This window comes from Botryllus schlosseri, chromosome 11, assembly GCF_051294905.1.
Source record: "Botryllus schlosseri isolate E-star chromosome 11, Bs_hap1, whole genome shotgun sequence".
Lineage (NCBI taxonomy): Eukaryota > Metazoa > Chordata > Ascidiacea > Stolidobranchia > Styelidae > Botryllus > Botryllus schlosseri.
The window spans coordinates 14,833,874-14,944,117 of record NC_137246.1 but is presented as its reverse complement, the minus strand read 5'-3'; the positions used below and the strand labels follow the sequence as shown (position 1 = coordinate 14,944,117).

The window sequence follows — 110,244 nt, the reverse complement described above, 5'->3', positions numbered from 1 at the left end:
TATTGACTAACAAGACTACCAAATTTCAACCCGGTCATATTTAGAGATTATACGCATATTGATTTGAAACAAGTAATGAAACCTTACAACTCTATTCACGATCTGGCTTTCCGTTTGTCAAAGAGACATTTTAACATCTTACCATACTCAAAAGAATTATTCATAATATCAACCGGTGTTAAAAATATAGTTTTCACTTACTTGATTATACCACTACAACTCGCAAACTTGAATTAATTCATCCTGGTTGTATTCATATGACCGATAATTTTTATTCAACTGTAAAGGCCGTTACTACCCTGCAAGACAAAGTATTTACTAATCGGTACATATACGACTTGACATAACCTATTACATTTTGAGTATACGAGATTTGAATGTCTGAACAATAACTGAGAATCAAATGATCACGAGTGAATCCGTATATTACAGCGTAAAAGATGTTGGAATGTCAGCAACTCTGTACGGTCATAGTTACTACCACTAATTTACCCGGCCAACTCGTCATGATCATTCCTGAAATCTACACAAACATGACCACTGACTAGAGTTAACCACAAAATAGCATCGAGTTTTAAATCCAGTTGTAGCTTACGTATTATTTGAATGCGGGTTATGTTTTGTTATAATTTGGTGTACGGATAAAGTATTAGGTCTCGACATTTTAACATTTTGCCATACTCAGTCAATCAGGAAAACATTGGCAAGTAAATCCGTTTGTAACTTACCCGACCAACTCAAGCAGTCAGCCAAGCATACACGAGTCAACAATCACTAAAACCTAAATTCCATAACAAGCTCGGTTGTATTCATATCCCAACGCATCTTTTTTTATTCAACTTGAAGAGTCGTTACTATTCTGTAAGATAGAGGAATTACTACGCGGTATATTCTGCAAGACAAACTAATTATTACTCGGTATATTTTGTAAGACAAAAGTAATTACTCTTCGGTACAGGGGACTTGAGCTTAACATAATATGTTTGAGTATACGAGATTTGAAAGGTCGAGCAATGTAGTTAAGAATTCATTTCTTATACGATCAAACGCCGGTGCTACATTGAAAGTTATCATGTTGTAAACATCCTTATTGACACATTGATTTGACATATGTAATAGTTGATCATGACTTGATTATTAAATTATTCGCGTTAATTAGACCCGGTGTTGTGGTAAAGGTTATGACAACAACAAACTTTTCACTGCCGTGGTTATCAACATATTGATTTGTAAAACTATACTTGTCTGAAATGTTCTTGATTTGAAAGATATTCCGTGTTGGTACAAATCACTCTGCGTATTACGGATATCAGAAAATATTTTTACAAATGTAGTTGTTTCCAGTAACCAAGACTAAAGATGAAACAACAATTTCGTTATTCAAACATTGAACACCCGATGCAAAATGCTTTATTGGTCAAATTCGTGACGGCTAATTGAAACGACTACGTATAGAGTCAGTATATCACAATTTCATCTCGTTACTATTGAATCCAGCAATTGATACAATTTGTTGTCGGAGTTGTGACAGGACTTGAAACATACACAACTTACAGAGTGTGAAAATATCACTTTGGGTATCGAGTACCGTTTGAAGCGTGTGATCAATACATAATTCCGTTCGCACTCTCTAAGACGTTGTGAAGTCTACAGATTTACACTTCAAGACTTTGATCAACACAGAAGCAATTTAGAATATCCTTACTGGACGCATCCTATTCTACTAGACTTGAGTAATACACAAAACTCATAGCATTAACAAAATCGCAATAGGCGCTACACTGAAATCTACAAAATGTGTTTGTATCGCTCAAAGTAGTGATCATAAATTATCATTTGAATAAGTAATTGTAATCATAAAACCAAACTTGCGAAAGTCATTACCATAACAAAAGAATATTGTAGGTTGCTTGCTAAATGTATGCCGGAAATATTTGTAGAACGCTCACGACCAAAGAAATCGGAAATCTTCCTATTGTCATTCGTCAAAGTATATGTTGGCACAATACTCATCCCGTAAAAGATCTTACTTGTATGTGATTGAATCGCCGGTAATTAACTCGCTAAATCAAACCATAAGGAAATTTCACTCACTCGATGGATATGAAACAGCGTCGCTTAATCGGTCTATATCGTTTTTCTAAAGGTAAATCATATTTTTGTCTAGTGATTGCGGAACATACCAAACGATACACATTCACCCCACGAAATACTGCGTTGATCTCAATTCCCTTTGTCGTGATAATCGAAGTACATTTGTTTCGAATTCGTAACAGCCGACTTTTCTATGACACGATAAATTTTGACAAGTTATGCTTAGAATATTGCTGCATACCGCGAAAAATAATATACTACTCATGTTGATACTGTTAATCGGTATTTTCACGCGAGTCGATTTTCAAACGAGTAAAATTTATTACTTGAGTTGTTCTGCTTAATGTAAATGTAAACTCACACATCTTTCAACAACAAACAATGATAAAAAGTACGCAATCAAACACAACACTTTGTACGATACTAATTATTATTCCACACATGTCATTTCATACTAAGTGTATACGAAAGATATTCATGACACATGAAAATATTCGCTCATGCTACAAACATACGCAATGATTGGTGACGCTTTCAAACTGTCTCGATATCACAAGAACTTTATTGTCTGAATGGGTGTTCATGTATCTTAATAATCAAATAGTTCAACACAGAACTAGTACTAACAGAAACATCAGAGTTGTTTACACAAAAGTTTGTATGTGTACAGTATGCGAATACCATGTGTAAGTCCAGCACAATTGCGGCATCCATCCGAGTTTAGTTAACACAATTTACGACACCGAGGTCGCGTCATCTTTCGTAAAACAACAAACCAACCAAGCCTTCAGGATATGTCCATGTCATAGCAATAAATCAGCTACTCCAACGACAGAATACACATGTTTTCTAGTTACGGTGCTTACATCTTACACACAAATCAATCTACTTTGCTAACGAAAAGTGCTGAGTCATCACATGATTGCCCTCACAACAAAACAGCTAGAAGATATTATCATACAAAAATACTCCTAACCCTTTGCGCACCAGTGACAAATCATACAACAAACATTTTTTGTGAGTCGAATTGTTGTTCGGTGTCAAGTCTACCTGTTGGAAAGTACATTAAAACAACTCAGCCACAATTCAATTAAAACCACAAATCTATTTTCATTTCGTCACAAACTGTCACATACAGAAAAATAAATTTTCTTTCCCCAACACATACTTGTAACCAATCGCTTTCATTAAACACACAACACCATAAAAGTATTTACTTTCTACAACATAGACATTCCGATGTAGTCAAGAAATATTTTTATTAATCAAAATCATCGACTTCTGTTTACGGTGTTGGTGTGTGCATGTCATACATGTGGGCCCCGTATTAAAATGGACACGACACGACTGAATGTAAGGAGATAGAAGTCTATCGCATCGATTTACACGTGGTCTTCGCTACGGTTTCAAAAAACGAATCATCTATTTTGCATTGGTCGAGACCGACCGAATCAGTTACATGTATTCACGGTAATGATTTTGCTTGTCATATGCGAATGATAGGGTTGCTACTCCGACAAATCAAATCAACATACAACAATGTTCTGACGATCATAATAGCAATTTCATTTTCCGCCCCTTCGTAACTGTATACGCACGAAAAGTATATTGTACAACTCGGCAACTACGTTTAACAAGACCAATCACACTACCAGCGTTGAACACAAGATACCTACCCAAGTCAAGATATCATACTGGTTTGGACAACTGACGTTTACCTATGTAAAATTATCATTTTCACTTGGAGGTCCACCGTTACCTAACTAAAATACCATTGTCCTTTGGAGATTTATCGTTCACCTAGTGTAACAAACACCTTTTCACTTGGAAATATATTTTTTCTCTGGGTAACAAACCTTTTTCACTTGGAAATATATTTTTTCTCTTGGTAACAAACCTTTTTCACTTGGAAATATATTTTTTCTCTGGGTAACAAACCTTTTTCACTTGGAAATATATTTTTTCCCTGAGCAACAAACCGTTTTCACTGAGCAACAAACCATTTTCACTTGGTGGGTCGTCGTTTACCTGAGTAAAAATATCATTTTCCTTTGGAGATCTGGCGTTTACCCAGTGTAACAATACATTTTCACTTGGAAAAATACTTTTACCTAGAGTAACTAATCATTTCTCCTGGGTAACAAACCTTTTTCGTTTGGAAAACTATCATTTACCTGAGTACCAATACCGTTTTCACTTGGAAATCTATCTGTTCCCTGGGTAACAATACCATTTTCGTTTTGAAAACTGACCACCACACCGGCCAATTTGATATTTTTGTATATTGTTACAACAGACAGTGACAAAATATACACCAACAACGACTCCGATACATTTGTGTAATCGCATACTCACTTGTTCTGGTGCATCCCATCAAAATCGACGGTTAGCCACACACACACACACAATAACAATGCGCTATTTCGATATGACTGCGATGTCCGGGTTCGTGCTTTAGATTTTCCAGAATCAATCCGTCTAAAGTTGTAATCCCCCGACTTTGTTAACTGGTTGATACACGGATAACAATCTTCAGAAAATGTAGGAATGCATGCTACCCATCGTGCTAACGATTCCAGGTTACTTGTAAATAATTTTCTTGCTCACCCTATACAGATTATACGTACAGGGATATGTAGCGGTAATCGGTTTGGTCAATACATATCGCCCCATTCAGTATGGAATTACAAACCCAATACAGGTCAGTTCATAACCGGATCCGGATATTCAATGCAAAGCGATAAAGCAGAACCAATGACCAAATGTAATTAAACATGTAGATTCACGACCCTTGATTTTTTTTTCGTGAAAAATGACAATACATATCGAATATATTTTACGATTGTTCAACCCTACCAAGTATTCACGTAAATGTGGTTTATGACATTACATACAATGTGTCGGTGTACAAATGTTGGGTGTTTATGCACACATCAGTATGACCCATAGACAACATCATCATACCCTCCAGGACTTCGTTATTGCATCGCGAGGTCAATAAAATCAATCTTCTATATTCAATCGGTGGCATAGACGACGGAAGGCTTGGAGATCCAATGTAAAATTCAGACAAACAAACGGGTATATTTGTCCATCTTGGTTATTCACTCAACTGCCATTGATGCTCTCGATACAGCGAACGGTACAGTATGCAACGCATATCATTAGAGTGATATAACCACAGGTAAATATGGGGCCTGGCCACAATAATTGTACGACGCCGACAAATCGATGCACGCAAGGTGTGGTTGATAATAATTGTTTCATGTGTCAAAGAGACATCACTCTCTCGTAAAGGTCAGCAGAGCCCGCAGAAACACACCTTGGATTACATTACCAAATCGATTTCAAACTTAAACCGAATCACTGGTGTTGAGAGTAGTGATATCCGATTTTTCGAATATTCATATCGACTTAGTGAACAATCGGCAACGACACTTATCATAAACATTATGAATATTAGTAATTCGAGTCGTGTCTATCTTGTGATGTTACAAGTTGCTAAAACGATCGAGTGAATCAGTGAACGGATAGTAATCTCGGTTAAATCTCGATACAATTATTGTGGCCAGGCCCCATATTTACCTGTGGTTATATCACTCTAATGATATGCGTTGCATACTGTACCGTTCGCTGTATCGAGAGCATCAATGGCAGTTGAGTGAATAACCAAGATGGACAAATATACCCGTTTGTTTGTCTGAATTTTACATTGGATCTCCAAGCCTTCCGTCGTCTATGCCACCGATTGAATATAGAAGATTGATTTTATTGACCTCGCGATGCAATAACGAAGTCCTGGAGGGTATGATGATGTTGTCTATGGGTCATACTGATTTGTGCATAAACACCCAACATTTGTACACCGACACATTGTATGTAATGTCATAAACCACATTTACGTGAATACTTGGTAGGGTTGAACAATCGTAAAATATATTCGATATGTATTGTCATTTTTCACGAAAAAAAAAATCAAGGGTCGTGAATCTACATGTTTAATTACATTTGGTCATTGGTTCTGCTTTATCGCTTTGCATTGAATATCCGGATCCGGTTATGAACTGACCTGTATTGGGTTTGTAATTCCATACTGAATGGGGCGATATGTATTGACCAAACCGATTACCGCTACATATCCCTGTACGTATAATCTGTATAGGGTGAGCAAGAAAATTATTTACAAGTAACCTGGAATCGTTAGCACGATGGGTAGCATGCATTCCTACATTTTCTGAAGATTGTTATCCGTGTATCAACCAGTTAACAAAGTCGGGGGATTACAACTTTAGACGGATTGATTCTGGAAAATCTAAAGCACGAACCCGGACATCGCAGTCATATCGAAATAGCGCATTGTTATTGTGTGTGTGTGTGTGGCTAACCGTCGATTTTGATGGGATGCACCAGAACAAGTGAGTATGCGATTACACAAATGTATCGGAGTCGTTGTTGGTGTATATTTTGTCACTGTCTGTTGTAACAATATACAAAAATATCAAATTGGCCGGTGTGGTGGTCAGTTTTCAAAACGAAAATGGTATTGTTACCCAGGGAACAGATAGATTTCCAAGTGAAAACGGTATTGGTACTCAGGTAAATGATAGTTTTCCAAACGAAAAAGGTTTGTTACCCAGGAGAAATGATTAGTTACTCTAGGTAAAAGTATTTTTCCAAGTGAAAATGTATTGTTACACTGGGTAAACGCCAGATCTCCAAAGGAAAATGATATTTTTACTCAGGTAAACGACGACCCACCAAGTGAAAATGGTTTGTTGCTCAGTGAAAACGGTTTGTTGCTCAGGGAAAAAATATATTTCCAAGTGAAAAAGGTTTGTTACCCAGAGAAAAAATATATTTCCAAGTGAAAAAGGTTTGTTACCAAGAGAAAAAATATATTTCCAAGTGAAAAAGGTTTGTTACCCAGAGAAAAAATATATTTCCAAGTGAAAAGGTGTTTGTTACACTAGGTGAACGATAAATCTCCAAAGGACAATGGTATTTTAGTTAGGTAACGGTGGACCTCCAAGTGAAAATGATAATTTTACATAGGTAAACGTCAGTTGTCCAAACCAGTATGATATCTTGACTTGGGTAGGTATCTTGTGTTCAACGCTGGTAGTGTGATTGGTCTTGTTAAACGTAGTTGCCGAGTTGTACAATATACTTTTCGTGCGTATACAGTTACGAAGGGGCGGAAAATGAAATTGCTATTATGATCGTCAGAACATTGTTGTATGTTGATTTGATTTGTCGGAGTAGCAACCCTATCATTCGCATATGACAAGCAAAATCATTACCGTGAATACATGTAACTGATTCGGTCGGTCTCGACCAATGCAAAATAGATGATTCGTTTTTTGAAACCGTAGCGAAGACCACGTGTAAATCGATGCGATAGACTTCTATCTCCTTACATTCAGTCGTGTCGTGTCCATTTTAATACGGGGCCCACATGTATGACATGCACACACCAACACCGTAAACAGAAGTCGATGATTTTGATTAATAAAAATATTTCTTGACTACATCGGAATGTCTATGTTGTAGAAAGTAAATACTTTTATGGTGTTGTGTGTTTAATGAAAGCGATTGGTTACAAGTATGTGTTGGGGAAAGAAAATTTATTTTTCTGTATGTGACAGTTTGTGACGAAATGAAAATAGATTTGTGGTTTTAATTGAATTGTGGCTGAGTTGTTTTAATGTACTTTCCAACAGGTAGACTTGACACCGAACAACAATTCGACTCACAAAAAATGTTTGTTGTATGATTTGTCACTGGTGCGCAAAGGGTTAGGAGTATTTTTGTATGATAATATCTTCTAGCTGTTTTGTTGTGAGGGCAATCATGTGATGACTCAGCACTTTTCGTTAGCAAAGTAGATTGATTTGTGTGTAAGATGTAAGCACCGTAACTAGAAAACATGTGTATTCTGTCGTTGGAGTAGCTGATTTATTGCTATGACATGGACATATCCTGAAGGCTTGGTTGGTTTGTTGTTTTACGAAAGATGACGCGACCTCGGTGTCGTAAATTGTGTTAACTAAACTCGGATGGATGCCGCAATTGTGCTGGACTTACACATGGTATTCGCATACTGTACACATACAAACTTTTGTGTAAACAACTCTGATGTTTCTGTTAGTACTAGTTCTGTGTTGAACTATTTGATTATTAAGATACATGAACACCCATTCAGACAATAAAGTTCTTGTGATATCGAGACAGTTTGAAAGCGTCACCAATCATTGCGTATGTTTGTAGCATGAGCGAATATTTTCATGTGTCATGAATATCTTTCGTATACACTTAGTATGAAATGACATGTGTGGAATAATAATTAGTATCGTACAAAGTGTTGTGTTTGATTGCGTACTTTTTATCATTGTTTGTTGTTGAAAGATGTGTGAGTTTACATTTACATTAAGCAGAACAACTCAAGTAATAAATTTTACTCGTTTGAAAATCGACTCGCGTGAAAATACCGATTAACAGTATCAACATGAGTAGTATATTATTTTTCGCGGTATGCAGCAATATTCTAAGCATAACTTGTCAAAATTTATCGTGTCATAGAAAAGTCGGCTGTTACGAATTCGAAACAAATGTACTTCGATTATCACGACAAAGGGAATTGAGATCAACGCAGTATTTCGTGGGGTGAATGTGTATCGTTTGGTATGTTCCGCAATCACTAGACAAAAATATGATTTACCTTTAGAAAAACGATATAGACCGATTAAGCGACGCTGTTTCATATCCATCGAGTGAGTGAAATTTCCTTATGGTTTGATTTAGCGAGTTAATTACCGGCGATTCAATCACATACAAGTAAGATCTTTTACGGGATGAGTATTGTGCCAACATATACTTTGACGAATGACAATAGGAAGATTTCCGATTTCTTTGGTCGTGAGCGTTCTACAAATATTTCCGGCATACATTTAGCAAGCAACCTACAATATTCTTTTGTTATGGTAATGACTTTCGCAAGTTTGGTTTTATGATTACAATTACTTATTCAAATGATAATTTATGATCACTACTTTGAGCGATACAAACACATTTTGTAGATTTCAGTGTAGCGCCTATTGCGATTTTGTTAATGCTATGAGTTTTGTGTATTACTCAAGTCTAGTAGAATAGGATGCGTCCAGTAAGGATATTCTAAATTGCTTCTGTGTTGATCAAAGTCTTGAAGTGTAAATCTGTAGACTTCACAACGTCTTAGAGAGTGCGAACGGAATTATGTATTGATCACACGCTTCAAACGGTACTCGATACCCAAAGTGATATTTTCACACTCTGTAAGTTGTGTATGTTTCAAGTCCTGTCACAACTCCGACAACAAATTGTATCAATTGCTGGATTCAATAGTAACGAGATGAAATTGTGATATACTGACTCTATACGTAGTCGTTTCAATTAGCCGTCACGAATTTGACCAATAAAGCATTTTGCATCGGGTGTTCAATGTTTGAATAACGAAATTGTTGTTTCATCTTTAGTCTTGGTTACTGGAAACAACTACATTTGTAAAAATATTTTCTGATATCCGTAATACGCAGAGTGATTTGTACCAACACGGAATATCTTTCAAATCAAGAACATTTCAGACAAGTATAGTTTTACAAATCAATATGTTGATAACCACGGCAGTGAAAAGTTTGTTGTTGTCATAACCTTTACCACAACACCGGGTCTAATTAACGCGAATAATTTAATAATCAAGTCATGATCAACTATTACATATGTCAAATCAATGTGTCAATAAGGATGTTTACAACATGATAACTTTCAATGTAGCACCGGCGTTTGATCGTATAAGAAATGAATTCTTAACTACATTGCTCGACCTTTCAAATCTCGTATACTCAAACATATTATGTTAAGGTCAAGTCCCCTGTACCGAAGAGTAATTACTTTTGTCTTACAAAATATACCGAGTAATAATTAGTTTGTCTTGCAGAATATACCGCGTAGTAATTCCTCTATCTTACAGAATAGTAACGACTCTTCAAGTTGAATAAAAAAAGATGCGTTGGGATATGAATACAACCGAGCTTGTTATGGAATTTAGGTTTTAGTGATTGTATGGACTCGTGTATGCTTGGCTGACTGCTTGAGTTGGTCGGGTAAGTTACAAACGGATTTACTTGCCAATGTTTTCCTGATTGACTGAGTATGGCAAAATGTTAAAATGTCGAGACCTAATACTTTATCCGTACACCAAATTATAACAAAACATAACCCGCATTCAAATAATACGTAAGCTACAACTGGATTTAAAACTCGATGCTATTTTGTGGTTAACTCTAGTCAGTGGTCATGTTTGTGTAGATTTCAGGAATGATCATGACGAGTTGGCCGGGTAAATTAGTGGTAGTAACTATGACCGTACAGAGTTGCTGACATTCCAACATCTTTTACGCTGTAATATACGGATTCACTCGTGATCATTTGATTCTCAGTTATTGTTCAGACATTCAAATCTCGTATACTCAAAATGTAATAGGTTATGTCAAGTCGTATATGTACCGATTAGTAAATACTTTGTCTTGCAGGGTAGTAACGGCCTTTACAGTTGAATAAAAATTATCGGTCATATGAATACAACCAGGATGAATTAATTCAAGTTTGCGAGTTGTAGTGGTATAATCAAGTAAGTGAAAACTATATTTTTAACACCGGTTGATATTATGAATAATTCTTTTGAGTATGGTAAGATGTTAAAATGTCTCTTTGACAAACGGAAAGCCAGATCGTGAATAGAGTTGTAAGGTTTCATTACTTGTTTCAAATCAATATGCGTATAATCTCTAAATATGACCGGGTTGAAATTTGGTAGTCTTGTTAGTCAATCCTATTTCAATTCACACTACGCCAAAGTCAAAATATTCGGTTTCGGATTATCTCAATTTACCTGTAGAACCCGAATGGATTCCGACCCGTGCTATAACTAGATCGCTATGTCTGATGCATTATCCTGTCAGCGACGTAGGGTTTTACAATTATTTCACACCTTTTCGAATAAGCGTCAACTTCGCAAAGGATTAGGGTGGGATCAGAAATAAGTGAGAATTTGGCGGTATTAGAATCATCGTCTGCGACGGTTCTGTTATTCGTTACTTATTAAATTTTACCATTGAAATCCAGTTCCTGTGACGTCCCGATTATCAAAATATTACATTGTGGCGACTGGAATGTATGTAAAAACAAGTTGCGACGGATGGCTATATGTCTTAGGTGTTATCTCGTGAGTGATCGTGGGATTTGCAATCTATTTCACACCTTTTTGAAGTGTTAGTTTGTGAACGCGGCTATTGTTGGTATCGCCGTCTACGCGGGCTCTGTGGTAAACTAATTACCAAAATAATACATTGTCGACGATCGGCATGTATGTAACAGCGAGTCGCGAGCGATGGTTATGTCTTAGGTATTATCTTGTGAGCGATCGCGGGATTTTACCAATATTTCACACCTTTTTGGAGTGTTAGTTTGTGAACGCGGTTATTGTTGGTATTCGAATCGCCGTCTACGCCGGTTTTGTGGTAAACTAAATACCAAAACATTACCATGCCATTGATTCCTAGATTTAGCAAACTATTTCACACCCTTTTTTGGTGAAAGTACGACATGCCGCCCGCAGTCTATAAACGAAAGTACGAATCATCGCCGCATCCATAAGAATAACGATATATTAAAGTCGCATTCACCGTAAACGTTGGGCTCAACTCGAATCGGTCATATAAAATAATTTGGAATATACACATTAACTAAGGACCAATCACGTGATCAATATACCCGATACATATTCAACACCGCGCGAGAGATGCCTGAAAGGGCGATTCACGACCGCACCCATAAGAACACATGGCGAGTCACCACAGATCCCGTAAGAATACATGACAGGCGAATCACCGCCACCGCCTATAGCAAAAAAGGCGAGTCACGACCCCGAGTTTTCACGGCGAATCACCGCCACGAGCTATACCTGAAAGGGCGAATCACCGCCGCACCCATAAGAACACATGGCGACTCACCGCCTAGACGGGGGTCTAAAAAGGCGAGTCACCACCCCCGGTTTTCAGGCGAGTCACCACCCCGCCCATAAGAACCCCAGGCACCCCCAGACCGATCTATATAACTACTAACATCAAAGAAATTGCCAATATTTTTCACTTCTAATGGCCGACACCGATATTTTTTAAAAGTGTGATATTGACTCGATATTATCGGCGAGCCAATAATCGGTCGGGCTCATACACTCGTAGAGAAAAGAATGAGTATTCACACCCAAATGGTCGAAATAAATGGCGGTACACGAAAACAGAACCGAACTCACAATTATATTGCGGTCATAAATCCTACGTGCCCGCGTGCCTATACCTTCCTGCCTTCCTACGTGTATGTATAATTTGGGTTTTAATGTTGGACTCGATTTATACCCCGGTATAGGTCTGGGGTCTATTTTGGTTTCGTATGTGCCATGGGTGCATATTCACACCCGTATATCAGGGGTGAACACCGGTGGAAAATACACTCTTTTCGCTAAGACGGTAGTGACAGAGGTCTCAAACACGAGAGCACGCGAGAGCATTTTGTGCGGCCCGCGACGGCGTTTGGGAATTTCAAGTATTGAACAATATATTCAAGTGCCATATATCTTTTTTAGAATAAGAACTTAAAGTTCACGCTAAAACTACTATAAGAATCACTGAAATCTCCACAAACTTCACTATCACATCACTTTTAAAAGCTAACATGCGGTAGAAGATCAGCTATTACGTCACATTTCTAGTTGATGATGATAAAACATGACCCGTTGATGCTTCGTGACTGAAAATTGTGATTTGGTTTGGTGCGACCTTCTCATGAAATTACTCGATTTCGGATTCACTGGGTGATTAAATAAAAATGATTCGATTTGAGTCGGGTCAAACTTGCGACTCAGAACGTTGACTTGGTAATCCTACGGACGCAACAATCTACGAAACTGTCAAGGGGAATAGTTATATATCAAAAGGCCGTAGCTTGCGTTGCGTAGGGTATATAGCAGAGATGAGCGGATTTGGAATTTCCATGTCCTAATCCAATCCAAATCCGAATCTTCAAATCCAAATCCAAATCGTAATCCATAACTTTTTCATATTCAAGTCCATGTCCAATCCTAAACCGATTCCAACTGGAAATTCAGAAAAAATGTCAATTTATGCAAGGGAGGGATTGGAAAATTTTCTTTCACAACCAACGACTGCCTTGATTCAAGATAATCTAGTAACCATAAGTACGTTTATAACTGATCTGAATAAAGTTTGTCGCCATTCGCCACACGACATATCAATCTCCCAGAAAAATGATAAATCCAATCCAAATACTAATCCGTTCAGAAAAAAATCTCCAATCCTAATCCAATCAAAATCCGACAAAATCTCACAAATCCTGTTTTTTCAAATCCTAATCCTAATCCATGCTCATCTCTGGTATATAGCTATCTAATCAGGTCAGTATGGCAACCATTGGTAATCTGTGACCCCCTGACGTACAGTTGGTGGCGATAAGGTATAGTAGTACGCTCTACAGCTGTAACACCAATGAACTCTTCACCTATTGGACATTTCTATTCCAGGGGTTCTTAATCAGGGTCCGTAGACCCCATCGGGGTACGAAGCACAACACCGCGGGGTGAACGAGATGCATTGTGGAATTAGTCCTTTATGCTGTGGAACATTTCCTTCATCAATTTATTCATCTGGAAAATAATTTTCGCACTACGCGCGATTTATGTGAATGGGTTTTCTGATGTTAATATAGGTAGGCCTACCATCAGAAATTATATTGAAAACGGACAGGCGCTACGAAAAAACTTATTGGAAGCACGATCGCTAAAAAGTTTAAAAAGCAATGCCATTACTATGGCTCAATAAGGATTATATTTAAGTCGTTATTGATATGTTCCAATAATAATCGAAGGCAAAATCTAACGCTGATTTAATTTGACTTTGGAAATGACAGTACCAATATCCTATACTTGGCACGACTATATCAAAACCAGGCTTAGGCTACACCGCTAAAATGCTCAGATATCAGATCAATCTTCAGTATATTTTAAAATCTTCTACCTAAAATTGTTGCATGTCAAAGGTCCACTAGCTGCAATATTATAACCCGACAGTTTTACGATGTCAGGAATCATGACACATCCTCTGGCATGATGTCTATAACTTCTTAATTTAAAAAGTCGTGCCCGGCGCTAAAACAATTTTATTCAAATATTTGAAACTGTGATTTTTTCCGTGTCATGCGTGAATATTACAATAGTTAACTACATTTCCACGGTGTTTGTGGAATTATACATTGAATATCCGTATTATTGATGCTGCGGCCCGCGGCGTCATCAAAAACTAGGAAATTGGCCCGCGAGCACGTTTGAGTTTGAGACCTCTGCGTAGTCTGTATAGTAATGTTGTCTGCCAATATGCGCTGCCATCAACTGATCGGTATGTTCTCTAGGTGCTTCGTGCAAGGTGTTCGACTTACGGCGTAGAGTTCTCGAAATTCCGTAGTTCTAATTATCCATGACTGACATTCGGACAGGGAGACGCAATATCTCAACTGCCCTCAAGGCCGGAGTTTCTTTCATTAGTTTCAAGGGTCCGTGAAAGACCAATGAAAATCCGAGGTAAAGTTTGTCGTGGTGTCCAGTACAGCTTGGAAACCATACCGGTGATTTCTTGTTTTGCTTTTCGAGCTATTATTGCGTTCTGTCGTTAGGTACATGTATGTATAATGTATATCCTACGTCACTTTCCACATTGTAATTTTGCCGCTATTTCAAGGTTGTGAAATCACATAAGTTGCACCACGGTTATGGTTAAGTTTAGATCAGTTGATTTCATTTTGCTCTTTGTGACCAAGGATATCTATAGAACTCGTTATCCCCGCACTTGACAAAAAATAACAGAATATGATTGTAAAATATTTTCCAGTGTACCATGATCATCAATTAAAAATAATAATTAGTGTGACTCTGTAAAAATGATTGATATATAGCCTAATAATTAACTTGTAATCCCATATCAAGAAATTTTTCAAAGAAGAAAGTGCGGTGAAGAATATATATTCTTTGATTTGACTTTTATCACTCACGGCGATGGGATACAAAAGTTATGACTCTTCCCAGTCATTCCGTCAACGGACAAGGTTACAAGGTCCGTGCAAACTCAAAAAAAATAAATTAGGAGTCCGCGCTAAAACAAGTTTCAAGAACTCCAGCCCAATATTCGTGCTTGTCATTTGTAATAATCAACTTTTCCCTCAGCTGCATGGGTATAAGAGGAGAAATAAACGCAGAAATAGCGAATACAAAACCAAATAAATAATATACAGCTAATCTTCGGGTGTCAACGGAGGGAAATCGCTTGCACAATAGGTGCAAAAACAATTCGACGTGAGTACGGATTGTCGAAGTCATTGTTGTAACAGTGTTGGGATCAAGTCACTACCTTCGAGTCAGGAGTCATTTCGAGTCAATGCACATTTTGACTCGAGTCAAGTCAAGTCAATCGATTTTCGAAGGTGACTCGAGTCAAGTCAAGTCACTCGATTTTTGGAGGTGACTCGAGTCAAGTCAAGTCAAGTCACGAGTAGGGCTGGGCAAAATCGAGTACCTGAGTGATTCGATTCTGAATCACGTAAAATGCTTCGAGTCGAGTCGAGTATTCGAGTATCACTCATTATGACGTCACAACATAATGTACTATGTCAAAGTTCAAATATGTACCTTTTATGCCACCACGAAGAACATAATGCCTGTTATCCGTCACATTAATGATACTTCGGTATGTTTTCGACCATACCGACTTCATTGCACTTCTTGACAATGTTGTGGAACGATCATGACTTCGTAAATCTGTTATTTCCAGTAATGTTAGTAGCTTTGTACTATGTCTATCATGCTACGACACGGCCAATCAAGGTTTCAAGGCTTCATCAGTGGAAAATATTATCAAAACTATAATTCTTGTTAGTTCATTAACTTTCAGTTGTGAGGAGCGTACAATTTCAGTACTCGAAAAAATCGTCTTTTACTACTCGACTCGAATCATTAACAATAATACTCGATTCAGATTCGAGTACTCGAATCATTGTGCCCAGCCCTAGTCACGAGTCAAGTCACAATTCAAGTCAAGTTGTCTTTTGAAAGTATGAGGCAATGCTTAGGTCATGGCATTTTGCTAGCTGTCATAGATTCTGAACTGATGAACGAAAATAAAGTGAAATATACGCAAGAAAGCGTTGTATCGCTCACATATACGTAGAAATGCTAATCTACGTAAGTAATTATACATAGCATCAGTTTATAGTTACCAGCTAATATAGAGAATAGAGAAACGAATTGATAAGATGCAATACATTACCCATTTACAAATTGATATGATACAATTCGAGCCTGCGCTAATGGTTGATGACTATATAAACTATATTCGAATTCAATTTCCCAAAGACAAGAGGTTTGGTTGAGGTATAAACAGAGAACAGAAATAGAATTTTTGCTGTACAATTACATTACTATACTAGTTTACGACAGCGTAGGCTGTAAGCTTCGATCACTTCGTTTGCAGTCAATTTATTTGTGAGAAAACAATGGAGGCTCAATAAAACGCACGGTTTACACCAGCGTTTCGCGAACAATCCGACCATAAGCAAGATACAGCGATTTTTATCGACAGCGATTGCATTGATGACTTGAAATTGACTCGAAAAATTTTGCTCCGAGTCACGAGTCAATCCGCATTTCTGAAGCGTCGAGTCAAGTCAAGTCAAGCCATTTTTGCAAAGTGACTCGAGTCAAGTCAAGTCATATGAAAAAGGTGACTCGAGTCTGACTCGAGTCAAGTCATGACTCGAGTCATCCCAACACTGTGTTGTAACTCTACATCTGAAGCACTAAAGCAGCTAGTCCAGGCGCGATCCGCCACACATGTAAGTCGACCTATAATGTGGCCTATACATGCAGCCGGCCAAAATGTGGGGCCAAGTAATCGGATGAATGCGAAAAACCTTGGTCCAAACTGACCGTCTCTGATTGGCGAAAACCTTCTATATTGATACGTTATATCTTCGAAATGGTCGGCGCCGAATAGTCTCGTCCTTGCAATCTAATCCCGCCGTACAAATATGACCTGTATTGGCAGGACTGTAACAGAACTTCGTCAGCCCCCCCCAAAAAAACGTTGGTCTCGGGCCCCCTATAGGATGATAGACCGAACTTCTGGGGGGGGCTATGCCCCCAGATCCCCTTCTGCCTATACGCTTTTTGCCGCTACCTATCATCTACATTGGCTGTCTGTTTAGTGAGTGAACTTGAGTCGCCTAAACGCTCGAAGCGTGAAAAAGTTATATAATTAAGATTGAATCGGTCAATATGATCGGGAATCGCATATATATTGCTATCAATTTTTATCCTCTCTCTGCTCGCGCAGTCAGATTTACCGGTAGAGCTGAGTGAGGTGTGTTGGAAAAGGTACGATCCATAAATAATAATAAACATCTTCGGGCGTACCGGTTGGTATAATGATTTCGTTACATGATGCTATTTCGTGACCTCCTTTGTGCTATGTCGAAAGATATTGAAATCGCCCAAAGGCACTAAACTAAAAGACGTGTCCTACACGACTTCAAATTGGTATTTCTTTACTGGCAAATAATGTTCCCTGCGGGATGGCATTTGTCCAAATGTCCTCTTTTTCGAGATTTCGTCCTCTTTTTTGAGAATTTTGGATGAATAGAGGGCAAAATTCGACTGAGATACAGTAAATCAGCACTGAAGTAACGCTTCGGCGGCTATTTCGGGAGCTGAGCCGGAAAGCTGACCTTTTACTTTTTAGTCAACCGACCACGAAGTGGGAAAATTAACCACTTTTTCAGGATTATCCTTCGGTATTGCAAGTCTGAAAATTTTGAAAAAGTGTCCCTTTTCTGATTTCCAAAATATGGTAAACCTAATATATATCGAAGTTTTCAGTCAGCACAAGGGCAGTCCTTTTCAGTCAAGGTCTTCTCGCTGCTGATCGTTCTGGCACACGTCTTTGGGTCGCATACGACCTCTACCTTCACGTGTCTTGATTGGTGCGTCGTGGCGCGGTAATGGCTGAAGCCGAAGTGAACATTTCTATAGATCATACGTACTTTTTGTTGGGGGAAGGGAACCCAATAATCAAGATATTTGATAACATTAAATCGCACCAGCGCGAAAAAAATTTGAAAAGGTTTCATCAATTTCGGAAAAAATACTCTATGATTTATGTTAAGTCACGAAATAATCTTGGGCCCCTTCGTGCTCGGGCCCCTTCAATTGGAGGGTTTGGGGTGCGACAGTTTCGGTCTTGCGTATTGGAAATAATGCACCCATATTTGAAATTACCTGCGTCACACATGTTTCATAGAACTGCATTCCGTAAAACTGGTTGCCCGCGCCTTCTCTATTTCACAGATGTCAGTAAATACGTAGCATACTGACACAAAAAATAACTGATGTGGATCTGCGAGCCTTGAATCGCGAGATGAAATAAAACTCTGAGTTAGGTTGCAGTCTAACAAGTTTAAGAAACCCTGCTCTTCATAGAAACCTTGAAATGACCCAACTTGACCCAAGTCAAACATTTGCAGTAAGAGTAACTCGGAGATTGTGAATTGGTCCCAATGCTGAAATCGAGTCAAACTAAGTCAAGTAGTTGGAGAAATCTTATTGTGTCTGCTCACTCCTCGAGTCATTCTAACACTAGGTAGAGGCAGTTAGGGATGTCTGATATGTCAAATTCGCGCCAATGCCTCTAACTCTAACACAAACCCCGTATTTCATATTCGGGACAGAACTTTGAATATTTGACAGCAAATGCGCCAGCTCGCAACGCTCTGAGAGGCCTTCATAGACAGTCCGTTTTTCTCCCTAGTTTCTTGTCCCATCGCTAATGTGCCTGACCTACTGTATGCTGTCCGTTGTCAATATTCATGCGTCGAAATAATAAGACATGGACAGCGAACCAACTTAATCTGGCTGACTGACGGGTATAGTCATCTTTGATCACACAGAACTCGAATCAATGCATTCATGAACACTTTTATTTGTCTCGAAATACACTGGACAAATTGATCAGCTAAATGATAAAATCAACGCAATTCGGCTATTTCTATCTGACACGCAAGAGCGCGGTTACATCTAAGGTTCACTACAGTTCGATGCGTGACATTCGCATGATGCAGCTGATTGATAGGTCTTGGTGAAAGTAGAGCCATCAGGACAGTTGAAGGAGACTTCTATATCTTTGGTATCCACAGCAGTACAGCAACTGCAGGACTTGACAAACTTGCCGTCTTCGACAGAGAAAGTCGACATACTGACACAGCTACCGCTGCAAGTTGCGAGAGTGACGTTTTGAGCTGTTGTGCAACCGTCATATTCCAAGTACAGATGAGTTTCCTCCATTGGCGAACAACTGGATGGCTCTGTGAAGGCGAAACGTTATCGTTATTACAGATATGATAAATGAGAGATAGTGAAAATAGTTGTAGCCTGCAATACGGTGATTTAAGCGAAAATAGTAAGGAATCCATCTTGACTGAGCAATTTCATATTTAATGGTTGTTATTCTCCCTACCTATCATTATGTTCAACGTTGTTAATGCAATAATATAGCTAATTAAGTAGTTGTAACATCCCAGCTATATACACAAATCTGAATGTTATATTTTCCCACGTGCAAGTGTAAGAATTGCTCTTCATCATTTATAATAATAGGTTGTAATCATGAGCAAATTAACCACTGCAAACGATTTCAATTATGACTCCCTCTTCGTAAATGTCCATGGGACCAGGAATTGTAGATAAGATGAAAGACTTGCCTGGTGTTGCTGGTTTAGGTTTGCAGTATGTGCAGCATCCGTCCTCAGTTGTGACAATATCTTCTTCAGCACAGGATGGATCGATTGGTGGGCAAGTCGTGTTGACACAAGTGCTGTAGACTTCTCCAGTTACCGGGTTCATTTCACAAGTGCAAGTAGAACAAACTCCACCATCTTGGCTCCATGATTGACCCACCTTGAATATTAGAAATAATGGACATCTCATTCTGACATAAATTCCACAATAAACGTGGGCTCCTATGACGTAAGTCACAATCATTCAAGTCTTGACCTCACACAAGTCATCAAGGCTAAAATTTATCGCGACCTAACTTCACTCATTCTTAAATTCAATTCGACATGCAATCAAATCTTTCAGGATCATGGGAGTGGGTCAGTCCTAATTGATACAAGATGGAAACATATGATTTGTGTCGTCTTAATTCTATTCTAAAGTTTGTCAGACTCTTGTTCATAAAACCTACCATAGCACTGCAATAGCGGATAAGCTCGTGCTTTCGTAATTTTTTATTCAAGTTCGAGAAACGACAGACAGGGAAACTACTTAAACCACAACCACAAGCTTTAGGGAATCTAGAAATGAATGAGGTCACCCATCTTACTGGGGTTGCATGTAAAACAAACCAAAAATATCCTAGAGTAGGACCACGTCAATGGTTCTTAACCTTTTTTCATCCATCGCCCCGTTTCAGAAATTTTCTTGGTCTGGCGCCCCTTATTTACAGACGATGGGTTAGAAGTCGAAGACCGATACGTCTTTTTTTGGTTTGGACTTGACTATTGGAAATATGTCGCTCTTGAATTGCACCCGATTATTAATTAGATGTCCTCTTTTCGTGGTCAAATCAAGGATAGCCTACACGTCGGGTACGGATTCATATAGGCCTGCCTATCGGGTATGAGCCCAATGTAGAAACCCTGATTCCACTTCTGCGATTGGGGATGCGGTGAAGTTGCATTCAGATTTGTTTTATGGCTTTGTGCGACTAGTAAATCAACCGAAAATGTGGTATAGTCTTATGCTCGGGGCTCATATTGAATTTAATTCCGTGAAATAGCGGGAATACTGCCCCCGTCTCTGAAGTTTAACATGCACGTACTCAAAACGAAGCAACCCAAAGTAGAATCATTCTTTATGGTAAGAGAAAAAATATACTGACAATTCCATATTTTAGCTCTCAAATACGAGGATATTTATTCGTAATTTTGGCTATAAAGTTTCAAAGCATGTCTGAGCTAATCTACTGTACAACTGTGATTTATTGTCATTGTCCCATTTTATTGAGAAAACCCCTCTTTATAGTGTGGTGATGGAACTGTGTTAAGGGAGACTTTGCAATAGTGCGCATAATAATCATAAAACCAACATTTTACATGATTGAATTTGTAGAAACATATATCTTTGTTATATGTTATATTTGGCGTGAAGTGCAAAGAAAAAATGATTTGATGAAGTTTGTCAAAAGTAGATTGCTACGGCAATTCAGGGATATATAGAAACTTAGTTCTACTATAGAACTATGCGAACTTCTACATCATTTATACTGCTACATCATATTTCTTCGTCGCTCCCAGAGCATCCCAGCGCCGCCCATATCAACCCCGGAGTGTTTCCCGCCCATTAGAATCTGAATTCCTCCCTGGGGGAGGGCGCTGGCGACAAGGATAGGAAACACTGGACTACATCGTAATGCAGCATTTTTATAGTCTGCGGTGATCACCATCAGAACATCCATTTCGTACCAATGACCCATTTCTATGTGCTATAACTGTTGAATTGACGACGATTTCGAGGGTTCCACCCATGCCATATCGCATACGATGTCTATATCGGGTACAAATAATCCGTAGACTCATACTGCATGTTTTTCGGAAGTATTTACACACACAATGATGGCGTGATTATACAACTTTTGAAAAATACACAATTTTTTTAAATGGCATTGTTTTTAAAATACTGGTTAAACATGTATTCCAACAATGTGTTTTAAAACAACATTTATTTTATATCCAACCCTACGTCTGACGCTTTTGATTACCGATAGTATGTCGCATTGTGACCAATGTCACCAATGCTAGTTGTATACGAATGCCTCAATTAAGTGTATCATGATATACAATATATAGGCCCATTATTACATTTGAGGGATATAGTCTACCCTAAGCAGTGCTCATGCAGACTTTTGGTTGAAGCATTGATAGGACTTGGAGTAATTATGAAGAACCAGTAACATTCAACATTGCATGAGCCTGAGCCGAGTACGACCAACAACAACAACAACAACAACAACAACATGACTCGAGATATTTTGTACTCAGAATTTTGCATGTTGGTTTGATCTTGACTTACTTTGTAAAGAAATCAAAATTACATAGGCCTAGTCGGAAGTGTAGAGTGCATTGACTGGTGACTTCAGACTATGTTTCAAACCTTAATGGTCGTGATAAAATTAGGGGAAATAGCAACTGGACTTACAGCGTATTCTTGTCCATCATAATGGCACGTAACTGGTACGCAATCTCCACAGCAAGCACCAGCAACTGGTACGTAAGTGAATCCAGAGCTGCATGTGCCGCATTGGATGTTTCTACACTCAACACAATATTCTCCAGTAGCGTCTGGATCCGATGAACAAGAGCACTCAACACAGAGATCCTCGCTCCATGTTGTTCCCGGCTCGTGATTATCACCATTGTACACACAATAGTCTGGAGCATCGCAGTGTCCTTAAAAAGAAAACGATGAACCATCTGACCTAGCCTAACTGCTAGGACGTGCACTTACGTTTGAGACAGCCACAGTCATCTGTGTATTCCGTGACAATGAATCCGTCTTTGCATTCTTCTGGTGCAACGCATTCATTGCATACACATGTAACTTCTTCGCAACATCCATCGACCAATGTTATGGTTGCGTGCTTATGAGACGGGCACCATGTATCAGTGGCTTTACATTTGGAAGAATCGCACACGCATTGTGGTTGGACGCAGCATGATGAGGCCGATTTATATTCAACTGATTCGTAAATTCCGCAGATTGGATCCTCGTAAGCAGGACAAAGAGAGCTAACAAGAGGAGTGTAAATTAGATATCTTGTTCGAGTTGACTCAACGATAAGTTACTATTAACTAGTGTAAATACCTGTCACAGACACAGAGTTGTTCATATTGCATTGGGCAGCAGCTTGGTAGAGTGTACGCAAATCTTGGTGAGGTTGTAGTGATTCGCTTATAGCCGGCGTTGCTATCGCAGTAGAGATCAGACTCAACAGGACAGACCGACTCATCACATTGACATTCATATACTTCTGGACAGCAAGCGTTTTCTACAGTTCTCTTCTGTAACATGAATTGGCAATGAATTTCCTCCTAGCATTGAAAAACGATGTTGAAGTGAACAAACCGTTAACACATATCCCTCTGGACAATCTTCTTTAGCTGTTGGGCATTTCGATTGATCACAAGAACATTCGTATGACACACAGCAGTCGGATGTTCGGACTAATGAGCGCACCTCTCCCAATTCACAGACCGGCATCTTCGCTGCCGGGCAGTGCGATCGGTCGCATCTGTAATTATGTGAGAAAATATAAAACAAAGATACAGGATGTGGAATATTATCGCTGTTACAGCATCTAACTATGCGACTCATGTCAACCGATTCGAAGCCTTTATTAAGTTCTCATCCAATGTCTCTGTAGTTAGCCTATTTATGAATCCGCAATGTTCATGCATATTCAATTCATACATATTTGATTGCATAGCTTTATTGACTACTCATTATTTGTTCGATATTCATATTATTAGGTTGATCCGCAACAGTAGCATACAGAATTACAGATATTCTCAAGTCTTCTGCCTTCTCAGGTTCATGTACAATTAACACAGGGCTATTTCCTAACCCTTATATACCGGTAATCAGTTTGAATAGGAATACATACACGCATTCATAAACTGGGCAGCAACGGCCTGACTCAACAACTTCCAAGTGATATCCGTCACCAGAACACAAAGGTACATGACATTCGTCTGGATTGCATTCACAGACATGTGTGGTACAACACGTCGATGTCTTCTCTATAAGAGTTTCACCATCCTGTGAAATAAAATTAAATCTTGCAACTGTGTGAGCCTTTTTAAGAAAACTGGAGTCATACTTCACAATGTGGCACAGGCAAGGCTGGACACTTCTCCGTGTTACAGACACATTGCATTTCAACACAACATTCATCATGGACAATAGTCTGCACTTCTTCTCCCACGTCACAAGTAAGGTCATCATATGCAGGACATACAACACCCTGAAAGAACAATGATACGTAGTTAAGTTCAAAATTATTACAAATGCTTAAAATTACAAACCTTGCAAGTTTCAAGTGGCAAGCATTCGTAGGCCGGACAGCAATTGCTTTCGCCGACAACAACTCTTACTTCACTGTCAGCACATTCAAGAGGCTCAGCACATTCAATCGGCGAGTTGACCTGTTATAATATATATGCAGTTCATAACTATGCCAAATAACTCTTCTTACTGTAACATCCTACCAAAGATCCATCAGACAAAACAGTTGTAGTTGAGCAAGAATCTTCAGCAGAAATAAATATATCTCCAACACAGTGCGTCTTTCCATCTGTATCGGTGTATACTGGGCATTCAACAGGCGCAGAACATTTTCCATCAATCAATACCTGAAAACAAAGCAACACATTTTCTTGTATTAGTAGTGATAAAAATCATATCATACTCCTGTAGACATACCATATCTCCGGAACAGAAGCAGCCTTCAGACGTCATCTTTTCGTCAATGGAGATATCTTTGTAGTTATCACAGGTACGGACAACACTTGATCCACATGCTCTGTATTCCATGTTAGTTGGACATTCATATGGACAGAAGGAGTCAGATCTCCATTCAATGCAAAGGCCAACGTCTCTGCAAGCGGATGCAAGACCAGCAAGGACATTACAAGCACTTCCACCTTAAAATTTAATAAGATATATCAATTTCATCCCCGAAACAACAAGAGAATGCATACCAGAGCAGATATCCTGTCTACAAGAATCGATGTATTTGGTTTTATCAACTGGACAAGACGAGAACAATTCAATCATTTCCTCGCATACATTTCCTTCGGTGCATTCAGGAATGGAGATAGAAGTCGATACAACATCAATAGCATAGTGTTGGAGGAACTCATCAGTGGTTGAGAGAACCTGTTGACACGAATGAAATGCAGAAACAGCGAAAGGTGCAAGATTGACAGGTGTCCAAACCTTGTGACCATCCCATAAATCGTTCTCGGCCAAGCCGTCACACAATCCACAGAGACCTGATGTTCGTCCTCTGTAAGTAGTTGGTACCACGACAGACCATTCTCGACCTCCTTGTGAAAGCGAAAGTGTCACTCCACTCGCAAGGACCTCGACGGAGACTTTGTTAGCTGAATCGACACCTAATCGGAATCCGGATTTTCTGATGCTGTTTCCAGGAGAAATTTCGATTTCTTCTTCGTTGATGAAGATCTGCATTGACGGCATTTAGCAATATGATGAAATGATTGGAATTAGCGAATCGCAAGAAATGTAATGAAAGTACTATGTTACCTTTTAAAATTCTATTTTACGTCCAAATCAGTGTTTCTCGAACTTTCCGATCGCCTACGACGAATGTGATTTTACAACAATGCGTACCACGTGACTCCCGAAGGACTTATTTTACTCAGATGTACCGGCACTCATTAGTTATTGGCGTTATTTCTATACCATGACATTCGTAGGCGCCGACTTTATATTTTGCACGAGGTGCCGGCTGCATCAGGGGTATATCCAGCCGATGTAACGGGGGGTGAGGGGTCGCTTTGATTAGGCTATTCTGATGACGCAACAACGTTACTACAATTTTCCAAGATTTGCTCATCACAGCACATTGCCACATCGTCGATGTAATTACCGCCAAGGTTGCAGAAGAGGCCAACCACGATCGCCGCTAAGGAACACAGAGACGTGCATGAACATGTGCTTTTAAACGGTTTCCCAATACGTATGGCTACACGTGCAGCACACGCGAGGCTAGCCAGACCGCGATTGTTTTACTGCCCGGCGGACCCGAGTTTAAGAACACCGGCTCTAAACCATGGAGGCATAAGAGTCAAAAGATGTGAGGCCAGATGCTGATAGTTCAGAATTAATATAACCATTGCGAAAGGAGATATAGTGGATATAATTTATCTATCTTTCTTACATACATGATGGAGTAACGTAGTTAGCAAATCTCACCAGTTGCTTGTTTTCAGTTGCGAATCTGATGTGACGTAAAAATACCAACGTGAATATGTGACACAGTGGGAGTAATTCTTACATCGTGTATTTATAATGGTTTTAGCGACTGCATAGGACACCAAATTTTGAGCCAAATATAATTAAAAATCAACATGCTCTTCGTGTACTTCGGTAATTGAAAAAGTTTTCTCATGCGACAGTTTGAGAACCACTGATTTGTTATCGTTGTACAGGGTCTACATCACCAGTTGTCACGGCAATAACACTCGTGAGATTGATACTAATCTGTGCAAATACCACTTCCCAATTGAAATATGATGCTGTATATCTGCTAACCTTTGGTAGTGATGCAACCTTGAGAGTGTTACAACCGATGTTGTCAATAATCTCGAAAGATTCAACGGCGGTGAGAGCACCAGATTCCATTCTGGTCATGAAAATCTCAAATTCTCCAGTTGCAGAATCTTCAACCAATCTAGAGACTCCGATCTCTGTTGAGGCAATGGCCTTATTGTCAAATGTGTTCCAGTTCATATCCATACCAGCGCACTGGCCTATCAAACAAATATATAGCAGTGAGCACGAAAAACTTTTTCCAACTCATAATCTAAATAACTCACAGTCGCATACATATGTTCTGCAGCATCCATCTTCAGACAATTCTTCAGTAGGGGCGGAGCCGCTAGCACAGAAGCTCGCTTCTTCAGTTGGGCATGTGTTAGCCGAGCAAGTTAAGCCACCGTTTGTATTGCAAGAACACGTGGTGCACGGATTAAATGGGCAAGTGAAAATTTCACCAATGTGTCTCCAACCACCTGTGGTATCCAGACAGCCTGCTCTTTCACACCTGTGGTAGAATATTACTTGATTCGTCGTGAAAGAAGAAAGAAAGTGAGACGGCAGATGTATTCCACATAACTATTCTGTGTTACAAATCTAATAATGTAAAACATAACTGTGGAATATTGTGAATATATAAATTCCGATGTACCAAAGAACACTTGTGCTTCCAAGGTATTAGAAAGGGTGTTGTGTTTATTTGAATGGGGAGGAAAACTATGAAATATTATTATAAAGGAATTAATGCACAATCTACATGTACAATGTACATCCCTATCTCCTAAAGAATAGAAATGGGAAACTTGATTTTGATCATATGTGACTCCAGTGAGACGATTGTGCGAATCGCACCGAGAGAGTTTCAGAAGTCAAATTGCTCGAAATCGGATATAATATTTATTAAAAAAATTTAGGAATCATTACCTGTATGTTGTGCAGCAACCATCACTTCCAACCAACAATTTCTTTTCATCAGCTGCGCAATAAATTGCAGGACAGGAGTCAGCGTCACAGACGCACTGATATTCTGGGCAACATCCATCAGTCAAGGATGCAACAACTTTGTGGTTCGCCGGGCAAGTCGGCTCAGAAGTGTCACAAAGATCAGTATTACAGACACATTCATATTTCGGACAGCATTCACCAACTTTCTGCACTAATTCGTGACTCGCAGGGCATTCAGGCGGAGTTGTAGCTGGACAGTCAACATGTTCACATTTGACTACTCCATACTCAGTGCATGTGCAAACGTCACAATCATCATGCCAGACTTCTCCGATCTGTAAATCAGCATTGTTATTCTGGTTCTATTAATATATTGTAAAGATGGAAGGTCTAACCTCATGAGTTTCATCGCTACAGGTCACATTTGTTTTCAAGCAACGAGGACAGCATTCACCATCAACTTCAATTAGTGCGTATCCTGGTTCACAACTTGTTACGTCACAGGTTTGGGCGACACAATTAGAATGACCGCCAATGCAGATGCAATTGACACAACCGTCATCTTCCTTCCACACAGATCCGGACTAATAACGGAACGATGACATTTTACTTACTAACGTTTAGGAGCATTGACTAAGCTTGCAATAAAAATAAACGCAAAAGTAAAACAGTAAAATTGAAAACAAATATATGAAACTCTCATACCTTATGTCGAACGTCCTTGTAGGTGCAAGGACAGTCTTCAATATTGACGCATCTATATCCATCATACACTAGTCCAGTGGGACATGACACATCACACGGAATGTCTGACACTCCAGGACAAGTCAAGCTGGTGTATGGTATGACAGGTTCATCGAAGCAAATAGAGGAGGAATCATGAATATCAACAGAAATTGCTGCATCTTCAACATGATCGTCAGGGACAGGAATATCAGAGTTGGATTCAGATGATTGGTCATCACAAGCAACAGCATTGAAATGCACGTCGACGGAAGTAGCTTTGGAATCTTCATCACTTTCTCCGCAAGAATGGTAGTTATTGACGATGGTCGATCCTCTTGCGCCGTGGCAAGGTACGCCTCGGTAGTATTGTCCCGCGCATGGCGTGGAAACAACGACCGATGGGTGAGAGATGTCCCTGAATACTTGACCGCCATAGCATGGAGTGCCGTCGTAGTCACAGATAACGGTGGAAGGTTCGCAAACGCTGGTTGTTCCGTCCTCAGACTCGGTACGTACGTTGACGCTTCCGCAGACAGACAAGGTGTCGTGATCTCCGATGACTGGTCCGTCGAAACATGGAACGCTTGGAATGACGTAGCTGCATGGTGTGCCATCTACCTTGACATCAGAAGAGTGATCAAACGATACCGGTGTAGACACGTAATCACCGCCGTAGCAAGGTGCGTAGTCGTTGTTGAAAAGTCCGCATGGGAAGCCGAAGAAGTTGTTGGCGCCTCCGCAAGGCCTGTATCGTCGGAAGTCTGGTTGCATGCACACTTGAGCTCCAGAGGAAGCGCATACGGATGGTGTGCCGGCACATACAGCTTGTCCGATGAGTCCGTGACAGTATGGAGTGCTTGGCGCATCGTAGTCGCAAACTTCAGCACTGAACGGTACCTCGACAGAGGTCACGTCGGAATCGTCGTCGCTATCTCCGCAAGTATGGTAGTTATTGACGATGGTCGATCCTCTTGCGCCGTGGCAAGGTACGCCTTGGTAGTATTGTCCCGCGCATGGCGTGGAAACAACGACCGATGGGTGACAGATGTCCCTGAATACTTGACCGCCATAGCATGGAGTGCCGTCGTAGTCACAGATAACGGTGGAAGGTTCGCAAACGCTGGTTGTTCCGTCCTCAGACTCGGTACGTACGTTGACGCTTCCGCAGACAGACAAGGTGTCGTGATCTCCGATGACTGGTCCGTCGAAACATGGAACGCTTGGAATGACGTAGCTGCATGGTGTGCCATCTACCTTGACATCAGAAGAGTGATCAAACGATACCGGTGTAGACACGTAATCACCGCCGTAGCAAGGTGCGTAGTCGTTGTTGAAAAGTCCGCATGGGAAGCCGAAGAAGTTGTTGGCGCCTCCGCAAGGCCTGTATCGTCGGAAGTCTGGTTGCATGCACACTTGAGCTCCAGAGGAAGCGCATACGGATGGTGTGCCGGCACATACAGCTTGTCCGATGAGTCCGTGACAGTATGGAGTGCTTGGCGCATCGTAGTCGCAAACTTCAGCACTGAACGGTACCTCGACAGAGGTCACGTCGGAATCGTCGTCGCTATCTCCGCAAGTATGGTAGTTATTGACGATGGTCGATCCTCTTGCGCCGTGGCAAGGTACGCCTCGGTAGTATTGTCCCGCGCATGGCGTGGAAACAACGACCGATGGGTGACAGATGTCCCTGAATACTTGACCGCCATAGCATGGAGTGCCGTCGTAGTCACAGATAACGGTGGAAGGTTCGCAAACGCTGGTTGTTAAGTCCTCAGACTCGGTACGTACGTTGACGCTTCCGCAGACAGACAAGGTGTCGTGATCTCCGATGACTGGTCCGTCGAAACATGGAACGCTTGGAATGACGTAGCTGCATGGTGTGCCATCTACCTTGACATCAGAAGAGTGATCAAACGATACCGGTGTAGACACGTAATCACCGCCGTAGCAAGGTGCGTAGTCGTTGTTGAAAAGTCCGCATGGGAAGCCGAAGAAGTTGTTGGCGCCTCCGCAAGGCCTGTATCGTCGGAAGTCTGGTTGCATGCACACTTGAGCTCCAGAGGAAGCGCATACAGATGGTGTGCCGGCACATACAGCTTGTCCGATGAGTCCGTGACAGTATGGAGTGCTTGGCGCATCGTAGTCGCAAACTTCAGCACTGAACGGTACCTCGACAGAGGTCACGTCGGAATCGTCGTCGCTATCTCCGCAAGTATGGTAGTTATTGACGATGGTCGATCCTCTTGCGCCGTGGCAAGGTACGCCTCGGTAGTATTGTCCCGCGCATGGCGTGGAAACAACGACCGATGGGTGACAGATGTCCCTGAATACTTGACCGCCATAGCATGGAGTGCCGTCGTAGTCACAGATAACGGTGGAAGGTTCGCAAACGCTGGTTGTTCCGTCCTCAGACTCGGTACGTACGTTGACGCTTCCGCAGACAGACAAGGTGTCGTGATCTCCGATGACTGGTCCGTCGAAACATGGAACGCTTGGAATGACGTAGCTGCATGGTGTGCCATCTACCTTGACATCAGAAGAGTGATCAAACGATACCGGTGTAGACACATAATCACCGCCGTAGCAAGGTGCGTAGTCGTTGTTGAAAAGTCCGCATGGGAAGCCGAAGAAGTTGTTGGCGCCTCCGCAAGGCCTGTATCGTCGGAAGTCTGGTTGCATGCACACTTGAGCTCCAGAGGAAGCGCATACGGATGGTGTGCCGGCACATACAGCTTGTCCGATGAGTCCGTGACAGTATGGAGTGCTTGGCGCATCGTAGTCGCAAACTTCAGCACTGAACGGTACCTCGACAGAGGTCACGTCGGAATCGTCGTCGCTATCTCCGCAAGTATGGTAGTTATTGACGATGGTCGATCCTCTTGCGCCGTGGCAAGGTACGCCTTGGTAGTATTGTCCCGCGCATGGCGTGGAAACAACGACCGATGGGTGACAGATGTCCCTGAATACTTGACCGCCATAGCATGGAGTGCCGTCGTAGTCACAGATAACGGTGGAAGGTTCGCAAACGCTGGTTGTTCCGTCCTCAGACTCGGTACGTACGTTGACGCTTCCGCAGACAGACAAGGTGTCGTGATCTCCGATGACTGGTCCGTCGAAACATGGAACGCTTGGAATGACGTAGCTGCATGGTGTGCCATCTACCTTGACATCAGAAGAGTGATCAAACGATACCGGTGTAGACACGTAATCACCGCCGTAGCAAGGTGCGTAGTCGTTGTTGAAAAGTCCGCATGGGAAGCCGAAGAAGTTGTTGGCGCCTCCGCAAGGCCTGTATCGTCGGAAGTCTGGTTGCATGCACACTTGAGCTCCAGAGGAAGCGCATACGGATGGTGTGCCGGCACATACAGCTTGTCCGATGAGTCCGTGACAGTATGGAGTGCTTGGCGCATCGTAGTCGCAAACTTCAGCACTGAACGGTACCTCGACAGAGGTCACGTCGGAATCGTCGTCGCTATCTCCGCAAGTATGGTAGTTATTGACGATGGTCGATCCTCTTGCGCCGTGGCAAGGTACGCCTCGGTAGTATTGTCCCGCGCATGGCGTGGAAACAACGACCGATGGGTGACAGATGTCCCTGAATACTTGACCGCCATAGCATGGAGTGCCGTCGTAGTCACAGATAACGGTGGAAGGTTCGCAAACGCTGGTTGTTCCGTCCTCAGACTCGGTACGTACGTTGACGCTTCCGCAGACAGACAAGGTGTCGTGATCTCCGATGACTGGTCCGTCGAAACATGGAACGCTTGGAATGACGTAGCTGCATGGTGTGCCATCTACCTTGACATCAGAAGAGTGATCAAACGATACCGGTGTAGACACGTAATCACCGCCGTAGCAAGGTGCGTAGTCGTTGTTGAAAAGTCCGCATGGGAAGCCAAAGAAGTTGTTGGCGCCTCCGCAAGGCCTGTATCGTCGGAAGTCTGGTTGCATGCACACTTGAGCTCCAGAGGAAGCGCATACAGATGGTGTGCCGGCACATACAGCTTGTCCGATGAGTCCGTGACAGTATGGAGTGCTTGGCGCATCGTAGTCGCAAACTTCAGCACTGAACGGTACCTCGACAGAGGTCACGTCGGAATCGTCGTCGCTATCTCCGCAAGTATGGTAGTTATTGACGATGGTCGATCCTCTTGCGCCGTGGCAAGGTACGCCTTGGTAGTATTGTCCCGCGCATGGCGTGGAAACAACGACCGATGGGTGACAGATGTCCCTGAATACTTGACCGCCATAGCATGGAGTTCCGTCGTAGTCACAGATAACGGTGGAAGGTTCGCAAACGCTGGTTGTTCCGTCCTCAGACTCGGTACGTACGTTGACGCTTCCGCAGACAGACAAGGTGTCGTGATCTCCGATGACTGGTCCGTCGAAACATGGAACGCTTGGAATGACGTAGCTGCATGGTGTGCCATCTACCTTGACATCAGAAGAGTGATCAAACGATACCGGTGTAGACACGTAATCACCGCCGTAGCAAGGTGCGTAGTCGTTGTTGAAAAGTCCGCATGGGAAGCCGAAGAAGTTGTTGGCGCCTCCGCAAGGCCTGTATCGTCGGAAGTCTGGTCGCATGCACACTTGAGCTCCAGAGGAAGCGCATACAGATGGTGTGCCGGCACATACAGCTTGTCCGATGAGTCCGTGACAGTATGGAGTGCTTGGCGCATCGTAGTCGCAAACTTCAGCACTGAACGGTACCTCGACAGAGGTCACGTCGGAATCGTCGTCGCTATCTCCGCAAGTATGGTAGTTATTGACGATGGTCGATCCTCTTGCGCCGTGGCAAGGTACGCCTTGGTAGTATTGTCCCGCGCATGGCGTGGAAACAACGACCGATGGGTGACAGATGTCCCTGAATACTTGACCGCCATAGCATGGAGTGCCGTCGTAGTCACAGATAACGGTGGAAGGTTCGCAAACGCTGGTTGTTCCGTCCTCAGACTCGGTACGTACGTTGACGCTTCCGCAGACAGACAAGGTGTCGTGATCTCCGATGACTGGTCCGTCGAAACATGGAACGCTTGGAATGACGTAGCTGCATGGTGTGCCATCTACCTTGACATCAGAAGAGTGATCAAACGATACCGGTGTAGACACGTAATCACCGCCGTAGCAAGGTGCGTAGTCGTTGTTGAAAAGTCCGCATGGGAAGCCGAAGAAGTTGTTGGCGCCTCCGCAAGGCCTGTATCGTCGGAAGTCTGGTTGCATGCACACTTGAGCTCCAGAGGAAGCGCATACGGATGGTGTGCCGGCACATACAGCTTGTCCGATGAGTCCGTGACAGTATGGAGTGCTTGGCGCATCGTAGTCGCAAACTTCAGCACTGAACGGTACCTCGACAGAGGTCACGTCGGAATCGTCGTCGCTATCTCCGCAAGTATGGTAGTTATTGACGATGGTCGATCCTCTTGCGCCGTGGCAAGGTACGCCTTGGTAGTATTGTCCCGCGCATGGCGTGGAAACAACGACCGATGGGTGACAGATGTCCCTGAATACTTGACCGCCATAGCATGGAGTGCCGTCGTAGTCACAGATAACGGTGGAAGGTTCGCAAACGCTGGTTGTTCCGTCCTCAGACTCGGTACGTACGTTGACGCTTCCGCAGACAGACAAGGTGTCGTGATCTCCGATGACTGGTCCGTCGAAACATGGAACGCTTGGAATGACGTAGCTGCATGGTGTGCCATCTACCTTGACATCAGAAGAGTGATCAAACGATACCGGTGTAGACACGTAATCACCGCCGTAGCAAGGTGCGTAGTCGTTGTTGAAAAGTCCGCATGGGAAGCCGAAGAAGTTGTTGGCGCCTCCGCAAGGCCTGTATCGTCGGAAGTCTGGTTGCATGCACACTTGAGCTCCAGAGGAAGCGCATACAGATGGTGTGCCGGCACATACAGCTTGTCCGATGAGTCCGTGACAGTATGGAGTGCTTGGCGCATCGTAGTCGCAAACTTCAGCACTGAACGGTACCTCGACAGAGGTCACGTCGGAATCGTCGTCGCTATCTCCGCAAGTATGGTAGTTATTGACGATGGTCGATCCTCTTGCGCCGTGGCAAGGTACGCCTCGGTAGTATTGTCCCGCGCATGGCGTGGAAACAACGACCGATGGGTGACAGATGTCCCTGAATACTTGACCGCCATAGCATGGAGTGCCGTCGTAGTCACAGATAACGGTGGAAGGTTCGCAAACGCTGGTTGTTCCGTCCTCAGACTCGGTACGTACGTTGACGCTTCCGCAGACAGACAAGGTGTCGTGATCTCCGATGACTGGTCCGTCGAAACATGGAACGCTTGGAATGACGTAGCTGCATGGTGTGCCATCTACCTTGACATCAGAAGAGTGATCAAACGATACCGGTGTAGACACATAATCACCGCCGTAGCAAGGTGCGTAGTCGTTGTTGAAAAGTCCGCATGGGAAGCCGAAGAAGTTGTTGGCGCCTCCGCAAGGCCTGTATCGTCGGAAGTCTGGTTGCATGCACACTTGAGCTCCAGAGGAAGCGCATACGGATGGTGTGCCGGCACATACAGCTTGTCCGATGAGTCCGTGACAGTATGGAGTGCTTGGCGCATCGTAGTCGCAAACTTCAGCACTGAACGGTACCTCGACAGAGGTCACGTCGGAATCGTCGTCGCTATCTCCGCAAGTATGGTAGTTATTGACGATGGTCGATCCTCTTGCGCCGTGGCAAGGTACGCCTTGGTAGTATTGTCCCGCGCATGGCGTGGAAACAACGACCGATGGGTGACAGATGTCCCTGAATACTTGACCGCCATAGCATGGAGTGCCGTCGTAGTCACAGATAACGGTGGAAGGTTCGCAAACGCTGGTTGTTCCGTCCTCAGACTCGGTACGTACGTTGACGCTTCCGCAGACAGACAAGGTGTCGTGATCTCCGATGACTGGTCCGTCGAAACATGGAACGCTTGGAATGACGTAGCTGCATGGTGTGCCATCTACCTTGACATCAGAAGGGTGATCAAACGATACCGGTGTAGACACGTAATCACCGCCGTAGCAAGGTGCGTAGTCGTTGTTGAAAAGTCCGCATGGGAAGCCGAAGAAGTTGTTGGCGCCTCCGCAAGGCCTGTATCGTCGGAAGTCTGGTTGCATGCACACTTGAGCTCCAGAGGAAGCGCATACGGATGGTGTGCCGGCACATACAGCTTGTCCGATGAGTCCGTGACAGTATGGAGTGCTTGGCGCATCGTAGTCGCAAACTTCAGCACTGAACGGTACCTCGACAGAGGTCACGTCGGAATCGTCGTCGCTATCTCCGCAAGTATGGTAGTTATTGACGATGGTCGATCCTCTTGCGCCGTGGCAAGGTACGCCTCGGTAGTATTGTCCCGCGCATGGCGTGGAAACAACGACCGATGGGTGACAGATGTCCCTGAATACTTGACCGCCATAGCATGGAGTGCCGTCGTAGTCACAGATAACGGTGGAAGGTTCGCAAACGCTGGTTGTTCCGTCCTCAGACTCGGTACGTACGTTGACGCTTCCGCAGACAGACAAGGTGTCGTGATCTCCGATGACTGGTCCGTCGAAACATGGAACGCTTGGAATGACGTAGCTGCATGGTGTGCCATCTACCTTGACATCAGAAGAGTGATCAAACGATACCGGTGTAGACACGTAATCACCGCCGTAGCAAGGTGCGTAGTCGTTGTTGAAAAGTCCGCATGGGAAGCCGAAGAAGTTGTTGGCGCCTCCGCAAGGCCTGTATCGTCGGAAGTCTGGTTGCATGCACACTTGAGCTCCAGAGGAAGCGCATACAGATGGTGTGCCGGCACATACAGCTTGTCCGATGAGTCCGTGACAGTATGGAGTGCTTGGCGCATCGTAGTCGCAAACTTCAGCACTGAACGGTACCTCGACAGAGGTCACGTCGGAATCGTCGTCGCTATCTCCGCAAGTATGGTAGTTATTGACGATGGTCGATCCTCTTGCGCCGTGGCAAGGTACGCCTTGGTAGTATTGTCCCGCGCATGGCGTGGAAACAACGACCGATGGGTGACAGATGTCCCTGAATACTTGACCGCCATAGCATGGAGTTCCGTCGTAGTCACAGATAACGGTGGAAGGTTCGCAAACGCTGGTTGTTCCGTCCTCAGACTCGGTACGTACGTTGACGCTTCCGCAGACAGACAAGGTGTCGTGATCTCCGATGACTGGTCCGTCGAAACATGGAACGCTTGGAATGACGTAGCTGCATGGTGTGCCATCTACCTTGACATCAGAAGAGTGATCAAACGATACCGGTGTAGACACGTAATCACCGCCGTAGCAAGGTGCGTAGTCGTTGTTGAAAAGTCCGCATGGGAAGCCGAAGAAGTTGTTGGCGCCTCCGCAAGGCCTGTATCGTCGGAAGTCTGGTCGCATGCACACTTGAGCTCCAGAGGAAGCGCATACAGATGGTGTGCCGGCACATACAGCTTGTCCGATGAGTCCGTGACAGTATGGAGTGCTTGGCGCATCGTAGTCGCAAACTTCAGCACTGAACGGTACCTCGACAGAGGTCACGTCGGAATCGTCGTCGCTATCTCCGCAAGTATGGTAGTTATTGACGATGGTCGATCCTCTTGCGCCGTGGCAAGGTACGCCTTGGTAGTATTGTCCCGCGCATGGCGTGGAAACAACGACCGATGGGTGACAGATGTCCCTGAATACTTGACCGCCATAGCATGGAGTGCCGTCGTAGTCACAGATAACGGTGGAAGGTTCGCAAACGCTGGTTGTTCCGTCCTCAGACTCGGTACGTACGTTGACGCTTCCGCAGACAGACAAGGTGTCGTGATCTCCGATGACTGGTCCGTCGAAACATGGAACGCTTGGAATGACGTAGCTGCATGGTGTGCCATCTACCTTGACATCAGAAGAGTGATCAAACGATACCGGTGTAGACACGTAATCACCGCCGTAGCAAGGTGCGTAGTCGTTGTTGAAAAGTCCGCATGGGAAGCCGAAGAAGTTGTTGGCGCCTCCGCAAGGCCTGTATCGTCGGAAGTCTGGTTGCATGCACACTTGAGCTCCAGAGGAAGCGCATACGGATGGTGTGCCGGCACATACAGCTTGTCCGATGAGTCCGTGACAGTATGGAGTGCTTGGCGCATCGTAGTCGCAAACTTCAGCACTGAACGGTACCTCGACAGAGGTCACGTCGGAATCGTCGTCGCTATCTCCGCAAGTATGGTAGTTATTGACGATGGTCGATCCTCTTGCGCCGTGGCAAGGTACGCCTTGGTAGTATTGTCCCGCGCATGGCGTGGAAACAACGACCGATGGGTGACAGATGTCCCTGAATACTTGACCGCCATAGCATGGAGTGCCGTCGTAGTCACAGATAACGGTGGAAGGTTCGCAAACGCTGGTTGTTCCGTCCTCAGACTCGGTACGTACGTTGACGCTTCCGCAGACAGACAAGGTGTCGTGATCTCCGATGACTGGTCCGTCGAAACATGGAACGCTTGGAATGACGTAGCTGCATGGTGTGCCATCTACCTTGACATCAGAAGAGTGATCAAACGATACCGGTGTAGACACGTAATCACCGCCGTAGCAAGGTGCGTAGTCGTTGTTGAAAAGTCCGCATGGGAAGCCGAAGAAGTTGTTGGCGCCTCCGCAAGGCCTGTATCGTCGGAAGTCTGGTCGCATGCACACTTGAGCTCCAGAGGAAGCGCATACAGATGGTGTGCCGGCACATACAGCTTGTCCGATGAGTCCGTGACAGTATGGAGTGCTTGGCGCATCGTAGTCGCAAACTTCAGCACTGAACGGTACCTCGACAGAGGTCACGTCGGAATCGTCGTCGCTATCTCCGCAAGTATGGTAGTTATTGACGATGGTCGATCCTCTTGCGCCGTGGCAAGGTACGCCTCGGTAGTATTGTCCCGCGCATGGCGTGGAAACAACGACCGATGGGTGACAGATGTCCCTGAATACTTGACCGCCATAGCATGGAGTGCCGTCGTAGTCACAGATAACGGTGGAAGGTTCGCAAACGCTGGTTGTTCCGTCCTCAGACTCGGTACGTACGTTGACGCTTCCGCAGACAGACAAGGTGTCGTGATCTCCGATGACTGGTCCGTCGAAACATGGAACGCTTGGAATGACGTAGCTGCATGGTGTGCCATCTACCTTGACATCAGAAGAGTGATCAAACGATACCGGTGTAGACACGTAATCACCGCCGTAGCAAGGTGCGTAGTCGTTGTTGAAAAGTCCGCATGGGAAGCCGAAGAAGTTGTTGGCGCCTCCGCAAGGCCTGTATCGTCGGAAGTCTGGTTGCATGCACACTTGAGCTCCAGAGGAAGCGCATACGGATGGTGTGCCGGCACATACAGCTTGTCCGATGAGTCCGTGACAGTATGGAGTGCTTGGCGCATCGTAGTCGCAAACTTCAGCACTGAACGGTACCTCGACAGAGGTCACGTCGGAATCGTCGTCGCTATCTCCGCAAGTATGGTAGTTATTGACGATGGTCGATCCTCTTGCGCCGTGGCAAGGTACGCCTTGGTAGTATTGTCCCGCGCATGGCGTGGAAACAACGACCGATGGGTGACAGATGTCCCTGAATACTTGACCGCCATAGCATGGAGTGCCGTCGTAGTCACAGATAACGGTGGAAGGTTCGCAAACGCTGGTTGTTCCGTCCTCAGACTCGGTACGTACGTTGACGCTTCCGCAGACAGACAAGGTGTCGTGATCTCCGATGACTGGTCCGTCGAAACATGGAACGCTTGGAATGACGTAGCTGCATGGTGTGCCATCTACCTTGACATCAGAAGAGTGATCAAACGATACCGGTGTAGACACGTAATCACCGCCGTAGCAAGGTGCGTAGTCGTTGTTGAAAAGTCCGCATGGGAAGCCGAAGAAGTTGTTGGCGCCTCCGCAAGGCCTGTATCGTCGGAAGTCTGGTTGCATGCACACTTGAGCTCCAGAGGAAGCGCATACAGATGGTGTGCCGGCACATACAGCTTGTCCGATGAGTCCGTGACAGTATGGAGTGCTTGGCGCATCGTAGTCGCAAACTTCAGCACTGAACGGTACCTCGACAGAGGTCACGTCGGAATCGTCGTCGCTATCTCCGCAAGTATGGTAGTTATTGACGATGGTCGATCCTCTTGCGCCGTGGCAAGGTACGCCTTGGTAGTATTGTCCCGCGCATGGCGTGGAAACAACGACCGATGGGTGACAGATGTCCCTGAATACTTGACCGCCATAGCATGGAGTGCCGTCGTAGTCACAGATAACGGTGGAAGGTTCGCAAACGCTGGTTGTTCCGTCCTCAGACTCGGTACGTACGTTGACGCTTCCGCAGACAGACAAGGTGTCGTGATCTCCGATGACTGGTCCGTCGAAACATGGAACGCTTGGAATGACGTAGCTGCATGGTGTGCCATCTACCTTGACATCAGAAGAGTGATCAAACGATACCGGTGTAGACACGTAATCACCGCCGTAGCAAGGTGCGTAGTCGTTGTTGAAAAGTCCGCATGGGAAGCCGAAGAAGTTGTTGGCGCCTCCGCAAGGCCTGTATCGTCGGAAGTCTGGTTGCATGCACACTTGAGCTCCAGAGGAAGCGCATACGGATGGTGTGCCGGCACATACAGCTTGTCCGATGAGTCCGTGACAGTATGGAGTGCTTGGCGCATCGTAGTCGCAAACTTCAGCACTGAACGGTACCTCGACAGAGGTCACGTCGGAATCGTCGTCGCTATCTCCGCAAGTATGGTAGTTATTGACGATGGTCGATCCTCTTGCGCCGTGGCAAGGTACGCCTTGGTAGTATTGTCCCGCGCATGGCGTGGAAACAACGACCGATGGGTGACAGATGTCCCTGAATACTTGACCGCCATAGCATGGAGTGCCGTCGTAGTCACAGATAACGGTGGAAGGTTCGCAAACGCTGGTTGTTCCGTCCTCAGACTCGGTACGTACGTTGACGCTTCCGCAGACAGACAAGGTGTCGTGATCTCCGATGACTGGTCCGTCGAAACATGGAACGCTTGGAATGACGTAGCTGCATGGTGTGCCATCTACCTTGACATCAGAAGAGTGATCAAACGATACCGGTGTAGACACGTAATCACCGCCGTAGCAAGGTGCGTAGTCGTTGTTGAAAAGTCCGCATGGGAAGCCGAAGAAGTTGTTGGCGCCTCCGCAAGGCCTGTATCGTCGGAAGTCTGGTTGCATGCACACTTGAGCTCCAGAGGAAGCGCATACGGATGGTGTGCCGGCACATACAGCTTGTCCGATGAGTCCGTGACAGTATGGAGTGCTTGGCGCATCGTAGTCGCAAACTTCAGCACTGAACGGTACCTCGACAGAGGTCACGTCGGAATCGTCGTCGCTATCTCCGCAAGTATGGTAGTTATTGACGATGGTCGATCCTCTTGCGCCGTGGCAAGGTACGCCTTGGTAGTATTGTCCCGCGCATGGCGTGGAAACAACGACCGATGGGTGACAGATGTCCCTGAATACTTGACCGCCATAGCATGGAGTGCCGTCGTAGTCACAGATAACGGTGGAAGGTTCGCAAACGCTGGTTGTTCCGTCCTCAGACTCGGTACGTACGTTGACGCTTCCGCAGACAGACAAGGTGTCGTGATCTCCGATGACTGGTCCGTCGAAACATGGAACGCTTGGAATGACGTAGCTGCATGGTGTGCCATCTACCTTGACATCAGAAGAGTGATCAAACGATACCGGTGTAGACACGTAATCACCGCCGTAGCAAGGTGCGTAGTCGTTGTTGAAAAGTCCGCATGGGAAGCCGAAGAAGTTGTTGGCGCCTCCGCAAGGCCTGTATCGTCGGAAGTCTGGTTGCATGCACACTTGAGCTCCAGAGGAAGCGCATACGGATGGTGTGCCGGCACATACAGCTTGTCCGATGAGTCCGTGACAGTATGGAGTGCTTGGCGCATCGTAGTCGCAAACTTCAGCACTGAACGGTACCTCGACAGAGGTCACGTCGGAATCGTCGTCGCTATCTCCGCAAGTATGGTAGTTATTGACGATGGTCGATCCTCTTGCGCCGTGGCAAGGTACGCCTTGGTAGTATTGTCCCGCGCATGGCGTGGAAACAACGACCGATGGGTGACAGATGTCCCTGAATACTTGACCGCCATAGCATGGAGTGCCGTCGTAGTCACAGATAACGGTGGAAGGTTCGCAAACGCTGGTTGTTCCGTCCTCAGACTCGGTACGTACGTTGACGCTTCCGCAGACAGACAAGGTGTCGTGATCTCCGATGACTGGTCCGTCGAAACATGGAACGCTTGGAATGACGTAGCTGCATGGTGTGCCATCTACCTTGACATCAGAAGAGTGATCAAACGATACCGGTGTAGACACGTAATCACCGCCGTAGCAAGGTGCGTAGTCGTTGTTGAAAAGTCCGCATGGGAAGCCGAAGAAGTTGTTGGCGCCTCCGCAAGGCCTGTATCGTCGGAAGTCTGGTTGCATGCACACTTGAGCTCCAGAGGAAGCGCATACGGATGGTGTGCCGGCACATACAGCTTGTCCGATGAGTCCGTGACAGTATGGAGTGCTTGGCGCATCGTAGTCGCAAACTTCAGCACTGAACGGTACCTCGACAGAGGTCACGTCGGAATCGTCGTCGCTATCTCCGCAAGTATGGTAGTTATTGACGATGGTCGATCCTCTTGCGCCGTGGCAAGGTACGCCTCGGTAGTATTGTCCCGCGCATGGCGTGGAAACAACGACCGATGGGTGACAGATGTCCCTGAATACTTGACCGCCATAGCATGGAGTGCCGTCGTAGTCACAGATAACGGTGGAAGGTTCGCAAACGCTGGTTGTTCCGTCCTCAGACTCGGTACGTACGTTGACGCTTCCGCAGACAGACAAGGTGTCGTGATCTCCGATGACTGGTCCGTCGAAACATGGAACGCTTGGAATGACGTAGCTGCATGGTGTGCCATCTACCTTGACATCAGAAGAGTGATCAAACGATACCGGTGTAGACACGTAATCACCGCCGTAGCAAGGTGCGTAGTCGTTGTTGAAAAGTCCGCATGGGAAGCCGAAGAAGTTGTTGGCGCCTCCGCAAGGCCTGTATCGTCGGAAGTCTGGTTGCATGCACACTTGAGCTCCAGAGGAAGCGCATACGGATGGTGTGCCGGCACATACAGCTTGTCCGATGAGTCCGTGACAGTATGGAGTGCTTGGCGCATCGTAGTCGCAAACTTCAGCACTGAACGGTACCTCGACAGAGGTCACGTCGGAATCGTCGTCGCTATCTCCGCAAGTATGGTAGTTATTGACGATGGTCGATCCTCTTGCGCCGTGGCAAGGTACGCCTTGGTAGTATTGTCCCGCGCATGGCGTGGAAACAACGACCGATGGGTGACAGATGTCCCTGAATACTTGACCGCCATAGCATGGAGTGCCGTCGTAGTCACAGATAACGGTGGAAGGTTCGCAAACGCTGGTTGTTCCGTCCTCAGACTCGGTACGTACGTTGACGCTTCCGCAGACAGACAAGGTGTCGTGATCTCCGATGACTGGTCCGTCGAAACATGGAACGCTTGGAATGACGTAGCTGCATGGTGTGCCATCTACCTTGACATCAGAAGAGTGATCAAACGATACCGGTGTAGACACGTAATCACCGCCGTAGCAAGGTGCGTAGTCGTTGTTGAAAAGTCCGCATGGGAAGCCGAAGAAGTTGTTGGCGCCTCCGCAAGGCCTGTATCGTCGGAAGTCTGGTTGCATGCACACTTGAGCTCCAGAGGAAGCGCATACAGATGGTGTGCCGGCACATACAGCTTGTCCGATGAGTCCGTGACAGTATGGAGTGCTTGGCGCATCGTAGTCGCAAACTTCAGCACTGAACGGTACCTCGACAGAGGTCACGTCGGAATCGTCGTCGCTATCTCCGCAAGTATGGTAGTTATTGACGATGGTCGATCCTCTTGCGCCGTGGCAAGGTACGCCTTGGTAGTATTGTCCCGCGCATGGCGTGGAAACAACGACCGATGGGTGACAGATGTCCCTGAATACTTGACCGCCATAGCATGGAGTGCCGTCGTAGTCACAGATAACGGTGGAAGGTTCGCAAACGCTGGTTGTTCCGTCCTCAGACTCGGTACGTACGTTGACGCTTCCGCAGACAGACAAGGTGTCGTGATCTCCGATGACTGGTCCGTCGAAACATGGAACGCTTGGAATGACGTAGCTGCATGGTGTGCCATCTACCTTGACATCAGAAGAGTGATCAAACGATACCGGTGTAGACACGTAATCACCGCCGTAGCAAGGTGCGTAGTCGTTGTTGAAAAGTCCGCATGGGAAGCCGAAGAAGTTGTTGGCGCCTCCGCAAGGCCTGTATCGTCGGAAGTCTGGTTGCATGCACACTTGAGCTCCAGAGGAAGCGCATACGGATGGTGTGCCGGCACATACAGCTTGTCCGATGAGTCCGTGACAGTATGGAGTGCTTGGCGCATCGTAGTCGCAAACTTCAGCACTGAACGGTACCTCGACAGAGGTCACGTCGGAATCGTCGTCGCTATCTCCGCAAGTATGGTAGTTATTGACGATGGTCGATCCTCTTGCGCCGTGGCAAGGTACGCCTTGGTAGTATTGTCCCGCGCATGGCGTGGAAACAACGACCGATGGGTGACAGATGTCCCTGAATACTTGACCGCCATAGCATGGAGTGCCGTCGTAGTCACAGATAACGGTGGAAGGTTCGCAAACGCTGGTTGTTCCGTCCTCAGACTCGGTACGTACGTTGACGCTTCCGCAGACAGACAAGGTGTCGTGATCTCCGATGACTGGTCCGTCGAAACATGGAACGCTTGGAATGACGTAGCTGCATGGTGTGCCATCTACCTTGACATCAGAAGAGTGATCAAACGATACCGGTGTAGACACGTAATCACCGCCGTAGCAAGGTGCGTAGTCGTTGTTGAAAAGTCCGCATGGGAAGCCGAAGAAGTTGTTGGCGCCTCCGCAAGGCCTGTATCGTCGGAAGTCTGGTTGCATGCACACTTGAGCTCCAGAGGAAGCGCATACGGATGGTGTGCCGGCACATACAGCTTGTCCGATGAGTCCGTGACAGTATGGAGTGCTTGGCGCATCGTAGTCGCAAACTTCAGCACTGAACGGTACCTCGACAGAGGTCACGTCGGAATCGTCGTCGCTATCTCCGCAAGTATGGTAGTTATTGACGATGGTCGATCCTCTTGCGCCGTGGCAAGGTACGCCTTGGTAGTATTGTCCCGCGCATGGCGTGGAAACAACGACCGATGGGTGACAGATGTCCCTGAATACTTGACCGCCATAGCATGGAGTGCCGTCGTAGTCACAGATAACGGTGGAAGGTTCGCAAACGCTGGTTGTTCCGTCCTCAGACTCGGTACGTACGTTGACGCTTCCGCAGACAGACAAGGTGTCGTGATCTCCGATGACTGGTCCGTCGAAACATGGAACGCTTGGAATGACGTAGCTGCATGGTGTGCCATCTACCTTGACATCAGAAGAGTGATCAAACGATACCGGTGTAGACACGTAATCACCGCCGTAGCAAGGTGCGTAGTCGTTGTTGAAAAGTCCGCATGGGAAGCCGAAGAAGTTGTTGGCGCCTCCGCAAGGCCTGTATCGTCGGAAGTCTGGTTGCATGCACACTTGAGCTCCAGAGGAAGCGCATACGGATGGTGTGCCGGCACATACAGCTTGTCCGATGAGTCCGTGACAGTATGGAGTGCTTGGCGCATCGTAGTCGCAAACTTCAGCACTGAACGGTACCTCGACAGAGGTCACGTCGGAATCGTCGTCGCTATCTCCGCAAGTATGGTAGTTATTGACGATGGTCGATCCTCTTGCGCCGTGGCAAGGTACGCCTTGGTAGTATTGTCCCGCGCATGGCGTGGAAACAACGACCGATGGGTGACAGATGTCCCTGAATACTTGACCGCCATAGCATGGAGTGCCGTCGTAGTCACAGATAACGGTGGAAGGTTCGCAAACGCTGGTTGTTCCGTCCTCAGACTCGGTACGTACGTTGACGCTTCCGCAGACAGACAAGGTGTCGTGATCTCCGATGACTGGTCCGTCGAAACATGGAACGCTTGGAATGACGTAGCTGCATGGTGTGCCATCTACCTTGACATCAGAAGAGTGATCAAACGATACCGGTGTAGACACGTAATCACCGCCGTAGCAAGGTGCGTAGTCGTTGTTGAAAAGTCCGCATGGGAAGCCGAAGAAGTTGTTGGCGCCTCCGCAAGGCCTGTATCGTCGGAAGTCTGGTTGCATGCACACTTGAGCTCCAGAGGAAGCGCATACGGATGGTGTGCCGGCACATACAGCTTGTCCGATGAGTCCGTGACAGTATGGAGTGCTTGGCGCATCGTAGTCGCAAACTTCAGCACTGAACGGTACCTCGACAGAGGTCACGTCGGAATCGTCGTCGCTATCTCCGCAAGTATGGTAGTTATTGACGATGGTCGATCCTCTTGCGCCGTGGCAAGGTACGCCTCGGTAGTATTGTCCCGCGCATGGCGTGGAAACAACGACCGATGGGTGACAGATGTCCCTGAATACTTGACCGCCATAGCATGGAGTGCCGTCGTAGTCACAGATAACGGTGGAAGGTTCGCAAACGCTGGTTGTTCCGTCCTCAGACTCGGTACGTACGTTGACGCTTCCGCAGACAGACAAGGTGTCGTGATCTCCGATGACTGGTCCGTCGAAACATGGAACGCTTGGAATGACGTAGCTGCATGGTGTGCCATCTACCTTGACATCAGAAGAGTGATCAAACGATACCGGTGTAGACACGTAATCACCGCCGTAGCAAGGTGCGTAGTCGTTGTTGAAAAGTCCGCATGGGAAGCCGAAGAAGTTGTTGGCGCCTCCGCAAGGCCTGTATCGTCGGAAGTCTGGTTGCATGCACACTTGAGCTCCAGAGGAAGCGCATACGGATGGTGTGCCGGCACATACAGCTTGTCCGATGAGTCCGTGACAGTATGGAGTGCTTGGCGCATCGTAGTCGCAAACTTCAGCACTGAACGGTACCTCGACAGAGGTCACGTCGGAATCGTCGTCGCTATCTCCGCAAGTATGGTAGTTATTGACGATGGTCGATCCTCTTGCGCCGTGGCAAGGTACGCCTTGGTAGTATTGTCCCGCGCATGGCGTGGAAACAACGACCGATGGGTGACAGATGTCCCTGAATACTTGACCGCCATAGCATGGAGTGCCGTCGTAGTCACAGATAACGGTGGAAGGTTCGCAAACGCTGGTTGTTCCGTCCTCAGACTCGGTACGTACGTTGACGCTTCCGCAGACAGACAAGGTGTCGTGATCTCCGATGACTGGTCCGTCGAAACATGGAACGCTTGGAATGACGTAGCTGCATGGTGTGCCATCTACCTTGACATCAGAAGAGTGATCAAACGATACCGGTGTAGACACGTAATCACCGCCGTAGCAAGGTGCGTAGTCGTTGTTGAAAAGTCCGCATGGGAAGCCGAAGAAGTTGTTGGCGCCTCCGCAAGGCCTGTATCGTCGGAAGTCTGGTTGCATGCACACTTGAGCTCCAGAGGAAGCGCATACGGATGGTGTGCCGGCACATACAGCTTGTCCGATGAGTCCGTGACAGTATGGAGTGCTTGGCGCATCGTAGTCGCAAACTTCAGCACTGAACGGTACCTCGACAGAGGTCACGTCGGAATCGTCGTCGCTATCTCCGCAAGTATGGTAGTTATTGACGATGGTCGATCCTCTTGCGCCGTGGCAAGGTACGCCTTGGTAGTATTGTCCCGCGCATGGCGTGGAAACAACGACCGATGGGTGACAGATGTCCCTGAATACTTGACCGCCATAGCATGGAGTGCCGTCGTAGTCACAGATAACGGTGGAAGGTTCGCAAACGCTGGTTGTTCCGTCCTCAGACTCGGTACGTACGTTGACGCTTCCGCAGACAGACAAGGTGTCGTGATCTCCGATGACTGGTCCGTCGAAACATGGAACGCTTGGAATGACGTAGCTGCATGGTGTGCCATCTACCTTGACATCAGAAGAGTGATCAAACGATACCGGTGTAGACACGTAATCACCGCCGTAGCAAGGTGCGTAGTCGTTGTTGAAAAGTCCGCATGGGAAGCCGAAGAAGTTGTTGGCGCCTCCGCAATGCCTGTATCGTCGGAAGTCTGGTTGCATGCACACTTGAGCTCCAGAGGAAGCGCATATGGATGGTGTGCCGGCACATACAGCTTGTCCGATGAGTCCGTGACAGTATGGAGTGCTTGGCGCATCGTAGTCGCAAACTTCAGCACTGAACGGTACCTCGACAGAGGTCACGTCGGAATCGTCGTCGCTATCTCCGCAAGTATGGTAGTTATTGACGATGGTCGATCCTCTTGCGCCGTGGCAAGGTACGCCTCGGTAGTATTGTCCCGCGCATGGCGTGGAAACAACGACCGATGGGTGACAGATGTCCCTGAATACTTGACCGCCATAGCATGGAGTGCCGTCGTAGTCACAGATAACGGTGGAAGGTTCGCAAACGCTGGTTGTTCCGTCCTCAGACTCGGTACGTACGTTGACGCTTCCGCAGACAGACAAGGTGTCGTGATCTCCGATGACTGGTCCGTCGAAACATGGAACGCTTGGAATGACGTAGCTGCATGGTGTGCCATCTACCTTGACATCAGAAGAGTGATCAAACGATACCGGTGTAGACACGTAATCACCGCCGTAGCAAGGTGCGTAGTCGTTGTTGAAAAGTCCGCATGGGAAGCCGAAGAAGTTGTTGGCGCCTCCGCAAGGCCTGTATCGTCGGAAGTCTGGTTGCATGCACACTTGAGCTCCAGAGGAAGCGCATACGGATGGTGTGCCGGCACATACAGCTTGTCCGATGAGTCCGTGACAGTATGGAGTGCTTGGCGCATCGTAGTCGCAAACTTCAGCACTGAACGGTACCTCGACAGAGGTCACGTCGGAATCGTCGTCGCTATCTCCGCAAGTATGGTAGTTATTGACGATGGTCGATCCTCTTGCGCCGTGGCAAGGTACGCCTTGGTAGTATTGTCCCGCGCATGGCGTGGAAACAACGACCGATGGGTGACAGATGTCCCTGAATACTTGACCGCCATAGCATGGAGTGCCGTCGTAGTCACAGATAACGGTGGAAGGTTCGCAAACGCTGGTTGTTCCGTCCTCAGACTCGGTACGTACGTTGACGCTTCCGCAGACAGACAAGGTGTCGTGATCTCCGATGACTGGTCCGTCGAAACATGGAACGCTTGGAATGACGTAGCTGCATGGTGTGCCATCTACCTTGACATCAGAAGAGTGATCAAACGATACCGGTGTAGACACGTAATCACCGCCGTAGCAAGGTGCGTAGTCGTTGTTGAAAAGTCCGCATGGGAAGCCGAAGAAGTTGTTGGCGCCTCCGCAAGGCCTGTATCGTCGGAAGTCTGGTTGCATGCACACTTGAGCTCCAGAGGAAGCGCATACGGATGGTGTGCCGGCACATACAGCTTGTCCGATGAGTCCGTGACAGTATGGAGTGCTTGGCGCATCGTAGTCGCAAACTTCAGCACTGAACGGTACCTCGACAGAGGTCACGTCGGAATCGTCGTCGCTATCTCCGCAAGTATGGTAGTTATTGACGATGGTCGATCCTCTTGCGCCGTGGCAAGGTACGCCTTGGTAGTATTGTCCCGCGCATGGCGTGGAAACAACGACCGATGGGTGACAGATGTCCCTGAATACTTGACCGCCATAGCATGGAGTGCCGTCGTAGTCACAGATAACGGTGGAAGGTTCGCAAACGCTGGTTGTTCCGTCCTCAGACTCGGTACGTACGTTGACGCTTCCGCAGACAGACAAGGTGTCGTGATCTCCGATGACTGGTCCGTCGAAACATGGAACGCTTGGAATGACGTAGCTGCATGGTGTGCCATCTACCTTGACATCAGAAGAGTGATCAAACGATACCGGTGTAGACACGTAATCACCGCCGTAGCAAGGTGCGTAGTCGTTGTTGAAAAGTCCGCATGGGAAGCCGAAGAAGTTGTTGGCGCCTCCGCAAGGCCTGTATCGTCGGAAGTCTGGTTGCATGCACACTTGAGCTCCAGAGGAAGCGCATACGGATGGTGTGCCGGCACATACAGCTTGTCCGATGAGTCCGTGACAGTATGGAGTGCTTGGCGCATCGTAGTCGCAAACTTCAGCACTGAACGGTACCTCGACAGAGGTCACGTCGGAATCGTCGTCGCTATCTCCGCAAGTATGGTAGTTATTGACGATGGTCGATCCTCTTGCGCCGTGGCAAGGTACGCCTTGGTAGTATTGTCCCGCGCATGGCGTGGAAACAACGACCGATGGGTGACAGATGTCCCTGAATACTTGACCGCCATAGCATGGAGTGCCGTCGTAGTCACAGATAACGGTGGAAGGTTCGCAAACGCTGGTTGTTCCGTCCTCAGACTCGGTACGTACGTTGACGCTTCCGCAGACAGACAAGGTGTCGTGATCTCCGATGACTGGTCCGTCGAAACATGGAACGCTTGGAATGACGTAGCTGCATGGTGTGCCATCTACCTTGACATCAGAAGAGTGATCAAACGATACCGGTGTAGACACGTAATCACCGCCGTAGCAAGGTGCGTAGTCGTTGTTGAAAAGTCCGCATGGGAAGCCGAAGAAGTTGTTGGCGCCTCCGCAAGGCCTGTATCGTCGGAAGTCTGGTTGCATGCACACTTGAGCTCCAGAGGAAGCGCATACGGATGGTGTGCCGGCACATACAGCTTGTCCGATGAGTCCGTGACAGTATGGAGTGCTTGGCGCATCGTAGTCGCAAACTTCAGCACTGAACGGTACCTCGACAGAGGTCACGTCGGAATCGTCGTCGCTATCTCCGCAAGTATGGTAGTTATTGACGATGGTCGATCCTCTTGCGCCGTGGCAAGGTACGCCTTGGTAGTATTGTCCCGCGCATGGCGTGGAAACAACGACCGATGGGTGACAGATGTCCCTGAATACTTGACCGCCATAGCATGGAGTGCCGTCGTAGTCACAGATAACGGTGGAAGGTTCGCAAACGCTGGTTGTTCCGTCCTCAGACTCGGTACGTACGTTGACGCTTCCGCAGACAGACAAGGTGTCGTGATCTCCGATGACTGGTCCGTCGAAACATGGAACGCTTGGAATGACGTAGCTGCATGGTGTGCCATCTACCTTGACATCAGAAGAGTGATCAAACGATACCGGTGTAGACACGTAATCACCGCCGTAGCAAGGTGCGTAGTCGTTGTTGAAAAGTCCGCATGGGAAGCCGAAGAAGTTGTTGGCGCCTCCGCAAGGCCTGTATCGTCGGAAGTCTGGTTGCATGCACACTTGAGCTCCAGAGGAAGCGCATACGGATGGTGTGCCGGCACATACAGCTTGTCCGATGAGTCCGTGACAGTATGGAGTGCTTGGCGCATCGTAGTCGCAAACTTCAGCACTGAACGGTACCTCGACAGAGGTCACGTCGGAATCGTCGTCGCTATCTCCGCAAGTATGGTAGTTATTGACGATGGTCGATCCTCTTGCGCCGTGGCAAGGTACGCCTTGGTAGTATTGTCCCGCGCATGGCGTGGAAACAACGACCGATGGGTGACAGATGTCCCTGAATACTTGACCGCCATAGCATGGAGTGCCGTCGTAGTCACAGATAACGGTGGAAGGTTCGCAAACGCTGGTTGTTCCGTCCTCAGACTCGGTACGTACGTTGACGCTTCCGCAGACAGACAAGGTGTCGTGATCTCCGATGACTGGTCCGTCGAAACATGGAACGCTTGGAATGACGTAGCTGCATGGTGTGCCATCTACCTTGACATCAGAAGAGTGATCAAACGATACCGGTGTAGACACGTAATCACCGCCGTAGCAAGGTGCGTAGTCGTTGTTGAAAAGTCCGCATGGGAAGCCGAAGAAGTTGTTGGCGCCTCCGCAAGGCCTGTATCGTCGGAAGTCTGGTTGCATGCACACTTGAGCTCCAGAGGAAGCGCATACGGATGGTGTGCCGGCACATACAGCTTGTCCGATGAGTCCGTGACAGTATGGAGTGCTTGGCGCATCGTAGTCGCAAACTTCAGCACTGAACGGTACCTCGACAGAGGTCACGTCGGAATCGTCGTCGCTATCTCCGCAAGTATGGTAGTTATTGACGATGGTCGATCCTCTTGCGCCGTGGCAAGGTACGCCTTGGTAGTATTGTCCCGCGCATGGCGTGGAAACAACGACCGATGGGTGACAGATGTCCCTGAATACTTGACCGCCATAGCATGGAGTGCCGTCGTAGTCACAGATAACGGTGGAAGGTTCGCAAACGCTGGTTGTTCCGTCCTCAGACTCGGTACGTACGTTGACGCTTCCGCAGACAGACAAGGTGTCGTGATCTCCGATGACTGGTCCGTCGAAACATGGAACGCTTGGAATGACGTAGCTGCATGGTGTGCCATCTACCTTGACATCAGAAGAGTGATCAAACGATACCGGTGTAGACACGTAATCACCGCCGTAGCAAGGTGCGTAGTCGTTGTTGAAAAGTCCGCATGGGAAGCCGAAGAAGTTGTTGGCGCCTCCGCAAGGCCTGTATCGTCGGAAGTCTGGTTGCATGCACACTTGAGCTCCAGAGGAAGCGCATACGGATGGTGTGCCGGCACATACAGCTTGTCCGATGAGTCCGTGACAGTATGGAGTGCTTGGCGCATCGTAGTCGCAAACTTCAGCACTGAACGGTACCTCGACAGAGGTCACGTCGGAATCGTCGTCGCTATCTCCGCAAGTATGGTAGTTATTGACGATGGTCGATCCTCTTGCGCCGTGGCAAGGTACGCCTCGGTAGTATTGTCCCGCGCATGGCGTGGAAACAACGACCGATGGGTGACAGATGTCCCTGAATACTTGACCGCCATAGCATGGAGTGCCGTCGTAGTCACAGATAACGGTGGAAGGTTCGCAAACGCTGGTTGTTCCGTCCTCAGACTCGGTACGTACGTTGACGCTTCCGCAGACAGACAAGGTGTCGTGATCTCCGATGACTGGTCCGTCGAAACATGGAACGCTTGGAATGACGTAGCTGCATGGTGTGCCATCTACCTTGACATCAGAAGAGTGATCAAACGATACCGGTGTAGACACGTAATCACCGCCGTAGCAAGGTGCGTAGTCGTTGTTGAAAAGTCCGCATGGGAAGCCGAAGAAGTTGTTGGCGCCTCCGCAAGGCCTGTATCGTCGGAAGTCTGGTTGCATGCACACTTGAGCTCCAGAGGAAGCGCATACGGATGGTGTGCCGGCACATACAGCTTGTCCGATGAGTCCGTGACAGTATGGAGTGCTTGGCGCATCGTAGTCGCAAACTTCAGCACTGAACGGTACCTCGACAGAGGTCACGTCGGAATCGTCGTCGCTATCTCCGCAAGTATGGTAGTTATTGACGATGGTCGATCCTCTTGCGCCGTGGCAAGGTACGCCTTGGTAGTATTGTCCCGCGCATGGCGTGGAAACAACGACCGATGGGTGACAGATGTCCCTGAATACTTGACCGCCATAGCATGGAGTGCCGTCGTAGTCACAGATAACGGTGGAAGGTTCGCAAACGCTGGTTGTTCCGTCCTCAGACTCGGTACGTACGTTGACGCTTCCGCAGACAGACAAGGTGTCGTGATCTCCGATGACTGGTCCGTCGAAACATGGAACGCTTGGAATGACGTAGCTGCATGGTGTGCCATCTACCTTGACATCAGAAGAGTGATCAAACGATACCGGTGTAGACACGTAATCACCGCCGTAGCAAGGTGCGTAGTCGTTGTTGAAAAGTCCGCATGGGAAGCCGAAGAAGTTGTTGGCGCCTCCGCAAGGCCTGTATCGTCGGAAGTCTGGTTGCATGCACACTTGAGCTCCAGAGGAAGCGCATACGGATGGTGTGCCGGCACATACAGCTTGTCCGATGAGTCCGTGACAGTATGGAGTGCTTGGCGCATCGTAGTCGCAAACTTCAGCACTGAACGGTACCTCGACAGAGGTCACGTCGGAATCGTCGTCGCTATCTCCGCAAGTATGGTAGTTATTGACGATGGTCGATCCTCTTGCGCCGTGGCAAGGTACGCCTTGGTAGTATTGTCCCGCGCATGGCGTGGAAACAACGACCGATGGGTGACAGATGTCCCTGAATACTTGACCGCCATAGCATGGAGTGCCGTCGTAGTCACAGATAACGGTGGAAGGTTCGCAAACGCTGGTTGTTCCGTCCTCAGACTCGGTACGTACGTTGACGCTTCCGCAGACAGACAAGGTGTCGTGATCTCCGATGACTGGTCCGTCGAAACATGGAACGCTTGGAATGACGTAGCTGCATGGTGTGCCATCTACCTTGACATCAGAAGAGTGATCAAACGATACCGGTGTAGACACGTAATCACCGCCGTAGCAAGGTGCGTAGTCGTTGTTGAAAAGTCCGCATGGGAAGCCGAAGAAGTTGTTGGCGCCTCCGCAATGCCTGTATCGTCGGAAGTCTGGTTGCATGCACACTTGAGCTCCAGAGGAAGCGCATATGGATGGTGTGCCGGCACATACAGCTTGTCCGATGAGTCCGTGACAGTATGGAGTGCTTGGCGCATCGTAGTCGCAAACTTCAGCACTGAACGGTACCTCGACAGAGGTCACGTCGGAATCGTCGTCGCTATCTCCGCAAGTATGGTAGTTATTGACGATGGTCGATCCTCTTGCGCCGTGGCAAGGTACGCCTCGGTAGTATTGTCCCGCGCATGGCGTGGAAACAACGACCGATGGGTGACAGATGTCCCTGAATACTTGACCGCCATAGCATGGAGTGCCGTCGTAGTCACAGATAACGGTGGAAGGTTCGCAAACGCTGGTTGTTCCGTCCTCAGACTCGGTACGTACGTTGACGCTTCCGCAGACAGACAAGGTGTCGTGATCTCCGATGACTGGTCCGTCGAAACATGGAACGCTTGGAATGACGTAGCTGCATGGTGTGCCATCTACCTTGACATCAGAAGAGTGATCAAACGATACCGGTGTAGACACGTAATCACCGCCGTAGCAAGGTGCGTAGTCGTTGTTGAAAAGTCCGCATGGGAAGCCGAAGAAGTTGTTGGCGCCTCCGCAAGGCCTGTATCGTCGGAAGTCTGGTTGCATGCACACTTGAGCTCCAGAGGAAGCGCATACGGATGGTGTGCCGGCACATACAGCTTGTCCGATGAGTCCGTGACAGTATGGAGTGCTTGGCGCATCGTAGTCGCAAACTTCAGCACTGAACGGTACCTCGACAGAGGTCACGTCGGAATCGTCGTCGCTATCTCCGCAAGTATGGTAGTTATTGACGATGGTCGATCCTCTTGCGCCGTGGCAAGGTACGCCTTGGTAGTATTGTCCCGCGCATGGCGTGGAAACAACGACCGATGGGTGACAGATGTCCCTGAATACTTGACCGCCATAGCATGGAGTGCCGTCGTAGTCACAGATAACGGTGGAAGGTTCGCAAACGCTGGTTGTTCCGTCCTCAGACTCGGTACGTACGTTGACGCTTCCGCAGACAGACAAGGTGTCGTGATCTCCGATGACTGGTCCGTCGAAACATGGAACGCTTGGAATGACGTAGCTGCATGGTGTGCCATCTACCTTGACATCAGAAGAGTGATCAAACGATACCGGTGTAGACACGTAATCACCGCCGTAGCAAGGTGCGTAGTCGTTGTTGAAAAGTCCGCATGGGAAGCCGAAGAAGTTGTTGGCGCCTCCGCAAGGCCTGTATCGTCGGAAGTCTGGTTGCATGCACACTTGAGCTCCAGAGGAAGCGCATACGGATGGTGTGCCGGCACATACAGCTTGTCCGATGAGTCCGTGACAGTATGGAGTGCTTGGCGCATCGTAGTCGCAAACTTCAGCACTGAACGGTACCTCGACAGAGGTCACGTCGGAATCGTCGTCGCTATCTCCGCAAGTATGGTAGTTATTGACGATGGTCGATCCTCTTGCGCCGTGGCAAGGTACGCCTTGGTAGTATTGTCCCGCGCATGGCGTGGAAACAACGACCGATGGGTGACAGATGTCCCTGAATACTTGACCGCCATAGCATGGAGTGCCGTCGTAGTCACAGATAACGGTGGAAGGTTCGCAAACGCTGGTTGTTCCGTCCTCAGACTCGGTACGTACGTTGACGCTTCCGCAGACAGACAAGGTGTCGTGATCTCCGATGACTGGTCCGTCGAAACATGGAACGCTTGGAATGACGTAGCTGCATGGTGTGCCATCTACCTTGACATCAGAAGAGTGATCAAACGATACCGGTGTAGACACGTAATCACCGCCGTAGCAAGGTGCGTAGTCGTTGTTGAAAAGTCCGCATGGGAAGCCGAAGAAGTTGTTGGCGCCTCCGCAAGGCCTGTATCGTCGGAAGTCTGGTTGCATGCACACTTGAGCTCCAGAGGAAGCGCATACGGATGGTGTGCCGGCACATACAGCTTGTCCGATGAGTCCGTGACAGTATGGAGTGCTTGGCGCATCGTAGTCGCAAACTTCAGCACTGAACGGTACCTCGACAGAGGTCACGTCGGAATCGTCGTCGCTATCTCCGCAAGTATGGTAGTTATTGACGATGGTCGATCCTCTTGCGCCGTGGCAAGGTACGCCTTGGTAGTATTGTCCCGCGCATGGCGTGGAAACAACGACCGATGGGTGACAGATGTCCCTGAATACTTGACCGCCATAGCATGGAGTGCCGTCGTAGTCACAGATAACGGTGGAAGGTTCGCAAACGCTGGTTGTTCCGTCCTCAGACTCGGTACGTACGTTGACGCTTCCGCAGACAGACAAGGTGTCGTGATCTCCGATGACTGGTCCGTCGAAACATGGAACGCTTGGAATGACGTAGCTGCATGGTGTGCCATCTACCTTGACATCAGAAGAGTGATCAAACGATACCGGTGTAGACACGTAATCACCGCCGTAGCAAGGTGCGTAGTCGTTGTTGAAAAGTCCGCATGGGAAGCCGAAGAAGTTGTTGGCGCCTCCGCAAGGCCTGTATCGTCGGAAGTCTGGTTGCATGCACACTTGAGCTCCAGAGGAAGCGCATACGGATGGTGTGCCGGCACATACAGCTTGTCCGATGAGTCCGTGACAGTATGGAGTGCTTGGCGCATCGTAGTCGCAAACTTCAGCACTGAACGGTACCTCGACAGAGGTCACGTCGGAATCGTCGTCGCTATCTCCGCAAGTATGGTAGTTATTGACGATGGTCGATCCTCTTGCGCCGTGGCAAGGTACGCCTTGGTAGTATTGTCCCGCGCATGGCGTGGAAACAACGACCGATGGGTGACAGATGTCCCTGAATACTTGACCGCCATAGCATGGAGTGCCGTCGTAGTCACAGATAACGGTGGAAGGTTCGCAAACGCTGGTTGTTCCGTCCTCAGACTCGGTACGTACGTTGACGCTTCCGCAGACAGACAAGGTGTCGTGATCTCCGATGACTGGTCCGTCGAAACATGGAACGCTTGGAATGACGTAGCTGCATGGTGTGCCATCTACCTTGACATCAGAAGAGTGATCAAACGATACCGGTGTAGACACGTAATCACCGCCGTAGCAAGGTGCGTAGTCGTTGTTGAAAAGTCCGCATGGGAAGCCGAAGAAGTTGTTGGCGCCTCCGCAAGGCCTGTATCGTCGGAAGTCTGGTCGCATGCACACTTGAGCTCCAGAGGAAGCGCATACAGATGGTGTGCCGGCACATACAGCTTGTCCGATGAGTCCGTGACAGTATGGAGTGCTTGGCGCATCGTAGTCGCAAACTTCAGCACTGAACGGTACCTCGACAGAGGTCACGTCGGAATCGTCGTCGCTATCTCCGCAAGTATGGTAGTTATTGACGATGGTCGATCCTCTTGCGCCGTGGCAAGGTACGCCTTGGTAGTATTGTCCCGCGCATGGCGTGGAAACAACGACCGATGGGTGACAGATGTCCCTGAATACTTGACCGCCATAGCATGGAGTGCCGTCGTAGTCACAGATAACGGTGGAAGGTTCGCAAACGCTGGTTGTTCCGTCCTCAGACTCGGTACGTACGTTGACGCTTCCGCAGACAGACAAGGTGTCGTGATCTCCGATGACTGGTCCGTCGAAACATGGAACGCTTGGAATGACGTAGCTGCATGGTGTGCCATCTACCTTGACATCAGAAGAGTGATCAAACGATACCGGTGTAGACACGTAATCACCGCCGTAGCAAGGTGCGTAGTCGTTGTTGAAAAGTCCGCATGGGAAGCCGAAGAAGTTGTTGGCGCCTCCGCAAGGCCTGTATCGTCGGAAGTCTGGTTGCATGCACACTTGAGCTCCAGAGGAAGCGCATACGGATGGTGTGCCGGCACATACAGCTTGTCCGATGAGTCCGTGACAGTATGGAGTGCTTGGCGCATCGTAGTCGCAAACTTCAGCACTGAACGGTACCTCGACAGAGGTCACGTCGGAATCGTCGTCGCTATCTCCGCAAGTATGGTAGTTATTGACGATGGTCGATCCTCTTGCGCCGTGGCAAGGTACGCCTTGGTAGTATTGTCCCGCGCATGGCGTGGAAACAACGACCGATGGGTGACAGATGTCCCTGAATACTTGACCGCCATAGCATGGAGTGCCGTCGTAGTCACAGATAACGGTGGAAGGTTCGCAAACGCTGGTTGTTCCGTCCTCAGACTCGGTACGTACGTTGACGCTTCCGCAGACAGACAAGGTGTCGTGATCTCCGATGACTGGTCCGTCGAAACATGGAACGCTTGGAATGACGTAGCTGCATGGTGTGCCATCTACCTTGACATCAGAAGAGTGATCAAACGATACCGGTGTAGACACGTAATCACCGCCGTAGCAAGGTGCGTAGTCGTTGTTGAAAAGTCCGCATGGGAAGCCGAAGAAGTTGTTGGCGCCTCCGCAAGGCCTGTATCGTCGGAAGTCTGGTTGCATGCACACTTGAGCTCCAGAGGAAGCGCATACGGATGGTGTGCCGGCACATACAGCTTGTCCGATGAGTCCGTGACAGTATGGAGTGCTTGGCGCATCGTAGTCGCAAACTTCAGCACTGAACGGTACCTCGACAGAGGTCACGTCGGAATCGTCGTCGCTATCTCCGCAAGTATGGTAGTTATTGACGATGGTCGATCCTCTTGCGCCGTGGCAAGGTACGCCTCGGTAGTATTGTCCCGCGCATGGCGTGGAAACAACGACCGATGGGTGACAGATGTCCCTGAATACTTGACCGCCATAGCATGGAGTGCCGTCGTAGTCACAGATAACGGTGGAAGGTTCGCAAACGCTGGTTGTTCCGTCCTCAGACTCGGTACGTACGTTGACGCTTCCGCAGACAGACAAGGTGTCGTGATCTCCGATGACTGGTCCGTCGAAACATGGAACGCTTGGAATGACGTAGCTGCATGGTGTGCCATCTACCTTGACATCAGAAGAGTGATCAAACGATACCGGTGTAGACACGTAATCACCGCCGTAGCAAGGTGCGTAGTCGTTGTTGAAAAGTCCGCATGGGAAGCCGAAGAAGTTGTTGGCGCCTCCGCAAGGCCTGTATCGTCGGAAGTCTGGTTGCATGCACACTTGAGCTCCAGAGGAAGCGCATACAGATGGTGTGCCGGCACATACAGCTTGTCCGATGAGTCCGTGACAGTATGGAGTGCTTGGCGCATCGTAGTCGCAAACTTCAGCACTGAACGGTACCTCGACAGAGGTCACGTCGGAATCGTCGTCGCTATCTCCGCAAGTATGGTAGTTATTGACGATGGTCGATCCTCTTGCGCCGTGGCAAGGTACGCCTCGGTAGTATTGTCCCGCGCATGGCGTGGAAACAACGACCGATGGGTGACAGATGTCCCTGAATACTTGACCGCCATAGCATGGAGTGCCGTCGTAGTCACAGATAACGGTGGAAGGTTCGCAAACGCTGGTTGTTCCGTCCTCAGACTCGGTACGTACGTTGACGCTTCCGCAGACAGACAAGGTGTCGTGATCTCCGATGACTGGTCCGTCGAAACATGGAACGCTTGGAATGACGTAGCTGCATGGTGTGCCATCTACCTTGACATCAGAAGAGTGATCAAACGATACCGGTGTAGACACGTAATCACCGCCGTAGCAAGGTGCGTAGTCGTTGTTGAAAAGTCCGCATGGGAAGCCGAAGAAGTTGTTGGCGCCTCCGCAAGGCCTGTATCGTCGGAAGTCTGGTTGCATGCACACTTGAGCTCCAGAGGAAGCGCATACGGATGGTGTGCCGGCACATACAGCTTGTCCGATGAGTCCGTGACAGTATGGAGTGCTTGGCGCATCGTAGTCGCAAACTTCAGCACTGAACGGTACCTCGACAGAGGTCACGTCGGAATCGTCGTCGCTATCTCCGCAAGTATGGTAGTTATTGACGATGGTCGATCCTCTTGCGCCGTGGCAAGGTACGCCTCGGTAGTATTGTCCCGCGCATGGCGTGGAAACAACGACCGATGGGTGACAGATGTCCCTGAATACTTGACCGCCATAGCATGGAGTGCCGTCGTAGTCACAGATAACGGTGGAAGGTTCGCAAACGCTGGTTGTTCCGTCCTCAGACTCGGTACGTACGTTGACGCTTCCGCAGACAGACAAGGTGTCGTGATCTCCGATGACTGGTCCGTCGAAACATGGAACGCTTGGAATGACGTAGCTGCATGGTGTGCCATCTACCTTGACATCAGAAGAGTGATCAAACGATACCGGTGTAGACACGTAATCACCGCCGTAGCAAGGTGCGTAGTCGTTGTTGAAAAGTCCGCATGGGAAGCCGAAGAAGTTGTTGGCGCCTCCGCAAGGCCTGTATCGTCGGAAGTCTGGTTGCATGCACACTTGAGCTCCAGAGGAAGCGTATACGGATGGTGTGCCGGCACATACAGCTTGTCCGATGAGTCCGTGACAGTATGGAGTGCTTGGCGCATCGTAGTCGCAAACTTCAGCACTGAACGGTACCTCGACAGAGGTCACGTCGGAATCGTCGTCGCTATCTCCGCAAGTATGGTAGTTATTGACGATGGTCGATCCTCTTGCGCCGTGGCAAGGTACGCCTCGGTAGTATTGTCCCGCGCATGGCGTGGAAACAACGACCGATGGGTGACAGATGTCCCTGAATACTTGACCGCCATAGCATGGAGTGCCGTCGTAGTCACAGATAACGGTGGAAGGTTCGCAAACGCTGGTTGTTCCGTCCTCAGACTCGGTACGTACGTTGACGCTTCCGCAGACAGACAAGGTGTCGTGATCTCCGATGACTGGTCCGTCGAAACATGGAACGCTTGGAATGACGTAGCTGCATGGTGTGCCATCTACCTTGACATCAGAAGAGTGATCAAACGATACCGGTGTAGACACGTAATCACCGCCGTAGCAAGGTGCGTAGTCGTTGTTGAAAAGTCCGCATGGGAAGCCGAAGAAGTTGTTGGCGCCTCCGCAAGGCCTGTATCGTCGGAAGTCTGGTCGCATGCACACTTGAGCTCCAGAGGAAGCGCATACAGATGGTGTGCCGGCACATACAGCTTGTCCGATGAGTCCGTGACAGTATGGAGTGCTTGGCGCATCGTAGTCGCAAACTTCAGCACTGAACGGTACCTCGACAGAGGTCACGTCGGAATCGTCGTCGCTATCTCCGCAAGTATGGTAGTTATTGACGATGGTCGATCCTCTTGCGCCGTGGCAAGGTACGCCTTGGTAGTATTGTCCCGCGCATGGCGTGGAAACAACGACCGATGGGTGACAGATGTCCCTGAATACTTGACCGCCATAGCATGGAGTGCCGTCGTAGTCACAGATAACGGTGGAAGGTTCGCAAACGCTGGTTGTTCCGTCCTCAGACTCGGTACGTACGTTGACGCTTCCGCAGACAGACAAGGTGTCGTGATCTCCGATGACTGGTCCGTCGAAACATGGAACGCTTGGAATGACGTAGCTGCATGGTGTGCCATCTACCTTGACATCAGAAGAGTGATCAAACGATACCGGTGTAGACACGTAATCACCGCCGTAGCAAGGTGCGTAGTCGTTGTTGAAAAGTCCGCATGGGAAGCCGAAGAAGTTGTTGGCGCCTCCGCAAGGCCTGTATCGTCGGAAGTCTGGTTGCATGCACACTTGAGCTCCAGAGGAAGCGCATACGGATGGTGTGCCGGCACATACAGCTTGTCCGATGAGTCCGTGACAGTATGGAGTGCTTGGCGCATCGTAGTCGCAAACTTCAGCACTGAACGGTACCTCGACAGAGGTCACGTCGGAATCGTCGTCGCTATCTCCGCAAGTATGGTAGTTATTGACGATGGTCGATCCTCTTGCGCCGTGGCAAGGTACGCCTTGGTAGTATTGTCCCGCGCATGGCGTGGAAACAACGACCGATGGGTGACAGATGTCCCTGAATACTTGACCGCCATAGCATGGAGTGCCGTCGTAGTCACAGATAACGGTGGAAGGTTCGCAAACGCTGGTTGTTCCGTCCTCAGACTCGGTACGTACGTTGACGCTTCCGCAGACAGACAAGGTGTCGTGATCTCCGATGACTGGTCCGTCGAAACATGGAACGCTTGGAATGACGTAGCTGCATGGTGTGCCATCTACCTTGACATCAGAAGAGTGATCAAACGATACCGGTGTAGACACGTAATCACCGCCGTAGCAAGGTGCGTAGTCGTTGTTGAAAAGTCCGCATGGGAAGCCGAAGAAGTTGTTGGCGCCTCCGCAAGGCCTGTATCGTCGGAAGTCTGGTCGCATGCACACTTGAGCTCCAGAGGAAGCGCATACAGATGGTGTGCCGGCACATACAGCTTGTCCGATGAGTCCGTGACAGTATGGAGTGCTTGGCGCATCGTAGTCGCAAACTTCAGCACTGAACGGTACCTCGACAGAGGTCACGTCGGAATCGTCGTCGCTATCTCCGCAAGTATGGTAGTTATTGACGATGGTCGATCCTCTTGCGCCGTGGCAAGGTACGCCTTGGTAGTATTGTCCCGCGCATGGCGTGGAAACAACGACCGATGGGTGACAGATGTCCCTGAATACTTGACCGCCATAGCATGGAGTGCCGTCGTAGTCACAGATAACGGTGGAAGGTTCGCAAACGCTGGTTGTTCCGTCCTCAGACTCGGTACGTACGTTGACGCTTCCGCAGACAGACAAGGTGTCGTGATCTCCGATGACTGGTCCGTCGAAACATGGAACGCTTGGAATGACGTAGCTGCATGGTGTGCCATCTACCTTGACATCAGAAGAGTGATCAAACGATACCGGTGTAGACACGTAATCACCGCCGTAGCAAGGTGCGTAGTCGTTGTTGAAAAGTCCGCATGGGAAGCCGAAGAAGTTGTTGGCGCCTCCGCAAGGCCTGTATCGTCGGAAGTCTGGTTGCATGCACACTTGAGCTCCAGAGGAAGCGCATACGGATGGTGTGCCGGCACATACAGCTTGTCCGATGAGTCCGTGACAGTATGGAGTGCTTGGCGCATCGTAGTCGCAAACTTCAGCACTGAACGGTACCTCGACAGAGGTCACGTCGGAATCGTCGTCGCTATCTCCGCAAGTATGGTAGTTATTGACGATGGTCGATCCTCTTGCGCCGTGGCAAGGTACGCCTTGGTAGTATTGTCCCGCGCATGGCGTGGAAACAACGACCGATGGGTGACAGATGTCCCTGAATACTTGACCGCCATAGCATGGAGTGCCGTCGTAGTCACAGATAACGGTGGAAGGTTCGCAAACGCTGGTTGTTCCGTCCTCAGACTCGGTACGTACGTTGACGCTTCCGCAGACAGACAAGGTGTCGTGATCTCCGATGACTGGTCCGTCGAAACATGGAACGCTTGGAATGACGTAGCTGCATGGTGTGCCATCTACCTTGACATCAGAAGAGTGATCAAACGATACCGGTGTAGACACGTAATCACCGCCGTAGCAAGGTGCGTAGTCGTTGTTGAAAAGTCCGCATGGGAAGCCGAAGAAGTTGTTGGCGCCTCCGCAAGGCCTGTATCGTCGGAAGTCTGGTTGCATGCACACTTGAGCTCCAGAGGAAGCGCATACGGATGGTGTGCCGGCACATACAGCTTGTCCGATGAGTCCGTGACAGTATGGAGTGCTTGGCGCATCGTAGTCGCAAACTTCAGCACTGAACGGTACCTCGACAGAGGTCACGTCGGAATCGTCGTCGCTATCTCCGCAAGTATGGTAGTTATTGACGATGGTCGATCCTCTTGCGCCGTGGCAAGGTACGCCTCGGTAGTATTGTCCCGCGCATGGCGTGGAAACAACGACCGATGGGTGACAGATGTCCCTGAATACTTGACCGCCATAGCATGGAGTGCCGTCGTAGTCACAGATAACGGTGGAAGGTTCGCAAACGCTGGTTGTTCCGTCCTCAGACTCGGTACGTACGTTGACGCTTCCGCAGACAGACAAGGTGTCGTGATCTCCGATGACTGGTCCGTCGAAACATGGAACGCTTGGAATGACGTAGCTGCATGGTGTGCCATCTACCTTGACATCAGAAGAGTGATCAAACGATACCGGTGTAGACACGTAATCACCGCCGTAGCAAGGTGCGTAGTCGTTGTTGAAAAGTCCGCATGGGAAGCCGAAGAAGTTGTTGGCGCCTCCGCAAGGCCTGTATCGTCGGAAGTCTGGTTGCATGCACACTTGAGCTCCAGAGGAAGCGCATACGGATGGTGTGCCGGCACATACAGCTTGTCCGATGAGTCCGTGACAGTATGGAGTGCTTGGCGCATCGTAGTCGCAAACTTCAGCACTGAACGGTACCTCGACAGAGGTCACGTCGGAATCGTCGTCGCTATCTCCGCAAGTATGGTAGTTATTGACGATGGTCGATCCTCTTGCGCCGTGGCAAGGTACGCCTCGGTAGTATTGTCCCGCGCATGGCGTGGAAACAACGACCGATGGGTGACAGATGTCCCTGAATACTTGACCGCCATAGCATGGAGTGCCGTCGTAGTCACAGATAACGGTGGAAGGTTCGCAAACGCTGGTTGTTCCGTCCTCAGACTCGGTACGTACGTTGACGCTTCCGCAGACAGACAAGGTGTCGTGATCTCCGATGACTGGTCCGTCGAAACATGGAACGCTTGTAATGACGTAGCTGCATGGTGTGCCATCTACCTTGACATCAGAAGAGTGATCAAACGATACCGGTGTAGACACGTAATCACCGCCGTAGCAAGGTGCGTAGTCGTTGTTGAAAAGTCCGCATGGGAAGCCGAAGAAGTTGTTGGCGCCTCCGCAAGGCCTGTATCGTCGGAAGTCTGGTTGCATGCACACTTGAGCTCCAGAGGAAGCGCATACAGATGGTGTGCCGGCACATACAGCTTGTCCGATGAGTCCGTGACAGTATGGAGTGCTTGGCGCATCGTAGTCGCAAACTTCAGCACTGAACGGTACCTCGACAGAGGTCACGTCGGAATCGTCGTCGCTATCTCCGCAAGTATGGTAGTTATTGACGATGGTCGATCCTCTTGCGCCGTGGCAAGGTACGCCTTGGTAGTATTGTCCCGCGCATGGCGTGGAAACAACGACCGATGGGTGACAGATGTCCCTGAATACTTGACCGCCATAGCATGGAGTTCCGTCGTAGTCACAGATAACGGTGGAAGGTTCGCAAACGCTGGTTGTTCCGTCCTCAGACTCGGTACGTACGTTGACGCTTCCGCAGACAGACAAGGTGTCGTGATCTCCGATGACTGGTCCGTCGAAACATGGAACGCTTGGAATGACGTAGCTGCATGGTGTGCCATCTACCTTGACATCAGAAGAGTGATCAAACGATACCGGTGTAGACACGTAATCACCGCCGTAGCAAGGTGCGTAGTCGTTGTTGAAAAGTCCGCATGGGAAGCCGAAGAAGTTGTTGGCGCCTCCGCAAGGCCTGTATCGTCGGAAGTCTGGTCGCATGCACACTTGAGCTCCAGAGGAAGCGCATACAGATGGTGTGCCGGCACATACAGCTTGTCCGATGAGTCCGTGACAGTATGGAGTGCTTGGCGCATCGTAGTCGCAAACTTCAGCACTGAACGGTACCTCGACAGAGGTCACGTCGGAATCGTCGTCGCTATCTCCGCAAGTATGGTAGTTATTGACGATGGTCGATCCTCTTGCGCCGTGGCAAGGTACGCCTCGGTAGTATTGTCCCGCGCATGGCGTGGAAACAACGACCGATGGGTGACAGATGTCCCTGAATACTTGACCGCCATAGCATGGAGTGCCGTCGTAGTCACAGATAACGGTGGAAGGTTCGCAAACGCTGGTTGTTCCGTCCTCAGACTCGGTACGTACGTTGACGCTTCCGCAGACAGACAAGGTGTCGTGATCTCCGATGACTGGTCCGTCGAAACATGGAACGCTTGGAATGACGTAGCTGCATGGTGTGCCATCTACCTTGACATCAGAAGAGTGATCAAACGATACCGGTGTAGACACGTAATCACCGCCGTAGCAAGGTGCGTAGTCGTTGTTGAAAAGTCCGCATGGGAAGCCGAAGAAGTTGTTGGCGCCTCCGCAAGGCCTGTATCGTCGGAAGTCTGGTTGCATGCACACTTGAGCTCCAGAGGAAGCGCATACGGATGGTGTGCCGGCACATACAGCTTGTCCGATGAGTCCGTGACAGTATGGAGTGCTTGGCGCATCGTAGTCGCAAACTTCAGCACTGAACGGTACCTCGACAGAGGTCACGTCGGAATCGTCGTCGCTATCTCCGCAAGTATGGTAGTTATTGACGATGGTCGATCCTCTTGCGCCGTGGCAAGGTACGCCTTGGTAGTATTGTCCCGCGCATGGCGTGGAAACAACGACCGATGGGTGACAGATGTCCCTGAATACTTGACCGCCATAGCATGGAGTGCCGTCGTAGTCACAGATAACGGTGGAAGGTTCGCAAACGCTGGTTGTTCCGTCCTCAGACTCGGTACGTACGTTGACGCTTCCGCAGACAGACAAGGTGTCGTGATCTCCGATGACTGGTCCGTCGAAACATGGAACGCTTGGAATGACGTAGCTGCATGGTGTGCCATCTACCTTGACATCAGAAGAGTGATCAAACGATACCGGTGTAGACACGTAATCACCGCCGTAGCAAGGTGCGTAGTCGTTGTTGAAAAGTCCGCATGGGAAGCCGAAGAAGTTGTTGGCGCCTCCGCAAGGCCTGTATCGTCGGAAGTCTGGTTGCATGCACACTTGAGCTCCAGAGGAAGCGCATACGGATGGTGTGCCGGCACATACAGCTTGTCCGATGAGTCCGTGACAGTATGGAGTGCTTGGCGCATCGTAGTCGCAAACTTCAGCACTGAACGGTACCTCGACAGAGGTCACGTCGGAATCGTCGTCGCTATCTCCGCAAGTATGGTAGTTATTGACGATGGTCGATCCTCTTGCGCCGTGGCAAGGTACGCCTTGGTAGTATTGTCCCGCGCATGGCGTGGAAACAACGACCGATGGGTGACAGATGTCCCTGAATACTTGACCGCCATAGCATGGAGTGCCGTCGTAGTCACAGATAACGGTGGAAGGTTCGCAAACGCTGGTTGTTCCGTCCTCAGACTCGGTACGTACGTTGACGCTTCCGCAGACAGACAAGGTGTCGTGATCTCCGATGACTGGTCCGTCGAAACATGGAACGCTTGGAATGACGTAGCTGCATGGTGTGCCATCTACCTTGACATCAGAAGAGTGATCAAACGATACCGGTGTAGACACGTAATCACCGCCGTAGCAAGGTGCGTAGTCGTTGTTGAAAAGTCCGCATGGGAAGCCGAAGAAGTTGTTGGCGCCTCCGCAAGGCCTGTATCGTCGGAAGTCTGGTCGCATGCACACTTGAGCTCCAGAGGAAGCGCATACAGATGGTGTGCCGGCACATACAGCTTGTCCGATGAGTCCGTGACAGTATGGAGTGCTTGGCGCATCGTAGTCGCAAACTTCAGCACTGAACGGTACCTCGACAGAGGTCACGTCGGAATCGTCGTCGCTATCTCCGCAAGTATGGTAGTTATTGACGATGGTCGATCCTCTTGCGCCGTGGCAAGGTACGCCTCGGTAGTATTGTCCCGCGCATGGCGTGGAAACAACGACCGATGGGTGACAGATGTCCCTGAATACTTGACCGCCATAGCATGGAGTGCCGTCGTAGTCACAGATAACGGTGGAAGGTTCGCAAACGCTGGTTGTTCCGTCCTCAGACTCGGTACGTACGTTGACGCTTCCGCAGACAGACAAGGTGTCGTGATCTCCGATGACTGGTCCGTCGAAACATGGAACGCTTGGAATGACGTAGCTGCATGGTGTGCCATCTACCTTGACATCAGAAGAGTGATCAAACGATACCGGTGTAGACACGTAATCACCGCCGTAGCAAGGTGCGTAGTCGTTGTTGAAAAGTCCGCATGGGAAGCCGAAGAAGTTGTTGGCGCCTCCGCAAGGCCTGTATCGTCGGAAGTCTGGTTGCATGCACACTTGAGCTCCAGAGGAAGCGCATACGGATGGTGTGCCGGCACATACAGCTTGTCCGATGAGTCCGTGACAGTATGGAGTGCTTGGCGCATCGTAGTCGCAAACTTCAGCACTGAACGGTACCTCGACAGAGGTCACGTCGGAATCGTCGTCGCTATCTCCGCAAGTATGGTAGTTATTGACGATGGTCGATCCTCTTGCGCCGTGGCAAGGTACGCCTCGGTAGTATTGTCCCGCGCATGGCGTGGAAACAACGACCGATGGGTGACAGATGTCCCTGAATACTTGACCGCCATAGCATGGAGTGCCGTCGTAGTCACAGATAACGGTGGAAGGTTCGCAAACGCTGGTTGTTCCGTCCTCAGACTCGGTACGTACGTTGACGCTTCCGCAGACAGACAAGGTGTCGTGATCTCCGATGACTGGTCCGTCGAAACATGGAACGCTTGGAATGACGTAGCTGCATGGTGTGCCATCTACCTTGACATCAGAAGAGTGATCAAACGATACCGGTGTAGACACGTAATCACCGCCGTAGCAAGGTGCGTAGTCGTTGTTGAAAAGTCCGCATGGGAAGCCGAAGAAGTTGTTGGCGCCTCCGCAAGGCCTGTATCGTCGGAAGTCTGGTTGCATGCACACTTGAGCTCCAGAGGAAGCGCATACGGATGGTGTGCCGGCACATACAGCTTGTCCGATGAGTCCGTGACAGTATGGAGTGCTTGGCGCATCGTAGTCGCAAACTTCAGCACTGAACGGTACCTCGACAGAGGTCACGTCGGAATCGTCGTCGCTATCTCCGCAAGTATGGTAGTTATTGACGATGGTCGATCCTCTTGCGCCGTGGCAAGGTACGCCTTGGTAGTATTGTCCCGCGCATGGCGTGGAAACAACGACCGATGGGTGACAGATGTCCCTGAATACTTGACCGCCATAGCATGGAGTGCCGTCGTAGTCACAGATAACGGTGGAAGGTTCGCAAACGCTGGTTGTTCCGTCCTCAGACTCGGTACGTACGTTGACGCTTCCGCAGACAGACAAGGTGTCGTGATCTCCGATGACTGGTCCGTCGAAACATGGAACGCTTGGAATGACGTAGCTGCATGGTGTGCCATCTACCTTGACATCAGAAGAGTGATCAAACGATACCGGTGTAGACACGTAATCACCGCCGTAGCAAGGTGCGTAGTCGTTGTTGAAAAGTCCGCATGGGAAGCCGAAGAAGTTGTTGGCGCCTCCGCAAGGCCTGTATCGTCGGAAGTCTGGTCGCATGCACACTTGAGCTCCAGAGGAAGCGCATACGGATGGTGTGCCGGCACATACAGCTTGTCCGATGAGTCCGTGACAGTATGGAGTGCTTGGCGCATCGTAGTCGCAAACTTCAGCACTGAACGGTACCTCGACAGAGGTCACGTCGGAATCGTCGTCGCTATCTCCGCAAGTATGGTAGTTATTGACGATGGTCGATCCTCTTGCGCCGTGGCAAGGTACGCCTCGGTAGTATTGTCCCGCGCATGGCGTGGAAACAACGACCGATGGGTGACAGATGTCCCTGAATACTTGACCGCCATAGCATGGAGTGCCGTCGTAGTCACAGATAACGGTGGAAGGTTCGCAAACGCTGGTTGTTCCGTCCTCAGACTCGGTACGTACGTTGACGCTTCCGCAGACAGACAAGGTGTCGTGATCTCCGATGACTGGTCCGTCGAAACATGGAACGCTTGGAATGACGTAGCTGCATGGTGTGCCATCTACCTTGACATCAGAAGAGTGATCAAACGATACCGGTGTAGACACGTAATCACCGCCGTAGCAAGGTGCGTAGTCGTTGTTGAAAAGTCCGCATGGGAAGCCGAAGAAGTTGTTGGCGCCTCCGCAAGGCCTGTATCGTCGGAAGTCTGGTTGCATGCACACTTGAGCTCCAGAGGAAGCGCATACGGATGGTGTGCCGGCACATACAGCTTGTCCGATGAGTCCGTGACAGTATGGAGTGCTTGGCGCATCGTAGTCGCAAACTTCAGCACTGAACGGTACCTCGACAGAGGTCACGTCGGAATCGTCGTCGCTATCTCCGCAAGTATGGTAGTTATTGACGATGGTCGATCCTCTTGCGCCGTGGCAAGGTACGCCTCGGTAGTATTGTCCCGCGCATGGCGTGGAAACAACGACCGATGGGTGACAGATGTCCCTGAATACTTGACCGCCATAGCATGGAGTGCCGTCGTAGTCACAGATAACGGTGGAAGGTTCGCAAACGCTGGTTGTTCCGTCCTCAGACTCGGTACGTACGTTGACGCTTCCGCAGACAGACAAGGTGTCGTGATCTCCGATGACTGGTCCGTCGAAACATGGAACGCTTGGAATGACGTAGCTGCATGGTGTGCCATCTACCTTGACATCAGAAGAGTGATCAAACGATACCGGTGTAGACACGTAATCACCGCCGTAGCAAGGTGCGTAGTCGTTGTTGAAAAGTCCGCATGGGAAGCCGAAGAAGTTGTTGGCGCCTCCGCAAGGCCTGTATCGTCTGAAGTCTGGTTGCATGCACACTTGAGCTCCAGAGGAAGCGCATACGGATGGTGTGCCGGCACATACAGCTTGTCCGATGAGTCCGTGACAGTATGGAGTGCTTGGCGCATCGTAGTCGCAAACTTCAGCACTGAACGGTACCTCGACAGAGGTCACGTCGGAATCGTCGTCGCTATCTCCGCAAGTATGGTAGTTATTGACGATGGTCGATCCTCTTGCGCCGTGGTAAGGTACGCCTCGGTAGTATTGTCCCGCGCATGGCGTGGAAACAACGACCGATGGGTGACAGATGTCCCTGAATACTTGACCGCCATAGCATGGAGTGCCGTCGTAGTCACAGATAACGGTGGAAGGTTCGCAAACGCTGGTTGTTCCGTCCTCAGACTCGGTACGTACGTTGACGCTTCCGCAGACAGACAAGGTGTCGTGATCTCCGATGACTGGTCCGTCGAAACATGGAACGCTTGGAATGACGTAGCTGCATGGTGTGCCATCTACCTTGACATCAGAAGAGTGATCAAACGATACCGGTGTAGACACGTAATCACCGCCGTAGCAAGGTGCGTAGTCGTTGTTGAAAAGTCCGCATGGGAAGCCGAAGAAGTTGTTGGCGCCTCCGCAAGGCCTGTATCGTCGGAAGTCTGGTTGCATGCACACTTGAGCTCCAGAGGAAGCGCATACGGATGGTGTGCCGGCACATACAGCTTGTCCGATGAGTCCGTGACAGTATGGAGTGCTTGGCGCATCGTAGTCGCAAACTTCAGCACTGAACGGTACCTCGACAGAGGTCACGTCGGAATCGTCGTCGCTATCTCCGCAAGTATGGTAGTTATTGACGATGGTCGATCCTCTTGCGCCGTGGCAAGGTACGCCTTGGTAGTATTGTCCCGCGCATGGCGTGGAAACAACGACCGATGGGTGACAGATGTCCCTGAATACTTGACCGCCATAGCATGGAGTGCCGTCGTAGTCACAGATAACGGTGGAAGGTTCGCAAACGCTGGTTGTTCCGTCCTCAGACTCGGTACGTACGTTGACGCTTCCGCAGACAGACAAGGTGTCGTGATCTCCGATGACTGGTCCGTCGAAACATGGAACGCTTGGAATGACGTAGCTGCATGGTGTGCCATCTACCTTGACATCAGAAGAGTGATCAAACGATACCGGTGTAGACACGTAATCACCGCCGTAGCAAGGTGCGTAGTCGTTGTTGAAAAGTCCGCATGGGAAGCCGAAGAAGTTGTTGGCGCCTCCGCAAGGCCTGTATCGTCGGAAGTCTGGTTGCATGCACACTTGAGCTCCAGAGGAAGCGCATACGGATGGTGTGCCGGCACATACAGCTTGTCCGATGAGTCCGTGACAGTATGGAGTGCTTGGCGCATCGTAGTCGCAAACTTCAGCACTGAACGGTACCTCGACAGAGGTCACGTCGGAATCGTCGTCGCTATCTCCGCAAGTATGGTAGTTATTGACGATGGTCGATCCTCTTGCGCCGTGGCAAGGTACGCCTTGGTAGTATTGTCCCGCGCATGGCGTGGAAACAACGACCGATGGGTGACAGATGTCCCTGAATACTTGACCGCCATAGCATGGAGTGCCGTCGTAGTCACAGATAACGGTGGAAGGTTCGCAAACGCTGGTTGTTCCGTCCTCAGACTCGGTACGTACGTTGACGCTTCCGCAGACAGACAAGGTGTCGTGATCTCCGATGACTGGTCCGTCGAAACATGGAACGCTTGGAATGACGTAGCTGCATGGTGTGCCATCTACCTTGACATCAGAAGAGTGATCAAACGATACCGGTGTAGACACGTAATCACCGCCGTAGCAAGGTGCGTAGTCGTTGTTGAAAAGTCCGCATGGGAAGCCGAAGAAGTTGTTGGCGCCTCCGCAAGGCCTGTATCGTCGGAAGTCTGGTTGCATGCACACTTGAGCTCCAGAGGAAGCGCATACGGATGGTGTGCCGGCACATACAGCTTGTCCGATGAGTCCGTGACAGTATGGAGTGCTTGGCGCATCGTAGTCGCAAACTTCAGCACTGAACGGTACCTCGACAGAGGTCACGTCGGAATCGTCGTCGCTATCTCCGCAAGTATGGTAGTTATTGACGATGGTCGATCCTCTTGCGCCGTGGCAAGGTACGCCTCGGTAGTATTGTCCCGCGCATGGCGTGGAAACAACGACCGATGGGTGACAGATGTCCCTGAATACTTGACCGCCATAGCATGGAGTGCCGTCGTAGTCACAGATAACGGTGGAAGGTTCGCAAACGCTGGTTGTTCCGTCCTCAGACTCGGTACGTACGTTGACGCTTCCGCAGACAGACAAGGTGTCGTGATCTCCGATGACTGGTCCGTCGAAACATGGAACGCTTGGAATGACGTAGCTGCATGGTGTGCCATCTACCTTGACATCAGAAGAGTGATCAAACGATACCGGTGTAGACACGTAATCACCGCCGTAGCAAGGTGCGTAGTCGTTGTTGAAAAGTCCGCATGGGAAGCCGAAGAAGTTGTTGGCGCCTCCGCAAGGCCTGTATCGTCGGAAGTCTGGTTGCATGCACACTTGAGCTCCAGAGGAAGCGCATACGGATGGTGTGCCGGCACATACAGCTTGTCCGATGAGTCCGTGACAGTATGGAGTGCTTGGCGCATCGTAGTCGCAAACTTCAGCACTGAACGGTACCTCGACAGAGGTCACGTCGGAATCGTCGTCGCTATCTCCGCAAGTATGGTAGTTATTGACGATGGTCGATCCTCTTGCGCCGTGGCAAGGTACGCCTTGGTAGTATTGTCCCGCGCATGGCGTGGAAACAACGACCGATGGGTGACAGATGTCCCTGAATACTTGACCGCCATAGCATGGAGTGCCGTCGTAGTCACAGATAACGGTGGAAGGTTCGCAAACGCTGGTTGTTCCGTCCTCAGACTCGGTACGTACGTTGACGCTTCCGCAGACAGACAAGGTGTCGTGATCTCCGATGACTGGTCCGTCGAAACATGGAACGCTTGGAATGACGTAGCTGCATGGTGTGCCATCTACCTTGACATCAGAAGAGTGATCAAACGATACCGGTGTAGACACGTAATCACCGCCGTAGCAAGGTGCGTAGTCGTTGTTGAAAAGTCCGCATGGGAAGCCGAAGAAGTTGTTGGCGCCTCCGCAAGGCCTGTATCGTCGGAAGTCTGGTTGCATGCACACTTGAGCTCCAGAGGAAGCGCATACGGATGGTGTGCCGGCACATACAGCTTGTCCGATGAGTCCGTGACAGTATGGAGTGCTTGGCGCATCGTAGTCGCAAACTTCAGCACTGAACGGTACCTCGACAGAGGTCACGTCGGAATCGTCGTCGCTATCTCCGCAAGTATGGTAGTTATTGACGATGGTCGATCCTCTTGCGCCGTGGCAAGGTACGCCTTGGTAGTATTGTCCCGCGCATGGCGTGGAAACAACGACCGATGGGTGACAGATGTCCCTGAATACTTGACCGCCATAGCATGGAGTGCCGTCGTAGTCACAGATAACGGTGGAAGGTTCGCAAACGCTGGTTGTTCCGTCCTCAGACTCGGTACGTACGTTGACGCTTCCGCAGACAGACAAGGTGTCGTGATCTCCGATGACTGGTCCGTCGAAACATGGAACGCTTGGAATGACGTAGCTGCATGGTGTGCCATCTACCTTGACATCAGAAGAGTGATCAAACGATACCGGTGTAGACACGTAATCACCGCCGTAGCAAGGTGCGTAGTCGTTGTTGAAAAGTCCGCATGGGAAGCCGAAGAAGTTGTTGGCGCCTCCGCAAGGCCTGTATCGTCGGAAGTCTGGTTGCATGCACACTTGAGCTCCAGAGGAAGCGCATACGGATGGTGTGCCGGCACATACAGCTTGTCCGATGAGTCCGTGACAGTATGGAGTGCTTGGCGCATCGTAGTCGCAAACTTCAGCACTGAACGGTACCTCGACAGAGGTCACGTCGGAATCGTCGTCGCTATCTCCGCAAGTATGGTAGTTATTGACGATGGTCGATCCTCTTGCGCCGTGGCAAGGTACGCCTCGGTAGTATTGTCCCGCGCATGGCGTGGAAACAACGACCGATGGGTGACAGATGTCCCTGAATACTTGACCGCCATAGCATGGAGTGCCGTCGTAGTCACAGATAACGGTGGAAGGTTCGCAAACGCTGGTTGTTCCGTCCTCAGACTCGGTACGTACGTTGACGCTTCCGCAGACAGACAAGGTGTCGTGATCTCCGATGACTGGTCCGTCGAAACATGGAACGCTTGGAATGACGTAGCTGCATGGTGTGCCATCTACCTTGACATCAGAAGAGTGATCAAACGATACCGGTGTAGACACGTAATCACCGCCGTAGCAAGGTGCGTAGTCGTTGTTGAAAAGTCCGCATGGGAAGCCGAAGAAGTTGTTGGCGCCTCCGCAAGGCCTGTATCGTCGGAAGTCTGGTTGCATGCACACTTGAGCTCCAGAGGAAGCGCATACGGATGGTGTGCCGGCACATACAGCTTGTCCGATGAGTCCGTGACAGTATGGAGTGCTTGGCGCATCGTAGTCGCAAACTTCAGCACTGAACGGTACCTCGACAGAGGTCACGTCGGAATCGTCGTCGCTATCTCCGCAAGTATGGTAGTTATTGACGATGGTCGATCCTCTTGCGCCGTGGCAAGGTACGCCTCGGTAGTATTGTCCCGCGCATGGCGTGGAAACAACGACCGATGGGTGACAGATGTCCCTGAATACTTGACCGCCATAGCATGGAGTGCCGTCGTAGTCACAGATAACGGTGGAAGGTTCGCAAACGCTGGTTGTTCCGTCCTCAGACTCGGTACGTACGTTGACGCTTCCGCAGACAGACAAGGTGTCGTGATCTCCGATGACTGGTCCGTCGAAACATGGAACGCTTGGAATGACGTAGCTGCATGGTGTGCCATCTACCTTGACATCAGAAGAGTGATCAAACGATACCGGTGTAGACACGTAATCACCGCCGTAGCAAGGTGCGTAGTCGTTGTTGAAAAGTCCGCATGGGAAGCCGAAGAAGTTGTTGGCGCCTCCGCAAGGCCTGTATCGTCGGAAGTCTGGTTGCATGCACACTTGAGCTCCAGAGGAAGCGCATACGGATGGTGTGCCGGCACATACAGCTTGTCCGATGAGTCCGTGACAGTATGGAGTGCTTGGCGCATCGTAGTCGCAAACTTCAGCACTGAACGGTACCTCGACAGAGGTCACGTCGGAATCGTCGTCGCTATCTCCGCAAGTATGGTAGTTATTGACGATGGTCGATCCTCTTGCGCCGTGGCAAGGTACGCCTCGGTAGTATTGTCCCGCGCATGGCGTGGAAACAACGACCGATGGGTGACAGATGTCCCTGAATACTTGACCGCCATAGCATGGAGTGCCGTCGTAGTCACAGATAACGGTGGAAGGTTCGCAAACGCTGGTTGTTCCGTCCTCAGACTCGGTACGTACGTTGACGCTTCCGCAGACAGACAAGGTGTCGTGATCTCCGATGACTGGTCCGTCGAAACATGGAACGCTTGGAATGACGTAGCTGCATGGTGTGCCATCTACCTTGACATCAGAAGAGTGATCAAACGATACCGGTGTAGACACGTAATCACCGCCGTAGCAAGGTGCGTAGTCGTTGTTGAAAAGTCCGCATGGGAAGCCGAAGAAGTTGTTGGCGCCTCCGCAAGGCCTGTATCGTCGGAAGTCTGGTTGCATGCACACTTGAGCTCCAGAGGAAGCGCATACGGATGGTGTGCCGGCACATACAGCTTGTCCGATGAGTCCGTGACAGTATGGAGTGCTTGGCGCATCGTAGTCGCAAACTTCAGCACTGAACGGTACCTCGACAGAGGTCACGTCGGAATCGTCGTCGCTATCTCCGCAAGTATGGTAGTTATTGACGATGGTCGATCCTCTTGCGCCGTGGCAAGGTACGCCTTGGTAGTATTGTCCCGCGCATGGCGTGGAAACAACGACCGATGGGTGACAGATGTCCCTGAATACTTGACCGCCATAGCATGGAGTGCCGTCGTAGTCACAGATAACGGTGGAAGGTTCGCAAACGCTGGTTGTTCCGTCCTCAGACTCGGTACGTACGTTGACGCTTCCGCAGACAGACAAGGTGTCGTGATCTCCGATGACTGGTCCGTCGAAACATGGAACGCTTGGAATGACGTAGCTGCATGGTGTGCCATCTACCTTGACATCAGAAGAGTGATCAAACGATACCGGTGTAGACACGTAATCACCGCCGTAGCAAGGTGCGTAGTCGTTGTTGAAAAGTCCGCATGGGAAGCCGAAGAAGTTGTTGGCGCCTCCGCAAGGCCTGTATCGTCGGAAGTCTGGTTGCATGCACACTTGAGCTCCAGAGGAAGCGCATACGGATGGTGTGCCGGCACATACAGCTTGTCCGATGAGTCCGTGACAGTATGGAGTGCTTGGCGCATCGTAGTCGCAAACTTCAGCACTGAACGGTACCTCGACAGAGGTCACGTCGGAATCGTCGTCGCTATCTCCGCAAGTATGGTAGTTATTGACGATGGTCGATCCTCTTGCGCCGTGGCAAGGTACGCCTTGGTAGTATTGTCCCGCGCATGGCGTGGAAACAACGACCGATGGGTGACAGATGTCCCTGAATACTTGACCGCCATAGCATGGAGTGCCGTCGTAGTCACAGATAACGGTGGAAGGTTCGCAAACGCTGGTTGTTCCGTCCTCAGACTCGGTACGTACGTTGACGCTTCCGCAGACAGACAAGGTGTCGTGATCTCCGATGACTGGTCCGTCGAAACATGGAACGCTTGGAATGACGTAGCTGCATGGTGTGCCATCTACCTTGACATCAGAAGAGTGATCAAACGATACCGGTGTAGACACGTAATCACCGCCGTAGCAAGGTGCGTAGTCGTTGTTGAAAAGTCCGCATGGGAAGCCGAAGAAGTTGTTGGCGCCTCCGCAAGGCCTGTATCGTCGGAAGTCTGGTTGCATGCACACTTGAGCTCCAGAGGAAGCGCATACGGATGGTGTGCCGGCACATACAGCTTGTCCGATGAGTCCGTGACAGTATGGAGTGCTTGGCGCATCGTAGTCGCAAACTTCAGCACTGAACGGTACCTCGACAGAGGTCACGTCGGAATCGTCGTCGCTATCTCCGCAAGTATGGTAGTTATTGACGATGGTCGATCCTCTTGCGCCGTGGCAAGGTACGCCTCGGTAGTATTGTCCCGCGCATGGCGTGGAAACAACGACCGATGGGTGACAGATGTCCCTGAATACTTGACCGCCATAGCATGGAGTGCCGTCGTAGTCACAGATAACGGTGGAAGGTTCGCAAACGCTGGTTGTTCCGTCCTCAGACTCGGTACGTACGTTGACGCTTCCGCAGACAGACAAGGTGTCGTGATCTCCGATGACTGGTCCGTCGAAACATGGAACGCTTGGAATGACGTAGCTGCATGGTGTGCCATCTACCTTGACATCAGAAGAGTGATCAAACGATACCGGTGTAGACACGTAATCACCGCCGTAGCAAGGTGCGTAGTCGTTGTTGAAAAGTCCGCATGGGAAGCCGAAGAAGTTGTTGGCGCCTCCGCAAGGCCTGTATCGTCGGAAGTCTGGTTGCATGCACACTTGAGCTCCAGAGGAAGCGCATACGGATGGTGTGCCGGCACATACAGCTTGTCCGATGAGTCCGTGACAGTATGGAGTGCTTGGCGCATCGTAGTCGCAAACTTCAGCACTGAACGGTACCTCGACAGAGGTCACGTCGGAATCGTCGTCGCTATCTCCGCAAGTATGGTAGTTATTGACGATGGTCGATCCTCTTGCGCCGTGGCAAGGTACGCCTCGGTAGTATTGTCCCGCGCATGGCGTGGAAACAACGACCGATGGGTGACAGATGTCCCTGAATACTTGACCGCCATAGCATGGAGTGCCGTCGTAGTCACAGATAACGGTGGAAGGTTCGCAAACGCTGGTTGTTCCGTCCTCAGACTCGGTACGTACGTTGACGCTTCCGCAGACAGACAAGGTGTCGTGATCTCCGATGACTGGTCCGTCGAAACATGGAACGCTTGGAATGACGTAGCTGCATGGTGTGCCATCTACCTTGACATCAGAAGAGTGATCAAACGATACCGGTGTAGACACGTAATCACCGCCGTAGCAAGGTGCGTAGTCGTTGTTGAAAAGTCCGCATGGGAAGCCGAAGAAGTTGTTGGCGCCTCCGCAAGGCCTGTATCGTCGGAAGTCTGGTTGCATGCACACTTGAGCTCCAGAGGAAGCGCATACGGATGGTGTGCCGGCACATACAGCTTGTCCGATGAGTCCGTGACAGTATGGAGTGCTTGGCGCATCGTAGTCGCAAACTTCAGCACTGAACGGTACCTCGACAGAGGTCACGTCGGAATCGTCGTCGCTATCTCCGCAAGTATGGTAGTTATTGACGATGGTCGATCCTCTTGCGCCGTGGCAAGGTACGCCTCGGTAGTATTGTCCCGCGCATGGCGTGGAAACAACGACCGATGGGTGACAGATGTCCCTGAATACTTGACCGCCATAGCATGGAGTGCCGTCGTAGTCACAGATAACGGTGGAAGGTTCGCAAACGCTGGTTGTTCCGTCCTCAGACTCGGTACGTACGTTGACGCTTCCGCAGACAGACAAGGTGTCGTGATCTCCGATGACTGGTCCGTCGAAACATGGAACGCTTGGAATGACGTAGCTGCATGGTGTGCCATCTACCTTGACATCAGAAGAGTGATCAAACGATACCGGTGTAGACACGTAATCACCGCCGTAGCAAGGTGCGTAGTCGTTGTTGAAAAGTCCGCATGGGAAGCCGAAGAAGTTGTTGGCGCCTCCGCAAGGCCTGTATCGTCGGAAGTCTGGTTGCATGCACACTTGAGCTCCAGAGGAAGCGCATACGGATGGTGTGCCGGCACATACAGCTTGTCCGATGAGTCCGTGACAGTATGGAGTGCTTGGCGCATCGTAGTCGCAAACTTCAGCACTGAACGGTACCTCGACAGAGGTCACGTCGGAATCGTCGTCGCTATCTCCGCAAGTATGGTAGTTATTGACGATGGTCGATCCTCTTGCGCCGTGGCAAGGTACGCCTTGGTAGTATTGTCCCGCGCATGGCGTGGAAACAACGACCGATGGGTGACAGATGTCCCTGAATACTTGACCGCCATAGCATGGAGTGCCGTCGTAGTCACAGATAACGGTGGAAGGTTCGCAAACGCTGGTTGTTCCGTCCTCAGACTCGGTACGTACGTTGACGCTTCCGCAGACAGACAAGGTGTCGTGATCTCCGATGACTGGTCCGTCGAAACATGGAACGCTTGGAATGACGTAGCTGCATGGTGTGCCATCTACCTTGACATCAGAAGAGTGATCAAACGATACCGGTGTAGACACGTAATCACCGCCGTAGCAAGGTGCGTAGTCGTTGTTGAAAAGTCCGCATGGGAAGCCGAAGAAGTTGTTGGCGCCTCCGCAAGGCCTGTATCGTCGGAAGTCTGGTTGCATGCACACTTGAGCTCCAGAGGAAGCGCATACGGATGGTGTGCCGGCACATACAGCTTGTCCGATGAGTCCGTGACAGTATGGAGTGCTTGGCGCATCGTAGTCGCAAACTTCAGCACTGAACGGTACCTCGACAGAGGTCACGTCGGAATCGTCGTCGCTATCTCCGCAAGTATGGTAGTTATTGACGATGGTCGATCCTCTTGCGCCGTGGCAAGGTACGCCTTGGTAGTATTGTCCCGCGCATGGCGTGGAAACAACGACCGATGGGTGACAGATGTCCCTGAATACTTGACCGCCATAGCATGGAGTGCCGTCGTAGTCACAGATAACGGTGGAAGGTTCGCAAACGCTGGTTGTTCCGTCCTCAGACTCGGTACGTACGTTGACGCTTCCGCAGACAGACAAGGTGTCGTGATCTCCGATGACTGGTCCGTCGAAACATGGAACGCTTGGAATGACGTAGCTGCATGGTGTGCCATCTACCTTGACATCAGAAGAGTGATCAAACGATACCGGTGTAGACACGTAATCACCGCCGTAGCAAGGTGCGTAGTCGTTGTTGAAAAGTCCGCATGGGAAGCCGAAGAAGTTGTTGGCGCCTCCGCAAGGCCTGTATCGTCGGAAGTCTGGTTGCATGCACACTTGAGCTCCAGAGGAAGCGCATACGGATGGTGTGCCGGCACATACAGCTTGTCCGATGAGTCCGTGACAGTATGGAGTGCTTGGCGCATCGTAGTCGCAAACTTCAGCACTGAACGGTACCTCGACAGAGGTCACGTCGGAATCGTCGTCGCTATCTCCGCAAGTATGGTAGTTATTGACGATGGTCGATCCTCTTGCGCCGTGGCAAGGTACGCCTCGGTAGTATTGTCCCGCGCATGGCGTGGAAACAACGACCGATGGGTGACAGATGTCCCTGAATACTTGACCGCCATAGCATGGAGTGCCGTCGTAGTCACAGATAACGGTGGAAGGTTCGCAAACGCTGGTTGTTCCGTCCTCAGACTCGGTACGTACGTTGACGCTTCCGCAGACAGACAAGGTGTCGTGATCTCCGATGACTGGTCCGTCGAAACATGGAACGCTTGGAATGACGTAGCTGCATGGTGTGCCATCTACCTTGACATCAGAAGAGTGATCAAACGATACCGGTGTAGACACGTAATCACCGCCGTAGCAAGGTGCGTAGTCGTTGTTGAAAAGTCCGCATGGGAAGCCGAAGAAGTTGTTGGCGCCTCCGCAAGGCCTGTATCGTCGGAAGTCTGGTTGCATGCACACTTGAGCTCCAGAGGAAGCGCATACAGATGGTGTGCCGGCACATACAGCTTGTCCGATGAGTCCGTGACAGTATGGAGTGCTTGGCGCATCGTAGTCGCAAACTTCAGCACTGAACGGTACCTCGACAGAGGTCACGTCGGAATCGTCGTCGCTATCTCCGCAAGTATGGTAGTTATTGACGATGGTCGATCCTCTTGCGCCGTGGCAAGGTACGCCTCGGTAGTATTGTCCCGCGCATGGCGTGGAAACAACGACCGATGGGTGACAGATGTCCCTGAATACTTGACCGCCATAGCATGGAGTGCCGTCGTAGTCACAGATAACGGTGGAAGGTTCGCAAACGCTGGTTGTTCCGTCCTCAGACTCGGTACGTACGTTGACGCTTCCGCAGACAGACAAGGTGTCGTGATCTCCGATGACTGGTCCGTCGAAACATGGAACGCTTGGAATGACGTAGCTGCATGGTGTGCCATCTACCTTGACATCAGAAGAGTGATCAAACGATACCGGTGTAGACACGTAATCACCGCCGTAGCAAGGTGCGTAGTCGTTGTTGAAAAGTCCGCATGGGAAGCCGAAGAAGTTGTTGGCGCCTCCGCAAGGCCTGTATCGTCGGAAGTCTGGTTGCATGCACACTTGAGCTCCAGAGGAAGCGCATACGGATGGTGTGCCGGCACATACAGCTTGTCCGATGAGTCCGTGACAGTATGGAGTGCTTGGCGCATCGTAGTCGCAAACTTCAGCACTGAACGGTACCTCGACAGAGGTCACGTCGGAATCGTCGTCGCTATCTCCGCAAGTATGGTAGTTATTGACGATGGTCGATCCTCTTGCGCCGTGGCAAGGTACGCCTCGGTAGTATTGTCCCGCGCATGGCGTGGAAACAACGACCGATGGGTGACAGATGTCCCTGAATACTTGACCGCCATAGCATGGAGTGCCGTCGTAGTCACAGATAACGGTGGAAGGTTCGCAAACGCTGGTTGTTCCGTCCTCAGACTCGGTACGTACGTTGACGCTTCCGCAGACAGACAAGGTGTCGTGATCTCCGATGACTGGTCCGTCGAAACATGGAACGCTTGGAATGACGTAGCTGCATGGTGTGCCATCTACCTTGACATCAGAAGAGTGATCAAACGATACCGGTGTAGACACGTAATCACCGCCGTAGCAAGGTGCGTAGTCGTTGTTGAAAAGTCCGCATGGGAAGCCGAAGAAGTTGTTGGCGCCTCCGCAAGGCCTGTATCGTCGGAAGTCTGGTTGCATGCACACTTGAGCTCCAGAGGAAGCGCATACGGATGGTGTGCCGGCACATACAGCTTGTCCGATGAGTCCGTGACAGTATGGAGTGCTTGGCGCATCGTAGTCGCAAACTTCAGCACTGAACGGTACCTCGACAGAGGTCACGTCGGAATCGTCGTCGCTATCTCCGCAAGTATGGTAGTTATTGACGATGGTCGATCCTCTTGCGCCGTGGCAAGGTACGCCTCGGTAGTATTGTCCCGCGCATGGCGTGGAAACAACGACCGATGGGTGACAGATGTCCCTGAATACTTGACCGCCATAGCATGGAGTGCCGTCGTAGTCACAGATAACGGTGGAAGGTTCGCAAACGCTGGTTGTTCCGTCCTCAGACTCGGTACGTACGTTGACGCTTCCGCAGACAGACAAGGTGTCGTGATCTCCGATGACTGGTCCGTCGAAACATGGAACGCTTGGAATGACGTAGCTGCATGGTGTGCCATCTACCTTGACATCAGAAGAGTGATCAAACGATACCGGTGTAGACACGTAATCACCGCCGTAGCAAGGTGCGTAGTCGTTGTTGAAAAGTCCGCATGGGAAGCCGAAGAAGTTGTTGGCGCCTCCGCAAGGCCTGTATCGTCGGAAGTCTGGTTGCATGCACACTTGAGCTCCAGAGGAAGCGCATACGGATGGTGTGCCGGCACATACAGCTTGTCCGATGAGTCCGTGACAGTATGGAGTGCTTGGCGCATCGTAGTCGCAAACTTCAGCACTGAACGGTACCTCGACAGAGGTCACGTCGGAATCGTCGTCGCTATCTCCGCAAGTATGGTAGTTATTGACGATGGTCGATCCTCTTGCGCCGTGGCAAGGTACGCCTCGGTAGTATTGTCCCGCGCATGGCGTGGAAACAACGACCGATGGGTGACAGATGTCCCTGAATACTTGACCGCCATAGCATGGAGTGCCGTCGTAGTCACAGATAACGGTGGAAGGTTCGCAAACGCTGGTTGTTCCGTCCTCAGACTCGGTACGTACGTTGACGCTTCCGCAGACAGACAAGGTGTCGTGATCTCCGATGACTGGTCCGTCGAAACATGGAACGCTTGGAATGACGTAGCTGCATGGTGTGCCATCTACCTTGACATCAGAAGAGTGATCAAACGATACCGGTGTAGACACGTAATCACCGCCGTAGCAAGGTGCGTAGTCGTTGTTGAAAAGTCCGCATGGGAAGCCGAAGAAGTTGTTGGCGCCTCCGCAAGGCCTGTATCGTCGGAAGTCTGGTCGCATGCACACTTGAGCTCCAGAGGAAGCGCATACAGATGGTGTGCCGGCACATACAGCTTGTCCGATGAGTCCGTGACAGTATGGAGTGCTTGGCGCATCGTAGTCGCAAACTTCAGCACTGAACGGTACCTCGACAGAGGTCACGTCGGAATCGTCGTCGCTATCTCCGCAAGTATGGTAGTTATTGACGATGGTCGATCCTCTTGCGCCGTGGCAAGGTACGCCTTGGTAGTATTGTCCCGCGCATGGCGTGGAAACAACGACCGATGGGTGACAGATGTCCCTGAATACTTGACCGCCATAGCATGGAGTGCCGTCGTAGTCACAGATAACGGTGGAAGGTTCGCAAACGCTGGTTGTTCCGTCCTCAGACTCGGTACGTACGTTGACGCTTCCGCAGACAGACAAGGTGTCGTGATCTCCGATGACTGGTCCGTCGAAACATGGAACGCTTGGAATGACGTAGCTGCATGGTGTGCCATCTACCTTGACATCAGAAGAGTGATCAAACGATACCGGTGTAGACACGTAATCACCGCCGTAGCAAGGTGCGTAGTCGTTGTTGAAAAGTCCGCATGGGAAGCCGAAGAAGTTGTTGGCGCCTCCGCAAGGCCTGTATCGTCGGAAGTCTGGTTGCATGCACACTTGAGCTCCAGAGGAAGCGCATACGGATGGTGTGCCGGCACATACAGCTTGTCCGATGAGTCCGTGACAGTATGGAGTGCTTGGCGCATCGTAGTCGCAAACTTCAGCACTGAACGGTACCTCGACAGAGGTCACGTCGGAATCGTCGTCGCTATCTCCGCAAGTATGGTAGTTATTGACGATGGTCGATCCTCTTGCGCCGTGGCAAGGTACGCCTTGGTAGTATTGTCCCGCGCATGGCGTGGAAACAACGACCGATGGGTGACAGATGTCCCTGAATACTTGACCGCCATAGCATGGAGTGCCGTCGTAGTCACAGATAACGGTGGAAGGTTCGCAAACGCTGGTTGTTCCGTCCTCAGACTCGGTACGTACGTTGACGCTTCCGCAGACAGACAAGGTGTCGTGATCTCCGATGACTGGTCCGTCGAAACATGGAACGCTTGGAATGACGTAGCTGCATGGTGTGCCATCTACCTTGACATCAGAAGAGTGATCAAACGATACCGGTGTAGACACGTAATCACCGCCGTAGCAAGGTGCGTAGTCGTTGTTGAAAAGTCCGCATGGGAAGCCGAAGAAGTTGTTGGCGCCTCCGCAAGGCCTGTATCGTCGGAAGTCTGGTCGCATGCACACTTGAGCTCCAGAGGAAGCGCATACAGATGGTGTGCCGGCACATACAGCTTGTCCGATGAGTCCGTGACAGTATGGAGTGCTTGGCGCATCGTAGTCGCAAACTTCAGCACTGAACGGTACCTCGACAGAGGTCACGTCGGAATCGTCGTCGCTATCTCCGCAAGTATGGTAGTTATTGACGATGGTCGATCCTCTTGCGCCGTGGCAAGGTACGCCTTGGTAGTATTGTCCCGCGCATGGCGTGGAAACAACGACCGATGGGTGACAGATGTCCCTGAATACTTGACCGCCATAGCATGGAGTGCCGTCGTAGTCACAGATAACGGTGGAAGGTTCGCAAACGCTGGTTGTTCCGTCCTCAGACTCGGTACGTACGTTGACGCTTCCGCAGACAGACAAGGTGTCGTGATCTCCGATGACTGGTCCGTCGAAACATGGAACGCTTGGAATGACGTAGCTGCATGGTGTGCCATCTACCTTGACATCAGAAGAGTGATCAAACGATACCGGTGTAGACACGTAATCACCGCCGTAGCAAGGTGCGTAGTCGTTGTTGAAAAGTCCGCATGGGAAGCCGAAGAAGTTGTTGGCGCCTCCGCAAGGCCTGTATCGTCGGAAGTCTGGTTGCATGCACACTTGAGCTCCAGAGGAAGCGCATACAGATGGTGTGCCGGCACATACAGCTTGTCCGATGAGTCCGTGACAGTATGGAGTGCTTGGCGCATCGTAGTCGCAAACTTCAGCACTGAACGGTACCTCGACAGAGGTCACGTCGGAATCGTCGTCGCTATCTCCGCAAGTATGGTAGTTATTGACGATGGTCGATCCTCTTGCGCCGTGGCAAGGTACGCCTCGGTAGTATTGTCCCGCGCATGGCGTGGAAACAACGACCGATGGGTGACAGATGTCCCTGAATACTTGACCGCCATAGCATGGAGTGCCGTCGTAGTCACAGATAACGGTGGAAGGTTCGCAAACGCTGGTTGTTCCGTCCTCAGACTCGGTACGTACGTTGACGCTTCCGCAGACAGACAAGGTGTCGTGATCTCCGATGACTGGTCCGTCGAAACATGGAACGCTTGGAATGACGTAGCTGCATGGTGTGCCATCTACCTTGACATCAGAAGAGTGATCAAACGATACCGGTGTAGACACGTAATCACCGCCGTAGCAAGGTGCGTAGTCGTTGTTGAAAAGTCCGCATGGGAAGCCGAAGAAGTTGTTGGCGCCTCCGCAAGGCCTGTATCGTCGGAAGTCTGGTTGCATGCACACTTGACCTCCAGAGGAAGCGCATACAGATGGTGTGCCGGCACATACAGCTTGTCCGATGAGTCCGTGACAGTATGGAGTGCTTGGCGCATCGTAGTCGCAAACTTCAGCACTGAACGGTACCTCGACAGAGGTCACGTCGGAATCGTCGTCGCTATCTCCGCAAGTATGGTAGTTATTGACGATGGTCGATCCTCTTGCGCCGTGGCAAGGTACGCCTTGGTAGTATTGTCCCGCGCATGGCGTGGAAACAACGACCGATGGGTGACAGATGTCCCTGAATACTTGACCGCCATAGCATGGAGTTCCGTCGTAGTCACAGATAACGGTGGAAGGTTCGCAAACGCTGGTTGTTCCGTCCTCAGACTCGGTACGTACGTTGACGCTTCCGCAGACAGACAAGGTGTCGTGATCTCCGATGACTGGTCCGTCGAAACATGGAACGCTTGGAATGACGTAGCTGCATGGTGTGCCATCTACCTTGACATCAGAAGAGTGATCAAACGATACCGGTGTAGACACGTAATCACCGCCGTAGCAAGGTGCGTAGTCGTTGTTGAAAAGTCCGCATGGGAAGCCGAAGAAGTTGTTGGCGCCTCCGCAAGGCCTGTATCGTCGGAAGTCTGGTCGCATGCACACTTGAGCTCCAGAGGAAGCGCATACAGATGGTGTGCCGGCACATACAGCTTGTCCGATGAGTCCGTGACAGTATGGAGTGCTTGGCGCATCGTAGTCGCAAACTTCAGCACTGAACGGTACCTCGACAGAGGTCACGTCGGAATCGTCGTCGCTATCTCCGCAAGTATGGTAGTTATTGACGATGGTCGATCCTCTTGCGCCGTGGCAAGGTACGCCTTGGTAGTATTGTCCCGCGCATGGCGTGGAAACAACGACCGATGGGTGACAGATGTCCCTGAATACTTGACCGCCATAGCATGGAGTGCCGTCGTAGTCACAGATAACGGTGGAAGGTTCGCAAACGCTGGTTGTTCCGTCCTCAGACTCGGTACGTACGTTGACGCTTCCGCAGACAGACAAGGTGTCGTGATCTCCGATGACTGGTCCGTCGAAACATGGAACGCTTGGAATGACGTAGCTGCATGGTGTGCCATCTACCTTGACATCAGAAGAGTGATCAAACGATACCGGTGTAGACACGTAATCACCGCCGTAGCAAGGTGCGTAGTCGTTGTTGAAAAGTCCGCATGGGAAGCCGAAGAAGTTGTTGGCGCCTCCGCAAGGCCTGTATCGTCGGAAGTCTGGTTGCATGCACACTTGAGCTCCAGAGGAAGCGCATACGGATGGTGTGCCGGCACATACAGCTTGTCCGATGAGTCCGTGACAGTATGGAGTGCTTGGCGCATCGTAGTCGCAAACTTCAGCACTGAACGGTACCTCGACAGAGGTCACGTCGGAATCGTCGTCGCTATCTCCGCAAGTATGGTAGTTATTGACGATGGTCGATCCTCTTGCGCCGTGGCAAGGTACGCCTTGGTAGTATTGTCCCGCGCATGGCGTGGAAACAACGACCGATGGGTGACAGATGTCCCTGAATACTTGACCGCCATAGCATGGAGTGCCGTCGTAGTCACAGATAACGGTGGAAGGTTCGCAAACGCTGGTTGTTCCGTCCTCAGACTCGGTACGTACGTTGACGCTTCCGCAGACAGACAAGGTGTCGTGATCTCCGATGACTGGTCCGTCGAAACATGGAACGCTTGGAATGACGTAGCTGCATGGTGTGCCATCTACCTTGACATCAGAAGAGTGATCAAACGATACCGGTGTAGACACGTAATCACCGCCGTAGCAAGGTGCGTAGTCGTTGTTGAAAAGTCCGCATGGGAAGCCGAAGAAGTTGTTGGCGCCTCCGCAAGGCCTGTATCGTCGGAAGTCTGGTTGCATGCACACTTGAGCTCCAGAGGAAGCGCATACAGATGGTGTGCCGGCACATACAGCTTGTCCGATGAGTCCGTGACAGTATGGAGTGCTTGGCGCATCGTAGTCGCAAACTTCAGCACTGAACGGTACCTCGACAGAGGTCACGTCGGAATCGTCGTCGCTATCTCCGCAAGTATGGTAGTTATTGACGATGGTCGATCCTCTTGCGCCGTGGCAAGGTACGCCTTGGTAGTATTGTCCCGCGCATGGCGTGGAAACAACGACCGATGGGTGACAGATGTCCCTGAATACTTGACCGCCATAGCATGGAGTTCCGTCGTAGTCACAGATAACGGTGGAAGGTTCGCAAACGCTGGTTGTTCCGTCCTCAGACTCGGTACGTACGTTAACGCTTCCGCAGACAGACAAGGTGTCGTGATCTCCGATGACTGGTCCGTCGAAACATGGAACGCTTGGAATGACGTAGCTGCATGGTGTGCCATCTACCTTGACATCAGAAGAGTGATCAAACGATACCGGTGTAGACACGTAATCACCGCCGTAGCAAGGTGCGTAGTCGTTGTTGAAAAGTCCGCATGGGAAGCCGAAGAAGTTGTTGGCGCCTCCGCAAGGCCTGTATCGTCGGAAGTCTGGTCGCATGCACACTTGAGCTCCAGAGGAAGCGCATACAGATGGTGTGCCGGCACATACAGCTTGTCCGATGAGTCCGTGACAGTATGGAGTGCTTGGCGCATCGTAGTCGCAAACTTCAGCACTGAACGGTACCTCGACAGAGGTCACGTCGGAATCGTCGTCGCTATCTCCGCAAGTATGGTAGTTATTGACGATGGTCGATCCTCTTGCGCCGTGGCAAGGTACGCCTCGGTAGTATTGTCCCGCGCATGGCGTGGAAACAACGACCGATGGGTGACAGATGTCCCTGAATACTTGACCGCCATAGCATGGAGTGCCGTCATAGTTGCAGATTACTTGGTTCGGTTCACAAACGGTGGTTGTTCCATCGTCGGATTTGGTACATACATTGACGCTTCCGCAGACAGACAAGATGTCGTGATCTTTGATGACTGAATCGTCGAAGCATGAGAAGCTTGGAGTGACAAAGCTGCATGGTGCGACATCTACCCTTACATCGTTTGAGTGATCAAACGATACTGGTGTAGATGCATAGTCAGCCCCGTAGCATGACGCGTAGTTATTGTTGAAATTTCCACATGGGAAACCAAATGTAAATCTTCCCCTCCTACATGGTTGATGCGGAGAATATAAATCTAATTCTGGAATGTAATCTTCGGACACACAAGATGTGATATCGATCGTATTGTCTGATACTATAGCAGGTACACCGACACAATCGATTGAATGTTTCTGCGGAGATTCATCTTTTGATTTTACAGTAATTGAATGAGCAATATGCAACTCCTCTTTTTTCTTTTTTTCCTCTTCTTCACGTGCCTCTTTGGTGATTATTTCTTTTTCTTCATAATTGATGGCTTGCGCAGTGTAGCATTCATATGATGTTGTATCCACAATTTCGATTTCATTGTCAACTTTCATTGGTAAGAGTTCCAGCTCTTGTTTGCACGAATGGATAATTGACGTCTTCAGAGTGTTATGCCAGCATGTGTATTTCGTACATGTCGTTCGACAATCCCAGCTGTCACCTGGCTGTAATGGTAGTTTTATTGAACCTGTTATATCGTATTTACTGGAGATTGACAATAAACATCTACGATTGTTATCACTAGAATGATTCTTTTTAACATATCAAAATTTTGTTAAAATTGTAGAAAAGTCAAAGTTTTTTCACGAACTGTATTTTGTTGTTGTCATAGAGGTTGCACTGTCGGTAAACTCATGCTTTGACGTTTTACACCTTGTAGCCTACTTTATAGGCCTACTGTCAGGGGGCCTATTGTCTACACTCTACACATTGTGAATAATTAACGATCGAATGAATGAAATAGGTGACATGGCGTAATGATCAAACCACTTAAATAAGAGTGATATTTTTAGTACATCAGAAGTTTTTGCATTAGGCCGTTTTTAGATTATTAGAAGTTTATGCCGATATCTCAACTGTGAATCTCAAATTTGACTGCGTGGTGGACATTGTTTCTTAAAGCACACTGGTTCTCTTTGAATGCGCGGATTACGAGATGTTAACAAAACTCAGCTTTGGGTTGCGGTCTAAATGGTGATATGTTGACAACATTGTTGGTATGAAGCAACAGGTGTTTTACTAGTAATCACGCAGTATACACTGAACTTTAAAGCTGCCAGCAAACAATTGCTGCTGTTGAAGATTTATGCTGCATTCTTGTCAAGCTACTTCATAAGGACAGACAGTTCCAACAAGAATTGCATTAAAGGACTACAATTCTAACATTATATGCAACAAAGCTTAATTTAAATACTTGATGGCAAAATGTTGTGGAAATATCTCAAACATTTCTTTTTAGAGCAAAATCTACCGTTTTAGGTCATAAGTAATCGCCCTCACAGTCATCACTTTACTCCTCATCTTTTATCCCTCTCACTGCACACTACCCTCCTACCATTCAATCACCCTTCCTACTTCTCATTGCATGCATGTGGGAATTATTATTTCATTCTATCACTTTCAATACTTTTTTAATTTCATTCGTAGATAACTGATATAGTTATTGATATTTTTGATCACTTAGCGAGTTCTCTTCTCACCAAGTCCTAGGTCCTTCATGTTTGTTGTTGCCACATGAATTACATAATATTACGGTTGGTCCTATAATTTTCGGTTGTTGAATCCGAATTCTGCTTGTAGATGTTATTACTCTATATGAGATTGGAAAACATTTACCAAAAAAGGGCGTACAATTATATTAGGAAATTCATTATTGTGACTGTCTATTCACCTATCTTTATCCTTTTTCGCAAAAGTGATTTTTCCCGATAACAGATTTCAAATATGAATATTAGAATCAAATTACTGAATACATATCATCACAGTCATATCATGGGGAAGTTTATATATCATTTATTATAATCAAAATGTATGCCAGTCCCTGTATTATTAGATGGTGTTTGATGACATGGTATCACATCTGGTTATCTTAAACCAGGGGTCTCAAACGCAAATGTGCTTGTGATCCAATTTCCTAGTTTTTGATTACGCCACGGGCAACAGCATCAATATTAGAGGTATTCAATGTGTTGTACGGGTCATGTTTTATCACCGTGAATAGACAATGTGATGTAATAACAGATGTTCCTCCGCATTGTAGCGTTTGAAAGTGATGTGATACTGAAGTGTGATGAGTAGTTTCATGTTTTCGGAAAAATTGTAGAGTAAATTTAAAGTTTCCAAATCTAAAAAATATATGTGACAATCAAAATATTGTCAAAAACTTGAAAACACAAATTTTCTTCTTGGGCCGTTGGAGAATTCTGTCTCAAAGCAATGTTATAGTGGTGCTGCCCAAATTTATACTCCACAAGTCATTAGTTGCTGTGGGTTGTGCATTAATTTATTTTCTAAAATGATTTGCAGAGCAAGAAAGGTTGAAATAGTCCTGCAGTATAATATGTTCAATGTACACACACGAAATTCCGATGAGCACCACATTTAAAAAGCAAGCAACGAACGTACTGCCCGGGTTTGCAGTTTCTTTACTCATGGTGTTTACCCTATAGATACTAAAGGTATGAGCTCCAACCTCATTTTTGTCTTGATTTGGAGATGATATTATACACATACATAGCATAGCCTATAAATGACAAATACATGTACACATTTTTTTATGATTCCAAATGAGTTCCGGACTTAGTGTATACCCTTCTCCACTTTCATATATTACCTAATTCATACTCATAAAACCTATGTATAAAGCAAGTGATGTGGTCGTAGGGCACTTACTGCTAAGACGTTTCCATTTGGAAGAATACATGTGCAGTCATCGATAGGAACACATGTTGTTTCGTTCCTCAGGCGTTGGCCATTAGGACATGATTTGATAGTTTCACCGCAAGTTAAACAGCATTCATCTGCTTTTCCGTGGATACACTGATAAGTTGCTGCACTCCAGCTGTGACAAAGTTGGTCACAGCGATAGCCACACATATCTCGCATTTCCACGGGACAACTTTCTGAAATTTTATGCCAGTGTCAAAAAGGAAAATGTGATTTCAGCTTCAATATCTCACCAATTGCGATGTCTATCTCTAAAGAGCATTGTTCCTCAGAAGGCTTAAGTCGGAACGGATTATATTTCTTCGACTCTATTGCTGGTGCTTTCCAATATTTTATCGTACAAGGCATTTCTGGTGGTTCCATTCGTACAGGACACGGTAATCCGAGGCAGTGCACTTCATGTCCCATGCAATAACTAAATGAATAGTGGGAACATCAATTTTCTTTGTGTTGTTTGTAAATTTGATAATGATATGGAAATATTATTAACTTACCAGCTCTTGCATTCATCTGACATGCTCCATATTTTGTCGCCTTCTCCATAGGCAACACCGGCAATGACTGTGCATATACAATTCAAGCTATCAACACAGCATTTCTCTTCTCGGTCATATATAAGATCCCCTTTACAGGCACAACCTTCAACACAGGAATCCTGGCATTCCGCTTTTACCTGATAAATTAATAATCCAAATAGCCTTTTTTTCACCAAACACTTCAACACGAGTTAAATAGCTTACCTTTGAGGCAATGTGATAGTTCTCGCATGTAATTGGGCAAGCCGACTCACAAGGATCATACTTCCTATAACCTTCACACTGCATGGGACACATGTCCTGCGTTCTCCAGTAGACATGCACGCCTTTCCTGTTGCACTCATTAGCATAAGCAGCAACGGCTGTGCAAAAGCAATCACAATCCCCGCCACTATCACATCCGCATGCATCAAAAACACATCTTTGATAGTATGGTTCTGGGAGCACATGGGAGTGGCAATCTTTGAATGTGTTTTTGATAACAGCACATCTCGCTTCTGCCCATGCTCTCCTGTGAGGATTGGAAGCGCACATATCGGTATTGGATAAATCTTGTCCCGCATCACATGTCTCCGTCTGCCATGATGCAATTATCTCAGTCTTATCACTTGTTGGAGCATTATCTGAAATCAGCCATTATGTATGATATTATCATTATTACAGTGAACAAATTAATTTTTGTACCTTTGTGCGCCAAATCATTTCCAGAATTATTGTCAAAGTCCCCACATAAACCACGGACTTTACCGCTGTGTTCCGGTTGCAACTTGACAATGACGTGAGTACCTTTGTCCCATTGTATCGTAATTCCGATATTGGTATCGATGAAAATATATAAACCAGCATATCTTGTTGAAAAGGCTGAGCCTTTTGTCACTGTAACTGGTTTGCCTTTTGCCAAAATTAAACTGTCTTCTTCGGGTGTTCCCGGGTTAATTCTCATAGTAATGCATTTACTGAAAAGAAATTATATATAAATATCAGTACAGAAGTATATGCCATGTCAATTCAGAAATTACATCTTAAAAAAAGGTTCATTTGCTAAAATCAATCTGCTGATAACAGTGTAAAATCACTCACACTTCTCTCATTGCAACTAATATAGTCAGGTAATCACTTACCCACAAGCGATACCCATAGTACCACAAGGAATATTCTCAACAGTGATATCGAAAGGTTTGGGGTTGTCTTCAGTGCTCTCTGTCAAGGTGTATACACAATCCTGGCAAAAAAATAAAAACATTAAGGGCAATATGTCGTAATCACCCATTGGATATTTCTCACTTGAGAGATCATGTAGTTGAGTCCGTCATACGTAGTGACATGACTTGGACCATACATTCGGCATTGGGATGAACACTGTTCTTCCGTACATTCCCACATCCCCCCTTTGCAGTTACACGTGTTACAGTCTTTTCTCATCGTTTCTCCCTCGCGATAGCTCTTTCCACCGTACACACATGGACAGTTTTCTGGCTCCACGCAAGTACCACTGACCTCATCCAAGACGTATCCTACAAACCAATTATTTCAGCAATATTGAAATGAAGGCTTGATTGAATTATATTTAACCTTCAACACATTGACATCCAGACATGCAATGTTCTGGTTTGACTGGCTCTTCGTACGGCAAATGCATGGCAAAGCATGTAGTTTGTTTGTCCCATTTACATAGCACAAATTCCTGAAGATGTAGTCAGTTATTATACTATCTTTGATTATTCTGACAACTTTCAGTTACCTCATTGTCGCCACACGTATCATTTACTGGACAGTAATTATCAGTGCACTCCCAGGCACCCCGGAAACATTCGCAGACATTGCAATCCTGTAGAAAATCGGAAATCGGTGATATGTTAATAGCTTAATACATCGTTGATGCATAATTACGAGATCTTGAAACAAAAGAAATTGTGCTGGCCAATAAAAGGCCTACTTACCAGCATCCTTGATTCTCCAGGCAAGTACTTCACATCATCAAAATAGCAAGGGCAGTCAGAAACAGGAACACAAGTTTCGTCATAGCCACGGACGTAACCTTCTTCACATGTGCACCCGGGCACACATTCTTCATTGCACGGAATTTCGTTGGCGATTGCTCCACAAGAAGCAAAACATGACCTTGCACATTCAGCCCATACTTCATTTGCGGGGCATACTTCTTCCTGTGTGGCAAAAATGTTTGTCATTGCCAAATCTTGTTACAGCCTAATTACAATTTGAATCTTACTTCGCAAGTGCTGGTTGATCTCCAGTCAAGTACTACTCCGTGTTTCGCACATTCAAGGGAATATGTAGAGAACACGTCGCAAGAGATGGTATTCATTGGCATGTTGCAATAATCGTAGAGACACGATTCATAGTATGGCTGAAATCAAATTGGGTCAGGCATTTTGCATTATTCATTTGTATATAACAATTCAATAATTTTCGAAAGATGTAATTCATGTCGATCAAACTAGCTAGCAATCCAACATAAATTTTTATAGCGCTTTTCTGTCACTAAAATTGAAACTAAAACAGTTTAGGCGTCACTTTCTAAAATGTTCTTGTTCATGTTCAATGATCATGTAGATAAAATAATTAAAACAATGGTATTTCATGTGTAAGAGCCAAGAGGTAATCTTTTTGTGGCTGTACGTTGGCTAATTTTATTCAACTACAATCAGGGATACTTATATCCTCACATGCTTTTGTACAATCATCTGAGTTTTATGACTTTAAGAGCACTGAGATACTTGATACCTGATAATCCACGACATCATGACAAGCAAGGAATTCATAATCCCTCAGCCTTCCACACTCTTCTTTCGCCCTTCTCTTGTTGACAGCAAATGTATCGCAAGGATGTTCCAAGAGAGGATCAATTTTCGGAGCATCAACACAGACTCGTCTCTGAAATTGAATGATCACCGATTATTACAAAAATAAATATGAACAGACCGTAGAACTTGAGAATATTCTGAATAGTCTTCATTAAACTCAAGATTCCTGAGTTCTGACAAAGGTATCTCTCAATTTCCATTACAGAGTCATTAGTTTCTACTGTGAAAATACAAATCCATATCAGCCATTTGAGCGTGGTGCGGAAAAGAGCAGGGTATGCGTAAGTCATATTATTAGATGTTCTATACAAATTTTGGGCTAATTTTGTCTGAAGTGAAATGAAGAATACTATCATTTATAGATATAGGACTTGAGTGACCTCTGATATAATGCTAATTTCTATTTGGTGTTTTCAATTGATGATATAAAAAACAACAGAAGTAAAACTAAATATCTGAAGAAATTCCATGTATGTGCGACGTGCGTGTAAAATTCTATTTCCTTGTAACATGCTGGGCGTTCACTGATGCACTGACCTGCCAAAGGCTGGCAAACTCGTAAACATCTTCGTGTGTTACGCCGTCTGGAGCCCAGAAGTCATCATCTTGGTTCGAGTTGAAGTTACCGCACAAACCAGCCATCTTTCCCGCCATGTTGCTTCGAGCTCTGATAAATATCTGGAGTTTCTTGTCCCACAAAATAGTCATTCCATTCCAGATTGTAACCTGAAATTGTTCACAAAAAGAGAAGATTTAACACAAAGTGCGTGGGGCGAAACCAGATATGCAAAGCACGTCTATAGGCTAATGACAGCAGTATCAAGAAAACTATTTCCCCGAGTTAATTGCAATTATTCAATCAAATGAACAAATTACCTTCTGGTATTTGCTTGTAACATCTTCAACAGCAATGTTATCTTTAACGAATGGAAGAGATACTTCTTTATCGCCGAATTTGACCATGCCGCCAGATTTGAGTTCCATTGTGTGACCGTCAACCTTCACAATGAGGTTTCTCGTGCATACTTGCCATTTTTTGTGACCGTTGACGTTATTTCTGAAGAGTGTATAATCTATTTTTTAAAGTGCCCGATACATTATATTGAAATTATTCTTACGTGCATTTTTTGTTTTCCACAGAAATTTCAAATGGAATATTTTCCATTTCTGAAGAACGGGCAAGGATGTATGAGCAATCGGAGTCCACTCTCATATTATAACTCGCTCCGTCAAATGTTTGATAGTGTCTGTCACCATATGTCCGACAAACTCCGTCGCACACGTTCCTTGTGCAAATCCATTTGCCACGTGAGCAAACACATTGATTGCAGTCACGGCGTATTTTGCTTTTCGGTGCGTACGCCTTTGTATTATGACAACAACAAACAATAAATTATTGTGAATAAATGAATTTGATCATTTTTGTTGTGAGTACATACTTTGTTACCAAACATGCAAGGACAGTCACTTTTTTCTAAGCATTGTCCATCTTGCAAGTAAGTGTCAGCTGGGCAGTGACAACCATCGATACAATGATGATCTTCACAATTGTATTCCAAACCGGAACACGTTTTTGGACATGAAGTTCCACAGTTGTCGAACACCATACCTGAATAATAATTCATCTATTTCAGTATTACGACTTTGGAATGTAGGCTATAGGTAGTATGCAAATAGAAGGGACAATGTGTGAACTTATTAAACGTTAAATCAGTTGTGAACCAATTTTCTTAGTATTGCATGCTGATGTGCAGTACATAAAATAGTAAATGAATAAAGGAAAGTCTCTTACCGAATGGGCAACTGACTTCACATCGCCCCGGTTCTCTCCAGTTAATGTGGATGCCTCGTTTGGTGCATTCTCTGAAGTATGCTGCCATTGAGTTGCAAACAGCCGATCTATCTCCTCCATAGAAGCAGGAATCCTCTTTGCAAGCTTCAAAGTATGGATTCGGGTCCACGAACGCTTTGCATTCAGTTTCCATGATGTAACTGCACCTTTCAATTGCCCGGCCTAAATATTCGATGTTGAAAGTGAACAATCACATCCTATCAGTGTTCTCGATTTCATTCAATCATATATTTAATGTGTTTACATCATTTCATGATTGCATCAGTAAAAAATATTGGAAACTGTTATAACAGCTAACTTACGAAATCTATCTAGTGTACACATAAATCATATGGAATGGTAGTGTAACTAAAACTAAGTTTTCAGGATTTCAGTGTCAAAAGAATGGAATGAGACAGTAATTTTTCATATGCATCATCAAGATGCTCTGAAGATGGAGAGGGGAAGGAGCTGATAGGTTATTGAGTAAAGCAGTCAGCTCTGCCATTTTCCTCATCCGGATGTGCTGAGCGCCTAGGGAGGAAGCAGTGCCTATGCCCTACCCATCGTGAAGTCGACGAGCCACCAATAACCTGGCTTATTCATAAATTTAAACAGTACTAGATGCAAATTATGATCATACCAGTCAACAACTTTTCTGTGAACGTAGCAGACGGTCCCCATTGGCAATATGGTTGTATCCCTTTAGACACACATACAGCAGATGTTATCCAAGCTTGGGTAAAAGTGTTGAGATTATCAACAACCTCAACTTCATCACCATTGAGTACCGAAAAGTCGTCATCACGTTGTCTATTTTTGAATACATATCATACTATATAATAGGAGTTAACAAAAATGTAATTCTGTCAATATTACCCGTTGAAGGTTCCACAAAGACCTACGACTTTATCGTACATCTCATCATTGACTTTGACCCAAATTTGCTCAGCGCCATCCCATTTTACCATCAAATCACTGTTATAGTCCTGAAATATGTGTCAAATTATTGATTTCTTGAAATCAATATCTGCATGGTGTAAAATTCAAGAATGTAAATCAGACTACCAATAACAGATGGTGACAGTCAGTAATTAGGCACTTCTACTTGAAGAGGTTATTCAAATAGATTAGAACTACCCGTGCTCTTGCGGTTGTCAAATTACTTTTACTTTATATTCAGCAGATTTCGTTTTCAAAGATCATATCGTCTATCTTTTGCTGTCGTAGAAGTCGTGAGAGTATTTTCCTCATTTCTTTATACTTCCATTTCAGCAACTTCGGTGAATAGCTACATATAGACTATATTACCTTGACTATGATGTATTCTGCAGTTCTGGTCACGGAAAGTCCATAAATGTTTTCAGGAAGTATGAGTTTGTTGTCACCAATAAAGGCTGCAGGCTCTCCATCATCTTTTTTCAGCGTCAACTCTTCACCCCCATAAATGATGATCACTTCTCTATAATATTAATATGTGGTTATATTTTTCTTCGGGCAAGAAGAATGAACGAAATCATCCATATGGCATGTGGCATGGATAGTCACGCATAATTTACTAAACATGTGTGATTAAACAGAATACTTATTGTGAATTTGAATCAGCATAATCTTAATGGCTAGCAAAACGCAATGCACTGCACAATGTATCTGTAGAATAGTTGGTCGCTCAGACAGTATGGGCCCAAACAATTTTTTTTTTTATAATTTGTTCACTCTTTTAGGTTACTAAAATTACAAAGGCAAAATTTGACATGACAGACATCCAGATTTTGCTCGTAATATATATGCTTGGGTTGCATTTCCCCATAAAAAGTCATTGATGATAACAGAAGATGGATCTGGTCATAGAGTATTAGGACATAGAGACATTTATTTTTGATAATCATTGAACGTGACAATACTTGCCTTTCGTGCATCCTTCTTTATAAGATATCATATTATTTGAAGTGTTGAATGATGTTACTAATGTAGTATATTCTCACTTTTCAGAATAATCAGTAGGTTTCGTCAGCCATCGTCAATTACTACTTTGACGACCACTGATGTATAATCACCGCCTATCTGTTATAAAATTATTTCGCAAAAGAATAATATGAATTCCATGAATATGAACTGCTTATTTTCTAACAACTACCTACTCCATCGTTAGATTTTTTCAACTAGAAAGTATTATCCGGATGGATGCGCATCACATTCATGAGTGAAATGGCCATGAAAACTGGGCCATGCAAACTATATATGACCTCCGAGAATTACATCGATTTCCATCGCAATTTGTCCTTTTGAATCAGTTGCAATGATAGATATTACAATATCTAATACTGGCAGCAGCGATTTATTATAATACTGCCACTGCAATATCTAGAATTATCATCATCGCGAAATAGAAATCGTGGCCAATTCGTACGGTACAGGTAAGAAACGGATTATAGAATATTGATATCGCTTTGCAATGACGGGTAGCCTACATAATTCGGTAATTGTTTCGTAAAGCCATTACCTAGGAGACAGACAATCGGCACGGCCATTATCGGAAATATTTGCACGTAGGAATGATACGCAGTGTACGCAGTTTTTATTGATAGCTAGTTATAGTTTGTGCCAGTTTGTTAACTCGTCAGATTAACACTAACTTTATGCGCCGAGATCAACCGGTTTCTTTAATCCTGGGTTGATAAATCCTGACGAACGCGATTATCGACTTCATTGCTAATCCAACTTTATTATCTCCGCCCTAAGTTACTGTCATGCCGGCGGTCAATATCACTCGCAAATTCCATGCGCCAGTATTATTTGTGACATACTGGAGCCGAATCCCGGCACCTGTTAATTGGCACGCTAATGATTGGTTCTCTGATTGCGCCGTTTATTTAGTTGCCTGACATAACGACTACTCGTGCTGTTAAGATGTCTCTTCTGTAATAAACGTTTATCGTTTACAGCTTTTGGTATGAGTTTTTAATGAATATATCACGTCCAGCTGATAGTCATTTCTATCTAGCATCTCATATTGGAGATATTTAGTTGTTATATCACATGAGAAAATGGATTTTGTGGCGAGGTTTCTCCTTCAATTCCTTCATTGGGACAGATTCGAAAAAAAAACTGAGGAATTTCTATTTCAAACAATTATTTACTAATTTGCTGTTTGACCTTGTTATCTCCAACATTTCATTTTTCCACAAACCCTAACAAAACATCTGTAAACAGCAATATGTTTTCATCAACAGGCTATTGGCAATTTAACAACTAAAATGACTTTGCACGACAGTCGGATATTTCATCTCAGATGACCATTTCAATGATGTGAGTCCTAAAGTTTTAGCTATTATGAAGCGAAACAGGCCCATGTTTTTCCTAATTAAAGATAAAATAAAAATCGGTTATCAATCATTTTCCAAATTGAGAGGCTTCGCAGACCCCCTGAAAATGCTTCACGGACCCCCAGGGGTCTGCGGACCCCCGGTTGAGAACCACTGTAATAGACTTTCGTCCCATGCAGAATTTCAATTACGGTAGTAGTATTGGATTGGGTATACATTAAAATCATTCCAAAAGACCTATTTACGTTGTTATAGTCTTGATAGATGTAGTATGACGACTGCTATTCATTCAGTCTGAGCGAAGGCGCTGACCTTTTTTCGCAATCAGCATCCCGAATTTACAGGTGGCTCACGGAATATTTTCAGATCGGAATTCGGGTCACGACCGTAAAAAGGTTGGTAACCCCTACCTTCAGAGATTATATTTTATAGAATTGCAGTACTGGTAGTGTTATCAGTCATTTTGCATCGTCGCAAAGATGCATCGTGAAATTTGAATGTAGTCCTCTTTGATTTACTATACTAAAGGTATGAGTAGAATATTTCGGCATAACTTATACTTCCCGGTTAGTAGCATACCTGAGTACTATGACCACCTCCGGTTTACACGCACAGTAACTTGGTACGTTACGTTTCACCCGATATCAGAAAGCTACTAACCTGGTGCATGACACTTTGGATCCGTCGCAATCAGGGTCGTTTTTAACGTGCACTTGGAATCGATCACCGGGAAAGTCTCTAGCCAGAAGGTACTGACAGTTTCCATTGAATCGGAAGATTGTCCCGTCGAATGTTTTGTAGTGATGCTGGCCCCATGTGAAACACATGCCTGTGAAGTCTGCGGGAGATTTCATGTTGGTGTAGATACCAGTGTAGTGTCCTTCTCCAACGTTATTCATCTAAAAAATGAAAGATACGGTACGGTACTGATCAAGGATACATTATATCATATTGCTGTCTTTTCTCTGTCCTTCTCGATTTCTGAGATGTGCATCTAATTTCTTATATTTATCGTATCTAGTTATATATATTACCATTACTACCAATCATGAAGATCAGTTGGTATCGAAATCGCATATCTTTTCTATGTTTAATCGAGTTAAACCCGTGTTGCTTGAACAGAGTTATTTGATGGTGAACGACGCAACTAATTACCATATCTGATGCACGTCTCTGTTAATCGGATGAAATAACAATAACATGAAATCTGTGTGTTTTGAATATACTATTTGATGAGTAACATAGCCTATATTTTTGTAAATAATGGTAGGTGGTATGGCCCAGCAGTTATGAGCACACGAATCTATTCCATGCGCATTTACAAGGCTTTCCCATAGCATTGTCGCATTGTTAACATGCTGACGCCAGTATGTTTTTGACGTTACATGACCCTATTTCTTTCATTGCTAGATATCCATCCATCATATTCGCAGATTCTTCTCTTTCTTTGTTTTGGTCAACCTTCGTTGCAGTTCCAGAAACACCCTGTTTTCATGTGTAGTTTGTGTCGGGTTGACCTTTGTAGTCTTTGCTGTCTAATCGCTTAAAACTCAAAGCGAAAAAAAGAGAACATTTGGGTGTCCTCGGAGGACATTTTACTTCTCTTGAAAAGAGTGGACAAATCTGCCTAACAGAGGACATATTGCACCCCTATTCACACATACATAGCCAAGCTTACCTCTTCTGCACTTTCTTCGCAGTCTGGTGAGTTGCCGCTCGGAAACCATTTCCCTCCAATGCATGTGTAGTAGCCTTCCTCCGGAATCGGCGATGAGAATCGGAATCCAGCTGGACAGTTTGGATAGCATCTTTGCTCTCCATCTGTCACATTGCAGGCCATGACGCCACCGGCGGGAAATCGCATGTTCGCGCATCTGTAAGTAAATATTAATAAATACCACGATACAATAACTATGGTTCAAGTATCTGCAGGGCAGTAAATGGTAGAACTGTAATCATCGGCACCGGCGTGTCGTGGAAACTACTGATCCAATTCACCCAATGTGAAATTTATCTTTCGCCGGTGAATCAGGATAGAATCGTCACACATGCAAGCGCAAAAGCGTGTGTTGGTCAGTTATATTTGGCAAGTGTATATCCTAATAGATGACTTGAAATCATACCTAAGGTCAGGTTTGTAATGACTAAAGTCATGATTCGACTCGACTCCGACTCGAGTCACGATTTTATCAAAATTCTGAAATAACTCGACTCGAGCCAATCTGTGTATGGACTGAAGTAATTGCGCATGACTCGAACCAAGTCATATGACTCGAGACTCACACGGTCAAGACCGACATTTCATTGTAATTTCGAAAAATAGTAAAATAACAATACGCTATTGGGATTTCGTCTATTGGTACTGGTCTTTGAAAATGCGACCAAAAACAATTAAAAGTGAGGAAAATTATATGCGAACCAGTCGATATCACCAAACAGAGTTACAAAAAGTGGATTTAACTTTAACTCTTAACTGAGCAGTCAACACAAAGACTTGGACTCGGACTCGAGTCATAATACCATCACTCGGATTTGACCCTCTGCAAGCTGACTTGGTGGTGAATTGAAAATGACTCGACTTGACTCGAGTCAAAACTATAAAAGTGAGATGGACTTGTGACTCGGGGTCTTCTGACTTGGTTACAACTGTGCATAAGGTATTTACCGTTCGGCTCCGTTGATGCAAGAAGGAAACTTGTTCAATTCCTTGAGTTGCGGACTCCACACCCCGGTTCGCTTGTCACACATGAACATGTGGGGACCGGTGCGGCGGTAGTCTGCATCACACTCGACGCTGCAAACTCGTGTCTTATCATCAATGTCGTCGCAGTACGTGAAACCATGTTCTGGCTCTGCGGCGTTACATGTCGAATCTGAAATGAATTTAACCGTGAGCCTATCTGTTAGTTTCTTCGGACACACGCACTCAGACCAGCATAGCGGCGATTAGAGCGTGCGTATTAGGATTCTTCAGATTTTACTGGTTATTCGACGGAATTGTTGGGTTGGCGAAATAAACGTTGCACACCAAATTTGGCTTAGTTCCAACCTGTTATGGAACAGTACGATATGATATTTCCAAACGCTTTTCTGGGTCATATTTACTGTGATGAAACAACTAATTAGGGCTACAATGAGGTGTGAATTGATACTTTCGTGGAAGCATTTCTTGCACTTAATATCTATTTCGCGTGAAGCACGGCGAGTATCCTGGACTTAAAAGTAGCCGAAAATTAGACTTACTTGAGTAAGTACTGCTAGTAGAAGAAAGTTACTTGTGTACTTCGAAAAAATGGAAGCACGTCTTCATTAGTGACCACTTCTTGTAACTGTACGCAAAAATTGGATACTATAATTGGAAATCGACAAAGATGAATCCCCTTTTTCAAGATTACAATGTAACCGATTACTAATTTCGATTAATCAGCATTGCAAATGCAATCCATACTAACAACCAGTAATCATATATTCTGTATTAAATACCCGTGATTCTCCACCTTTTTGACCTCGCAGACCGGTAAAACTTTATAAAAATGTTGCGAATAGGTGAACCTTCAAATATCAAAAATTTCCCTAAATCTGGCGACAATGCAATTCAAATGTCATATTGGAAATTTCATTTCGTGCTGTTTTTTCATAATATTATATATTGAACTTTCTATTATAGTTTCGGCAAGAAGCCAGCGAAGTCAGCCAATATCACTAACTTGATTGTGGTTTTTTGGTTCTGTTGAAAGAAATCCAACTTTGCTGTTTGCTAATGCCTAGTATCGCCTAATTGCACTGTCGGAATTTGATGAACTTTTTGTATAAGTCTCCGTAGATTTCACATATAAATTGTGAAACGAGTTGCAGACTACTATTAAACAATTTCGTGCAACGCTTACAGCATTGTGACATAAGCTTAAAGTACGAGACCTGTTATTATGACACTAGAGAGAAAAAATGTTACAAATTTCTATATCAATTTCCAATTCGAAGTTTTATTTGTCTAATTAATGGACAAGCGTCCAAATGTTTCCAGTTCGGAATTTAAATAAGAAATTCTAGTATATTTGGCGGACCGACAGGAAACTTACCACGGACCGGCACCGGTCTGCGGACAGGAGATTCAGAACCACTATTATATACTATAGTCAGGAGGTGGATCACTGGCGACAACTCAAGAAACGTTATCAATATATTGATGAAATACGCAGTAAAAAACACAGTAAAACTGCGGATTCAATCATCATTTTTCTAATATATTTAATCTTTATAGTTATAGTTGAAGTGACAGAAAGCCATTGGCCAGGGCGTTTTGAAATTTTGCCTGGATATGAGGCTGTTAGCATTGTGTGTCCCGAAGTTGAACCAAAAGAACATCGGTCAACCCATGAACAGGTCGCTGCTCACATATTCAAATTACAATTCTGTTCTGAAGATCCGGTTGCATAGACCACGATCGATCATGGCTAGGGTTGCATTTAAAACAAAAATCTATTTAAAACAAACATGTTTAAAACAAGGCCCTTGTTCAAAACATGTTTTTTTTTTTTTTTTTTTTTTTTTTTTTTCAATCCATGACGTCACGAATATTCAATTGTGACGTATGTCGTAGTGGATTGACATTGACAATGGAAAATTTAGGATAAATATAGCTCCTTTGACGCATTGCTGTTGAACCAAATATTTTGAGGGTTCCAACCATCCCATATCGACATACATAGGCTATATCGGGGGGTAATTGTTCGTATACGCTCATACAACATGTTTTTCGTAAAGTATTTACAGAACTGTGGCACAATTTTTCAACTTAAAAAACAACATTTTTTGAAGGCCTTTGTTTAAAACACTATTGAAAACATGTTTTGAACAAAGTGTTTTAAAACAACCTTTGTTTTAAATGCAACCCTAATCATGGCTATAGGACTGGGGCGGGCAACTTCTCCGGTTGGCGGGCCGGATTTCTGAATCGATACATTAAACGCGTATTTACCTACCTATACGAGGATCAATCGTATTTAATGCAAACTTTAAGTTTGAAGCGTAGAAATCAAAAAGGTATTCAATGCATTTAATAATGTAATGTATTTCAATAACTGTTGAAGACAATAATACAGCTGTGGTCGATCAAAGTCGTGAACAGGTTCTTTCTTTGAACTGTGGCTGCATGTCGCACACAAAGAAAACAAAGAATCAAAGAATAACTAAAAATCACTATTATTTGTGTCCGAAAAAAAGAATGAATAACCTGCAGTCAATGTAATTTGACATGCTGAGGAAGTAGTGGAGAATTGCTGCACACTGTGACCGCGGGCCATTTGGTGCGCCCCCTGGTGGGGATTTTTTTTCAAATTTGCCAAGATATCAATTCATTAGGGTTGCATATATGCGTAAATGCCGGTAATGCAAGCCTTTTCGTGTTGACGAACTTACGCGTAAGCTCCACTCTCGCACGTTACTAACACACGCACGCTAAATAACAACCTACGGTCACTATAATTTCACGTAATAAGCAAGTAGTAGGAGATTGCGGCAGACTGTGACCGTAGGCCACGTTATCATCTACGACCGCAAACTCTCTGCGGCCCGCTCAAAATCGCGTCGCGGGCCGTATGTTGCCGGCCCCGGCTACAGGAGTATCATTTTTATCGCGATCTATGTCATTGACCCAGTCCGTAACAATCGGCACAACCGATTTTCATCCCTAAAAACGAACAAAAATTTTGGCCACGGCCATTTCCTTCAGAACGCCACCGCAATGGAGCTGCAATTTACTGAAATTTCTACAAGACCAGCTGCCGCGGCTGCTTAACCCGTTACATGGTACGATATCTTCACCGTCGCACTTGCTCGACGCGATTAGACAGTCACGCAGAGAACGAATTTTAGATAGTTTTCAGCCGATGTTATGAAGGAAATGTGTCTAAGTTTCGTTCTCTGCGTGACTGCCTTATCGCGTCGAGCAAGTGGGACGATGAAAACATCGTGCCATGTAACGGGTTAAGCAGCCGCGGCAGCCGGTCTTGTAGAAATTTCAATAAATTGCAGCTCCATTACGGTGGCGTTCTGAAGGAAATGGCTGCGGCCAAAACTTTTTGTTCGTTTTTACCTTCAATTTGAGACCACATCATTTTTAGAGCGAGCGCAGTGCCCCTTTAAGTATTACCGTACTGTGGTCAGTGAATGGAATCAGATGTTGAATGCGTCTCTCGATCTAAGAAGTATGTCCAGCCCGGTTATAGTCAAATTACAGTCCGCATTTTAACGTATTTATTATTATTTATATCCAGATGTAGCGACCGGTCGGAAACACAGTACTTCTACTTTTTCGGAGTACTCAACTAGGTTTTGCTTTCTTGCACTAGTCACTCAAGTGTTTATGATCTTAGACTTCCCAATTTTCAAAACTAGGCCAAGAATACTTGCTTTATAATTACTTCGAAACTGCTACTTTTATTTGTAATTGAATATCATGGACGACTACTTTATCCACCTATGTACATTAGGGCTGTTCAAAAATAACTTTTTTCCCGGATTCCAGCCATTCACTGATTAAATTGTCAGGTTACCCTAAAAAACGCTGCACACCAAATTTGGTTCAATTCTAACAAGTATATAACTCCGGAGATCCAATTAAAATTTTGAATTTATTAGGGAAATCTAAAAAAAAAATCAAATTTTTCTGCCAGCCCCATGAAATTGTTGAGCTGTCTTCGAAGACGATGCAAAACAAATTTAAGTCAATTTCGACCAGTAGAAGCGGAGTTATGTGAGTTTTTCGATGATAATCCCCGTATTATCCTTGATCGGTGGATAATCCAAGATTTATCAACGAAAAACTCACATAACTCCGCTTCTACTGGTCGGAATTGAGTCAAATTTGTTTTATATCGTCTTGAAGACAGTTCAACAATTTCATGGGGTTGGCAGAAAAAATTGTTTTTTTTTTAATTTTCCGTAATAAATTAAAAATTTTAATTAGATCTGCGGAGTCCTATACCTGTTAGAATTGAACCAAGTTTGGTGTGCAGCGTTTTTATGGTAACCTGACAATTTAATAAGTGAATAGCTGGAATCCGAAAAAAAGTTATTTTTGAATAGCCCTAATGTACATATGATACTGATATCTAACGATTCATGGTATGATTGTTTGTTGTGTCGTATGTGTTGTGCTGAAACATGCATATTCAATATTCGATTTTTATTAAATAACTATTAATAAGTGTACATGCCTCTTGTTAACATGTTCAATTGATCATCCATTTTATTACCATATTTGTAATGCAGGGTTGCAGTTTTAATGATGGACTTCACCAAGTCGTTTGGACTCTTTCCATTCTTTTTCTTCTGCCGCAATTCTTGCGGCATTTTGAATTGATGAATGTTGTTAATAAATATGATAATGATTCTAATCACATCAGCGTGGTAACAAAAGAAGTTCCAGGTATCAAACACTTACCGACACAAAGTGGGAGAGTATCACTTGTCCACTCTCCACTCGTCATATTACAGCTGAAATCGAACTCTTGTCCTGGTTGCAAATCTTCAAACCGGTATCCGTTTGCACATGTCGCTAGACATTTTCTGATAGAATAATAAAGACAAAAATTACTTCGAAATTCATTCAGCCAGCTGATCATGACAGTAACTCACATCGAATCTCCATTAGAATTACACTCGATGGTGCTGGTGTCTGGTGCGCTGATGCTGGGGCAATGGCCTAAGTCGAGTTCCTCTGAAATGGTATAATGCATTCCGGATTTAAATTTGCATGGACTATATATATATATTATATTCGATTATTTGATTGTTGCTGTGCGTGGTGAATTCAGGATGACATTTGGAAATTCTTTCCTTATTTCTATGGGACAAATCAATGCTTCAATAAATTACAGATTTTGTGGCGCAAATCGAGATTGCAGATGGACAAAACTCCCGCATGCAGCTCGAAAATATGACGAAGCGGCAAATATTAAAATGCAGACATTCTAGCGGTCGATGAATAAACAGTAAAAATATTGGTATCAAAGCGATCGGTTTTGCATCGAGTTATTTAAAAAAGACTGTAGCCTAACCTAATGTCACTGTGAGAAAACATGTAATACCGCGCGCTGTAATCTGACACACTTACCGAGTTTACAGGCTTGACCTCTGCAAAATGACGTTCAGTTAATTTTGAAACGGTTGCAATTAATATGAAAAACACTCACCCAAGCTTTGCAGCGAATGCTGTCCAGACACACAGCAGAAAGACTGTGGTAGACATCGCTCTAAACGAATCTCCGCGAAAATAATAACCTCAAGATTTGTAGTTGGCTTTTCGTTCAGCCAAGTAGAAACTTTATTTTGCACGCGCTTGTCGTGCCGTATTTGGCTGTGCAGAGATCCCGTGCCTTATATAGAGTCGAAAATCCGGGACAGCAGGAAGGTGAAGTATCCCGGATACAAGTGAAAGTGTCGTTGAAAATTTTAAATGGACCAAAGATGAGACACACTTCACTCGGTTTTTGGCAGTAACTTTCAACTGGTATTGACCGATTCGTGACATTATCCGGATACGAGTCATCTGCGCAGGCAATTAAACTGACACTTGATGTTGAGGTCCTGTTGGGTGAGAGGACAAAAATGTCACTCACGATCTATGACGGTTAATATTTCATTTCAACTTTCGCTTAGCCAATCGATATGTCCTTCTCCGTGAGGGCACTTGCCCGTAAATAGTTCGTGGAGAGTCTGCGCTGAACAAACAATACGATTGATTTTGTTGCAGAGAGCGACTTAATTGCCATTCGCAATGACTTTGTTTGTTGCAAACATATTTCGCAACCTGTCTTTTGTAATCGTGTCCTCAGTTTTCGAGTACTTTTACGTTCCCGTTCAAGTTCATTCAGCGTCTGCGCATAATCTATTCTATTCGATTCTATTTCATTCTGTTGTTACCGCGCACAACATTTCCGCCCAAGCCGCGACTGTCCTATAATTACGTATAAGTTAAATCTCACCAAGTATCTATGTGACCACCAATGCCAATAAATGCTTAGGTTATATGTTAATATATGGTCGGTATAAGTAGCGATAAACCGTTCCCGATCATGGAATAATTTGACCAAATAAAGCCTTCAAAGCACATCACGGTCCGTTGGCCCACAGCATCTTAACGATCCCATTTGCGGACGTACAGCTTTCCATCCAGCCCCAAAACACACAACAGGTGAAATGTAGGTCAAAGAAAATCAAGCATGTGGACGTGCCAGGAATAAACAACTGACGAACGGTTTTTCTGGCACCCGCATGGCCGAATGATCATTTTTATACGCAAATGCTAATAACGATCGAGCAAAATCGATATCAGCATTACAAAAACAATATATAGTTTCTGAATCACATCTATTTAGGTCACCATTAATCTTTCTGCGTTCGTCGCGAGCATGTATTTTGAGGAGGACGGCAGTCTATTTTCGTCTGCACTATCGACGTGCTCAAACCATGGAGACTACTAGACATACGTGTCTAGTAACAAAGTTGTTCTACTTTTTCGAAGTGAATTTGTCTATTTCCACTATTACT

General features: G+C 47.3%; 1 protein-coding gene across 1 annotated transcript; it reads right to left on the bottom strand.

Annotated features, from left to right (window-relative positions):
- Positions 1-19,203: 19,203 nt before the first annotated feature.
- LOC145449914 (uncharacterized) lies at positions 19,204-109,963 on the bottom strand. Its single transcript, XM_080328352.1, has 46 exons — positions 108,888-109,963; positions 108,809-108,828; positions 108,331-108,412; positions 108,137-108,261; positions 103,358-103,565; positions 102,371-102,566; positions 101,353-101,591; positions 98,678-98,828; positions 98,246-98,355; positions 98,010-98,179; positions 97,328-97,549; positions 96,975-97,144; positions 96,654-96,898; positions 96,412-96,592; positions 96,073-96,261; positions 95,456-95,605; positions 94,941-95,078; positions 94,651-94,875; positions 94,452-94,538; positions 94,283-94,394; positions 93,995-94,224; positions 93,832-93,932; positions 93,395-93,666; positions 92,915-93,333; positions 92,669-92,847; positions 92,408-92,589; positions 92,121-92,350; positions 88,079-89,893; positions 28,292-28,930; positions 27,982-28,170; positions 27,566-27,921; positions 26,923-27,149; positions 26,639-26,856; positions 25,298-25,546; positions 25,060-25,237; positions 24,782-25,002; positions 24,568-24,711; positions 24,385-24,504; positions 24,180-24,323; positions 23,964-24,118; positions 23,426-23,591; positions 23,165-23,361; positions 22,808-23,088; positions 22,499-22,749; positions 20,002-20,197; positions 19,204-19,605 (listed from the first exon to the last, which is right to left on the bottom strand). Exons 1-46 carry the CDS (start codon positions 108,941-108,943, stop codon positions 19,319-19,321), a joined length of 10,722 nt encoding a protein of 3,573 aa, XP_080184478.1. The 5' UTR covers positions 108,944-109,963; the 3' UTR covers positions 19,204-19,318.
- Positions 109,964-110,244: the final 281 nt, after the last annotated feature.

What these genes read in the sequence shown, in the direction of transcription:
- LOC145449914 (XM_080328352.1), bottom strand. Translation starts at nt 108,943, where the DNA reads ATGTCTACCACAGTCTTTCTGCTGTGTGTCTGGACAGCATTCGCTGCA. An exon ending in TACTCTCCCACTTTGTGTCG is followed by an intron (nt 103,566 to 108,136) that starts GTAAGTGTTTGA and finishes AATTCATTTCAG; the next exon opens with ATTCGACATGTAACGCCGCA. An exon ending in TAGACAGGATATCTGCTCTG is followed by an intron (nt 25,003 to 25,059) that starts GTATGCATTCTC and finishes TTAAATTTTAAG; the next exon opens with GTGGAAGTGCTTGTAATGTC.